Consider the following 132133-nt stretch of genomic DNA (forward strand, 5'->3'; position numbering starts at 1 on the left):
ATATTGTAAAGCGCTGAGCAAACTGTTGGCGCTATATAAATCCTCTATAATAATAATACTGTGGTGTCTCAGCAGGACACTTTTAAAACCACTTCCTGTCCGACCCCTGTATATAAACAGCTGGACGGGAGCAGTGCAGGAGCGGGTGGCCGTTTATAAACATCTTCCCCGCTCCCCACATGTGCACGCTCCCTGGGAACGCACAGCACCACAATCTGGTGCCTGCTGTGTCCTCCGTGTGAGGTCCTGCTCATGTGATCACTGATTGGCCAATCAGTAATCACATGAAGATTAGTAAGCAAGATGTCACTTCTGACATCATTGCTTACTACGTGTGAAATCTGTGAATGATCACAGAGGTCACATGGTGCAAGGCTATTCACAACAGCCTTGTACCATGTGACAAGCTGTGACCAATCACAGCTCACACAGTATTTCTCAATGGCTGCAAGAATGCAGCCAGAGAAAAGGAGAAATGATTGTTTTTACAGCCTTTATGGGCTTTATGTAAAAAAAAAAACCTTCATCACCCCGCACAAGTAGTACAGTGTCACTATGATGACACTGTACTGCTAGAGTGACAGTATGTTAAAAAAAAACTTAAATAATAATATAAAAAAATAAAATAAAAATGTCAACATTTTTAAAAAAAAATTATAATTTTTGGTTATAAACTAATTTGGGTTATTTTTTTTTATACTAAAGGGATAGATGAATACATTTTGGCCAAGATTTATGAAGAAAGATTATTTATTTGCAAAATTGTATAAGAAAAACACTTTTTTTTTTTAAATGTCTGTACTTTTTCATTTATATAGCAAAAAATAACAATCCCAGTGGTGAATAAATACCACCAAAATAAAGTTTTATCTGTCTCAAAAAATTGCTAAAAAAGTCATATGGGTACAGCAGGGGCAGACTGACAACTCATGGGGCCCCCGGGCAATAGGTGATCATGGGGCCCCTGTGTCCTTGCCCACACTCAAAGCACACCTAAAAAAGTCTATAAAAGGTACCAGGGGCATTTCATGGGGCCCCCTACTGACCCCAGGCCCTCAGGCAGTGTCCAAGTGCTCAAATGGTCAGTCCGCCCCTGGGGTGCAGTGTTGTATGACTGCGCAATTGTCATTCAAAGTGTGATAGCGCTGAAACCTGAAAATTGGTCTGGACAGGAAGGGGGTGAAAGTGTCCAGACTTGAAGTGGTTACATAGGAGTGCACTTTGTTTTTTAATAAATCACGCTAAATTTATATACTACACTATGGCAAGCGTTTCTGTTTACATATGTGGAGAATTTGTAGGATAAAGAGGAGACGGTACCGTTTGCAGCAGAGTGAGGAGGAAAGTGAAGTCATCTACACAGTATACTTACCCGGGTTAAAAGGGAAAGGTGGTATTTGACCTATGCAATTTGGGTCATAAAAGGAGGTGAGAGTATATATGTATGTCTCTGGTGGAGGAGCACCTATAGGAATATATGTGGATATAAGCAATAAAGAGCACCTGTTTTGTGAACAAATTATAAAGGCACGGATCAAGCACACATTATGGACTTTTAAGTTGTATTCAGTGTATTCACCATTGTTGCATAATCACATGGCTTGGATGTGTTAATTCATATATGATGTTACAGAGGTATATGCGCGGCACTATCATATGACAATATTAGATATGATATTTGCACTGTTTTTAGGAGCTAAAGTAAAAAATACTTACCTCTGTTTCAGGTCTGACGCCTGTGAGGACCCTCACCAGAGCTGACATCCTAGGGTTGCCACCTCATCCCTTTAGAACCGAACACACATTAATTACACATGTTCTGGGGCTGATTAAGGTGCTAATTAAACTCACTCAATGCCTTATTTTCAAAAAATCAGCCCCAGAACCTGTGTAATTAATATGTGTTTGTTTTTAAAGTAGTGAGGTGGCAACCCTATGATATCCTTTCCCCGAGTGCTGTTCTTCTGTTGTCTTGATTGACTGGCTCTGGTTGCCCTCACTCCCATGCATGTACAGAAGTGCAGTCATCCCAGCACACGTGATGTTAATTGAAAGCGCATCAGGTAAAAGGGCAAATGTGTGTTTACTGCTTTCATTTATGGACCAAAGGAAAGGGAGATAAGCTGCTACAAAGACCCTACTTAGGTGTTAACCACTTGCCCTCCTGAGGATTTACCCCCCTTCCTGACCAGGCCATTTTTTGCATGACAGCGCTGCGCTACTTTAACTGACAATTGCGTTGTCATGCAACGCTGCACCCAAATTAAATTTGGGTCCTTTTTTCCCCACAAATAGAGCTTTCTTTCGGTGGTATTTGATCACTTGTGCATTTTTTTTATTTTTTGAGCTAAAAAAAAAAAAAGACCAACAATTTTGAGAAAAACGCATTTTTGACTTTTTGCTATTAAACACGTCCAGTAAAAAAAACTTTTTTAAAAATTTTATTTTGTCATCAATTTAGGTCAAAATGTTACATGTCTTTGCTAAAATAAAATCCCAATACGTGTAATGTAAATGGTTTATGTTAAAGTTTTAGCGTTTACAAATGGCAGTATAGACACTGGAATTTTTTTTTTAATTTTAACTAGTAATGGCGGCAATCAGCAATTTATAGCGGGACTGCGGCAGGCATTCTGACACTGGGGAGAACTGACTTGGTGTCACTGGCACCCCCAGTGACACCAATACAGTGATCAGTGCTAAAAAAAAAGCACTGACACTGTACGAAGGGCACTGGGTAGGAAGGCACTAACATGAGGGGCGAACAAAGGATTAACTGTGTGCTGGGAGTGTTTTACTAGGGGGCGGTGTCTGTGTGCTTCACTGTAAGCACACTGCTTTGGATGGCTGTGCTGTGCACAGCCATCCAAAGCAGTGTGCCCGAGCTGACAGGGAGGAGAACTGTTAGTAAGCAAAACTGTTCTCTTCCCCATTGGAGTTCATCGGAAAACTGTTCTCTTCCCCATTGGAGTTCATCGGAAATCACCGGGCACTAGAGAGAAATCACTGGCCAGGAGCCGGTGATTGACAGCCCTACCCGGAAATACAAATTCATATATATATATATATACACACGTGATTTTGTGCACCAGTGCCGCCCTGTAACAGTATTTCTGCTATAGGGTGGATGGGAAGTGGCTAAGCAGAGATAATTTATTTAATTTCAGTTCTCTGCAGTTCTCAGGGAAAAATCTTCTCCTCTCCCCCTGTTTATGAAGCGGAGAACACTTGTTCTCAGAAGGAGAAGGGAGGAGTTTTTCCTCTGAGAACAGCTGAGATCTGTATAGAAGGGGGAGAGCTGCATGTGATCTCCTGAGATAATTGTGTGATTACAGATCACCTGAGTTTAAACAGTGAAACTAATGTTTAAGCCTGGGCTCACACTTCTGCCGTGCTGTATATCGCATGTGATTAGCATAGGAACCGCACTGCATTCCTGTGCAAATCACATGCAAATTTTATATGGCTCAAATTCACTGCAGCCGCACCAAAAAGGTGCAGGACCCTTATTTTGGTCTGCACTAGAATTGGATTGCATGGGTATTTACATCTACAGTATGTGATCCAATTCTGCACATCGCATTTACGTGCAGTTTGCCGCTTTTTAACATGCTGTATTTTTTTAACATGCATTTTGTTTTTTTTTTTCATGTTTATTTTGGCGCTTTTCTAAAAACACCTTAGATGCTTTAATGCACATTTTGGCACAGGTTATTTTAACATGCATTTTGGTGTGGTTTGTAACGCACATTTTGGCAAACTACACATCTGTTAGCCACTTTTAGGTGCCATTAGCAAATAATGGCACCGCAAACATGACATGCATTTTGCATGCGTTTCCAGAACACACACAAAAATGCAGGTAAAAAATGTTAATAAAAGCACCAAATGCACATAAAAATTTCAACTCACATTTTTAAAATAATGTGTGTTGAAAAAAGCAAAATGTTTGTTAAAAACTGCACCAAAATGTGCATTAAAAAGGCCCAAAAAAGCCAAACTGAACCTTTTTTGGCCATGGAGTGTTATGTGTTTTTGTAATGCGCATTTTGGTGCGTTGCTAGCATATTTGTCAAATGACAAAATGTGCAGCAAAAGGAATGTCTGCTAACAGCATTTGGGGTGCCATTAACAATGAATGCCACCCAAAAGCACACTCTGTATTTAAACACAATTTAGCACAATTTGGAATTGCGGCAAGAATTGTGCAATTCTGCCAACAATTCTGCATTGCTCAGATGTGAATGCGCTCTAAACGACAATACACTATAACTATGCTGTATGTATGTGTGTGTATATATACTGTGTAAAATACTAATACAGGTGTACCTCGGTTTATGAACTCCTCAGTTAACGTAATGTTCGGTTTATGAATGAAAATCCATTGAAAATAATCCCTCAGTTTACAAATTTTTTTTGCAATACGAAGTGTATGTCGGTGCCAATTTTTAAATGCAAGTGCAGGCTTTTTTTTTCTTCACTATAGCTCACAGATTTAGCTGTCACTTTCCCTGGAGTTAACCGAAACTTTGTTTCTTTTAAGAAACTGAAAGGAAACATTGTTTCTTTTAACTCAGGGAAATAAACTAAAAGAAAAGTTACTTTCTTTTAGCTGTGGGAAAAGTGACAGCTTAATCTGTGAGCTATAGTGAAGAAAAAAAAGCAGTAATTGCAGGCTTGGCATGGCTCGGGTGGGAGGCAGGCTCAGGCGGCATGGCTCGAGCGGGAGGCAGGCTCAGGTGGGAGGCAGGCTCAGATGGAAGGCAGGGTTTAGGCAGGGGGGCGGGCTCAGCAAGTCTTGAGCAGGGGAAGGTGGGCTTGGCTTATGCCATCCTGAATTAAAGGCAAGCCAGCTGTCTTACACTCTCTGTGCCTTCCCGGAGCGCTGATTCCCTGCTGAACCCACTGACTTTGTTAAGATCCGGCAGGAAGCACAGACCCAGACCGACCATCGCAGCTATGCTCCGCCCACCCGGGCTCTCTGCAGCCAGCTTGCTGTCTATTCCATTCACTGCATAGGGCTGGAGGGCGGAGCCTAGAGGTCATCTGACCGTGAAGAGGGGGTGCAGGAGAGGAGACCATCGCTGCATATCAGGTATCAGTGCAGCCGCAGACACCACGGACCCCAGATAAGTGCTCCATTACTTGTCAAATAGATTTTCCCTCTCTCTCTCTCCCCCTCCCCCCTCTCTCTCTCTTCTTACCCTCTCTTCTTCTCTCTCTCCCTCTCTCTCATTCCCCTCTCTTCTTCTCTCTCTCCCTCCCTCTCTTCTTCTCTATATCCCTCCCTCTCTTCTTCTTCTTCTCTCTCCCCCTCTCTCTCTTCTCCCCCCCTCTCTCTCTTCTCCCCCTCTCTTCCCCCCCTCTCTCTTCCCCCTCTCTCTCTCTCTTCCCCCCCTCTCTCTCTTCCCCCCCTCTCTCTCTTCCCCCCTCTCTCTCCCCCCTCCCCCCCCCTCGCTTCTCCCCCCTCTCTTCTCCCCCCTCTCTTTCCCCCTCTCTCTCTTCTCCCCCTCTCTCTCTCTTCCCCTCTCTCTCTTATCCCCCCTCTCTCTTCTCCATCCTGTCTCTCCCCCTCCTCTCTGTCTCCTCCCCTATCTCTGCCTCCCCCCTCTCTCTCCCTCCTCCCTCCCTCTCTTTTCTCTCTTTCTCTCTTCTCCCTGTCTCTCTTCTCCCCCTCTCTCCCTCCCCCCTCTCTCTCTTCTCTCTCCCCCCTCTCTCTTCTCCCTCTCTCCTCTCCTCTCTCTTCTCCCCCCCCTCTCCCCCCCTCTCCCTCTCTTTCTCTCACCTCCCCCTCTCTATTTTCCTCTCTCTTCTCCTTCTCTTTCTTCTCCTCTCTCTCCCTCGTCTCCTCGATCTCTCCTTCTCTTTCTCTCTCCCCCCCTCTCTTTTCCTCTCTCTCTTTTCCTCTCTCTATCTTTCTCTAATTTTTCAACAAATAAAAGTAATATGGAGCTAACAAGCTGCTGGATTACTTTTACAGGAGGCGGAAGGGCCTCCCTCCCCCTCCTGCCACTGACGCCTTTACCAGGCTCTACCATGCAGCCCCAATGCAAATGACCAGAATGATCTGTGTCTGATCGCATGCATTGGGAGGCCAGAGGAGAGATTTGGGGTCTAATAGACCCTAGATCTCTCCATAAACAGGAACTTTCAGGGCCCATGATATCACAAGGGATGTTGTTCTCCCACAAGGGAGATTTTTAGGTACCATAATTTGGCACCAAATGGTATACCATGGCTGGCGTGGGACAAATTCAGATGGTGGGGGGCGCCCGATTTTAGTCTTTGGGGGGAGCCCAATTTTAGTCTTGCCTAGGGCAGCACAAAACCAAAATACATCACTGCATACCAGGCCACATGCCCTCAATATGGGGGGGTATTTGGGGCAGGGGGGCTCTCCCCCAAAGCACTTTGTCCCCATGTTGATGGGGACAAGGGCCTCTTCCCCTCAACTCTGGCCAGTGGTTGTGAGGGTCTGCGGGCAGGGGGCTTATCAGAATCTGGAAACCCCCTTTAACAAGGGGGCCCCCAGATCCAGGCCCCCCCATGTGAATGAGTATGGGGTACATGGTCTCGCTACTCATTCACACAAAACAAAAAGTGTTGTGTTCAGAAAGACAGGACATGGTCTTTGACAAGTACTTTATTAAAAGAAAAAACTAAAAGAATGTCCCCCACAGTAGATCCAATGTCAATCACGATGTCCGCCACTGCCGCCGACCCAAAAAAAGTATTTAAAAAAAAGGCTCCGCTCCCGACGCTGGCTGGTCGGCAGTGGAGGCGGACATCGTTATTGATGTTGGATCTACTTCAGGGGACATTTTTTACATTTTTGTTTTTAATAAAGAACTTGTCAAAGACTGTCTCTTGTAATTTTTCACTACACTTTTTTTGTGAATGGGTAGCGGTACCATGTACTCCATAATCATTCACATGGGAGTGGGTGGAATCTAGGGAGCCCTCTTGTTAAAGGGGGTTTCCAGGTTCTGATAAGCCCCCCACCCGCAGATCCCCACAACCACTTGCCACAGTTGTGGGGAAGAGGAACTTGTCCCCATTAACATGGAGACAATGTGCTTTGGGGGGAGCCACCCTGTCCCAAAGCACCCCCCCCCCCATGTTTTTAAGGTTGGCAGTGGCGGCGGGCATCGTGATTGACGTTGGATCTACTTCAGGGGACATTTTTAAAATTTTTGTTTTTAATAAAGAACTTGTCAAAGACTGTCTCTTGTAATTTTTCACTACACTTGTTTTTGTGAATGGGTAGTGGTACCAGGTACCCCATGATCATTCCCATGGGGGGCAGGATCTAGGGAGCCCCCTTGTTAAAGGGGGCTTCCAGATTCCAATAAACCCCCTGCCCTCAGACCCCCACAACCACTTGCCACAGTTGCGGGGAAGAGGAACTTGTCCTCATCAACATGGGGACAAAGTGCTTTGGGGGGAGCCCCCCTGCCCCAAGGAACCCCCCATGTTGAGGGCATGTGGCCTGTTATGGTTCAGGATGGGGGGGTTACTTGCTCATCCCCCCCTTTCCTGACCTGCCAGGCTGCATGCTCGGATAAGGGTCTGTTATGGATTTTGGGGTAGGCCCGATGCCATTTTTTTTTTATGTTTGGTGTGGGGGTTCCCCTCAAAATCCATAACAGACCCAAAGGGCTTGGTATGAATGGGGTGGGGCACCCCACGCATTTAAAAAAAATATATTTTTACATTCAGCTGTCAGCAGGGAACCCTGCTGAAATAATAACTGTTTTTAGTAGCTGTGCGGTATCTTACTGCATACTCAGAAGTGGTAAGATACCGCTTAGTGAATTGTCCTTTCTGTTTGAAGTTTGCGGTTGAACTTTCGTTATGTTCAAATGTTCAACCGCGAACTGAACAGAGGGGTGTTCGACCCATCACTATTGAAAACCTGTGAGCAGAGATCGGGGGGTGAGGCCTAGCCAGGCTGTGTGTCAGAATAGAAGTGAACACCCCTGTTTGGGAGCGAACCCGTACGAGTGCCCCCATAGGAAGCTATTGTGGGCACTCTGTGGGGGGGGGGAGGAGCCAGGAGCACCTTGGGCACCCAAGAAGAGGAGGATTAGGACTGCTCTGTGCAAAACCTTTGCACAGAGCTGGTAAGTATGACATGTTTATTATTTTGATGAAAAAAAGTGAAGCTTTAGTATCAGGTTTGTGACAGGTTTCCTTTAAAGCAAATCAACTTCCTCCCTTTAGTCTGTCCACATTGCTTCCTTGCTATCATTAAAAGTTCATTGATGAATTGACCAGTCACTTGGAGTCACTTCTTATTATGTTATTGTAATATGTTTAAGTGCATGTAACTACATAGAAATCTGCGTTGTGTTATAAATGGAAAGTCCTCATAATAGTCAAGATTAACTGTAAAATATTTAGCACAGTTAAGCACTTAATAAGACAGTGAGTAAGCCTTTAAGCACATGACCCGACAGACCCGTTAGCTTTCTGAAAGCTATTGCTATCTTAATTTAATACTGTAAAATATATCTCCAGTTCTATAGCATCTAACATAGACCTTAGAGCCAGCATTTAGTCTCCTGCATTACATCAAATTAGCAGTGGGTGCTTGGATTAATGTTCATCTGTATGTTATGTCTACATGATCAGTGGAACTGCCTGTACTGAATATGCCGCAGCCTCATTAACCACTACTAAGTGAGGGGTAATAGCAACTTTTATGTTTGCAAATATATTGATTTCAGTAACATGAGCTAAAAGTTCAAGGACAGCATATTCCATATTCGGTTCCAAATGGTATGATAACGCAATTTGACCTGAAGGACTTTAAAGGGGGCAGAAAGAGTGTCATGTTTAATATAGGATTCAAATTCTTTGGTAATGAAGTCTTGCTGGACTAGATAGGAGAAGAAATGTTTACAACAGCCCAAAAATAAAGTTTATTGCATTGTCCAGCTGTAGTGTTGTCTAACTTACCCTAACAGATTCATGAAAACATATATAGCCAACAGTAGATGACTGATGTTTAACGTTGACAGTTTGAAGGGCATGGCACACAGGCAATCGAGACAACTGTCAAATGGAAATACTTTAAGCCAATTTGATTAACCAATCAACTCTTATCAAACACAGGCAGTGCAAAGAGCAATACTGATGTAAAAACCTAACAACCCACAGCAACTAATCCGATTAAAACTGAACTCTATGCGGATATAGAACAAAGTCAGTTTGTATTCATTAAAATATAATTGAATGCATTTTTACAAAAGACTACAGTAAATACAGACATCTACCTTGATATCAGTCTTCTGTAATCCCACACAGCAGCAATTAGATGGGATTGCAGACCCCCCCAAAACCAGAACATTCCCCAAATACAACCAATTAAAGAAAGAAAATAATTAAGCGGATCCCAAGGAGAAATGGGCGCGGCAGTTTATTGGTGTTAAACAATAAACCATATACATAGATTGCAAGCTCTAACGAGCAGGGCCCTCTGTTTCCTCTTCCAAATTGTATTGTAACTGTTATGTCTACCTTCATTTTGTAAAGCGCTGCACAAACTGTTGGCTGTATAAAAATCTTGTATAATAATATACATACATCAATAACAGTTAATGAGATTCAACATGCCAAAATATAATAGATCACCCTCTTCTGGCTCAGTTATTAGAACTCGAGCCATCACATACGACATCTAACACTGAGAAGTCCCCCCTGACTCAAGGGTGACAGCACCACAGAAAGTGTGCACAACAAGAGGGGGGGGGTGCTTCTGCTTGCAGGCTGGCCACTGATCCCAAATGATCCAGGTGCCCCTTAAATCCTGTCCGCTAATGCTCCAGAAACTTCAGACTAGATCCCTGGAATTCTGCTTTGCATAATTGAAAGACATCCCCAAATTTGCCCCACACGTAACAAACCTACACTTTAATACTTCAAAAATACCCAGTCCAAAAGAGGGGGGTGGCTGCAATCCCACAAAAGTGGTCCCAAAGGTTTGTGCCCACTTTGGTCACTGGGAGAAGATGGAGAATCTTTTGTGAACCAATTAGGGCTCTGTGTATTCAACCTAACACAGTAAATGTGCTTACAGGTGGGGATAAGCCAGAAGGGGGACCTCATTACTGTCCTGCTGCTCTTTTATGGTCCAGTCATAGATTGACCAGCATTCAGTTTCTTTAATGAGAAATTTCACTCAAAAAGTGATGCACTGCTCATTCTCTTTCTTCCTTCAGTCTATAATTGAGTTGCATGCCTTTTTTGCTAGGGGGAAGCTAGTAACTTTTTTTTTTGTCAGCACATGCTCCCCACTTCCTCAATCATCGCCTAGTTGAGAATTACATCTTCTCCTCATACCTCCCTTCCTGCCCGCAGCCTCTAGGGATATGTCACGTGTTTCAGGAGCCTGCAGGACCTGTCTCCTCACGTTGAGAGACCTCCACATAATCTCTCTGGTTGTGTTTCATCAGGAAGGGACAACTGGTTTCCAGGATGGTAGCACTTGGATCCACCATCGGTGAGAAGAATCTTCTTTAGTTAAATAGTGCTGAACTCCATGGATTGGTAAGTACCATTTTTTTGAAAACAGGATTTGTAGCTAATGACTTTTATTTCTCAAAATAATGGGTGAAAAGCCCCTTTTCAGCCCTGCGTATCATAAACATCTGCCATTAAAACAAATACTTGTTTTCTGACATTTTGTTTGATTGTCAGTGTTGCTATTCTACTGTAGAAATTTTTCAGCCACTTCCTCTACAGTGATTAGTGGCTATGGTGAAAATTGGGTGTCAGAAAGAAAGATTGCACTCTGGTTGCATGTCATTGCTCAGTGCGAGTTTCCTCAGGTTGACCTATGGATTCCCAACTGTCTCACTTTTAGGAGAACTGTCCATCTTTTGGATTCAAATCTCTCTTGAACATTCTTTCCTCCTTAATTGTTCCTACATTTGTTCTGTTGCATAGACCTCTATGAGGTATATAAACTACTTTTTAAATGACAAAAGTATTTTACGGCACAAACTCTTATATCCAAGCTTTAAATTATTACATTTATTATTTTGAAAAGTCATCATAAAAAAGTGTATTAGTTCTTCGTGTTCCACACATCAGGAGCTTAATAGATGTGTGTCCTTTGCCTACATATATTTTGATCTAATTTGTTCCTCTTGCCTATTTCAGAAAGTAGGGAATTATGGTGGATCATACTTACATCATGTGTGTTGAAACATCCACTTTTAGTCTTTCTTCGGATGTGACAGGGTGAACGTGCGGTAGCACAATTAGAAAAAAAAGAGGGGGATATTTTAAAACCGGATCACTTGGAATCTAGTGAGCTGTGCAGCTGTGCATTGTAGCCAATCAGCTTCTAACTTCAGCTTGTTCAATTAAGCTTTAATAAAACCTAGAAGCTGAATGATTTCTATGCAGAGCTGCATCAGATTTTGCACTCTCCAGTTTAATAAATCCCCCCAAAATGGGCGGGGTTTAGGGTCATAGGACCGCTGTGATTGCTGTCACGGTGGTCACATGATCGGAAAAGGTCCCAATCACAAGAAGAGATCGGGACCTTTCCATGGGATACTGATACATGTGCTGGGAGCACGCAGGTTTGTTACAAATGGTACACAAATATGCGGCTGCTCGGTGTCAAGGCCCAGCCGCCGAGAGGCCACATATTTACGTACGCTGGCCGTGAAGGGGTTAAGTTAGATCTGATAATGATGATTTTTGGTTAGTTGCTGCATTCTGTACACTATTATTATTATTATTATTATTATTATTATTATACAGTATTTATAAAGCGCCAATAGTTCGCTCAGCGCTGTACATTACAAAGGGGGATAGAACATGTGACAGAACAATACCAATACAATGCAAAACATGAGGGGATTGAGGGCCCTGCTCTTTCGAGCTTACAATCTAGGAGGGAGGGGATTGTGGCACAGGAGGAGATAGCTGTGGGGGATGGAGTGGTAGGAGAGTGGAGGAGGTCGGCAAGTTAGTAGGGGGTGGGGTAGGCTTCCCTGAAGAGATGGGTTTTCAGGGTGCGCCTAAAAAAAAATTAAAAATTATAAAAAAATTATTGACTGTATATAAACTTTTTTAAGCTACAGCATACTATGCACTATATTCAGAAAGACAATATTTTTAATTAAGTTATTCATTGTGTAATACAGAAATATTGATACTGATATTGGACATACATAACCTGTTCACCTATCTATGCATTTTACAAATAACCAAATTTGTTTAGTTAATTTTGTAGAAAACACACGTTAACAGAGGTAAATTCATGCAAATGATCCTGGTAAATTGATATTAATTAATGTAAATGTTCATGTGCATAAACTAAAGTAGAAAATGCACTAAAATCAAGGACAAAAACAGACCTTTTTCCCTATTTCCTACTGCAAACTTCAACAAAGGAAAACAATCCATGTGTGGAAAATGTACTTTGGATCAGTCTGAAAGGATCACCCTTTACATGACACAGTGGGGTTTATTTACTAAGGCTGGAGAGTACTAAATCAGGCTCACGTCTGCATAGAAACCAATCAGCTTCCAGGTTTTATTGTCAAACCTTGATTGAACAAGCTGAAGTTAGAAGTTGATTGGTTTCTATACAGAAGTGTGCCTGATTGTGCACTCTCCAGCTTTAGTAAATAAACTGCAATAGGCCTAAAACTTTCTTGTTTTACATCAGTAACCCCATTTACATACATGACATGTTTGACATTTATGTATACCTCTATGCTTGGATATGATTATATTTTTATAGCTATCTTATATGTCAAGAGATTAATTCAGTGCTGTTTGAAAAATATAAAGATCAAGTTTGATATATTTGATATACTCACGAGACCCCTTTCATGCACATAATTGTCAACTGCTACACATAAATATTTTGTGCCCTGTGCCATTATTTTAGAGAGATAACCTTTGCTTTTTTACCTTGCGTCTTACAGCCAAATGTTATGAATAGCAAAACATAGAGCAGGGAGCAATGTGTCTTCACATTTTATTAACCAATATAAATTAGCAGTCACAGTGCAGGGAGTAATTGTATTCCGTGCCAGAGAACAGAATATCAGTTGACTGCTTTAAAGAAGAAAAAAAATGGCCACATAAAAATTAAAGCTGTTAATTTTCCTATATGTCACAATTTTTTTTATGAATGCTATTTAGCAATGTATACTTACTTGCCAATATTTTTTGCAAGCAAGTTTAAATCTGCAGATATGTTTAATGATATATTTTTTTATCGCAATAAAATAAACCCAAAATGTGGCCTTTTTCTGGATTCTTCTAAATTAGTACACCAGTACTTCCGAATCACCGACCTGAAAGAAGCATGCATTGAATCATAATTCCTCCACTGCATACTTGTTAGGACAGCAGGAGAACTGTTATTTAGCTATAGGATAGAGGGGAAAAGCCTGCCCATGAAGTAGGGTAGAAACTGTTGGGACCTGCTGCCTGGAACTATGGCAGATGTAGTCCGCAAGAGGCAGCCTCTAGCATGCCAATTACTGGATGGGACTAGAAGTCCCAGAAGGACAGGATGCTGGAGGAGGAGTAAAAGGAAAAAGAAGCTCAGACAGCAGGTGGAGACATCCAGTGGCAGAAGTAAGAACAACACAGAAACTTCACAAAGGGAATAACAATGGGAACCTAACACCCTGTTACAAGTTACAGTAGAAGCTTATGGGAAATAGGATTTTCTTTTTTTAGATAATGAAATAAGTATACACTAATTTAGAGTTGACCACACCAGTAACTGATCTGTTTCAAGGTAGGGTAGCACACACGTAATAGTCCCACCCAGGGGTGGACTGACAACTCATGGGGCATCCCGGGCAATAGGGGATCATGGGGCCCCTGTGTCCTCATCCACACTCAAACCACACCCAAAAAAGCCTATAAAGAGTACCAGGGGCATCTCATGGAACCCCCTACTGACCCCGGGCCCCTTGGCAGTGCCCAAGTGCTCAAATGGTCAGTCCACCCCTGGTCCCACCACATCTCTGATACCAGCAGTGAGAAAAATGAATTAGTAATTTAATAATTTAAAAATAAGAGTTGATTTTTTTTACACTTTGGTGGTGCAATTGATGGCAGGAAAATATCTTACCTTTGTCATTTCCTGTGAGGCACCTTTCACATGGACGTTCTGATCGGGTCTGCCTACCTGTTTTTCAGGCGGACCACAACGGAACCTCCATTCTCCTTTATGGAGCAGCGGGTGTAAATGGACATGTGTCCATTTACACCGCCGACACCCAATCCGATCCAACCAACAAAAAAGAGACGGATGGGGATCCATTTCCCCTTCGTACGTCGGATCGCGTCGGATGGAAATGGACAGGTGGTCCATTTCCATCCGACCGCCCATTGAGGACAGCGAACTGCTCGGTGTCTGCTCTGCAGCAACAGAGTGGACACAGACCTGTCAGCCGCTTGCTCAGTGGGGATCAGCAGAGAAATCCCCCGCTGAGAAAGCAGATACGCTAAATGGGTCCACCCCGTGTGAAAGGACCCTTAGACACCTGTCTTCACTTGTCAGCTTTAAAGGTTAAGTTCACCTTTTGTAACATGTTATACTCATATTCAGGGTGTAACATATAACATGTTACGATCAGACTGGCCCCTGCTTCTCCCCGCTTCCTGCTGTGATAGCTAGCAGGGGATCTTCTCCCTCCTCACTAGCTGTCAAATTAAAAAAAGACGTGGCCGAGCGGGGTTCAGACTGCCCGACTGTGTCACTTATTCACAGTATTCTTTGAATGGGAAAACTACAATTTGCGGCTGTTGGCTTGTAATTTTTAATGAACTACCACAGCACTCCACAGCGCCACGGTAGTTCATTGAGCCTTCTTGTAATTAGCATCTGCTTGCTCATACGGGATGTATGAGCAAATAGGTACAATAGACCTGCATGGCACCAGCGATCTGCTGATCACTGGTGCAATGTTTTAGAGGCTCCGCAAACAAACAAATGAAAAAAGCACATTGTTTTACCTGCACAAAAATGTACATGTATTATTTTTTGATAAAAGGTGAACTTATCCTTTAAGCCATGACCATGTTTGTAAACTAAATTATAGCCTGTTGTTTATATTAATCTATTTTTACTTTCCTACTAAAACAGAAAAATGTACCTGGCTGCATGTGGCTCAAATTTGCTGTTTTTGTCTGGCAGATAAATGCATAAAGGAGCTTCCTTAGAATCAAATTTAAGTAGCATTGTGCTGTAGGAGGTTTTATATGTCAGAGGTATGTTTGAAGCTCTTTTGAAGTGCTTTGGATGTGAATGTGACATTAATTTTATTTTTCATTTTCAAAAGTTGTATGAGTACAATCTTTCCTTTGAAGGAACTTCAAACCTTTTCCTAATACTCAAAATGCATTTAAATGTACTTTTTACATTTGCTTTATATGGCTTTGGCTAATTAAAAATGTAATTTAAATGAGCAGATATGGTTTAAAATGTAGTTTATGTAGATTCTAAAAATTATGGAACCATTAGTAAAGCTGTTAGTCTTACTTGACATAAACAATTTTAAGAAGAACGCCAGATTAAACATTAGTGTTTTATAGTTTCTACTGGCACTGCTTTCCAGATCTTTAAAGTTTGTGGGAATTTTAACAATTAATTTCTCTTATTTGCTCCCTTAGGTCTGTAAATATATTATTGAAAATGTTTTATTATATCTTTTCGACAAGTGGAAAAAATAGCTGATCATCCAATCAGAAATGTTGTGACTTGATAATTTCATGTGCTCTCAATACCACTGCATTAATGGAGAAGTGTGGGAAGTGAAACAAAAACAACCTATATACCCGCCTATATGGTTGCAGCATTAATCTGATGCTGCAGCTGTCACCTCCGACTGTAAGTCCTCATGCACACTGGACGTTTTTTACACCGGCTGTTTTTGGCTTTTTACGTTTTTTTCTACAGTCAGTAAACCCCCCAGCATGTTATCCTATGTGTCCATGCACACATAGACTGTAATCAACGTTTTTTGGCTGGGAGATAAACCCCAGGACTAGTGGGTTTCTAGAGGAGTTTTTTAGCTGTAAAAATGCTGTAATGCTGGAAAACACAGAAGAAAGCGGAAAAACGTGGTAAAACACCGCAAACCAGCGTTTTTGGACTCTTTTTTTATTACCAAAAAAAATATTTTTTGGGGGGTAAAAAAACCACTAAAAAATGAAAATGCGGAAAAACGGCTCTAATTGTGGCAAAACGCAGCTAAACGCTAATGCAAAAATGCTAAAAAACCCCTGGAAAACTCACGTGATCACATGACTGCTGATTGTCTAGAGCTCTAGTCCACTCTAAGCACAGAGCGGTGACTGTCAGTCACCACTCTCTGCCCCTCCAGCAGTCATTGGAGCTCCGGTCTGAGGAGGGGGTAGGAGCAGCTGGCTCAGGGTCTCAGCAGCACGCCGAGAGGCTGAGTCAGCTGCTGTTCTGGCATTTTGTTGGATACTGACATTATTGTCGGAATCCTCTCAGAGTCTGGGGCAGCACTGTGACGTCATCCAACACCAAGCTTTAGCCTGTTGTCAGCTGATTCTGGGTCACAGGAGTGCAAAAATAAGCACACTGCTGTGACCCACATGAGAAGTATGACCAAAAAAGCTTTGGCCATACATCTATTTTATCTACAGATATAACACCAATATTTATTGTAATTAGCACACAAAACAATGCAGTAAAATAAAGAAACGGCAAAAGACAATATATGCTAAAATAAATGAGGCCTCACAACCCCAAAGTTTTGGGGCTTAGGTAGACCCCTTTATTATGGAGCACTTCCTCAATAAATGGCTATGCCTGAACTTCAAATGTATTTTTCGAAGTCTTAGTTGTGGGATTCAGTGAGTGTGAAACCTAACAATAGTATGAGTGCAGCATAAATGCTTCGCTGTAGCAAATATTACAAATATAGAGGAGAACAATAATGGTCATTGAAATTGTCCACTTTAGTTTATGCATTCTCTGTACTTTATACAATCAGATAAATGCATTACTGTGGTCAGTGTGCCCTTAAAGTATCTTAAAGCGGTGTTCCACTCATTCTTTAAAAATGTAAAAGTCAGTAGCTGCTGACTTCTAAAAAACAGCCACTCACCTGTCCCACGATCCTGCATTGCCCCTGCCGCAGCCCATTTTACCGGCCGTCCTGTATTCCAGGTGCTGGCATCTTCAGTGTGGGCACCCGGCTGTGACAGTTTGCGCCTTCACAGCCGGGTGCCCACTGCTCATGCGTAAGAAGCGCTGCACTCTGTGAATGGCCCTGAATTCTTGTGGGACCTGTCACGTGTCCCACAAGGCTATGGGGAGGGAGGACAACGCCGCGGAAGTGGGAGCGGGTACCTGTCAAATTTGGGTACCTACCCCCCCCCCAAAGGTCTGCACTCTCTGGGACCTGTCATGTGTCTCACAAGACTTCGAGGAGGAAGGATAGGAGGACAATTTCCACTTCTGGTCGCCTAGGCGATCGCAGTGGAAGTGGGAGCGGGTACCTGTCAAATTTGGGTACCCTGCTCTCCAATGGTGCCAATTCTTAATGGGGAGCAGGGGACCAATCTTTAAAGCGGAACTTCCCCTATTGGGTGGAACTCAGGTTTAAGTCAATTTGTTTTTCAGCTTTGCCTAGAATAGGTAGGGATTAAGACCCTCTCTGGTTTTAATTGATGTTTGTGTCTCTGAAAGGATATTCTCCTTCTCTCTCTGTCCTGCTAACCATTGTCATTCCAACTAAAATAGAATCCAAACAGTTGTCACCAGAGTTGAAAATGAGTGTGATCTGCCAATGGGGACACTTGTTCTGGTGATATGAGAGTCCCTCACTTTGGGGAGATTTCCCTTTACTTCTGATCATGTCTAAAAGATGGGAAATGAAGGCAAACTTTCCCAGTGGGTCACAAATGGCAAAAAAAATCACAAAAAACTAGGGGGTTGCTATTCTCTACTTAGTTAAAAAAAAAAATCTCTTTAGAGATACTTTAAGTCGCCGGACACACTGCTGTGATTAAAAATCGTGCGATCTTGTGAAGATTTTCAACGATTTATTGCAATTTGTGGTGAGATTTCAGTTATATTTTATGTATGTGAAATCGCAACTGAACTGCAGAAAAAGTAATGAAAGAACTACTTTAGGAATTGCGCTACAGCAAATCGCACATGTTAAGACACTGACATTCACATTCATTAGATGTGATTTCAGGTGCAAATTCAATTTGCAAATTGCACCTGAAATCGCTCCAGTATGACCGGGCACTTAAAGTCAGACATGGATCTGGTTGCTACTTGAAGTAATAAGTCTTTTCACATTATGCTTATTTTGTCATAAGCAGAAACTAGTGCTGCAATGTCAACATACTATCACATACCTGGTGAAGACTGGAATGTTATGGAGGCCTCTCTTGCACCTCCTGCCCAACACTCCTGGGCGGAGGTGGAGACAGAGAGTGTAACAGCAAAGAGTGGCACAACTGCCAGAGTAGCTGGCTGGAAGTGCCTGCTCTGTAGGTGGGTAGAGTTGGTAGTCTCAGTCCTTGGAATGGAACGCAGGAGCAGCTTGGCACCAGAGCAGAGGATGAAGCAGGACCAGGAGACAGGCAGCATGCGGCAGTCAGCAGTGACTGGGCAGCGAGGAACTGAACGCTGCAAGCAGAGCAAGTCCAAGCGGCAGGCGGTACTGAAACAGTAGGCAAAGGCAAGTCCAGTAAACAGGCCGAGGTCAGAGTAATCCGGTGAACAGGGTTTAAGCAGAAGCCAAAGCGAAGTCCAAAGGCAAAGTGGGTCATATGCAGGTACAGCCGATCAGGTCACAGGAACAAGCTGAAGGAGACCAGTTTAAATAGGCCGTTAGGCGCCAAGTGTGCATGCTAATTGGAATGCGCGTTTGCATGTGTGTGATGAACTGGAACAGAACATCTTTTGCTTCTTCGCTCATTAGTATGAACACGTGACGGAGCAATTCATATAAATATGAGCATAAGTCTGTACTGGTTTTCTGGTGCTGGGAATTTGGTTTCTCTTACACATACTGTACATTTTATATATGTATAATGTTGCATTATCGGTCTAACAATGGAGAGCCTATTCTTGAATCTTCTTAATGCCTATCAAAAGCATTGTACACATGCCACACGTCTTGCCCTGCATGCTTGTTTTGCCATGTATCAGTACTGTAGAGTGATCACTGTTAATGTTCATCTTGCGGTTTGACATGTAAGACTATCTAGCTGTGGCAGCAGCCTCTACTATCCGAAGGGGACATTCCATGCAAGTGTCAGACTGTTACTTATTACTGTGCTGCCATTAGTCATGGAAAAATTGACAGTCTGTCATCGCTATAACACAAGTATTCATAATTCATAAACAGAAGTGTGAGAGGGTTTAGTTCTGGATTACTTGGGGTTCATTTTTTAATGATGCTCCAGCTTCTGATTTGTTACTGCAAACTATTCTCTGCTGCACCTTTATAATTCCCAGATAAACAGGAGACATCAAAAGAATCCTAGGGGAACTAGCAGAGGATTATATATGAGAGATGTTTAATGTGTTTCCGTCCTTAGGTGATTAACTTTGAAATATGTATCTGAGTGTATGATGTGTATCCATGATAATTAATTAGGATGGTTCTTGCAAATAAGGATATCTAAGTAAAAGGATTTAAGGTTACATGGGGAGAATTTGTAGAAAATATCTAATAAAAATAAATAATGTTAACCGCCTTTTCATGTTCTCTTCTCCCCAAACAAATTGTTTACTTTTTGTACTGTGAAGGAATCATTCAACTACTATACTATTTTCACTTTTACAATTTATATTTTTTATTACGTAAAAGCAAATTCTATTTGGGACCAAGATACATGCAGTATTTAAATTAATTGGTAACATGAGATTATCTCCTTGTTTGCAGCAGGCTGATTTTTCACAATAAATGTGCTGCATACTTTTTGCAGTTTACCCAACATGAGAATGGGTTTTCATAACAGATGAAATATAATTAATTTGATCACAGGTTTGTTTTGGGAGCTACATTGTTGTGTGGTGGTCTGGGAGGCAGCTTTAGGATGTCATGTAACTTTAGTAAATAGGAAAATGTCAAAGTAAGGCTTTTCTGTGGGCCTATGCTAGGCAACAAGACCTCTGATGTTACATGACACAAGCCTCCCTATGCTTCATCTCCTTCTGCAATTGTGCATCCAGTGTGGTTCATTTACTAATGAATTTTGCTTTGGCTTAGTAAATGAGGCAACACTCTGCTGACTTCCCTTATCCAATCATGTCCAAATTTTTAATTTTCCTTGTTATTGGGTATTCTTTGAAAAGTGAATTTTCATACCTTTCACTAAGCTAAGGGAAAATTTGCCTGCAAATTGGCCTTTAGTAATTCAACTTGCCTGTATCTGTTGTTGAGCAGACTACAGAAATGTACTCTTTTTCTGTAACTAGCTTCTCAGAACAGTTTCTCTCTGTAACATTGCAGTTTGAGCCGTAACTGTTGAAATTGATAGTCTCTCTGTGCCCTGGCAGACTCTGGCTAGTCCCTCTGAATGTGTTGGCCTCTGTGCAAATCAGTGTACATACAGTATTTGCCAGCACACCATGGATCTTCAAATTGCATCCAAAGGTTTTTATTGAAGAAAGATCACATCCCAATGTAGGAATTCAATATTTTGAAGGGTCCAGTGTGGCTCTGAACGTTGCACTGTGATTTGATCTTTCTTTAATAAAAACCTTTTGGCGCTATTTGAAGATCCTTGGTGTACTAGCAGATATGTACATTGATCTGCGATATTTCCAGTCCCCAGCTGGCTATTGCTGCAGCACTTGCTATTTCTAAGCATTTTCCAGGAACATGTGTGATGGGAATATTGACAGAGTCTCTGTGCAGATTCTCTGTAACTCCACAGTCTCTAACCCATTAGTCTCTCAGTAGCCTTTAACCAGTCTGTCTGTAAATTCTCAGTCTCTGTGCAGATTTTCCATATCTCAGCAGTCTGTAGCCAGTCTTTCTATAATCACTTGGTTCCTACATGGACTCTCCATAACTCAGCAGTTGCTAACCTATCTCTATGTAACTGATTGGTCTCAGTGTGGATTTTCAATAACTCAGCAGTCTCTGACCAGTCTCTCTGTAACTAGTCAGTCCCTACATACAATGTAGACTCTCAATAATTCAGCAGTCTCTGACGAGTCCCTCTGTAACCATTCAGTCCCTACATATAATGTAGACTCTCCATAATTATGCAGTCTCTGATCAGACTCTCTGTAAGCAATTGGTCCCCACATAGACTCTCCATAACTCTTCAGTCTCTAACCATTTGCTCTGTAACACGTCAGTCATAGCCTCTTAAGACTCAACAGTCTGTAGCCAGTCTCTTTATATCCTGTCAGTCTCTACACACTGTAGACTCTCCGTAGCCTTCCTAGCGGTCTGATTATGTCAGTATTTCTGTGCTCAAAGCAGTACATTTTTTTTGCATGGAAATATGTCGTTTTTTTATTGTAGGCCTGTAATTTTTAGGAATAACTCACTGAAATCTGTCTGAACAAGAGTCTAGTAAACATCCCGGGTATGTTAAAATTTGAAACACGAAATCATAAATTATAATTTAATAAATAATAATAAAAAATAATAATATAATAATAATAATAATAAATTATTTCAATAATATAATCAAACCAAAAACACTGAAATTTGAAATATAGCGCCAAGTTCACACATCACTGAGCAAAGTCTCAAAATCGTTTTCAGTGTCTGATGACAAATTTTCCTAACAAATCATTATCACTCAATTCTGCAAGTAGTTCTAATTTACTATCGCTGTTCTCTAGCTGGTCTAAAACCTCTTTTGACCTAAAGGGACGCTTTTTGGATGCCATGGACATTTCTCAGTTTCCAGGCAGAAAGAAAAGTAAATATGCAGGCAGGGCACAGGACAAAGCACTAGGGATAAAATGTATGTGAAATGGTTTGATACAATAATGTTTTACTATGTGATTTTAGTGTACTTAGTGAATGTCACTTTTTGACATTTTTAAATTTCCCACCAGTTCCGTCCCCGTATGTCCTGATGTCGCAGGGAACCCAGAAGACGGATGCCGGCATTGGCCAGAGGACATTGCCAGGGACACTGCAGGGGGGACATCGCGGGAGCGCAGGACAAGGTAAGTTCAGAAGGGATCCCGGAGCAACGCTGCTGGGTATTCCCAAGTGTAGCTCGTGGTTACTGCTTGTGGTACTGAAACTTTACCCCGAGCTACACTCAGGAATACCTCCAGGGAGGTTAATTTAACAGCCTCCAACCTATCTCTCTGTAACTGGTCGGTCTTGGTGTGGATTCTCAATATTTCAGCAGTCTCTGGCCAGCCTTTTTGTAACCAGTCAGTCTCTGCATAGTGGTTGATTTACTAAAACTAGAGAGTGCAAAATCTGGTGCCACAGTGCATGGTAGCCAATCAGCTTCTAACTTCAGCCTGTTCACTTAAGCTTTGACAAAAAACTTGGAAGCTGATTGGTTTCTCTGCAGAACTGCACCAGATTGTGCACGTTCCATTTTTAGTAAATCAACCCCCTAGACTCTCTATAACTCAGCAGTCACTAACCAGTCTCTGTAAGCTCTTGGTTTCTGTGCAGATTCTCTATTTTAGTCTTTAACCAGTCACTCTGTAACCAGTCAGTCATACACCCTTCTTAATTCAACAGTTTGGCCAGTCTTTTTTGTAACCCATCAGTCTCTATGCAGAATCTATCTAAGTGTTCAGTCTCTGTGCAGAGTCCCTATAATTCAGCAGCCTTGGACCAGTCACTCTGTAACATATCATTCTTCATGTAGATTCACTGTAAATTGTCAATTTCTGGGCAATCTCTCTGTATATCCTTTATACTAGCTAATCTCCCTCTAACTCACCATTCTCCTGGAGGTTCTTTTATAACCTCTCAATCTGTGAGCAAATTGTTTTAAATTCTTGGCAACATTTTGTACGGGAGTTTTTTTTCAACACCGCTGTTGTCTTTTGCAACATGGCAGTGACAAAAGTGTTATTTAAAGGTAAAGTTTTGGGTACAAATCAATTGTGAGTTGATTTGGGTCACAAGTCTATGTGGTTTCACAAGTGAGTTGCTGGTTGCAGTATGCAAGTATGGGTTGGTTGCAGTTTTATAGAAACAGACTCACACAGGTCTTTACTTTATAGTGCTGCTGCACTCATTGGCTTAAATCACATCTGAAAATTGTTTGCAAAGAGTTTTGTATATTACAAATAGCATAGTGGTGAGGATAGACTAAGGCCATATTGGCTATTTTTGCACCATGCTATTAGCCATTCACTCAGCCCCACTATATCTCTAGAAACCAAGGTACAGATTTATTCTAATTTATTGACTTGTATCCCTCCATATTTAGCATAAGCTTATTATTAAATAGCTGTGTGTAGTTAGCTGGTACTACAACCAGGTTTAAACACCTGGCAATAATAAAGAAATAAAGTGTTTTTTACATTGCACTTGGCATGCTATTTTCCAGCATATTAACATACAAATGTATGTACTCAGAACCACAGCACAGGTGTATTAACTGAAATTCTCAGCTTGTACTTTGAAAAAATAAAATGTGTGTTGCCTTTGATGGACATTATTATAGCAATAACACTTGCTTTATGCACATTAGCATAGCCTCGAATAACACAGTTGGGTGCCACTAGTTATGTAATTTAATCTGTCATATTATACTGATTCCTACATTTGTCACTCTAAACTTTGTTATGGTGTAATAAAGTAAAGGTCTCATCACTTAAAAGAAAATGACTGTCCTAAAACGTAAATTCGTGAACTATTCTGCTATTTTCAGGTAAGATTTAGATTGAAAACTGGATCAGTATTCGTACATCAGAATTTATAACAAAAGTAAAATAGTTTATTTTAAATAATATCTGAGTTTACCTTATTTAGTCATTTTGTTTTTAATAAGTTATTTCACTAATAAAGCACTTTAAAATACACATGAATTGAAATTACCTGCAGTGCAGTGATGATGATAACTAAGGAAGAACATTTGTCAATGCTTCTTAAAGCAATGTCTTTTGTCCCAGAACCTCATCCAGAGATGTCATAGGTACAGCAAAGTTCACTAAGAATAAAGCGAAGGGTGTTTGCTTTGAAAACCAAACCATGTGTGATGCAATTAAAATTTGCTTATTCAATGTGAGCACAACTTCACCTTAGTCACTTATATTTACATTACACAGTGTACAGTCTGTATTCCTTTAGTAATTCAACCCCATTGTTTTGGAGGGAGTGCGTCGCATCTTATAAAACATACTAATATATTTATGATTGGATATAAAAAAGGACAGTTCCCATAATTTCTTCTCATTTGCAGCAAATAACACACATACTTTGGATGGAGAAAGGTTTGTCAGAATTTTATTGCTCTCTTTGGGGGATACTTATCTGAGCTATCTGTCCCCCAAGACACATCAGAAGGTAAGTTGGTATTTCCCCAAAATGAGAAAAATCTACTTCTAACAATTGCCACTGGAACAACTGTCCCCATGGAACATGTACCGTCCACTCCAGTTCTGGTGACAACTATAAGAATTTGGATTCCCAATAATACAGTATATACTCCCAATGACAGTGGTTCTCATAGCAAATAGTGAGGTTTGATTTCACCAGTGGGGACAGCAATCAAAATCTGACAGGCGCTCTATCCCTTCCGAAATCTATTGAAAACTATAAAATAAAAGTTTTGCCTGGAATTATACTTTAGCATTTACAAAATTTTCTAGTAAACCTATAATTATAACTGAGATATTTTTTCATTTATTCACAGCCTTGATGTGGTTTTGGGAGGTGCGTTGCGGTGTATCTTTATCATTTAAGTTCCTTCAATGCATTAATGGCACAGTAACATTTAACCTGACCATTTATATAGGGTTCTTGTCCTCACCTCTACTGGATAGGAGCCCTGTTCTCACCAAAACTTGATAGGCTTTCAGTCCTTACCTCTACTGGAGAGGTGTCCTGTCCTCAGCTTAATTGGGTCGGTGTCTGGTCCTCATCTCTACTGGATAAGTTCCCTGTGTCCAACTCAGTCGGATAGGTGTCCTGTCCTTAACTCTGTTGAATAGGTGTTCTATCTTGACTTGTACTTAAGAGGTTTTCTCCTATCCTCTCTCTTCTTTAACTTTCCTGTCCTCATCTCTGTTGAATATCCCTTCTGCCCTCAACCCTATTGGACAGGTGCCCTGTCCTTAACTCTATTGGATGGGCATTCTGCATTCACCTCTATTGGATAGGTGTCCCTTCCTCACTTCTAATGGATAGCTGTCCTGATTTTTATTTTTTACGTTTTCTGCTTGCACTTTACTAATTTCACAAGTTGATAGTACAATATTCGACCTAAATCAGGTGACCAGTTCTTCTTATGGTAGAGCAGTAACTAGAGCAGTAACTTATAGCAGCATATCAGAAATCCCCTAACTGGATTTCCTGCTTATGTTTTTCATTGAAATATCCTAAAAAGTTGCTAAAATTAGTTTAGTTTATCTTCTATTACAGCACTGAAATGAACAATGCCTCTTTAGTACCTATTATGGCATTGTTGAATGAAGCTGAAATAGAATCCTGCAAATTCTATGTTCCTAGAAAACTGTTTGCACCAAAAACCAATTTGTGAAGTAATGCAGATGACTGAAAGATGCATGTACAAGGAGCGTACTCTCCACATTATTTAATTCTGCTGGAGGTTTTGGAAGGAAGGAGAGTCTGACACTGATCACAGATAAAAACAAGATCCATGATATTTTTAAAAGAAACCACTGGGGATAGAAATATGAGAACTGCCATGGCTGACTTGTTTTTTAAATGCCAACTAAGGGAATATCATATACTGTAGATCCTAGCTTCACTGCTTAGTAAGTTGGGACTTCCTGAATGGAAAAAAACTGATTGGACTGTTTGGATAAACCCTTATGACAAAGGGACTATCTGATTGTATATGAATTGAATGGGCTGTTTAGGTAAGTCCTCACAATACAAGGTACTACTGCATTGCATATAGACTAATTGACTAAAAAGCCCTTGTGATACAAAAGACAACCTAATTAGATATGAATTGAATGGATTGTTTACGTAAGTCCTTACAATACAAGGGAAAATCTGATTGGATATAAACTGAATGGACAGTTTAGGTAAGCCTTTACGACACAAAGAACTACCTTATTAGATATGAATTGAATGGGCTGCTAGGGTAAGTGCTTGCAATACAAGGGACTACCTCATTCGATATAGATTGATGGGCTGCTTTAAGTCCTTAAATTCTTCAGGATAGGAGCAGAAGTAAATATAGTCTTTAGTTGCTCAAAGCCCGCTTGAGCCTCTTGGGTCCACTTGAATGGAACATGTTGTCTTGTCAACTGAGTGATGGGTGCAATAATTCTAGAAAAGATCTTAATAAATTTCCTCTAAAAGATAGCAAACCTCATGAATCTTTGTACTGCTTTTTTGTCCACTGGAGCAGTCCATTCAAGGACAGCAGCAACTTTCTGTGGGTCCATGGCAATGCCATCAGCAGAAATAGCAATTCCCAGAAACTGAATAGCTGGCTTTTCAAATTCTCACTTTTCGACTTTAGCTTAGAGGTGGTGTGTGCGAAGCCTGTCTAATTTTTTCTTTACATGCATTCAATGCAACGCCAATTAGTTGGAAAAGATAAGAATGTTATCTAAGTAGACAATAACAAGTAAGTCAAGATAGACCTGGAATATAAAATTTATAAAATGCTGAAATGTTGCTGGGGCATTGCAGAGGCCGAACGGCATGACCAGATATTCAAAGTGGCCGAAACGTGTCTGAAAGGCCATCATCCATTCATCCCCTTCCCTGATTTTGACTAAGTTGTATGCCCATCTTAGATCAAGTTTAGAGAACAAACATGCTCCCCGAAACCTCTGGAACCTCAGAAATCAGAGAAATGGGATAATGATTCTTGACTATAATCTTGTTTAAGTCTTGATAATCCACACACAGCCTCAAAGTATGGTCTTTTTTTTTTTTACAAAAAAGATACCAGCACCAGCTGGAGAGGTGGAAGGCAGAACAAATCCTTTTTCTCTCATCAATATAATTATGAAGGGCTTCCAGTTCCAGTTCAGAAAGAGGATAAATACGGCCGAATGGAATCTCTGCTCCTGGCAACAGTTCTATGGGACTATTGTATGTTCGGTGAGGTGGTAGAGTGTCCGCGGTTTTCCTGTTGAACACATCTAGATACTCATGATAGACAAATGGGATCATTTTCTTCAATTCAGGATCAGGCTGAATACTCAGGAGATGTTTAGGATTTACTTGGAGTATAGTGTGTTTGGCAGTAACTGGAAGAAAAAGTAATGACCCCGGAGAGCCAGTTGATACAGGGATTATGTGCCTTCAACCAGAGAATGCTGAGGATAATGGGGAACATGGGGGACATAATGATGTCCAAATGCAGAAACTCCTGATGACGTACTACAGAGAATAAGAGCAGTCTCTTGAGTAACAGGCCCAGACCTGATATCAGAGCCATCAGCCAGATGGACAAAAAACCTCTGTTTCTTGTCACAGAGAGGAAGTCCATTTTGAAAGGCAAATGTAGTGTCCACAAAGCAGCTGCGGGTCTCAGAGCCCATGATTGCTGGAACAGAAACAGTACCTTTGGAGACCTGCAGTAACAACAGGAGAGTGAGATGTGCTTGATTCCTTCCTGGAGGATGTATCATTGAGGACCAGTTAGGTGTAGGCTTGCAAGGCTTCATTGGAAAGGTCTGTATGAATTGGCTAGCATCCCTGCAGTAAAAGCAAAGGCTTGATTGTTGCTGTCTGAGATATTTGGCAGAGGACAGAGGTGGTCTCAAGAAACTCCTTTGTGGATGTTCATTATGCTTATCTTTAATGGAGGAAGTACTGGACAGGCTGGTGACATGTGTAGAGGCAGTCACTTCAGGTGTGTGCTAGCTTTCTCGGACTGTCTCTCCTGCTGGTGACGATCGATCTGATTGGCAAGGTTCATCAGGTTTTCCAAAGATGAGGGTACACCAACTCTGGCGAGTTCATCTTTTAACCTCCCTAGTGGTATGATTATGTCCATATTTCTGTGCTCAAAAGCGGTACTTTTTTTGCATGGAAATATATTTTTTTTATTGTAGGCTTGTAATTTTAGGAATAACTCACTGAAATCTGTCCGAACAAGAGTCTAGTAAACATCCCAAATATGTTACAATTTGAAACACGAAATCGTAAATTATAATTTAATAAATAATCCTAAAAAATAATAATATAATAATAATAAATTTAATTCAATAATATAATCAAACCAAAAACACTGAAATTTGAAATAGAGCGCCAAGTTCGCACATCACTGAGCAAAGTCGCAGAATCGTTTTCAGTGTCTGATGACGAATTTCCCCAACGAATCATTATCACTCAATTCTGCAAGTAGTTCTAATTTACTATCGCTGTTCTCTAGCTGATCTAAAACCGATTTTGACCTAAAGGGACGCTTTTTGGACGCCATGGACATTTCTCAGTTTCCAGGCAGAAAGAACGGTAAAAATGCAGGCAGAGCACAGGACAAAGCACTCGGGACAAAATGTATGTGAAATGCTTTGATACAGTAATGTTTTACTATGTGATTTTAGTGTAATGAGTGAATGTCACAATATGTCAATTTCAAATTTCCCGCCGTTCCGTCCCCCGTACGTCCTGACGCTCGCAGGGGACGGAACCCAGATGGCAGATGCCGGCATCCGCCGGATTACATTGCCGGGGACACTGCAGGAGGGACATCACAGGAGCGCAGGACAAGGTAAGTGATCAAGGGATCCCGGAGCAGCGCTGCATGGTAAGCCCGAGTGTAGCTCGGGGTTACCGCTTGTGGTACTGAAACTTTACCCCGAGCTACACTCGGGAATACCACCAGGGGGGTTAAAGCATTGGATAATCCAAGGCTGAACTGATTATGAAGTGCTGGATCATTCCACTTGGTGTCTGTACTCCATACACAGAAATCAGCCACAATCTTCCCCACAGGCCTTTGGCCTTGCTGCAGTTTACAAAGAGTTGTTACAGTGGTCTGATGCACAAAAGGGTCTGCGTAGAATTGTGATATTGCTGAGAAACATTAGTCCATGGTAGTCAGAGTAAGATCAAGTTGTTCCCTGAGATGATATGCCCAGGAATGGGGTTCATCCAGAAGAAGAGAAATGATAAACCCCACCTTAGTAGCTTCTAATGAAAAAGTTTGAGGTTACAAAGAGAAGTACAGTTGTGTTCAAAATAATAGCAATGTGTTGAAATAAGTGAATAAAGCTCAAAATCCTTCTAATAGCTTTTATTTCCATACACACAAATACATTGGGAACACTACACATTCTATTCCAAATCAAATCATGAAGAAAAATATATCAAATTTGAAGAAAAGTGAATATTAGACTGTTCAAAAAAATTGCAGTGTTTGTATTCTTCTTTACAAATTCAAACATTCACTATATAAACTGAAAAATGTTTGAAGATTTTGCTTTCCTTTGAATCACTTAATTAATATTTAGTTGTATAAGCACTGTTTCTCAGAACTGCTGTACATCTGTGTTGCATGGAGTCAACCAACTTCTGGCACCTGTGAACAGGTATTCCAGCACAGGATGATTGGACTACATTCCACAGTTCTTCTCTATTTCTTGGTTTTGCCTCAGAAACAGATCCATGATCCCTGGTATGCGATAAATAGGCCAAACACCGTAGTATGAGAAACATCCCCATATCATGATGCTTGCACAACCATGCTTCACTGTCTTCACAGTGTACTGTGGCTTGAATTCAGTGTTTGGGGGTCGTCTGACAAACTGTCTCCGGTCACTGGACCCAAAGAACAATCTTACTTTCATCAGTCCACAAAATGTTGCGCCATTTCCCTAGGCCAGTCAATGTGCTCTTTGGCAAATTGTAACCACTTCAGCACGTCTTTTTTTCAGCAGTGGGACTTTGCGGGAGCTTCTTGCAGATAGCTTGGCTTCACATAGGCGTCTTCTAATTGTAACAGTACTCACAGGTAACTTTAGACCTTCTTTGATCTTCCTGGAGCTGATTGTTGGCTGAGTTCTTGCCATTTTGGCTATTCTTCTATCCATTCGAATGGTAGTTTTTCCGCTTTCTTCCAGGCTTTGGTTTCCATTTTAAAGCTTTTGAGATCATTTTAGCTGAGCAGACTATCATTTTCTGTGAATGCAGGAGAAACTGAGCAAGAAACAGCATCTGATAGGCTTGGTAATTGATTTCCATGCGATTGAGGCCTTCTTGCAAGCTCTGCGTGATGTAAGATAAGCAGAGATCAATGGATAAATGTCTTCCAATGGAGAGGCCTCTCTTTCAGACTCCATCCTTGGTACTATCATGTACCTGGTAGGAGACTGAATTGATGAGGTTAGCTTCTCTTTTATCTCCAGCCCAGGCCCCACTGAAGGTAGAACAGATGGTGCCAAGTGAGAGGAGGAACACACATGCTGGCAGGTGTTGAAAGCAGAATTTGCAGCTGGAGGTGCAGGCTTGAGAAGTCAGGCAAGACATCTGATCAGAAGCAGATGTGTTGCATGCCAAGGTTAAAGGAACCTGCGTGTACTGCAGGTTCTGGAAGCGTGGCTTGTCAAAGCTCTCAGCAGGCTTTAGGCAGATGACTGGAGCGGTTATGAAGGACAACCAAAAAAGACACTCAAAATTTGTATGAAGCCAAGTCAGAAGCAGGAGCGAGGTCACAAGGGTAGCCAAAGTCAGTAGCAGGCGGGCAATGAAGTACCAAAGTGTAGGCAAAAGCATGGTCAGAAGTGAGGCCGAGGTCAGGAATAGATGGGCAACAGTACAAACAGTATCCAGGATCAGGGCCGTAACAATCCGGGTCATCAACGGAAATCATATACAGAATACACTCAGGACACAGGTAAGCTGAAGACCAGTCAGCACTGACAGTGAGCAAGAGCTTCCTTTAAATAGCCTATCTGGCACCAGAAAACTGTAGGCACATCTGCGTGTGTGCACACATGTGCACACAGGCATGCACGCATGTTCATTTCTATGCGCGATGCACCTACTGTATGCACATTTCTATTAGCGATGTTGTGCGTGTGTGCATATCTATGCACCAGTCGCCTTATAGGAATTCTCTTACACTTACTGACTTGACATAAATCTATAGACTATCAATTGAATTGGTTGTTTAGGTAAACATTTGCACCACATAGTTTTTAGTAAATGTAACAAATATTATATATACCTGTTTGTATTGTATGTATCTGCTCCTGGGATATAAAGAAATTATACAGTAGGTGAATTAGCAAACAGTGTTTTAGGTTACAAAAGTGACAATGAAGGCATTATAATCTGATTGTACAATACTAATAAAATCTCTGTTACATTAACCAACAGCTATCTAGTGCTAGGACCTAATGTATTTACATAATCCGTTACATTATATCCATTCAGGTAGGCCTTCACACTTAATAGTTTTGGGTATTCTTTAAAAAATTGCACAACCAGGCTGCCTTGTTCCCTTTTTAGATATGTGCTGGTCATATACACAACACATTTCTGGCAATTTGAACCACTTTCAAATATTTCCATCTTTTTATTGCAAAAACGACCAAGCATTTCAAAGCAACCTTCCACCAACAACTCATACTGAAACCTTGAAACAATCAAATGGTTCAGAACAGTTTGCCATCTGTTTGGTCATTTCTGCAGTGGAAATTGCTGTGTGTATGGTTAGCGTAAAAGTTTTATTATTTCTAGGTAGCAGCCTAGAGAGAGTGTAATATTATCTTCAAGACTTCACTGCACACGTGGTAGTAGGCATATTGTAGAAAACAACATGAATAAGTTTCATTAATGATTTTCATTAATGATTTATTAATATTTATTGATCGTTTCTAACTTGGGAAATATTTAAATCTGTGGGTTTAGTAGTGGAACACATTAGTCCCAGAGGTGTTCTTATCAAATGTTACAGTGGAGTAACATTTGATAACAACACCTCTGGGACTAATGTGTTGAATTGTACAGAAAAAAAATCTGTTGCCAGTAGCAACCATTCAGCTTCCAATTGTCATTTCAACAATCTGCAGTTTAAAATGGAGGATTCTGACTAGTTGCTGTGGGCACACTTTTACTATATCTGTCCCACTGCCACTGGCTTATATTTATATGTAGGATGATAACAAACACTTTGGCAGTCACATGTGCTTGTTATTGCCAGGAAAATTTTCCAACATGTTATTAAAGTCTATTAAGTATGTTCACAGTATCACATGTTTACTCAGGCCAGGGATGAGCAGATGATTCTCCAAACATAATTTCTCCACAAAATTACATGTGCGCAGTGTTCCTAGTTGTTAGATCATAGTGCTGTGATACATGGATTTGTTTGTAAACAAAGCCACATGTGTGACAAAACTGTGACAGGGTGATGACATAGCTTTGTTGATAAAAAATGTGAGTCAAGACATTTTAAAAAAATGGTGAATCAGGATCTTTATGCATTAAAAATACCTAAATTATATAAGAATGTAGGTTTAGAGATGGGAATAAAAAAAATTGAGTAAGAGAGATGATATAGTCATAAGGCCGGCAGATAAAGGGGGGGGGGGAATAGTAATTTTATCTAAAGATTATTATTCCAAGGAACTGGAAATGCAGTTGGCTGATAGAAATACCTATCAGTTGCTTCCCAAGGACCCTACCTTTAAACATAAAAAGGAATTAGAGAAATTGATCAAGAAAGGGGTAAAATTGGACCTATTAAATAGGAAAGAATCTAGATACTTAATTCCGGATGTATGTAGGATCCCTGTGATTTATACTATTTCTAAGATTCACAAAAATAATGTTAACCCACCAGGACGGCCCATAGTTAATGGTATTCAATCCATATTGGCTAGATTGGGCCAATATGTCAATATTTTTTACAGCCTTTGGTTAAAGAAACCAGATCGTATCTTAGGGATACTAAACATCTTATCCAATGTCTGGAGAGAATAGAGGGGTCTAAGAAATTATTTTTGGCTAGCGCAGATTTATCATTGTTATATACGATTATAAGCCATGAGGAGGGATTGAAAGGCATTGATTGGGGTATTAATTAATGTGGAAATATCATAGAGAAACAAACTATTTTTGTTGGAGGGTTTAACATTTTGCCTGACACACAATTATTTTTGGTACAGTAAAAATTTTTTCATCAAACTAGGGGGGTGGCGATGGGAGCTCCTTTTGCTCCAAGTGTGGCCAATCTTTTCATGGCTCATTGGGAAAAAGAAGTTATCTGTAAGGACACCCCAAAAGAACTAATACTGTATAAGAGGTATATAGATGATATTATAATTTTGTGGGAAGGTGAAAAGGAAGATCTTTTGAAATTCATGGACCGTTTAAATGATAATAATAGAGGTATAGTTTTGACATGTGAATGTAGTGATGAACAGATTCGTTTTTTAGACCTTAATATTAGGATAGAGGGTGGTAAAATTATCACTAAAACGCATTTCAAAGATGTATACAGGAATGGCTATATTCCGATAGATAGCTGTCATTACCCTCCATGGTTACTTAATATTCCGAAAGGGCAATGTGTCAAGTTGAAAAAAAATTGCACTTTACAGGAGGAGTACTATAAGCAGGTGGAAACCATTGGGAAAATGTTTCTAGACAAGGGATATTCAGAAAACAAGATTAAGGAAGTGATATATGAGATAGGAGGAAAAGATAGATCCACATTTTTGAGAGATAAGGAAGGTAGTAATAAATATGAAGATAAAATGGCTATTATACTTGATTTCAATATGCATTATAGAAAAGTTGAGAAAATCTTCAAAAAGCACTGGCCGTTACTTAGAGGCCGTTACTTAGTTAATTAGAGGGAACATGTACAAAATATTAAAAAAGGTTTCCCAAAGCACAATGTGTCAAGGCATTTCATAACACATCATAATAAAGATCCATCGCACCTTGTTTTTTGGGGTATTGAAAAATATAATAGACATTGGAGAGGCAGTGATAAAGTCCGTTGTTTAGATCAAGCTGAGTCAAAATGGATTTTTTTTATGCAAACCTTGACCCCGAAAGGTCTAAATATTGATTTTGACCTCAACTGCTTTATTTCAGATTTTTGATTTACCTATTTATGTATATTGAGATTTGTGTTTATTGTATGCTGTTATTCGGTTTAGGTATTGTGTATTCCATGTAAGGATGTAGATGCATGAGTTTTAGTGTATTTAGATTTTAGTTTTTATTTTTTATTCTTCCATTTTTAATATTTTATTTTTATCTATTTATGTATATATATTTATTTATATATATGTGTATATATATATATATATATATATAAATTTTAATTTTAGTTTTTATACATATTTTTTAGATGAATAAAGTTCAGGAATATTTTATTAATTTTTTATTAATACTTTTTATTAAGTAGTCATGCTGTGTCATCCCCTTTTTTTGAGTTTTGTAGGTATTTAATGTATTTTTGGATTATTCAATATTTTTTTGTTTTAATTGCATTTTTATGAATATGGTCTCAGATGTTGCTATTTGTGCCCTGTTTTAATATTTCCATATTCATTAGAATTATTCTAATATCATGGTCTGATATTGTCCTTTCCCATGCCCATTTAGTTAGCTATATGTGGCTTTTGCGTTTTTTATGAATTTATATATACACAGTTTTTTCATTCATGTCTGTAGGGCCAGCTTATATTATCTGTGGTTTTGATCTAAGGTCTCATTACCGTGGATATTTGGATAATTGATAATTATGATGGATCTTAGATGATGTGAAATATTCCCTGATCCATAGAAACTTGGCCACTATAGGTGCATAATGTTTGGGCCACAGAAATATGGCCACCGTTTTGCATCATTCCAAAATCAAGTAATCTAGTATACAGTTTGAGACCATGGCAAAATGGCCGCCGGTGAGGATGATTCCCTGGCTTCAGTAAAATGGCCATCGGAGATGCACAGTAGCGTTTTTCTAATTAGGTTGAGTGACAGGAGGCTCCCTATTTAAGGAAGGTTCGTCACCTTATCAGGTTAGCCCTGATGAAGTCACGTGATCAGCGTGATGCAACGCGTCAGCACATGGTGACGCACTTCAGGTCGGGCGCCATCTTGAGACACCCATGCAACTACATCTGACATGAGGTTTGGATAAATCAATGCCATATGAAAGATGAATTGAAATGTGAGTGCATATTGCAAAAGTTTGGTACTATAATTATCAATTAATAAACAGTATTACACCATGGAAGTGTTTACTTGTATTTTATGAGGGAATGAGTGGGCACTGATTGCTTATCTGCCTGGAGAGGAGATCTACAATCTTTTGAGCCTATACTTGAGGAGAGATCAGTGTGGAGAGTTTGGAGGAGTCCCGTGCATGAAGGATCCGGTATAGTGATCCTAAAAGCGTTTTGGCCACGTGTGGGTCGAAACAAGGAGGTGAACGGGCATTCCAGTCATTTTTAGGATATCTTCGTTACACCTGTCATCACCTTTTGGATAACCCTGACAAGGAGCGCATTGTTTGATATATTTAGGTGTTATTCACCTCACGGGACTTATATGTGTTTTTATTAGTATTTATGTTATACTTTTATATTTGAACACATTTATTCACTTTATCACACATGCACTGTTGGATGCACTGTGTTTATTATATTGACACAGTGGTTGCTGTTTATATGTTATTTGGGATTTGTGCCTAGAGCACTGTTGTTTGGGGGGTTGGAGCACCTCTGTGTTTAGTCCCATTTTGGACTTTGTGTTTTTTGTTCAGTGTTTCTGTCCTTGTATCACTATCAGATCCGTTTTTAGGATCAGTTTGGGCACTATTGTTATTTATTGGTCCAAATTTGGACTTTTTTTGGCACTTTGTTGCACTAGTATTGTGTGAGTGATATAGACATCTGTTTGCATTATCACGCATTTGTTCTATGTGCATTTATTATTAATTTGCATATTGATTTATTTATGATATATTAGTCCTTTTTTTGAACTTTATTTTTTGCACATGTTGATGTAATTCACTTTACATTGTTATATACCATTGTCAGTTTATATTTGTTATTATTAATTTTTTATTTTATTTTAAGTTTTGGGTTCATATGGTATTAGCGCCACATCAATTTTGTTGGTTTTATAGCTTTGTTGATAAAGGCTTAGAACTACTGTTAGGGTTGACATTAGCGTCAATTAATGGGTAGCATAATGCTAGGAATAATGCTAGAGTTTTTTCCAGGGCTAAGGTTTTGTTGGCACAAGAACAGGTTCAGGATAGTTAAAGTGATATTAAACCCTAATATAATAATGTAATGTAATTTTATGTTTTTCAACACTAGCCTTAATCAAGAAGCCTAATCTTTTGTTTGAAAGATCTTTCTTTATATTCTTTGTTTTGCTTTAAATGTGGCGCGTCCACTTGTCTCCTCTGCTTGGTGCCCCATTATTCAGCGCCAATCCCATGGGGGCACCTGTGCATGCACGCTCACAGGGGTAGCATCCTACCTCTACCTGTGCCTGCTGACTCAAGGATCCCAGCATCACAGGATGCCACAGCTCCTGCCTGTTAAACAAGAATGGGCATGCCTGTATGATGGGAATGAGCATGCTATTAGACCGAGCTTTCTTCAGCTGCAGATGAGAGTCTGCTTGTCCTCGAGACTGCAGCTATCACAGCGAACCAGTGCGCATACAGTGGGGCAAAAAAGTATTTAGTCAGCCACCAATTGTGCAAGTTCTCCCACTTAAAAAGATGAGAGAGGCCTGTAATTGGCATCATAGGTAGACATCAACTATGAGAGACAAAATGAGAAAAAAAATCCAGACAATCACATTTGGAAAGAATTTATTTGCAAATTATGGTGGAAAATAAGTATTTGGTCAATATCAAAAGTTCATCTCAATACTTTGTTATATATCCTTTGTTGGCAATGACAGAGGTCAAACATTTCCTGTAAGTCTTCACAAGGTTGGCACACACTGTTGCTGGTATGTTGGCCCATTCCTCCATGCAGATCTCCTCTAGAGCAGTGATGTTTTGGGGTTGTCGCTGGGCAACATGGACTTTCAACTCCCTCCAAAGGTTTTCTATGGGGTTGAGATCCGGAGACTGGCTAAGCCATTCCAGGACCTTGAAATGCTTCTTACGAAGCCACTCCTTGGTTGCCTGGGCGGTATGTTTGGGATCTAGGTCATGTTGAGAAACCCAGTAACGTTTCATCTTCAATGCCCTTGCTGATGGAAGGAGGTTTGCACTCAAAATCTTACGATACATGGCCCCATTCATTCTGTCCTGTACATAGATCAGTCGTCCTGGTCCCTTTGCGGAGAAACAGCCCCAAAGCATGATGTTGCCACCCCCATGCTTCACAGTAGGTATGGTGTTCTTTGAATGCAACTCAGCATTCTCTCTCCTCCAAACATGACGAGTTGTGTTTCTACCAAACAGTTCTATTTTGGTTTCATCTGACCATATGACATTCTCCCAATCCTCTTCTGGATCATCCAAATGCTCTCTAGCAAACTTCATGTACATGTACTGGCTTAAGCAGGGGGACACGTCTGGCACTGCAGGATCTGAGTCCCTGGCAGCGTAGTGTGTTACTGATGGTAGCCTTTGTTACGTTGGTCCCAGCTCTCTGCAGGTCATTCACTAGGTCCCCCCATGTGGTCCTGGGATTTTTGCTCACTGTTCTTGTGATCATTTTGACCCCACAGGGTGAGATCTTGCGTGGAGCCCCAGATCGAGGGAGATTATCGGTGGTCATGTACGTCTTCCATTTTCTAATTATTGCTCCCACAGTTGATTTGTTCACACCAAGCTGCTTGCCTATTACAGATTCAGTCTTCCCAGCCTGGTGCAGGTCTACAATTTTGTTTCTGGTGTCCTTCGACAGCTATTTGGTCTTCACCATAGTGGAGTTTGGAGTGTGACTGTTTGAGGTTGTGGACAGGTGTCTTTTATACTGATAACAAGTTCAAACAGGTGCCATTGATACAGGTAATGAGTGAAGGGCAGAGGAGCCTCTTAACCGTTTCAATACCGTGCAATTTTACACCTTCCTGCCCAGGCCAGTTTTCAGGTTTCAGCGCTCTCACACTTTGAATGACAATTGCGCGGTCATACAACATTGTACCCAAACTAAAATTTTATCATTTTCTTCACACAACTAGAGCTTTCTTTTGGTGGTATTTAATCACCGCTGGGGTTTTTATTTTTTGCTAAATTAACCTCCCTGGCGGTATGATTCTTTCCGATTTTTTGTGCTGAAAGCGGTACCATTTTTTCGCATGGAAATAGTTTTTTATTGTAGGCTGTAATTTTTAGGAACATTTCCCCACAAATCATTATCACTCAATTCTGCAAGTGGTTCTGATTTACTATCACTGTTCTCTAGCCGGTCTAAAACCGCTTTTGACGTAAAGGGACGCTTTTTGGACGCCATGGACGTTTCTCAGTTTCCAGGCAGAAAGAACAGTAAAAATGCAGGCAGGGCACAGGACAAAGCACTAGGGACAATATGTATGTGAAATGGGATGAAACAGCAATGTTTTACCATTTAAAATAAAAAATAAAAAAAACGACATTTTTAAAATTTTTTAAATTTCCCGCTGCCGGCGGCGCCCGTACGTCCCGACGTCACGGGAACCGGAACACAGAAGCCGGATGCCGGCATCGGCCGGAGGAGATGGCCGGGGACGCTGCAGGGGACACATCGTGGGAGCGAAGGACAAGGTAAGTGCTGCAGGGACTCCCTGAGCAGCGCCGCATGGTAAGCCCGAGTCTAGCTCGGGGTTACCGCTTTTGGTATAGACATTTTACCCCGAGCTAGACTCGGGAATACCGCTAGGGAGGTTAACAAAAAAAGACCAAAAATTTTGAAAAAAAAACACATTTTTCTTTGTTTCTGTTATAAAAGTTTACAAATAAATAATTGTTCTTCATAAATTTAGGCCGAGATGTATTCTGCTACATGTCTTTGGTGAAAATAACCCAAATTAGGATGTATTTTTTAGTTTGTAGGAAAGTTATAGAGTTCACAAACTATGGGATATATCTGAATATTGATCAATCCTGAAGTACTGACAGCCAATCTAATATCTTGAGGTCCAAGAATGTCAGAACAGTACAGATATCCCCCAAATGACCCCTTTTTGCAGAGTAGACAGTCCGACGTACTTCATAAGAGGCAAGGCGAGTTTTTTGAAGTTGTATTTTTTTGTCATAATTTTTCGGAAAATGAAAAAATTAAAAAAATTATTTTCACTATTTTTTTTTTTACATACTGTCACCAGTGCAGTACAGCGTCATCATATAACTGGCATGGCGGTGAACAGCGACACTGACTGGTGACAGTATGAAAAAAAAATATATATATATATATTTTTTTTTTTTTTTATTATATTTAATTTTTTATTAAATTTTTTTAAGATTTTTTTCATATTTTACTATGACCAAAATAGTACAATGTTACCATAGTAACACTGTACTACTTTGGGGAAGTGATCAGTATTTTTTTTTTTTTTTTTACACAATTTGCTTATAGCAAAGAATTACTTTGCTATAAGCAAGCATTTACCTGAATGAAATCGATTCATTCAGCTTTTTTTTTTTTTTGTGCTTAGCTGTGATTTGGTCACAGCTAATCACATGACATGTGCATGTGATTAGCTGTGACCATTCACAGCTAGGCACTAGTATAAAATGGATGGCATCATGAATGAAGCCATCCATTGTATACAACTGTCATGTGGCCTGCTGTGATTGATCACAGCAGGTCACATGGTACCGGCAACGGGAGCCGGTACTCGGATCTGCCGTGTCCAAGGTGCACGGGCGGTGACAGATCGCACTGCTGCGTCGCTCTGCAACTGCGCAAACCGCGCATGTGCGGGAGCACGCCAAATGGCGTGCACCCGGAAAGCTGCAGCGCTTTTCAAGCCGCCAAACGGCCATTGGCCGGGCGGCTAACGGTTAAAGAAGAAGGTACAGGTCTGTGGGAGCCAGAAATCTTGCTTGTTTGTAGGTGACAAATACATATTTTCCACCATAATTTGCAAATAAATTCTTTCCAAATCAGCCAATGTGATTGCCTGGATTTTTTTTCTCATTTTGTCTCTCATAGTTGACGTCTACCTATGATGCCAATTACAGGCCTCTCTCATCTTTTTAAGTGGGAGAACTTGTACAATTGGTGGCTGACTAAATACTTTTTTGCCCCACTGTATGTGAGTTCAAACCATGATACAGCATGTAGTCCCTAAACCTTAGTAGGGATTGTACTCCTCTGAAAGGAAATAAAGCAAAGCAAGAGGGTATGATAACAGACATAGTAACAGTCAGTAAATTATTATGATAGTCACCTATTTTTTTTTTTGCGAAAACAATGATGTAAAATTAATTTATTTACCTAATGGATGTATTTACAAGAAAAATGTGAGAGCCTTCATAACCACTTTAAAAAAACCTGAAGTCCATTGCACCCTTAACACCACCAAAACATATCTTATGTTTGCCTTCCCCTAATTTTAATGCATTACCAAATGTTCCCATATTTCCAAAATGTTGGCAAAACAAAATATTTTTTTGTGTTGCCTAGACCAGTGTTTCTCAACCTTTTTTCTGTCAAGGTACCCTTTAAAGTTATGGACAGTCCCAAGGCACCCTTTAAAATTATGGACAGTTTTGAGGCACCCTATTTTAAAATGTGAAAAACTTTTTTAATAGTTTTATATAATGCAGCAACATCCACACATGCAGGACATCCAACATTAGAGGTGATTTATTCTTCCAAAGCAAATACACTTTTGCACACTGGTACTGACTAGTATTCCAATGTTTCTCTTCTCCCTCAGTTTTTCTTTAAAATTGTGGACAGTCCTGAGGCACCCTTTAAAATTATGGACAGTCCTGAGACAGCTTTTAAAATTATGGACAGTCTGTAGGCACCCCATTCTAAAATGGGGTGCCTCCAGACTGCCCATAATTTTAAAAGGGCACCCCATTCTAAAATGTGAAAAAGAATTATAATAGTTTTATATAGCGCAGCAAAATCCACACATGTAGGACACCCAACATTAGAGGTGATTTATTCTTCCAAAGCAAATACACTGTTGCACACTAAGTAGTATTCCAATGTTTCTCTTCTGCCTCGGTTTTTCTCCATCACTCAGCTAATGTGACCCCAGCACTGATGGAGAGGGGCAGGGGAGGGTCAAACTAGGATGCTGTGCAGGCAGCTGACATCCTCCTTATCAAATGATGATGTCATTGGTTGTCAGGATGCCAGTGGCTAGAAGGTCGTAATGGTGTACAAAGAAAACCTGTGGTTTGTGTAACTAAAAAGCAGGCTTGATCCACCCTCTGGCTTGTATACAAGTTTTGGGCAATTTTTAGATATTTTGCCAAGGCACCCCTGAGGAAATCTCAAGGCACCCCAGGGTGCCTGGACACCCTGGTTGAGAAAGGCTGGCTTAGGGCAGCACAAAATGTAAATACGCCACTGTATGCATGTCCTGTGAAGGTTAAGAAGAATACATCTGAGAAAATGATCATCAGTTTATGTGATCTAAATGGAATGAGCAATATGCTATCCCCCCCACCTCACTGGACATTCAGCACATTTTCATCCCTGTTGGTATGTCACATTGATCTCCTCACACTAGTAATATATTAGAATCCCAAGTATAATAATTTTATGAAGCTGGCAAATTATTGGTTAACCAAAAGTTAGCACAGAAATAGAAGATCAGAATAAGAAAGACCAAAGATGGTAACTAGCATTGGGTTCTGTGTTTTATGTAGAATTTTCTAAGTTCACATTTTAAGCTGAACTGATACATAGTTTTTATTTCAACCAGAGTTCTTTAACATGAAAAACATTTCTTTAATTGTGTAATTTTCCACATTAAAGGATCTCTTTGTTTTGTTTGGGGCCAATGGCAATTTAACACCCATTAACCCCCTTTTCACCATAAATGTTTCTGCATTTTGTTGCAGCAGCTGGTGTTAAAAAGTTAATGATTAAAAATTACAGATTGCTCCCAGCTGAAACTCTAATAATTGTCCCTGTTGTGGTTAAATCACTTTGTAGAGCATCTTACACCTAATTAGTTCTGACATTAGTCAAGGTGAATTGGGTTTCAGACTGAAAGAGCAATACTGAGCTCTGATTTTATGCCAAGTGCTTAGCAAGTAAATCAGTAATCAAATCTGAAAGCTATAATCACAGCATAATTCTCAATATAATACTAATGTTTATCAGATGTATTGGATAGCAGAAACACAATCATAGAATAGATCACAAAAGTTTATAGCAACGCACTGGGTAGTCAGTAAAACGATCAATAATTGTGTACAGATTTGTACTAAACAAGTGCATCAAATCAGCAGTAAACATGTGTTTGTTTCAATAACAGAATGAAAACTTTGGTAACTTTAGAGCACTGCATTGTTTTCCATTTGCAAAGTGCTTGCTGTGTGTTTACTACATCATGGCCAGATTTGGCAGTTTATGCCTTTAATTACTTACCTATCTAGGTTATGCAGGTCTGCATTTAATTAGATTCAGTCAGTGCCTTAATATAGCTAGACACAGAACATTCATATAAGTCCCTAATCAAAAGGATACTTGGGCACCCTTGACAGTGGATGGATTTTGCTGCTTCTGGCTGTTTTGGGATTTACATTGTAACGATTTCAGTGGGAAACACCGTATGCATAATACATATTTATTTAGTTACAGATGCAAATTTTATAAGGGTGAATCCAAAGTTATTTTGATGCTCTTTTCTTACCTACATAACCTCACCGATTTATAAAATTCATAGATAGTCAGTTTTAGTCTTGTGTGGACAATTCACAACAAATACACTGCATCCTGATAGCACCATAGGGCTCCATTCACATAGGCAGTCATAGGGGCTCTAAGATGCTGTTTTACTGGCTCCTGAATGGTTGTACACATACCACAACCAAGATGTTTTGCCTTGTGGCTGCAGCAATTTTATCAGGCAGTGCCACCTGTCAAACTTGCCAATTAAGGTCAATTATGGGAGCATGCTGTAACCGCAAGCCAAATGCTTGATTTGCAATTATGGCATGGTATTTCAATACAAAATACCCCCCCCCCCCCATGTTCCCAAAAACTGACATTCAGGAGGTGTCAGGATCACCTCCTGGACACCTGGGAGTCACTGCTCTATCCACCGCAGATCACTTTTGTGAGGGTGGTAGACACTGCCCTAATTGTGCAGAAAAACCAGGATAAAGTGTAGTGTATTCTGTAGTGCAGGGGTGCTAAACCTGTGGCCTGCAGGCCACATATGGCCCTCGGAGCTCAAACAATGGAAGCATATGCCAGGGGTCAGCAGCATGTTGATTGCAATCCAAGCTTGCTGATCTGCCATCCTAGAGCATCAGAATGCACTGGTGGAATATAAATCAGGCAGCTGTGGAGCAAGCAGGCCACATAAGCTCATGCTTCTGTAGAGCCAGCTCCTGTCGCAGGCCGAGTGATGCCAAGTGCATTTTGCATGGGTCCTTTCTAGCAGCCTGGTGAGCAATGCCAGCAGAAACTGGAACAGTAAAAGAAGGTCAGCATATTAAACAACACATACACTGCACTTTTGCAATGGACATTTTAGCACCTATAAAAGGGTTTAAAACTATTAGTCTGCTGTCACACTGATCCGAAGTGTGGGTATACAGCAGCACATCAGTGTGAAAGCAGCCTTACAGGGGGCTCAGGACAGTAAGGGCTTGTTTATATTTGTGGTTTGGGGGGCAGTAAAATCCCATAGTTCATAAGTGATTTTACCACAACTCCCCCAACCACTGATGTAGTGTCAGGATTTGCAATAGCAACCATGCCCAATGCTCCAGGGGGCCCATGTGGCCTCTCTGTCACATCCTGTTTTACACTAGGACAGCAGAAGCAGTATATATAGGAACTGATCCTCTCCATTTTTCTCCTGTAACTGATGAAAGCTTGTTTTTTCTACTCTTCCTCTGGCATTCAGTGGTTGCAGGAGGAAAATGTTCATTATGCTATTCAAAATAAAACATTTGAAATTCTACACCATTTCATATCACTGTGGTCCGCCACCAGTTGCCAAATTACTTAAGCGGCCCTTGCTCTTCAAATGGTTGAGCACCCCTGCTCTAGTGTATCCTCGCAGACTCATGTCATAATGTGCTAGTATGCACTGCATACTAGCACATTATGGCAATCTTACCTAAAGAAAGGGATCCCTCCAGAGGTGCACTGCCATCTCGGCACGATGACTGTCTACTGTTATTTTTTACACTACATATTTTTTTTGTAAATTAGTAGCGGTACCATGTACCCTTACTCATTCACATGGGGCAGAGGCTGGGATCTGGGGGCCCTCTTGTTAAAGGGAGCTTTCAGATTCCAATAAGCCTCCCCACCCACAGATCCCCACAACCACAGGCCAGGGTTGTGGGGAAGAGGCCCTTGTCCCCATCAACTTGGGGACAAGGTGCTTTGGGAGGAGAGGAGGGGGGTTCAGGAGGGGGGGTTTGCTCATACCCCCCTTTCCTAACATGCCGGGCTGCATGTTCAGATGACAACCTGGTGTGGAATTTGGGGGGGTGTGGATTTTGGGGGGGCCCACCCCATTTAAAAACAAATTGGTGTGGGGGTTCCCCTAAAAATCCATACCAGACCCAAAGGGTTTGGTATGGATGGGGGGGCCTGGGGGCCCACACCGTTTTTTTTTTTTGCTAAATTTTTAATTGCCGGCAATTCTTTTTACATTCAGCTATTAGTGGGGAACACCGCTGACAGCTGAAACATTACTGCATGTTTTCACTACTAAAATACCACAACCCTTAATAAAAGAACTCAAACGTTTACAATAAGTTGATAATCGCTATGTTAGATGGGTCAGAATATGAGCATTGCGTGGAAAATAAATGGCAATTAAATTCAAAAGTAGAATACCCATTATACATCGTTGTATTGTCACTTGATCGCCAATACCTTCCTCAGTCTTCTTCCTAGCAGGGCAATGGGCAAACTATTGATGCTCTCATGTCTCATGTCACTGCTCTACATTGGACAGAGGTAATTGGGAGTAGAGAAGCAGCAACTGAAACCTCTACATTGGTGAATGTGGCAATGTGGTGATGTCACTGCCAAGCTCAATGCAGAGAAGGCAAGCAGAGGGCTGATAACGTTGCAAATTCAGCAGCAGTATTGTTGTGTTGTCGGCCCAATGCAGGAAATGAGGTCACAGCAGCACTACTGGCAAGATAAAGGGGTAAATACTTAGAAAGGAAAAAGATAAAAAGCACATTGAGAAGTATGAAAAGGAAAGGTTCATCTTTATTTAAGGAGATGTTGTATTTGCATGACGTTCCACTTAAATCAATTCTTTTATTGCAATATATTTAGGAACAGCTTTCAACACAAAAGTAATTTTGATAAAAGCTCACATCCAATCCCAGTTTCTTTAGCATGATATACATTATCCAGGACACAACAAGCAGGTAAATATACAGTATATGACACTTTCTGTAATGGCACTTTGGTGTTATACCTTCAGTTACATAACCATACCAGTGACATCCATGGCACCTTCTAAATCACTTTCAGAAAAACAACATTTCTGTCTGTACCAATAAAATCCAGCCATTTAATAATAGGCATCTAAGAAAAGCCAGTCACTCAGCTGTGCTGTACCATTTAATTATCTGCAGCTTGCTATATGCAGATATTATAGCAATGCCTCCTGTTACTCTCACAGTCTCTGAACTTTCACTCCTGTCTTTCTCAGGTTCTCCTCTTTCACTGTCCCTCCCTAACAGTTTGGAATCTATCTCTAACATGCAATGCCAGAAAATAGCTTCTGGGCTGTCCTCAGTCCTCTATAGACAAATGTGCCTCTTTTCCCTGAAGCAGCCCCCTGCTTACAAACCATTGACATCCCCGTCCATACTGGGCTCCACAGGCTTCCATAGTGCCTATGCTGCTGATGGCAGCAACAGGCACAGGTATGCAGCAACACTACAAAGTGAAAGGTGCTGCATCTCAAAGCTGTCAACAATACTGAATATCACTTGTGGTAAGCAACAAGTTAAAAAAAAACCACAATAAAAGCAGTTTTTTAATAGGATACTTACATATGCAGTTAGAGTGTATTACTGTGCTAAAATGCAAAGGACAACTTGTGGGCTTAATAGCTGAGCCATTCCTTTACTCTAGGTTCACACCTAAGCATTTTCCGCAGCATTTTGCACTTTCCAGAAATGCACTACAGCCCATTTAACTTGATTTCCTATGGGACAGGTTCACATCTTCGCATTTTCACTTGCTGCATTTTTTGGACAGGGTCAGGGGCTTTTTTAAATGCAAGTTGCGATTTTGGTTCTATAGACTTCAATGGAAATGCTGCAGGAAAGCATGTAGTTTTTTCAGCGTTTTGCGGTTTAAATCTGCCTAGCATTAAGAAAAAAAAAGAGCAAAACATATCAAAAACATATGTGCAAAAACGCAAAACGCACCGCAAAACCTTTTGTATCACTCAACCCTTCCTCTTAGATTGTAAGCTTTAACGAGCAGGGCCCTCTGTTTCCTCTTGTACCAAATTGTATTGTACCTGTAATGTCTACCTTCATTTTGTAAAGCACTGCGCAAACTGTTGACGCTATATAAATCCTGTATAATAATAATAATAATAATAATAAAAACGCACCGCAGAAACAGATCAACCGCAAACCCCATAGGTGTGAACCTAGCCTAAGTGCTCATTTTACACTAAAAGCAACTATCAAAACTCATGCAATTCTGCATTTTCCAATAATCTTTCTCAACACAACATGTCAATTCAGTGAGTCATCACAGGCCAGGTGAGTATAAGATGTTCTTTGCAAAGACACTGTCATTTTGCAAGGGCAAGGTGAAGGTGCCTATTTACGTAACACTTACTGGTCTTTTGCCTCTCCTAGCCTGTGACTGAACAGTGCAAAGAGAAGCAGCAGACTGATAAACTCATCTCTTTCATCTCTCTATCACTCTGCTCTTTCCTATCTGCATGCTGTTTGTTAGCTTGTGAGCACTGCAGGAGATGACTGGCAACTTCTGTTGTGTCTAAAAAATAAATGTAATAATATAATAAAAAATACAGAGCTGCATTATTTGTGTTTTTACATTTTGAGCTTTTTCTATCAGCCTGGAGCTCAGCTTTAATAAAGATTTAGCCTTGGTTTCCCAAAATAAGGTAAACAGCTGTCAAAAAACTCTTAGCAGTTTTTATAAAAAGATCCCACGCTTGTATTCCTATTACTAACAAACATAAAGAACACAAGGGATACAGCTTTAATCTTTCCAAGTTTCACATTAATATATTCATTTGGTTGCTTGTAACTTTCATACAGTAAGTAGCTCTGCTGTGCCAGAGGCGTCTGCAGTACAGAGGTAAAACAATGGGGCCAAACTGGCACCCTACCCAAGGCGTCACTCTTCATTTCCTGCTATGTGATTCTGGAAGCAGAAAGTAATTCATGGCTTGAAATATCCTCTATCAACATGCTTACAACTTGCTTAATTTGGTTGTAAATGACAAAAGGACATAGCACACCTTATAAATATGCATGTTGAAGGAGCACAGGTTTATAATTTATTCAGTACTGTAAACTAGGTCTTTTGTGTTTGGAGCAGACTGCTGAATGAAAAATCGGATTAATACTGATAATATCAGCTATAATATTAAAAAAAGAGCCAAACACATTAGCTATATTTAAGGCTTATTGCATGCGTGGGGCACGTTGACCCCATCATATTTGTATATCACCCACACAGATCTTCTTGATAATTGCCTGAATATGAAACATTGAAAGAAAAGAAAAATGTTTTGTAGCAAATAATCGGTCTTGTGTTCATATCCTTTAAGCTGCTGTGTTTGCTTTGGGCTCAGGTGGTTTTCCATACAGATGCCGCTTCTGTTCTTCTTGTAGAGACTGTAACATGCTAAGCCTGCTTTCCAGCCTTTGTTTCCATTCTTCTCGCAGTCTGAAACAGGGGATAGACATTTTTATTGATCTGAAAAGGTGTTCTAGAAATATTATATACAGTAACAGGCTATGGGCAAAAGGAGGGTGTCATACTCCAATCCAACATGGGGTCAGAGTCATGTAATGCAATCTAAATGTAATGGTAGTATGCAAATAAAAACACAAAATGGAAGAACAAAAAATGCTACTCTATGCAAGTGGACTTTGGGTACAACATGAGGCAGGCACACATTATAAAGGTTATAAAGTATATTACTTTCAATTAAATTAGCATAATAAATTCTAACAGTCCCTGTATAAGGGAATACACAGATATCACCCTAAAGAGGACTGGGAGTAGAGTTGCCACCTCATCCCTTTAAAACCAAACACATATTAATTACACTGCTTCTGTGGCTGATTAAGGTGGTAACTAAATTCACTTTGTGCTTTATCTGCATTAAGTTAGCCTCAGAACATGTGTAGTTCATATGTGTTCAAGTATAAAGGGATGAGGTGTCAACTCTACTGGGAGTGAACACCTATCCATTATAATAATCAAACAGTTCTTATAGATACGATCTTAAATTGCACATGTGATAAGGTGTTGTTTCCGGATCCAACAATTTTGTATAGAGAAGGATGTGATATACTGTAGTGGAAATCTAAGTAGATTTTTGAGTAATTAAAAAAATCAAACTGTTTCTCCATTTTCTTATGCAATATTGCAATATTTAACTTTTAATTTTTTCAGTGCTACTTTGCATGATTCATTTCAGGGTTGCACCTAACGTTTGGCACCAAAAGCAACACCTCTGCTAGTATCATTCACTAGTATCACTAGTATTGATTGTTCCCTTATTATTCTGCCCCTAACCTGCCATAGTATAAATAGGCTTGTATTAGATCAGTGATGAAGAACTTGCGTGGCTGATACATTTACAAGGAACAGTGATGGCCTTTTTTATTCTGCCACCTACAAAGTCACAGGCCTACTTTGCCTAATCCTAAATCTAGCCCTGATTAGGGTGGCTCTCTTGGTGTACTTGCAAATATGACTCACAACAAGATATCAAAGGCTTGGGTCCTCAGTTCTACACTATGGGGTTGATTTAGTAAAGGAAAATAGTCTGTTCACTTTTTATGGGAAGTTACACTTTGCAAGGAAGTGCTCCAGAGCACTGCTAAATTTAACATCCAATTTCAATTTAGTTTTGGTCTTAGTCTTTTAACTAAAATACTATTTTAGTTTTAGACGTATTTTAGTCACCTAAATTGTTTTAGTTTTAACTGTATTTTAGCCGATTAAAGACGACTAAAATGCTCTACAAACCACAGAAGAGGAACTCCTTCATCAGATGTTTGTCTGTTTGGATATGGCATGGTAAGTGTTTCTCCTCCCAGCAAGGTAGCAGTGCTTAGCACTGTAAAATAACAGTCTCCCCACACCATCCAGTTATCTGTCCTGTGCACTCCCTCACTCCCATTTACTTCCCCATGCACTTGCAGGTGACCTCCCCAACCCTAAAGTATAATGCACCCTGCCCTGTGCACTCCCTCACTCCCATTTACACCCCCATCCCCATTTTCAGCCTGACATTACAGCTATGTCTAGTTTAGGTAGAGTGAATACCTGAACTAGATCTCCCCATGCAGCTGTGTAGCAACAGATCACTTTGTTTAGCACTGTGTAAAATAACAGCCTCCCCAGACCATCCAGTTCTCTTTCCTGTGTACTCCCTCACTCCCATTTACTTCCCCATCCCCACTTGCAGATGACCTCCCCATCCCCAAAGTATAATGCACCCTACCCTGTGCACTCCCTCACTCCCATTCACTTCCCCATCTCCATTTGCATCCTGGCATTACAGCTAGATCTGGTTTCGGTGGAGTGAAGACCTGAACTAGATCTCCCCATGCAGCTGTGTAGCAACAGATCACTTTGGATAGTGATAAACTGCTGGCTGCAAGCAGTACCAGCTAAAGCAATGGTTTATTGCCGCAGAGAGATGCTGGAGGGAGCTGCAACAGCTCTACACAAGCCTCCATACTAAGAAGAAGGGAAGACAAGACATTAATTCATGACATCACATCACTTCATATGCAAACATAGGGGTTTATTTACTAAAGCTGGTTCACTCAGAATCTCATGCACTTCTGCATAGAAACCAATCAGCTTACATGTTTTATTGCTAAAGCTTAATTGAACAAGCTGAGGCTAGAAGCTGATTGGCTACCATGCACAGGTGCATGAGATTCCAAATGAACCAGCTTTAGTAAATAAACCCCATAATGTGGAAGCAATGCGTTTGCAGTGATCTGTTACAAATGCTGCTATAAAGCACTGTGAAGCAAGATCTAAAGCCCAGGAGCCAATTGTTTCAGCTCCCAGGCTTACAGCTCAATGCTTGATTTCTGCATATAAACATATTTATAGTAATAACAGGCTGCTCTAGCCTGCTACGGATAGACTTGTATTAAATAGGATTTGCTGCTATCACCAGAGTTATTCACCGTATTATTATTAATCAGCCTTTAACGCTCAAGTTGCATTCATTCCTAAGAGTACTGTGTGCTTGTCATTGTAAAGTGATGCTTTTTTTTCTCATGAAGCTTCAAGGGAATGTCTGAAATGACAAAGCTGTAGAAGAACAGTTGATTGAAAAGTATCTTGTCATCAGGCTTTGCATTTAAATAAATAAAGTAAAATGATACTTTGTGTGAGAAGTGGCAGCAAGCTGGAAGGATATCATAACACCAATACATATTACATATTACAAGACCGCTTGTCAGCACAGTCATGTGGATGTGTCACTGCAGAAGTCCAGATGGCTATCATGTACCAAGTTTAGAATTGTTTTTTTCCCTTGTTTGTTAACGATGACAGGATGTGAGAGTACACGTGTATGTATTGGAAAGTATTTGCAGGTGCATTTAATTGATTGTCACCAAGGCCAAGTGTCCTTCCTTTGTAGGATCAGTCCCAGGACTGAATATTCCTGGAAATCTCCTTCTATTCTGACACAGTCAGGATAGCTGTTACTCGTGATACCAAGGGTATAACTATGATAACTATCCCTGACATGTTCTATCACTTCAGCTGACAAAAACATAATGTGGGGTGTGTTTATCCTGTAAAAGTTTGTATATCTCTGTGTATGTGTGTGTATATATATATATATATTCACACACACAGTGGGTATAGTAAAGAATCACCCCCTTTAAAATAATGACATTTTGTTGCTTTGCAGCCTGAAATGAAGTTAAAGATATAACACTAACATAATATAAATAAACTAAGACCTAATTGTAAATCATCATCTTTGGTAAATAACAAATGGATGTAAAGTAAATAATTGTAAGGATATCCAGTCATATTGTTGTGAGCAGTGCATTCCACTCCAATAGGCATTAATTACAGCTTAGCATACATTTTATATATATCTGAATAAAGGTTATATTTTAGATTCATCAACTGGCCAGATGGTGCGTAGGGACAAGCACCCTCATCCGGCATAGATTCATAACACCAACATGTCAGAAGAAATTTAATAAAAATACAAAAACAGAATCAATGAGTTGGAAAAAATATCACCCCCTCCAAAAAAAAATTACTAAATCAGATGCAGCTAATCACCTGGCACACAAAGCCATTTGACTTTCAACTGTGATCAGCTGTGATCATTTTGATTAGCTCAAATAAATAAGTAGAGATGTGCTCAATTAAACAATTTGTTTTGTTTCCTTTTGTATTCATTCATTAAGTCAATCATTTTGTTTAATTATATTTGTTGTTAGAATGATTCGTTTTCAGAATTCATTTCGTATATTTGTTGTTCTGAATTGAGTAATATTTTCAGAATTAGTTTGGAAGAATTGGATTAATTCGTTATGTCGTTATGTTATTTCGGCAGCTTATGCCTGCACTCTCTTCTCCATTCTGGCTGTGTTGCAGGCTCCATTTAAAATTCCGTTTTTTTCTCCTGCTCTTCCCCCTCCCTCCTGACAGTGCAGTGTGGATCCAATCAGAGGGGGAAGAGAAGGCGCCAATGGAAAACTCAGAGAGAACTTGCTGGGCAGAAGCAGTGGATTCTGGGAGTGTAGTTCTTTAAAGGGGCGCTGCACCATACATATTATTTGAGGCTAGCAGGCTGTGGACTTCCCACAAATTCTTGTACCTGCAGGATAAGCCTTGCTGTTTTCCTGGGCAAACTGATCTTGATTTGGGCAGTCCAGGGAAAAAAGCAATGAGGAAAGATCTGTTGTGAGGGTCTGTGCCTCACATCGGAGGGACTGGAGCCATTAGAGAGGAGCTAAGAGAACCCATTGCTGTGTCTGTTCCCCCACATCAAAGAGAGGGGATGGGCCTGCACCTGGGAATGCTGGAGCTGCCTTAAGAGGCTGAGTTGAGAAAGAGTAAGATGCTGTGTCTTCAGTGCCCAAGCTGAGAGACTGTGACTTGTGTGGGGATCTGGTGCCTAAACACTGGGAACTGCTGATTACCAAGCCATTGGGACCTAATTAGCCACCTGCCAGGAAGTCATGAGCTGAATTTCATATCCTACACACCTGCACACTCTGTTGGTCTAAACGGAGACTCCTCCTACTTAGTTGCTTAGTGTCTCTTATCTACTTACACTCATAAACTGACAGTGCACCATCTAAAAAAGGGCCCCACTGGAAGCCAGCCAACATTGAATATCAGGCAAAGACAAAAAAGAAGCGCACCAACCTTGCGCATTACCTCAGTAAACCAGTTTTATTGAATACAAAAAAATAAACTCACAAACAAAGAAGTATTTCAAGCATGTCAGTTCTCAAAGGAACTATGAAATGGAAAGACCTGCGCGAGTCCCATCATAGGGTTGGACACTCAGGAATCAGCTGACGCGCTTTGAAGGATGTTCCTTCTTCATCAGAGCTCTGGAAAAATTATTGGACTCTAGAGGGTTGATTTACTAAAGGCTGTTCACTTTTCAAGGGCATTTTCACCAGAGCTTAGTGGATGAAGTGAAGCTCTGCTGACTTTCACCAACCAATTATGTGCAAACTAAAATACTGCTTTTATGTTCTCCTTGCATTTGATTAAGTATTCTTTGCAAAAGTGAAATTTCACCACATTCAGTAAGCTTTGGGTAAACTTCCCTTGCAAGGTGAAACTTCCCTAGCAAAATGATTAGCTATTTTGCTTTTGGCACAAACCCTAGGTGCTTACTAGTACTATTTGTACAAGAGACAGGGCAAGAAGCTGGCTAATGTTTTGATGAGCAAAAGTCTGTTAAATATTTATTTTATTATTACCCTTATATGGTTTAAGTATGTTTTGTAAACAGAGGTATAACACATGTTTAATGTACTTTACTGGTATGATTTTCTTTTTCAAGCATTTCAGATGTGATTTCAATATTATGCACAAAATATCAATCATTTATGAAAGGGAAAATTGTTTTGAGCTGTGCAATCAGTTTTACTTCCATTTGCTACAAAGGTTTAATAATATTTTTCAATCTGCAACATGTAGGAGGCTTAATTGGTATCATCAATATGTATGTAAGAAAAATGTCTGGTTTCAGAAACGGTAAAAATGTCATTTATCAATCACATAAATCAATAGTGTTTATGGAGCAGTAATTTGATCAAATATTGTTGTGTGTATATTTCTGTTGAGCTGTTTTAGTTTTAATACATCCCTACAGGGCTGGCACACGTATACTGTTTCACTTTTACTAACATCAGACCAATATTGAATTTTTACATTATAAGCGATAAGCTTAATTTTGCATTGATTTAAATACCACTTGTTGTACAGCAGTTTTAAAATGTGTAAAGTGTGTGCGTACTATTTTATATCTGTTTTCCCAGAGACTTATATACTAATGCAGACCACAGCAGCCAGCACTATAATAGTGCAGCTGGAAAGGGATGAGGATCGTTAGGGTTTACTAAAGAAGTACATTTTTAACTAAATAAGTAGCTTGGGGTTTATTTACTAAAGGCAATAAGGCTGTTCCCTTTGCAAGGGAAGTTGCACTTTGCTTAGGAATTTTCCTACAGATCAGTGAATGTGGTGAAAATTCACTATGCAAAAGAATACCCAATCACATGCAAGGAAAAATGAACAAATACATTTTTGCTTGCACATGGTTGGATGATATAAGTCAGCAAGGCTTTACCTCGTTCACTAAGCTCTAGGATAAATTAACTTGCAAAATGGACATTGAGTAAATCAACTCCTTTGTTTTTTTTTGACCCCACCAACACTTAGAAAAATAAATGTTAAACAAAATTCTGCTAGTGTATACCCAAGCGTTATGTGTGTTTTTTTTTTTTTTTGTTTTTTTTTAACCACATGCCGCCCATCCACGGTAGAAATACGTTGGCAGGGCGGCATGGCTGGGCAAAACCACGTTTTAAAATGTGTGTTTGCAAAACAGGCAGGGGGTGCGCACGCGAGGCGCACCCCCACCCTACCTGTCCCGCCGATCACGGCCGCGGATGTCAGTCGCCGGGTCACAGCCAGTCGTTACCGGCCGTGTCCCGCTGATTAGCGGCAATCACCGACAGAGCAGGGCTGCAGTAGCTCTGCTATCTGTCAGTTCCCTGTCAGCTCCTGACATGCTGAGCAGGAGAGAAGAGTTTATCTCTCCCGATCAGCTGTCCCCATGCAGGACACACCCCCGCCCCCTAGTAAAACACTCCCCTCACACAGTTAACCCTTTCAGTAAATAAAAAAGTTAACCCCTTCCTCCCCAGTGCCATTAGTACAGTGTCAGTGTTTTTTTTTGCACTGATCACTGTATTGGTGTCACTGGGGATGTCAGTGACCCCAAGTCAGTTCCCCCCAGTGTCAGAATGTCCGCCACAGTCCCGCAGTCCCGCCATAAGTCGCTGACCGCCGCCATAAGTCACTGATCGCCACCATAAGTGGCTGATCGCCGCCATTATTAGTATAAAAAAAAATTAAAAATCCCAGTATCTTTACCGCCATTTTTAAATGCTATAACTTTCACATAAACCAATTAATTTACATGTATTGGGTTTTTTTTTAGCAAAGACATGTTGCAGAATGCATTTTGGCCAAAATTTATGCCGAAATTTGATTTTTAAATTTTTTTTACTGTACATGTTTTATAGCAAAAAGTCCAAAATATTGTTTTTTTTTCTTAAAATTGTCAGCCTTTTTTTTTTTATAGCGCAAAAAATAAAAACGCACAGGCAATCAAATACCACTGAAAGAAAGCTCTATTTGTGTGAAAAAAAGGACATAAATTTCATTTATGTACCGTATTGCATGACCGCACAATTGTCCGTTAAACTAGTGCAGCGCTGTATAGCAAAAAAAGGCGTAAATTGCAGTATCTATACCATAGTTTGTAGACGCTATAACTTTCACACAAAGCAATCAATATACACTTATTGGAATTTTTTTTACCAAAAACATGGAGCAGAATACATTTTGGCCTAAATGTATAACTAACTTTGAGTTTTCTATATATTTTTTATAGCTGAAAGTAAAGAATATTGTTTTTCTTCAAAATTTTTGGTCTTTTTTTGTTTATAGCGTGAAAAATAAAAAGCGCACAGGTGATAAAATACCACCGAAAGAAAGCTCTATTTGTGTGAAAAAAAGGACGTAAATTTCATTTGGGTGCAGCATTGCATGACTGCGCAATTATCAGTTGAATTAGTGCAGCGCCGAGTAGCAAAAAGAGGCCCCTCAGGAGGGTAAGTGGTTAAGATAGATCTCTTTGCCAGCAAGACACTGTGTGAATTGGAGTATTAATTTACACCCGTGTGTAGGAGCCCATAGACAACACTATTATCTGTATTCAGATCCATAAAAAAAAATGATATGCCGTATAGGTGATTTTTTTACACCCGGGTGTATGACCCCCCAGAGATCAGTACTAGTTTACATGTAGATTTATCATCGTCAGTGAAAAACAGAGAGGTCACATGTCAACCTGATCACTAAAACATCACAACACAGAAATAAAAAGAAAAATAAAATAATACAAATAAACCATTAAAAAAATGCTTCTGATTGATTAGTACATTTTATACTTTGCCCCCTGGTGCTGTATCATGATACCCAGTGCACCCAGAAAGTCTCTCCTCCTTGAGAATTACTGATAACTAGTTATAACACCCCTCTGTTCAGTTCGTGGTCGAACGTTTGACTGCGAACTTCAAACAGAGGGGACAATTCACTAAGCGGTGTCTTACCGCTTCTGAGTATGCAGTAAGATTCTGCACAGCTACTATAATACCACATGATTTATATTAAGTCATGCGGTATTTTAGTAGTAAAAACATTCTTTCATGCTTCAGCTGTCAATGGGGTTCCCCCAAAATCCATACCAGACCCTTATCCGAGCATGCAGCCCGGCAGGTCAGGAAAGGGGGGTCAAGTAAGTGCCCCCCCTCCTGAACCATACCAAGGCACATGCCCTCAACATGGGGCGGTGCTTTGGGGCAGGGGGTCCCCCCCCCAAAGCACCTTGTCCCCATGTTGATGGGGACAAGGGCCTCTTCCCCAGAACCATGGCCTGTGGTTGTGGGGGTCTGTGGGTTGGGGGATTATCAGTATCTGGAAGCCCCCTTTAATATGGGCATAGAGAAAGGAGAGCTTTGAGGATGGAGAGCTGTCCAGTCACCACTGAGAAGGATGACAATGTCCTGAGGAATGTCTGAGCTCATCTTCTCTGGAGACATGCAGCATCCACTCAGCATGCAGGGAACTGGCTGAGGGGGTGGGGTGTGTGGGTCATATGACCCCAGGCAGTCAGGGAATCCTGGAGGGGGGTGGTTGGCAGGCTGCATAAGGTGGAGGGTGGTGGTTCGGTAAGGGGAAGGAGAAGGAGAATGGAGGTGTAGACGGATTTATTGATCGGACGAGGAACTTTCTTCTGTGAGGTTTAGGGTCTGTGCAACTTGTGGCTTTCATTTTCCACAAACCTCTCACTGTACATGTGTAAGATGATGCTACAGGCAGCCCTGCCTAGAACACACTTGCCCCCACATTATTTCCACTCGCTAAATGCAAGCAGGCAAGTGGAAATTTTGAGGCCTGGTGTGTTCATTTACAATACAAATTTGGAAACGGCTGTCAAAAGCACTTTTCTAACGATCAGGTAATCTTCCCATTTCCTAATAGTGTGTACCCAGCTTAATAGTCCTGTAATCTATGTTTAAGAAATTGTTTCTTCCTGTATTTTACCTCCTTGTATTGTCCTCTGTGAGCTCCAGAACCTCTGCTTTTCTCCTTCACTTCTGTTTGCTTAGAGCGAGCAGTGTACATTCATTGTGGTCATGTGCACTACACAATACACGCTACAAGTCCCATCATCCCAAAAATAGGGTGAAAATGTTCCCTAAATATGATGGGACCATGGAGAGCGAACATAGTCACCCTCTAACAGGAAATCAGATCACAGCACCAAAAAAAAAAAAAAAGAATTTGGAGATTTGGAAGAGGCTAAGAGCAATAGAAGATACTTTTTTAAGCTAAGAATACATACCTGAACAGGGGCAGACTGACCATTTGGAAACTCGGGCACTGCCCGAGGGCCCGGGGTCAGTAGGGGGCCCCATGAGATGCCCCTGGTACCTTTTTCATAGGCTTTTTGGAGTTTGGGCAAGGACAAAGGGGCCCCATGATCCCCTATTGCCCAGGGGCCCCATGAGTTGTCAGTCCGCCCCTGTACCTGAATACATATTTTCTTTTGAAAACTGAAGTTTAATGTCACCTTAAGACAGTAACTAAAGAAAAAGCCTAAACAAGGAATGATTTTGTAATTATTTTGTATGTGTTATTTGAATATTAATATATCTGAAAAAAAAATATTATTTGATTTGCTGGTGCATGCTGACGCTGTAAAAACAAATGCCTGTGATGTTAGTTTTTATGCTACAATAACTGAACCGGTCTCTTTCAGCTGAGTCTTTTTAATGGTAATGATAGTCATTAGTTTACAACGTAATTTTGTGTCATCAATGAGATGCAGTTTCAAGTCAAATCTCCATCCTTTATTGACAACAAGGTAGAAAAAATACTCACTTTGAAAGCGCACTTTTGCCTCTTCGTGCATCCTCTATTTGATGTGCTAATGTTTGTTTTTCTATTTTCTTCTCCCAAAAGTTTTTTAATCCATCCGCATCATGGGATGTTATCTCGCGTAAGCCCAAAATCTTTTTGATATCCATTGTCTAAAACAAAGTCATAATTAAAAAATTGTCATGCGGGATACATTATTAATGGAACACTTGGTGAAGCAACTGGTTGTAAACTCAAAAAGGTTGATTTATTAATGAAATAGAAACTGTTAGCAAAGTGAATGTTCACTGAGCTTAGCGAATAAAGAGTTGTGTTCACTATATTCATCCAATCATTTGCAAAAAAAATCCTGGTTTTTAAATGTGTAGTCATCTTATTCACTAAGCTAAGAAAACTTTCACTATGCAAAGGTATAGTCTCCACTTTTTCCTTGTGTGTGTTTTTTTTTTTAACAATACATTCAATTTTTTAATATCACAATGTATTATTATTATTATACAGAATTTACATAGCGCCAACAGTTTACTCAGTGCTTTACAACATAAGGGATAATACATTAGGTTTTATTGAGTTTTTTTTATTTAAATACAAACATAACAGATGTTTTGTGATGTGATGTGGAATATTACCATCAAAGAAAGAAGGTACAACTAAACATGCACATATTTATGGCAGGGGCGGACTGACAACTCATGGGGCCCCCGGGCAATAGGGGATCATGGGGCCCCTGTGTCTTTGCCCAAACTCAAAAAAGCCTATGAAAAAGGTACCAGGGGCATCTCATGGGGCCCCCTACTGACCCCGGGCCCTCGGGCAGTGCCCGAGTTTCCAAATGGTCAGTCCGCCCCTGATTTATGGTTAGTTATGGTTAGACAGGCATTCCACTTTAAGCACTCACACAACACTGTTGGTAAATTTAGGAGATTTTACAGAGAATGTAGCATGTATGGCTAGCTTAATGGTACATGCACATGGACATTTGCATACGTAAAGGAAGTCTGGTGTAAAACTCCTGCTAATTTCCTGCACCTGTGAGGCGGCAGGTGGTGCATACAGCCGGCCATAGAAGTGGCATCACTACGCGCTTGTACTCATGTAAATGCTCTTTTTCATCAGCATTTACTGAGACATGTGTATGATATATTTTTCAGAACATGGAACTTCAAAAAAATACGTTAAATGTGCATGTTGAGGATCTTCTGCTAGCTGTCAAAATTAAAGAAAAAACCCGGCCGTGCAGGGCTTCGCTGGCCTGGCTGTGTCTCTCATCATTATATCTGCTTGCCTGTATATCACGTATGGGCAAGCAGATATACTGACAGGTCTGCAGGAGACCTGCATGGCACCATGCTTTACAGGCTCACAAAAAAAAAATAAAAAAATCAATGCACTTTTTTTCTACCTGCAAAAAATGTGAATGTATTTTTTGTCAAAAGGTGAACTCCTTCTTTAATACTGTTTGTAACACTTGCCCCTCACTTTAGATTGCAAGCTCTCATGAGCAGGACCCTCCTGAATCGAATTGTAGTGTATTTTCTCCCTTATTATGTAAAGCTCTGTGCAAACTGTTGTTGCCATATAAATCCTGAATAATAATAAAATAATAATGATAATAATGTATGTCAAATTGACTTACCAAAATATATTACCTATGTTTAAATTGCAAAGTGGTATGTTTAAAGTGCTTTGGAAGACATCTTGAAATGTTTTACCACACTTATAAATCTAAATTTACAAGCAAGAGACTGATAGTAAAATAAAGCATAGTATGTTTTAACTAGAGGGTGATGTATTTCAAAGGTGTCATGTTAAGGTCAGGGTATCTTGTAACTGTCAAACAAGGCTTGTAAAATTACAGCATTTTCTATTTCCAATATTTGAAAAGTGCATGTTTACTTTCCTGGGCTGACCTTTCAAAAATGCAGAAGGGTCTAATTAAAAAGAGACGTTGTAGCTGTACATAACTTAATTGGACTAACTGGATGATTAATCTATTTTATGTGATGAAGCTGATAGTGACCTGCAAGGAAATGTCATTGTTAATAAATGTAATAGTTTACACTTAATTATTAGTTACTATAATTCTATTATGGGTAGCTGGAAACTGGAAGGCACTTCAGTGGAAATAATGAGCCCCCGCTCTACTTAACCTCTTCATACTGAGACCAGAGGATCATTCTGGATGGGAAAATAAAATATCATAATAGATTAAAAGTAAACATGGATTTTAAAAAGTTTTCTCTGCAGGTAGAAAAGTTTGACATTATGAATGCCTTTTTAAAGTAAGTTCAGTTTGCCATCCTTCTTCAAATAAACTGTAGCTTGACGAATTAAAGATTTGCTAAGAAGAAATATATGCGGTGAAGATGTTCTAATCGATTGTATTCATTTATGTGAACTTTGATTAGATTGCAATGTCATCATCACATTGTTTAAAAGTACTTTTGAACATTACTTCATGCCAACAGAAAACTGATGTTGTATACAGAAATAATGTATTAATTAGTAGAAGAAGAAAGAAAAGACAAACATGCAATTTACCTTAATATACTTAATATATATCTAAACCCAATAACAAAAAATTCATATACCGTATTTTCCGGCATATAAGGCGACTGGGTGTATAAGACGACCCCCTAATTTTCCAGTTAAAACATAAGTTTTGGGTTATACTCGTTGTATAAGACTACCCCGCATCTGAGGCAACACAATTTAACCCCTAGCCTACAGGGCACCTATGCCCACTTCCCCCCCAGGCCAATTTTCAGCTTTCAGTGCTATCACACTTTGAATGACAATTGCGCGGTCATGCAACACTGTACCCATATGAAATAGGTGGCACTGATGAGGAGGCACTTGTAGGTGGCACTGATGGGCATTGACAGGCATTACTGATGGGCACTGAAAGGCAGCACTGATACATGGCACTGATACATGGCACTGATGGGTGGCACTGTTAGGCGGCACTGACTGGCACTGTTAGGCGGCACTGACTGGCACTGTTAGGCGGCACTGACTGGCACTGTTAGGCAACACTGACTGGCACTGTTAGGCGGCACTGACTGGCACTGATAGGCGGCACTGACAGGTGGCACTGATTGTCAGCACTGATGGGCATTGAAAGGCATCACTGATGGGCACTGAAAGGCAGCACTGATACATGGCACTGATAGGCGGCACTGACTGGCACTAATAGGTGGCACTGATTGGCAGCACTGATAGGTGGCACTGACTGGCACTGATGGGTGACACTGAAAGGCAGCTCAGATGGGCACTGATATGTGGCATTGATGTGGCACTGATGGACACTGACAGCTGGCACTGCTGGGGCTACACTGATCATCAGGGTACACTGATCATCAGTGCCCTGATGATCAGTGTACATGTCCCCTCCACGGAAAGCCGATTACCGGCTCTCCTCTCCTCTCGAGCTGTCAGCGTTCTATACCCGGCGTATAAGACGACCCCCAATTGTTGGGGTATGTTTTTAAGTAAAAAAAGTTGTATTATACGCCGGAAAATACGGTATTAGATGTAGTGGCTGCATTGGTTTTCTTTTTTAGGCATTTTCCTTCATTTTCATCTGGTGATTCTGTGGGTAGCACACTCCCTGTCCCTGGATGGCTACACTCACGCACTGCACTGTATCTATGGAGGAAACCATGGTTTTTACCGAGGCTAGACATCAGACACGTTTTTTCCCTTCCTGACCATTATATGAGGAGGGTGGGGATTAGTAGTTTACATCAGGAAGATAAGATTATTTGTTATTTCAGTGCAATTCACAAGAAGTGACAAAGACTGCATTTCTGGCAAGCTCAACAGGTATTTTCTGTACTGTCTGATAATGTTAGCCTAAAAATTAAAACAAATGCCGCCACCACATCCAAGAACTGGTAACTTGCAGTATACCTTTTAATAGGAGAGGATTGTGTTGTTTTTTTTTTCTTTTCCAAAACATTTTATTAATTAAAAAAAATATTCTTTAAAGTAAAAAAACAAACAAATTAATTACATGTTAAAAAAAATCAAACGAAAAAAAAAAAAGCGAGAAGGGAGTCCAAAATGTCAATTTCAACAATATCAGTTATCCTCATATTTTCCTTAATACTCCTCTCTATTACCCATCACCAGACCAACTTTAACCTCTAAATTCCTACTTTATTCATTATTAATTTCTCACCTCCACCAGCACTCTCTTAGTATATACACATTTTTGCATCTATAGGTTGAAGCCTAGCATATTAAATATAAAATATATCATATAAAATTATAAAAGAAAGATATGTAATTTGCATGAACCCAATTTGCATAAACCCAATTAGGTGATAACATGGCTTTTTCCTGTGCTGTTAAAGATTTCTCCATATATAGAGCCCATCGTTGATATATTTTCTTTTACTTTTGCTCCCCACCATCAACTATTGTAATTGATAAGATTTCTAAGTAAAGCAAGTTCTTTATATCTCTCTGTACCCTTTCCATAGTTGGGGGCATTAGGTTGAACCATTCTCTAAGTATGCACCTTCTTGCTGTTATTAGACAGATATGGACCCATTCTGTATTGTATTTTTCTGACTGTCCCATTGGCACTGTCTCTCAGTAGCTAAACAAAACTAGCATTGGATCTTCTGGAATGCTATAGCCACAGATCTTAGATACATAACTTAGTACTTGCATCCAAAAATGTTTAACTAGGACAATACAAAAAAATAGTGTGCTAATGTAACCTTATTTTCTCCACATTTTGGACAGCTATGGTTGAGTCCTGTCTGCGAGTCAAAACCTTGAATTGGTAAATATGCTTGATGCATTATTTTATATTGAGTCTCTCGCCATACTTCATTTACTATGGTTTTGCAAACCCTTCGGTATCTTTGAAGTATTTTAAAAGTTATGTTGTCCACCTGAAAGTCCCGAGACCATTTTTGGATATTAGATCTACCTAGATCAAAAGCTCTATGTCTAGTCAAGTATGGATAAATGACAGATATATATAAATCTTCTTTTTCTACTAGAGTGTCTAAAGAGGAGGTAGACATGTCCCATACAGGATGCAATGTAATACTCTTCCAGGGCGAAGACACTTGAGTGGTTTCAGTGGGCGCATATTTTAAGTTATTAGTACTTTGATGTAAATTTTTGGTATGACTTTTTTTACAACATTTTTAAAAGCTTGCTATTTTATACCTCTGTTATTATGCCATGTATAAAAATTTTATGAAATGGCCACAAGATGGAGCACTATATTTATTAGTATTCCCTCAGAGTCCCTCCTTAAAGCTGCATTCCACCCAAAAGGGGAAGTTCCACTTTAATGACTGCCCCCCCACTCCCCATTAAGGATTAACACCTTTGGGGATGGGGGGGAGCAGGTACACAAAATTGACAGGTACCCGCTCCCACTTCCGCTGCTATTGTCTAGGCAGTCGGAAGCGAAAGTTGCCCCCCCCCTTCCATTCAGAAAGCGCAGTGCTTCTCTTGCATGTGCAGTGGGCACATGGCTCTGAAGCCACAAGCTGTCACAGCCCTGACTGAAGATGCCAGTTCCGGGAACACAAGACAGCCAGTGAAATGGGCTGTGGGGAGGACACCACGGGATCGAGGGACAGGTGATTGGCTGTTTTTTAAAAGTCAGCAGCTACAGTTTTTGTAAACGGTGAAGACAACCAGTAGCAGGAAGGCACTCTCAACTTACAGTGTGGAAAACGCATCAGACACCTGGAGACGTGGAGGGGCATGACAACACGTTTTGAGGTGGTAATGACTCTTTTTCAAGCATATAGATGCATTTTATCCAAAAATATGTGAGAAGCCAATTGTTTGTTCTTAATAATGAAGGCTTATTTACTGAACTTAGATCGCACCCTCTGGTGTATGCTATTGTACCAAAGGATTTGAGAAAGTTCACTCAATAAAATGAATGAAGATTATTTTCAATTATCTAATCATTTAAAAAACAAAATCATGTTTATTTCATCTGTACATAATTTGGTATGCAAATTAAATATACAGTAGCTACAATTTATTAGTGAAGATTCTCAACTTCTTTAGTAAATATTCATAATTCTATCAGCCGCATAGAGAGTGAATTGTTTTCAGTGGCTCAGCAGAATTGAGGACCTAGATTATGAGAAGAAGCAGTAAAGCAGAACCATTGTGTAGCACCACAAAGCACTAATAAACAAGCTGCCCTTATGTGTATATATAATTACAAACTATGCATAGAATCAAGGCTTTTAAAAAATGAATCTTTTTTTACGTGTATGTGTGTATGTATATATACTGTGTGTGTATATACACACACACATTTATATATACACCGATATCAGACATGACTTTATGACCACTGACAGGCTAAGTGAATAACAATGATTATCTTGTTACAATTGCATCTGAAAGTCAGTGGGAAATATTAGGCAGCAAGTAAACTAAGGTTGATGATGTGTTGAAAGAAAAAAAAAAAAATTTGCATCACAGTTTGTTGTGTATGGGGCTGTGTAGCCATAGACCGGTCAGGGGGCCCATGCTGACCTGTGTCCACAGCCAAAAACACCTACAATGGGCATGTGAGTATCAGAACTGGACCACGGAGCAATGTAAGAAGGTGGCTTGAGCTCACATATTTTCTTCTACATTATATGGATGGGTGTGTTACCTGGGGAAGAGATGGCATCAGAATGCAGTATGGGAAGAAGGCAAGTCAGCGGAGTCAGTGTAATGTTTTGGGCAATGCTCTGCTGGGAAACCTTAGTCCTTGCCATTCATGTGAATGACACTTTAACTCATACCACCTACCTAAACATTGTTGTTGACCAAGTACCCCTCTGCATGAAAATGATACTTCCTGATGGCAGTGGTCTCTTTCAGCAGGATAATGCACTCTGCCACATTGCAAAAATGGTTCATAAATGGTTTGAAGAACAGAACAAAGAGGATGACATTTTGACTTGGTCTCTAGCTCTCAATCCAATCGAGCATCTGTGGAATAAGCTAGAAAAACAAGTCTGATCCATGGAGGCTTCAGAGGTGTAGTAGTGTCCATGCAATGATGGGGTGGGGCTGTTTTGGCAGAAAAAGGGGCCTGTAAGGGAATTCCCGTGAGACGGCTGGCGAATAGATGTGCGCATGCGCACAGAAGTGCACGATCTCGCACGCACACGTGCACGGCGAAGATTGGCACCAGACGGACTATTTAAAAGGTGCCTCTGCCTGTGCTGAGTGCTGACTGGTCTTCAGCTGATCCCCATTTCCTGCTCGTTCCTGTGTGATTTCCTTGTTGCTGACCCGGCTTGTTCCTGACCTGACTCTGATTACTCTCCTACTTGATACTGGTTCCTGACTTCGGCTCTGCTCCTGACTTTGGCTTGCTTATGATTTGGTACCTCGCTGTCTGCCCATTGATGACCCTGGCTATTCCTTTGACATTGCTCCTGTCTCCCTTCCCTGCTTCCTGCCTTGCTCTGGTGCACACCTGGCGATCTACCATACCAGCTCTGCATATCACTACTGTGCCTGAATCGGAGGTTCATCAGTCTTCCGAAGTCTCCAACTGCAAGAGCTGCAAACAACATCTGCTGGCGCTCTTGTCCCCCTGGTCCCTAGACACACTCTGTTCCACTTCCAGTGGGGTCAGGGCTAGTGACACAAGTGAGGCCGACCTCGTAATTTCAGTCTCCAATCAGGTACGTGACAGGGCCGTTTTGGTGGCAAAAGGGAAACTTACTCAATATAAGACGGGTGGACATAAAGTTATGGCTGATTGGTTTGTATATATACACTATATTACCAAAAGTATTGGGACTCCTGCCTTTACACACACTTGAATTTTAAAGGCATTCCAGTCTTAGCGTTCAATATTGTGTTTGTCCACCCTTTGCAGCTATAACTGCTTCAACTCTTCTGGGAATGCTGTTCACAAGGTTTAGGAGTGTGTCTATGGGAATGTTTGATCATTCTTCCCAAAACACATTTGTGAAGTTAGGCACTGTTGTTGGACGAGAAGGCCTGGCTCGCAGTCTCCGCTTTAGTTCATCCCAAAGGCATTTTGTTGGGTTGGGGTCAGGACAAATTCCTCCACCCCAAACTCACTCATCTATGTTTTTATGGACCTTGCAGTGTGCACTGGTGCTCAGTTATGGGGGAACAGGAAGGGGCCATCCCCAAACTGTTCCTACAAAGTTGGGAACATGAAATTGTCCAAAATGTCTTGGTATGCTGACTCCTTAAGAGTTCCATTCACTGGAACTAAGGGACAAAGTCAACCAAGCACAACCCCTGAAGAACAACCCCACACCATAATCCCCCTCCACCAAACTTTACACTTGGCACAATGCAGTCAGGCAAGTACCGTTTTCCTGGCAACTGCCAAACCCAGACACATCCATCAGATTGCCAGACAGAGAAGAGTGATTCATCACTCCAGAAAACACGTATCCACCACTCTAGAGTCCAGTGGCTGCATGCTTTACCCCACTGCATCTGAAGCTTTGCATTGCACTTGAATGTAAGGCTTGGATGCAGCTTCTCGGCCATGGAAACCCATTCCATGAAGCTCTCTACGCACTGTTGTTGTGCTAATCTGTTGGCCACACAAAATTGACTCTGCAGACAATTGGTGACTTCTGCACACTGTGCGCTTCAGCATGCACTGACCCCACTTTGTCATTTTACATGGCCTACCACTTCGTGGCTGAGTTGCTATTGTTCCCAGCTGCTTCCACTTTGTTATAATACCACTAACAGTTGACCATGGAATATTTAGTAGCAAGGAAATTTCACGGATAGACTTATTGCACAGGTGGAAACCTGTCATGGTACCATGCTTGAATTCACTGAGCTCCTGAGAGCAACCCATTCTTTCACAAATGTTTGTAAAAGCAGTCTGCATGCCTAGGTGCTTGATCTTATACACCGGTGACCATGGAGGTGATTGGAACATCTGAATCTAATGATTTGGAGGGGTGTCCCAATACTTTTGGCAATATAGTGTGTGTGTGTATATATATACAGTTGCAAGAAAAAGTATGTGAACCCCTTGGGATTACGTGGAGTTTTGCATGAATTGGGCATAAAATGTGCTCTGAACGTAATCTAAGTCACAACAATAGAAGAACACAGTCTGCTGAACATAATACTACACAAACATTAGATGTTGCCATGGTTTAATTGCACATAACATGTAAACATTCACAGTGCAGGGAGGAAAAAGTATGTGAGGCCCTAGCTTAATGACTTCTCCCAGAGCTAATTGGAGCCAGGAGTGAGCCAACCTTGACTCCAATCAGTGTGATGATATTGGATGTGTTGCTGACAGCTGTCCTGCCCTTAAAAAACACACACCTGTTTTGGGTTTACTGATTTCAAGAAGCACTGTCTGATGTGAACCATTCCTCGCAGAAAAGAGCTCTCAGAAGACCTAAAATCAAGAATTGTTGACTTGCATGAAGCTGGAAAGGGTTACAAATGTATCTCCAAAAGCCTTAATGTTCATGTGTCCACGGTAAGACAGACTGTCTACAAATGGAAAAAGTTTAGCACTGTTGCTACTCTCCCTAGGCGTGGTCGTCCTGTAAAAATGACTGCAAGAGCACAGCACAGAATGCTGCATGAGGCAAAGAAGAATCCCAGAGTCTCAGCTAAAGACCTACAGAAATCTCTGGCACATGCTAACATTTTTGTTGACACATCTACAATAAGGAAAACATTAAACAAGAATGGAGTACATGGGAGAACACCACGGAGGAAGCCATTGCTGTCCAAAAAGAATATTGCAGCACATTTGAAGTTTGCAAAAGAGCACCTGGATGTTCCACAGCACTACTGGCAAAATATACTGTGGACAGATGAAACCAAGATTGAGTTGTTTGGGAAGAACACACAACACTATGTGTGGAGAAAAAAAGGCACAGCACACCAACATCAAAACCTCATCCCCACTGTAAAACATGGCGGAGGAAGCATCATGGTTTGGGGCTGCTTTGCTGCCTCAGGGCCTGGACGGATTGTTGTCATTGATGGGAAAATGAATTCCAGAGTTTATCAAGACATTTTGCAGGAAAACATACGACCATCTGTCCGCCAACTGAAGCTCCGCAGAGGATGGGTGATGAAACAGGACAATGACCCAAAGCATACAAGTAATTCAACAAAACAATGGCTGCAACAGCACAGAACACACCTTCTGGAGTGGCCCAGTCAGAGTCCTGACCTCAACCTGATTGAAATGCTGTGGCATGACCTTAAGAGAGCGATTCACACCAGACATCCCAAGAATATTGCTACACTGAAACAGTTTTGTGAAGAGGAGTGGTCCAAAATTACTCCAGATCGTTGTGCAGGTCTGATCTGCAACTACAGGAAACGTTTGGTTGAGGTTATTGCTGCCAAAGGAGGGTCAACCAGTTATTAAGTCCAAAGGTTCACATACTTTTTCCTCCCTGCACTGTGAATGTTTACATGTTATGTGCAATTAAACCATGGCAACATCTAATGTTTGTGTAGTATTATGTTCAGCAGACTGTGTTCTTCTATTGTTGTGACTTAGATGATGTTCAGAGCACTTTTTTTGCCCAATTCATGCAAAACTCCACGTAATCCCAAGGGGTTCACATACTTTTTCTTGCAACTGTATATATGTATGTATATATGTATATTATATATAGTTACATAGTTAGTCTGGCTGGAAAAAACACAAAAATCCATCCAGTTCAACCATTAAAAAAAAATTATAATCCTATACCCACAGTTGATCCAGAGGAAGGCAAAAAACCCAGCAAAGCATGATCCAATTTGCTCCTGCAGGGGAAAGAAATCCCTCTTGAGCCCCTATATATACAGTATATATATATTGTATTTAAGAGAGCTGTTAATACAATTTAAACAATGTACTGCCGGAGGAAAATTACTCCATGCAGCTCACAATATTAGAGCCCAACTCAAGCTTTATAGCGCTAGAAAAAACAAATAGTTCCATCTCCTCATATCTCTTTTTGATGTTGTTCCCTACAGACTCACCTCACAATCCAGCACCAGTTGCCAGAATTGGTGGAACCATGAATTCTGTGCTCTACCAGAAAATCCTGAAGGAGAATGTCCGGCCATCAGTTCATGACCTCAAGCTCAAGCGCACTTGGGTTATGCATGCAGCAGGGTGTTTAGGGGGAAATTGCTTTTTCACATAGGGCCAGGAAAGCTTTTTTCCCTAATAAATAAAATCATCATTTAACAACTGAATTTTGTATTTACTCGGATTATCTTTGCATAATATTAAAATTTGTTTGATGATCTGATTTATTTAAGTGTGACAAATATATAAAAAAATCAGAAAGTTGCAAATAAGTTTTCACAGCACTATATGATCACTATTCTGTTCATGTCTGTTCATTTCCAGTATTGTAAGACAGTAATAGGGAGTGCATGGTTATCTCTGCCTATCTTTTCAAAGATGATCAGAAAATGGGACAAAACTTTCTGAATTCACTGCAGAATCAACTGTAGTTGGTCCAATACTATGCCAGGAAAATTGGTTTTGCACTATACATGGTGAGATTGACATATAGATCATTCAATTCCATCTATAGTGGATAATTTTCCATTATTTTTGGTTCCTGGAAGCTTCTCCTCTATGACAGCCATAGGTTGTTGTAGTGGAGCTAGTACTGACTTTGTGGTGTAGCTGTGTCACACAAGTACAGAAGGCTCTGCCATGGCATTTTTGTAGTTTTATTGTACTGTACTGTATGTGAGCATAAATATTATTTAATACTTCACCAAAAAGAAAATGATTTTTCATATTGTAGAATTATGGTTATATACATATAAATGAGTTTGTTATTTTGTTATGTGCCATTACAAACTGATTCATTATTGGACAATTGTTTATCAGTACAACATCTCAGTCTTCATTTCTTACAAATTGTATCCCTGTGAACGTTTTTCCTTGGAAACAAGATTTTTTTTCACCCCTAGAGATGTTTCTTTATTCTTTTTAGTAGCACTAACAATTTCTGCATACTTTAAGATCACCCAAAGGCTCCTGAAGATTTTCATATTGTATTGCAGTAATGGTTGCTAGAGGACAGTACTTTATCATACCTGCCAATGCACTACCATAAATGAATACAGGGTCATGGGTATTTTATGGCCTACTAGATGCTTTCAATGCTATAGAGTTTGTGTCATAGAAAGTCAGAATATGGTCTCAGCATTAGTGATTTAAGTGTAGCCATTCTCTTCTTCATTTGATTTGGCTTTACATATTAATGCATTGATGTATAAGTGTTCATTTATGTACGTGCATAGTACTTGAAACGGGTCACAACCTGCTGCATTCTGGAAAATGTAAAGACACAAACACAGATAAATAAAGATAAAGCTCTGTGGGTCCACTCTAAAAGCTGTGTTGGAAACAGTCACTGGACTAATCCTAGTGTACTATAACCTATTATTTCTGGTGGGATACCACAATGCCCATTGCGATGCACTACAACATATACTCATTAACAAAGTGTGTTGGGGTGCCATTCAGAATGAGTGGCACCGCATTGCACCTACTCATGTAACATGAATTGCTGCATATTACTGCAATGCAATCATGTGTAGCAGGGGGAACTGACACGCACATTCATAGGTTTTTCTGCTTTCAGAAGTAAAGTCAACCAAGTAGGAAACTGAGCTAATGTACCAACTGCCCAGTGTTTCAGTTTAAGGCTGAAAGTATGTTAGCAATGTTCTGCCCTGCCAGTCTTACTTTACATGAGGGTAGAACTACCACATAGCATAGCAACTTTCTCTGCTACAGCCCAATAAACCACTGTAAAAGGAAGAGGAGAAATACAGTCCTGAAGTGGGGAAAAAGAATAGAGTATCCCTTAGACCAAGCAGCAATGGTGTTTGTAGTTTTGTAAACATTAGGAGTTTGAATAAAATGAATACAGCAAGCAAAATGAATTAATAGATCACTGCCCTCCTCTACATAAAATTCAAACATGGATACAGGCTTGATACATTCTTTAAGTCTTTGACATACTCTGGAATAGTTGTCTCACTTATCCAACAGTGATGTACCTAAATGAAATGTTTGTTTAGCATACCTCTGTACAAATATTCTTGAATCTGTTTCTAACTGGGATGTCTTTCACCCTTTATGCCGAAAACCTATAAATAAAATTGAATGAAAAAGCATTAAAAGATAGTAGCCATGTTCTGATATTATACCCCTTCCCGCTGGGGAGGCGGGAGGCAGAGGCAGGCATTCCGATCATATGAGCTCACTCTCAGCCAAATAAGGTGTTTACATAGGGCTGCATATATGTGGCTGCTCGGCTTTAAAGCCCAGCCACCCAGAAGCTACATATACATAGGGCTGGTGGTAACAGATCAACTATAATAATTTAGAAGTCATATATATAAATATGCTGGAACTCAAATTGCATACCCTACATCCTTATTGCCTCATTCAGATAGGTGTTTCACTCTTACTGCATGCAGATACTATATATATATATATATATATATATATAGTGAGTGACACCTGTGCTACCCTACAACTTAAATAAATGAAACAATAGGTGCTGTCATAAGACAAGTAAAATATTGTTATCAATCAAATCAGAAGCCCCTACACAAATTATATAGGGCAAGATAGCGCTTATGACATAAACCACCTAAAAACAATAGTATACACCTATATATTACCAAATGTAATCAATCATAAAAAACTTACTGCATGCAGGAGGCATTTGTTTTGTTTTCTTGATCCGGCCCTAGCTGCATGAAAAGGACCTATGGAAGTGGATGCAGATGAACACAGCTGTATGTCATAATTTGACAGCTGTGCAGGAGTGGTGAGTGGCGCTTAATGCAGACATAGGGGTTGATTTACTAAAACTGGAGAGCACAACAACTGGTGCAGCTCAGCATAGAAACCAATCAGCATCCAGTTTTGTCAAAGCTTAACTGAACAAGCTGAAGTTAAAAGCTGATTGGCTACCATGCACCGCTGCACCGCTGCACCAGGTTTTGCAGTCTCCAGTTTTAGTAAATTAAGCCCAGTGTGTGTTTGGGTTTGTATGCCCTTTCCTACGCACCTGCATCCACCTCCATAGGTTGCTTGTAAATAGATAGGGGCAGATTTGATGCCAGAATGAATGCCTCCTGCTCACAATAAGAGTGCCAACATACATCTGAATGAGGCCTATTTCTTATAAAGTCAGTTTTATGGTGATGGCAACGTTTCGTAAATACAAGGATTTTAGACTCTAAATATGCCCATAGGGAAACTTGCAGTTTCTTATTACTGCAATATGTTAAAGTAGGAAACAGAAAGCTGGTGTACTGATGTCCTCACAGACATGTTTAGTAAAAAGGGCTTTGTTGTTTTTCAATGATAGGGCAACACATAGAGGTTGATAACTGGAAACTGGAGAGTGCACAATGTGGTATAACTGTGCATGGTAGCCAATCAACTTCTAACTTCAACAAAAAACAAGGAAAAAGAAATAGGCTACACACCTAAAAGGCTAACCTCTATATACCTTTAGCTTCTAACTTCAGCTTGTGCAATAAAGCTTTGGCAAACAAATCTGGAAGCTGATTGGTTTTTATGCAGAGCTGCACCAGATTTTGCACTCTCCAATTTTTGTGAATCAACCCCGTAGTTTCTTTCTGGTAACTGATGGCAGCTTTTCAGCCATTTCAAGCAGGGAGATGATGAATGCAGCACTCTATTTAAGATAAATATGGTGTGATGACCTAATGATCTGAGATCAATATGCTGTGATGACCTAACAATATGAGGTCAATATGGTTTGATGATTATAACACCATTTGCTCTTTAAGTATTTTATGATGGTTTGATGAGTACAGGCAATTTCTTATCATTATCCCCTTGGTGATGGTGAACACTTTCCTATTATTGAAGAAAAGCTATGTGTTTCATTTACTATCACTTTGGTGATCGAGAGAGGAAGCACTAGAGGTGGGCTCCAAAGACACTTATAGGGAAGATACTGAGAAAGTAATAAAGCAATCAATGAAATGTTCACCTTGAGCAAACTGTTCTGTAGCAATGGAAATAGTCATTCCTTTGACATCAAATCATGGGAGCTCATCAACCCTAGATGGACAATAGCACAAGGATATGGGTTCACTGGTAATTAGCCACCCAGTCAAGAGTCAAGAGTCTATGCCAGAATTGTGTGTTTGTGAGTTGCAACACCTACAGTCAATTGGTTTATAGTCTCTCTTGGTAATGTATTTAGAACGATATTGATGTAATAGAATTTAACTGTTAGTTTTTTCTATGTTTATAACAAATAACTAAACAAAAAAATAAGTAAACTTAAGGTTAACAAATCTGTTTTGGCTGTCAATGCAGATCATCCTTGCAACTATAAATTATCTACATTAGATCAGGTCACAATCTTATGTAGATAAATTAGGGGTGAAAAGTTGTGCTGCAGTGCCACTTACAGAAAAGTGATAAAGTAAGGATTGAAAATGAAAAGTGGAAAAACAAACAAAAAAACCCCCAAATATAATGAAGAAATTAAAATGAAGTTAAAGCCCATAAGGTAATAGGCCTTCACGTTCCAGCTGGCTTCTTCACATATGCTTAAAGCGCATTTCTACGTTTACAGCCAAATTGGGAGAATGCCTACTTTATATTTGTTATTTGTACCCATTGAAATAGCAAAATGTAGGAAAAATGTAAACATTGTACCTTAAATGTTTAAATGCTCTATTCTGGAACTTCCAGCAAGGAGAAATTCTGCTTAGTTCTGTTTGTTATGAATGGCACTGGAAAGCTGTTCATCAGAATTAAGTCTGTCTGGAGGAAGACATCCCCTCAGTTGTACTAGATTTGAACACTATGGGGTTGATTTACTAAAGAAATAGAGATTATTCACCTAGCAAACTGAATATTCATTTTATAAAGTGAATGTTAGTGAAAGAAAAAAACAATAATTTTTTTCTAATTTCTCACACACATAATCTGGTATTCAAAGTAAATACAGCTTTAACCTTTTACACTGGAGCGTCTTTTGAAAGTAAACATTCACTTTGCTAGGTGAACACCCATTACTACTGTAGAAAATCAACCCGTCTTAACAAAAGGTAAAAGGTTTAGGAGCTGGGCTTCTCGATTACATTTCAATGAGAACTGGACTCAGCCAGTCCCCAGCCCAGCTATTGGGATAGATCTTGCTGAGCTAGGTGAGAAATTCTTGAAGTCAGTCATGACACCTTCTCCTCAGAAATATCTAAAAGGTTAGATATATTTTAAAAAATGTTTTTAGCTAATCTGAGTAACACATAACAAACACATTGTGGCATTTTCCCAAAATTTGACTACAAAAGTAGAAATACACTTTAAGTAAAAAGAGTTTGAAATGTTTAGGATCTTGTGCAGCGCATTATCATTCATCTATTAACCTGTGTTTTGTCAAACTTGGATAAAGATTCCCTTTCTAAATAAAATCAGATAATTAATGGCATACACTCATCACAAGCCGCATCAGTATTATGGTTGCCTTCAAAGGGCTGGTTGTATCTGTAAGGCTAGATGTCCAGAGCACCCCGACCACCTTACATCAGATATCAATAGTCCTCCACCCTCCTTTACATCACAGGGCACTCCCCTTACCTTGTGCTGCTGCTGGGAAGAAGCTGGGGGTGGAGCTGGGAATTAAAAAGTGCAGGGTCTGGAGGAAGACCAGAGGAGGGATGGAGTCAGCTGCTGGAGTCTGCTGAATGCTAATGCCAGGAAAGGCAGAGATGAGGGGATGCTGTAGCTGCTCAGTGAGTCGCAGGATCTATTGGAGGAGTTGCAAGGGCCACATGACATGGCATGGTGGGCATTGTGTTTGACACATCTGACATACACAATATCTACTTTACCACCTATATATGTAATACATATTATTTGGGTAGAATGTAAACATAAGTTATATTTCTTACAGTGAGACACATCGATAATATGCCTTTTTTTATGTTTGTTTTGTTTTAGGTTTGTTTAAGAGTTCATTTAATGTGCTGAAATAAAAAATATAATAGAAGTGTATAAAGACTATATGCAGTGAATTAATTTATTTTCTCAAATCCACAAAATAAATAGCTAGGCACTTTAAAGCAAAAAGCTGTAAAATTGATTGTTCATCCATCCTGTGTACATAAACTAACATGCACTTTCTCCTAGCCTACTATACTCCATTATAACCCACTGCTAATAGGACTTCATAGCTGCTGCTGACCTGACAGATTTGCCCTGAACAAGGTCATTGCAAATGTTCAAATGTTGCTATAAAAGATCATGTCCTATAGTTGAACTGTATACAGTGAACTCTATGGAGTACACGGTATAAAATGTCTAGAAATGAGCCTTCTGTGAAATGGCAGCTGGGGAGTAAAGCCTTGTGGAGTCATAAAATGGCTCCATGTAAATCAGATTTATGTTTGTCGCCAGTTGTCTGGCCATTTGACTGTAAATATACAAGACGTTTTTACAAGCATTGACTTTAGTAATCCAGAGTCATTCCATTTTTATTCTTTTTGTCATAGTCTTAAGATTAGATAAGTAATGAAGTCCTTCAACTGATGTCCTTTATATATAACTGTCAGCAGCACTTAACAGCTACATATAGAAAAAGATTTTTAGATTATTGTTATGTGCCATTAAGACAAAAAAGAAAATCACTGAACAAATTTAGGGGCAAAGGAATCATCTGAAAAGTGCGAATAAGTCTGGATATAACTACACCTACAAGTGTCTGCTGAAATTGCCAATTTTATCATTGGTGAAATTTTGCTGTAGCTGGAACAGTTTTGTTCATTGAACTGCTTTGGGGAAATTTGCTTTGGAAAAAAAAGATCACATTTTTACTTTATCTGGGGGTTGTTTTTGGTGTATTTGGGGTAGGTTATTTTATTTTATTTAGTTTTGTATTTTTGTTTTCTCCTTTTTTGTGCATTTGATCAGTCTTTTCTCCTTTAGTAAAGTAACCCTAATGCTCTCTCTCTTTCTGTTACCAAAGGGAATGTGCACAGCAGTGATCTTTCTCTGCAGCTTGCATTAACGATAGATGTAGCTGTCCAAGGAAAAGAGATCTAAGATACTGTGATTCTTAGCATTGCATGAAAGCATTGGACCAAGGTAAAAATCTCATTAGTGGACTCTCTTAACAAAGCAAAGTACATAAATTAATTTAGTAAATATATTCACCATCTAGCACTGCAAAGCAGGAAGCAAAGCTAGAGGGCATAATGATTATATATATATATATATATATATATATATATATATATATATATATAAAATTAAGGGATAAAAGCAATGTTTTCTAAAAACTTCAAAGTGTAACTATGATCAAAACTCTACAAAAAAAAGTTTTAGGGTTAAGGTTTTATTGCTGTTTGGCTTGTGACTCCTGTTTTCACTAGAACAGGAGGTGAGAAGTCTTGAAGGAACTTGAAGGAAAGAAAATCAATTGATTCCCTCATCAACAATAACTGAGGTTTCCCTGCTGTCAGAATTTGATTACTATAGTCAGCGGCAGTATTCACCCAAAAATAAAAACTCGACAGGCTAGATGGATTGAAATTCGGCCGAACCAGCTGAATTTTGATCTGTCTATGGCCAGATTTAGCATGCTGCGCAATAGTTAAAGCATATAAAGCATGTATATGGGTAAAATAATGGAGTAGACTCAGGTTTTATTAACCATGCCTCTTTAAAGCCCTCCCACACTTAACGCAGTTTGACCACACCCACCATTTGGCTGCATTCCCCCCATGGTACCTTCACCTATTTTCTGACAAAAAATCCCTTCTGAAGAAGTCAATATGCTGACCAGCTATTTTCTATTTCTCTAATGACTAGTCCTTACTCTTTAAAGAGATCTTAAAGTGCCATCCCACTCCACTAAGCATTTAAGGGTACCTTTTCTGAATGCACAACATGACTTTTCATTGGAATGTGAATTTGTACAACTGCATGAGGTTAAATGGAATTAATTGCTCAGTAATTGTACAATGGGCAGACTGGTAGTTGTGATGGTAGAGATATCTGTAACTTTCTTGAGAAGCTGTGTGCTATTCCTATAGTAGTTATCCATGGTCCCTGAAGCAGTTCTGAATCCATATATGACTTTCAGCTAGACTATACATTTTTAAAATTGCATAATGGTAAACAGGATAGAATTCTGGAGAAAGCACAGCGGTGGCAGCAGTGATGAAACCAAATGATATGTTGAGGCTCACATAGACGTAACCATTGGTGTTGATGATCCTGACCTGCCTTGTGACAGTGGAATACAAAGGAGAAGCCTATATTGGATTAGAAGACAAACTGGTTGTGAGTTTTTGCAGCAACTGAATCTAGAAGGGAAAAACATAGAGCTATGGGACTGCCTTTCATTTCCCTCTGTAGTGCCATGATCCTTCCCATCTCCAGATGTGGTCCCACCAACCAGTTCAATACTCCATCCTTATATTCCTTACTACCCTCACTCAGCATCAGATGCCATAGCAGAGGCAGATATTGTTGTAGAAAATGGTGCTTGTTAATGCTTCCACCCATCCTTTCCTTCTTGATTTGTCCAGATGAAGAACATAGTTTAGAAATGTCACCTCCCTTCTGGAGTTGCAAAGCTTATATGGGTGCTTATAGCCACTGATTTTGCTTGTAGTTTGTGATGGCATATGCAAAGAACAGTGCGCTCAAGTCATGTACTCAAGATAATTAAGAAATAAAAGTGGGAACGGTGTCAGCATGTTGTTGCTATCAATTTGTTTGCTTCCACTGCTAAAAATGGTAGCTTTCATCCCATATCAGCCTTTTTTATTTTGGTTAGGTGAGAAATTGTTTCCACTATGTCCATGTACATCACCATTCTTACTTGCTGGCATCTAGAAGATTGCTATTTGCTATTTATATAACTAATGAAATTCAGTATTGGTAATATTAGTAAGATTACAAGGCCCATAAGTATGGTATTACATTCTTTATAGTGGAACTTTAGTTAAAATTGTTAGTTGGTATTTATTGTGGCTGTTGTGTCATCCTGGCCCAGCTATACAAGACTACCAATGAATCCTGAACTTAGAAGAAAATGGAGAGTAAGTTGGAAGCTTTAGCAATAGAGTGATGCACATCACTGGAGGGGCACTCTGCAAGGTAAGTTTGCATGTTGTGCAAACATGTTGTGCATACTTGAACATTTGAACAAAAAAAATCAGTTAGAATATAAGGGATTATTGATAATCTTAATAATATCTAATATTCTAATACCTCTATGACTGGTATATTTTCATGGTCAAGAGAGGGCATGCAAACATACATTGGGTGGTGTGACAAATTACAGCTTCGACCTGGAAGGGTATCTTTAACTTCTCAGAGGAGATTGCAAATGTAAATATTTAAGGCTCTGAGGGTCCCCAACCAAGGTGCATATACCACCATTGGTCATGTTCCTCACTCTGGATTTCAGACAAAGAAGAAGAGTACCTTTTTCTGTGTGTGGAATGAGTGGCCTTAAGAGAGTGTTCCTGTTGTTGCCACTTCTTCTACCTCAAGACTGCCATCTGAGTTGTGAAGTTGAAAAAAACACATTGATTTATACCTTTGAGAAAGAAATGTACAGTAGAAAAACCTTCTGTTTTTTACATACACCCTAAAGCTTTTTTTGTGTTTATGATAGCAACATCTTTTACACGTCCGAATAGAACAAAGCACAGCTATTCATGTCTTGGGAAACTGCACGCTGCACCTGGACTGCTTGTGTGAAGCAAAGACACTGGCATTTCTGTTGAAATCAGCTCAGCCGCCCATGTACAGGGACCCTTAGACTATTCTAAAACATGGGGGAAATTTATTGAAATGTTATCGTTGATTTCCTTTACTGCTTATTCATAAATGTTTTTCAGGCATCTTCTCAGGACATACAATTTTATTGTTTACTCAACTATTTACTGACTCTATTACCACCATCATCATAGTGTTATTCCATTCTAATTACACAATTAAGACATTCCAACACATAAATACATCTTAATAAGCTGTTTGCTGTATATTTGTTATTTACTAGATGAAAGAACCCATTGTTTAAAGCAGTGAATAATTTATCCAGTGTACTATCCGACCAATGTGCATCTTTCCTTTGCTAGTTATGAACTGATAAGTAAGTGGCTGTCATTGTTTATGTATATACAGTATGTAGACTGGTTATCTGTGTAATGTTAACATAAATTCCATATTTGTGTAATGCTAACGTCAATCCAACTCACACTGGGGAAATGTTGAAATGTTATCAATACATGTCTTAGCTGTATTAAAATCCCATAAATCTGACACTCTGATCATGCGGTTTCTGTTAATAAATGGCCTACAAAACAGTGAATGTAGTAAACTCCAGCCCTTTATGTGCCATTTGCCAGATTTTAGATTCCCTGGCTGAAAAAAACAAACAAATTACTGTCACATTGCTATTTAGTGAGCCAAAAAGAAAAAATATTTAAACTGTGGCCTATTTGCTGCTACCACTGAGAAACATAATATTTCAAAGTAAATAAGCTAGAGCTAATGAATATATATTGTATATGCTGTATTAATAAGTTACTACCTCTTGACATAGCAGAAAATCATAAGCACACCTAATATTTGTGGGATGTCACATAAACAATATAGGCTATGCAGAAAATCCTCAACAGAAATATTTTCTTCCAAAAATGAACAAACAAAGCATATGTGCCAGGGCTGCTTTTGTATACAGATACAAGACAGATTAAAAATCCATCTGTGGTGACATTTTGATAATTTTAAAACCCTTGTGAACAATTTTTTGTTCTGGATCAATCTTGCCTTTCTATAGTTGTTGAGCTTGCTTGGGACAAAGATTTGCAATGAAATATTTTACTTAACTACAGTATAAAAAAATTTCATGGAATGGTTCTGCATTCATTTGTCTGTATAAGACTTGTCAGGCTCTAGTCCTCCAAGTAATGGATGGAAGAATTGAATAGCATGCTGTTTTTTACAATTGTACAATTTAAGATGGGGACTTCCATGTAACTACAAGGGGGTGTCCCAACTAAATTCAAAAATGTCTTGCATTTGGGGAAATCCCTTCTGGAGGCTACAAATATTTAATGGTTTTGCAAGGTATCGAACCTGTAACACCCTGCCATGATACTGCTTGCAGGATGTTAAATGGACAGAAGATGGCAGCATCTTGCAGCCCAATTGTGCAGGCCCTGTTACAATGCTTTTTGGGATTCATAGGCTGTCTGCAGGACTTTGCTGTGTGACAGCGGGCTAATAAACTACATTTCCCAGAGGAGCTAGCGTGTGGGCAGAGGAAGATAAATACAGAAGCTTGGGAACCTGGGGCAGGAAGTGATGGGGTAAGAGCTGGAGACCAGGTGTGGAGGAGAAGGCCTTGCAGCAGGGGCACATCTTCCACGAGGCAAACAAGGCATTTGCCTAGGGTGGCATCTTTCGGGGGGCGGTGCCACCCCCTCCCCAAAGAAGGGACACACAGGTGTGAGCGCTCTTCAGAGCAGGGCAGCTCAGCGGCTCCTGAGTTGTTTTTTTTGCAGCTCCACTGACTCCCCTGGGCTGGACAACTGTCACAGCCAAGCTCTATCTCCTCTGAGGATGGCTGGCTCCGCTGCGGTCCTGGCACAGTGATCTCCATGGTGTGGCAGCAGGGGCGGACTGACCATTTGGAAACTCGGGCATTGCCTGAGGGCCCGGGGTCAGTAGGGGGCCCCATGAGATGCCCCCGGTACCTTTTTCATAGGCTTTTTTCAGTTTGGGCAAGGACACAGGGGCTCCATGATCCCCTATTGCCCAGGGGCCCAATGAGTTGTCAGTCCGCCCCTGTGTGGCAGCTCTGATTCCCACAGCACCCCCCTCCTCATCATATTTAAGGGACTGAATGGGAGTATGAGCAGTGGGGAGTGTACAAGGTGTATGAGACTGACGACACTGGGGACCTTTACAAGTTATATGTGATTGTGTGTCATACTCAAATATAACTTGTAAAGCCCCCCAGTGTTGACACTCACATACACCTTGTACAACCCCAGTGCTCACACAGTGTGAGCACTGGAGGGTATACAAGGTGTATTTGAGTGTCAACACTGGGGGGCTTTACAAGTTATATGTGAGTATGAGCAGTGGGGGGTGTACAAGGTGTATGAGACTGCCGACACTGGGGGGCTTTACAAGTTACACCACGGTCAGACCAAACCTGACTTTTAAATCGTACGACTTACAGTAAAGCCGCACGATTTCAAAGTCGGATGACATGCCAATTTCAGGTACGATTTGCAAGATATCTGTCACAGATGTCTACGCTTATCGCACCAAAAATAGTGCATGTACTACTTTAGAAATCAGTGCAGCTCCAACCAAGTCGGAACAGCACCAATATACTTGTGTACCGCTGTAATTGTGAACAATAGGATGCAACTTGACATGCAATTTGCAAGTCGCATGGCATGCACATCGCATGCCAATTCACATCCAGTGTGGGTCTTATATGTGAGTATGAGCAGTGGGGGTGTACAAGGTGCATGGGCGTGCAGGCACTGAAGGGGGGTTTTACAAGAAGTATGTTAGTATAGGCACTGAGAAGGGGGGATGTACAAGGTGTATGTGAGTGGGCACTCTGGAGGGGGAAGCAGGGATGTACAGGTATATAAAAGTACAAGCAGTGGGAGGGGGGGTGCATGAGGTCTGTGAATGGGCACTGGGGGATATACAAAGTGAATGTAGGCACTGGGAGGGGGGGTGAATGTGGGCATAGTTATATGTGAATATGGGTACTAAAGGCATGCAGGGCAATTCCTGTGACAAATTTAGATGGGGGAGAGCGATATTATTCTTGCCTAGGGAAGCACAAAACCATAATACACCACTGCCTTGCAGGATGCCAGAGGACTGGGCCAACAGAGAGAGAAGAAGAAGATGCTGTCCACTGACACCGCTGACGAGTCTGGTGAGCTGTCCAGTGGGCTGGTGGTCCAGAGTGCTGCTGTCTGGAGTGATCTCTGAAGGAGGAACAGCAGAAACACTGGCGGCCCCCATCTACAGAGAGACCATCAGTTACCTGACCGGAGCCACGGATCAGGTGAGACAGTTCCATTCTCGAACCATTCAATTTGCCAATGACAAGGCTGTTGCTTTCTGCCTAGTTTAGCTGACACTGTTAACTTACACATGTTAAGGCCTAGTTCACCCAGCCTACCAGTTACTACACTTTCAGCATAAACCAATCACAAAGGCCCACTGCTGTGTCTTGCCCTCTGCAAGTTAAGCTACATTATTGCTTCCATTGCAGTCGGCCCTCATTCACCAAAGAGCTCCTGTATTGATACAGTTTGCCAATGTGGTTGCAAGAGGAATTAATTCCTACAGAAAGGGCTTCTGCACATTCTTTAATCCCTGCCTAAATTTGCATCTTATCCTGTGTGTGTTAAAGTGATACTGTTCAGGCTACCTTCCGTTTATTTTATTTTTTAAAATATTTTATTAAAATGATAAGGTAATAAAGCGAGCGCTAAACCTAATGTATGGAATAAGCAGCTGAACACACTAAAAGGTGAACCACACTGCCTTCAGATAAAAGAATAAATATTGGTGCAGCGCTAGATGTTGAACAGAAAAACTAATGTTTGTCTTATAGACGCATATATGAAATAAATGCGTTATGCATATATGTAGTAAACATCAATAGTAACAGAAGTGCTCTGGAAGTGAACGAATAAATTAGTATATGAGTGTTCATAAAAACGCATGATCATGACATGCGTAGAAGTAATATAATGTCCAAATTGTCTTTAAGTCAAGTGCAATCTTCAAATGACTTGTATAAAGTCCCAGAATGTTATTTCTCCTTGGGTTGATGTATTGAATATACAGAGTGCGCACTTACCAGATGCGCTAATAAAAAGCGCGTTGTATAATGTACTCCTGGTATGCAAGGGTCCCTCAGATGTGGTCAGAGATGCAGCCTGGGGGTGGATGGTCTTCCTCAAGGTGCTGAGGTACCATGGTCCGTATTGGTAGCTCAACCTCTTCAGGGTGCTGGGACACAAACTGGAAGTGGTGCTGGGGGATTTAAGGTGCTCAATACAGAGCAAACATTAGGAATATACCGTAGTGTAGTATTATGAAGGTGCTTTATTAATAATATTAAAAGTTATATTAAAAAACGTACAAAAAACTGCAGTATGTATGAAAGTGCCACAATAAAAGTCACATATGTTATGCACATGAATAACTCACCAGCTGGAAATATGAAGTGGCTGTCGGATCCCTGTGATCCGATGGCTTGATGTCAACGGCTTTCAAGGGCTCCTCTTTAACGCGTTTCAAACTCAGCGTTCATTCTCAAAAGGGGTATGCCTGTGTGCAGCTTGACGTCTCAATACAGCTATTTATAGCATCAGATAATTTTAAAAAAGCGCCAAAAACACCAAAGAACAACAATCATGCGCCATCTTGCCAAAGTCCAACGCAAGTGTGCATGCGCGAACAAACGGGCGCCATTTTGCCATAGATAAAATGTCATAAAAATGAATCGCAGCATGGATGTAGTACTGCGCATGTGCGGGTGCCATTTTCCTGTAGTTCTCAGTGAAGAAATTGGTGTAAAGAACTGTGTGACAGCATCCCTTAGTAACTTGATGGTACGAGAAAAAAATGGAACTACAGGAATTAATTTTATCGTACAGAGCCAGTATATATGCCCTGGATGTTATGAACGTAATATGTGCGCCATGGCAATTTTGGGTAATTGCACACATGCGTGCGCCATTGTCAAAAACGTGCTTGTACTGCGCATGCGTGAGCACCATTTTCGCGTGAGTCTGAGTTGTAGCAGTACAGACGGGTGTATACCATAATTCAAGATAGTATAAAACTGGATGAAATTGTATGGGGATAGTGCGGTTTTATGATTTAATACTAATTATAACAACCTTATTACTTACATATCAAATACAGTAAATTGTGCAAGTCCCACTAATAAGTTAAAAGATGAGTTCAATATACTCAGTGAGATAAAATGTATATTATCATATCATGAGGGTTGCGTGTACATCATACAACCCTATGATATAAATATTAAGATATTAAATATTGAAAGCCATCTGTGCTGCCACATTGCATAAATGAAACAATCTATAATATAAATGCAATAACAAACAGACACCAATAATAAAAAAATGTAAAGGGCCCATGGTAGAAAACGTATCCATATAAATATGTGGACGCACTTCTTCAATGGGAAATGCGTAAGGATAAAATAGACAGTGATGATGATAAAATTAATAAAAGGATGTGTAAGAATATGTAATATGAATATAATCCAGTCTCCACAATATAAACAAAATGGGTAAAAAATGGTCACGTGGTTAGATGAGACTAAAAAATATATATACAACATACAGGATGTGTTAGAGCTAAAATTTTAATGGTTATCAATATAGCAGTTGAGATCAATATCCACGTTGTGACCAGCCGGGGGTCAGAGTTCTCATGTTAAAAATCCACTTGGTCTCAGCCTGTGAGACCTGTCTTGTCTTCTTAGACCCCCTCCAATGGTTGGTAATAACTTCAATGCCCATGAATTTCAGCATTGAGGGAGCTCGATTATGGTGATATCGAAAATGTTTGGACAAAGGATGTTCCTTAAAGCCTTTTCTGATGTTATACACATGTTCTCTAAATCGGTCACGTAGGCGTCTTATGGTGCGTCCTATGTACTGTCTCTTACAAGGACATTCAAGAAGATAGACAGCAAACTTGCTGTTGCAAGAGATAAAGAAAGTAACCTCATAAGTTTGTCCTGTAGATGTAGATGAGAAAGTATCTATCTTCTTGAGTTTCATTTTACTTTGTTGGCAGATAACGCATTTCTTACAAAGGTAAAACCCTTTCATTTGTGAGAAAAAAGTAGAGCCGTTGACGTCAAGCCATCGGATCATGGGGATCCGACGGCCACTTCATATTTCCAGCTGGTCAGTTATTCATGTGCATAAGATATACGACTTTTATTGTGGCACTTTCATACATACTTCAGTTTTTTGTAAGTTTTTTAATATAACTTTTAATATTATTAATAAAGCACCTTCATAATACTACACTACGGTATATTCCTAATGTTTGCTCTGTATTGAGCACCTTAATTCCCCCAGCACCACTTCCAGTTGGTGTCCCAGCACCCTGAAGAGGTTGAGCTACCAATACGGACCATGGTACCTCAGCACCTTGAGGAAGACCATCCACCCCCAGGCTGCATCTCTGACCACACCTGAGGGACCCTTGCATACCAGGAGTACATTATACAACGCGCTTTTTATTAGCGCATCTGGTAAGTGCGCACTCTGTATATTCAATACATCAACCCAAGGAGAAATAACATTCTGGGACTTTATACAAGTCATTTGAAGATTGCACTTGACTTAAAGACAATTTGGACATTATATTACTTCTACACATGTCATGATCATGCGTTTTTCATGAACACTCATATACTAATTTATTCGTTCACTTCCAGAGCACTTCTGTTACTATTGATGTCTACTACATACAGTCAGGTCCATAAATATTGGGACATGGACACAATTCTAACATTTTTGGCTCTATACACCACCACAATGGATTTGAAATGAAACAAACAAGATGTGCTTTAACTGCAGACTATCAGCTTTAATTTGAGGGTATTTACATCCACATCAGGTGAACGGTGTAGGAATTACAACAGTTTGCATATGTGCCTCCCATTTGTTAAGGGACCAAAAGTAATGGGACAATTGGCTTCTCAGCTGTTCCATGGCCAGGTGTGTGTTATTCCCTCATTATCCCAATTACAATGAGCAGATAAAAGGTCCAGAGTTCATTTCAAGTGTGCTATTTGCATTTGGAATCTGTAGCTGTCAACTCTCAAGATGAGATCCAAAGAGCTGTCACTATCAGTGAAGCAAGCCATCATTAGGCTGAAAAAACAAAACAAACCCATCAGAGAGATAACAAAAACATTAGGCGTGGCCAAAACAACTGTTTGGAACATTCTTAAAAGAAGGAACGCACCGGTGAGCTCAGCAACACCAAAAACCCGGAAGACCACAGAAAACAACTGTGGTGGATGACCAAAGAATTCTTTCCCTGGTGAAGAAAACACCCTTCACAACAGTTGGCCAGATCAAGAACACTCTCCAGGAGGTAGGTGTATGTGTGTCAAAGTCAACAATCAAGAGAAGACTTCACCAGAGTGAATACAGAGGGTTCACCACAAGATGTAAACCATTGGTGAGCCTCAAAAACAGGAAGGCCAGATTAGAGTTTGCCAAACAACATGTAAAAAAGCCTTCACAGTTCTGGAACAACATCCTATGGACAGATGAGATCAACTTGTACCAGAGTGATGGGAAGAGAAGAGTATGGAGAAGGAAAGGAACTGCTCATGATCCTAAGCATACCACCTCATCAGTGAAGCATGGTGGTGGTAGTGTCATGGTGTGGGCATGTATGGCTGCCAATGGAACTGGTTCTCTTGTATTTATTGATGATGTGACTGCTGACAAAAGCAGCAGGATGAGTTCTGAAGTGTTTCGGGCAATATTATCTGCTCATATTCAGCCAAATGCTTCACAACTCATTGGACACCGCTTCACAGTGCAGATGGACAATGACCCAAAGCATACTGCAAAAGCAATCAAAGAGTTTTTTAAGGGAAAGAAGTGGAATGTTATGCAATGGCCAAGTCAATCACCTGACCTGAATCTGATTGAGCATGCATTTCACTTGCTGAAGACAAAACTGAAGGGAAAATGCCCCAAGAACAATCAGGAACTGAAGACAGTTGCAGTAGAGGCCTGGCAGAGCATCACCAGGGATGAAACCCAGCGTCTGGTGATGTCTATGCGTTCCAGACTTCAGGCTGTAATTGACTGCAAAGGATTTGCAACCAAGTATTAAAAAGTGAAAGTTTGATTTATGATTATTATTCCATCCCATTACTTTTGGTCCCTTAACAAGTGGGAGGCACATATGCAAAATGTTGTAATTCCTACACTGTTCACCTGATTTGGATGTAAATACCCTCAAATTAAAGCTGACAGTCTGCAGTTAAAGCACATCTTGTTCCTTTCATTTCAAATCCATTGTGGTGGTGTATAGAGCCAAAAATGTTAGAATTGTGTAGATGTCCCAATATTTATGGACCTCACTGTATATGCATAACGCATGTATTTCATACATGCGTCTATAAGACAAACATTAGGTTTTCTGTTCAACATCTAGCGCTACACCAATATTTATTCTAAATATTTTATTAGTTTTCAATATTTCCACTTAACATCAATAAATAATTATATTATTCACATACAAAAGAAAAACATTTTCATTTAAACAATTCTCTCCCCAAAACCCTATCCCCCCCCTCCCTCCCCAGACCCTATCTTCCTCCTATATTCTCTTCTTTTTTGCTCCCAGTTCCTCTTTATTTCCAGACTGCTCTCAGAACTTCCTTCTTCTTCTTCCTAATTTACCTATCTCTTTTTATCCTTTCTTAGTTTCCTCCTCTCTCTTTATCTCTTCCATTAGAATTTTCTAAATACCTCCCATTTTTCCAGAAATCTCATCATTTTATCCTCTTCAATATGGCGGAGTTCCTCCATCTTATACACATAATCTACTCTACTTATCCAGTTCTTCACTTTTGGTACTTCTTGTTCTTGCCAAAATTTAGGTATAAGTCTCTTTGCCGAATTTATCAGATGAAATATCATATTTTTATATTTTTCTACCATGGTCTCTGTTTTGTGGAAAAGACATGTGCCTGGATCTTTCGGGACACTAACCTCTGTAATCTCCTGTATTTGGTATACACTCCCACCAAATATGTGTCATTGTGCCCTCACACCCACATCCCCTCCAACACAAGAGTGACTTATCTATATATTGCCTATGTGCCACACTGGGTATAACATACCACCTAGCTAAACACTTATAGTTCATTTCTAATACCTTCATATCTATAGCCCTCTGTGCCAATCTATATATTTTCTCTCTCTGCTGCTCTTCTAATGCTATTCCAAAGTCCCTTTCCCATTTTATCATATACGGGGGGAGAGTATTTCCTACTTCTGCAGTAAGAATTTTATAAATTCGAGAAGTACCGTGTTTTTGTATCCCTCTTCTACTGAACAATTGTTCAAATGGATTAAAGTCCGCCACTGTCCCAAGGGGCTTGGGGAGCGTTACTATAAAGTGTCTTAATTGAAGATATCACCATTCATCTAAACTAAAGAACAACTACTTCTTATTTTTTAGATCCTGAAAGGGGCATATTTCATCTCCCTTCAGTATATCTTTTAACTGTACATCTCCTTTTTTATCCATTTACCCAAGATAGTTTATTTTCCTGGAGGCTACCTACCATTCAAAGGGGCAGCTTCTTTCTTTTGTATTCATACCCTATTAAGCAATTTCTACATTTGCTCCCAGAGGGATTTGAATTCTTAAAGTGCACCAACTTGGGCCCCATTAAGCACGCAGAAGATGTACTACTGCAGTTTAAAGGGACAGAGACCTACTCAATTCAAGAGTTTTTTTGTTGCCTCAGAATTGAACCCTGTCCCTTGCTTCTGAGAGCCCAAAGTGAGCTAGCCGCTCAGCTTGGTAATTTTTTTCTTGTTCACTGGGCAAAGACATCTCAGGACTGGGGTTACTGGCTAAATTCTGAATTGCAGGATGTCCATAACTGATTGAGACTTTGTTGTGTTTGACTTTGATAGCTATTATTTCATGCACAAACTTTCTGTTGTTCTACTGTGCTTAAATTTAATCTCAATACAACTAAGATATCAGTTTACTCTAAACTGTCTGTGAGCCTAATTTGTGGTTACAGCCAGAGGGCCCTTCTGACTGGAGGTTTAAGGTGATGGCAGCAGAGGTTGGGCTTTCACAGCAGGATCAGGCAAGACAGGGAACCCAAAAATTACTCAGCAACCCTTGAGGGAGTAGTGCTACAAACCCATAAAAGCCTAAGAGAAATCTCTTGGCAGTTTTCAGAATACCTGGATTATTGAATTATGCAAACCTGAATTTTAGAACAGCTAATCTGTAAATCAGCAGCAAGATAGTAGTGGTTTTATCATGAAATTGTAACCCTCTTTTGGGTGAGTTATGAGAAATGGCCCTCCCCAAGCAGGATATTGCACTAAACCTGTAGGTAAATGGTGTAGAGTGGGTTTGATAATAAAGTTGGCGGTCCTCACCCCAGGACAGGTCCTCTGAGGATGATGTGGTGTCTATCTGTGTGTTTGAGGCCTGCAGACAAAATCAATGGTCACAGGGGGATTCCTTCAACTGTTGTCCAACCAGCCTGGAATGGAGCATCTCAGCAACAGGACCTGTGGCACTGGAACCCAGTCAGCCTATCTGCTCTGCTCTTTAGTCCCTCACTAATATTTTTCTAATCTGACTGGACATCTAAGACGTGGTCACAGAAAGTCTAACCTAGCTCTAGACTATGCTGGTTATTGAGCATTAAGATAAAACTAGCTATAGAAATCTGGACCAGAAGGGACAGGGTTAACTAGAATACCAGGAGCTACATATAAACCACATTGCAATAAATATGTTCACATACCAATATACTGAAAGGTGACAACTACATATACAGTAGCACAGACCTACGTATCTGACACTGTGCATGTGAAATAATAACAAGGAGAGGGTAGAGCTACTTTGTTACAATGAAATAGATATGCACTCAGCAGCTGCAACCTAACTATTAGATCATAAGAAGACTTACATAAAAATCCATTCTGGCCTGGGGTTTAGCAACATGGACAGGAGATATGGCTGAGACCTTCTCCCTCTCTCTCCACTTCCTCCTTCCAGTGTTTCTAAACCAACAACCCAGGGACACCAACACCCCAGGGACAGGAAGTGCATACATAATATATTTACAGGCATTTACAAATACAGACAGTAGAGGGCAGCAGTTCCTTATGCAACACTTTCCTCTAAAAACTAAACTCTAAATTATTGATGAAGGCTCTAATTTAATCTTTAAGAAAATGTGTTATTTTTTCCATCCAACTTAACATGACATACAAGCAAAATGGGCAAAATAAAAAGTCATGAGTCATGATAACTGTATAATTGTTCTACGTGGGATTCAGTAATTATAACGCAGATCATATAAATGAGCTTGTTGGTAACATTTGCTGTTTGGTGTTCTATCGTTATTTAAGAAACAAAAGAAAAGTAAGGAAGAGAAGAACAAGTATAAAATGTGAAATGTGTAATAGAAGATGATAAAAAATATTTTTTAAATAAGAGAGATCAACAATGGCTTCATTTGATGAGAAAAGAAGCCATGAGTCAGTTATAACAAGACTTCTAGATGTAATCCCTCTGTAATGATCAATTTACAGAGGGGTTAACATCTAGAGAGAAATCAATTTATGTCAAAGAATATCAATATTACTAAGAATGTGTAGCTTGTTACATCAAAAGACTGACAGAACGTGGGTTCCCACTGAGTAACATTGTAGCCCAGTATATGATAACAAGGAGATTGAATTGATGGGCAGGTAGCATCAGACACATATATAAGGAAAGCGTGTGTGCAATACAATAACTTTACTGAAAAGGTGCAGAGTGAACCAACCCTAAGAAGATCTCATATCTTATGATTAAGCCCATTGAGTGAAATGCACAAGGGGGGGAAATCATGACTGATGAGGGAGAGAATGTCTGTCTTACTAATCTAGTAACAGTAAAACTTTCTACAGGTTAGAAAAAAGAACACAAAAAACAGGAGCACCCAGACTCCTCCAGCTTTCATTGGACACAGCAGGATTTTGTCAACAGGATTAAGCCAATGATTCATGGATGAGACCTGCTGATCAACTGTGTCCAATCACAACCGAGAGCCCTGTGTTGACAAAGACACAGGGTTCTGTACAGAGGGAACAATCTGTTTGTTTCTTCCCCCTATAAAGTGAAAAGGAACAAACAGATAGACTATATTGCCAAAGTATTGGGACACCTGCCTTTACACACACATTAACTTTAATGGCAGTCTTAGTCCATAGGGTTCATTATTGAGTTGACCCACCCTTTGCAGCTATAACAACTTCAATTCTTCTGGGAAGACTGTCCACAAGGTTTAGGAGTGTGTCTATGGGAATGTTTGACCATTCTTTCAGAAACGCATTTGTGAGGTCAGGCACTGATGTCTGAGGCCTGGCTCACAGTCTTTGCTCTAATTCATCCCAAAAGTGTTCTATCAGCTTGAAGTCAGGACTCTGTGCAGGCCAGTCAGTCAGTGTAATGTTTTGGGCAATGCTCTGCTGGGAAACCTTGTTCCTTGCCATTCATGTGAATGTCACCTTGACACATACCACCTACCTAAACATTGTTGTTGACCAAGTACCCCTTTGTATGGCAATTATATTTCCCAGTGGCAGTGGTCTCTTTCAGCAGGATAATGCGCTCTGCCACATTGCAAAAATGGTTCATAAATGATTTGAAGTACAGAACAAAGAGGATGATATTTTGACTTGGTCTCTAGATCTCAATCCAATAGAGCATCTTTGGAATGCGCTAGAAAAACAAGTCTGATCCATGGAGGCTTCAGAGCTGTAGTGGTGTCCATGCCATGATGGGTTGGGGCTGCTTTGGCAATCGCTTTACACAATGTTAGATGGGTTGTGGGGCATTTGCGGTGCAGTTGCGACTCATAATAACATTACAGTTTATTTAGTTTGTAGTGTGGTTTTAACGCTTGTTAAACGCTTATAAAATGCTTCAAAACTGCAAATAGGGCATTTGGGGAGCGTTTTTAATGCTTGTTTATCTCCCATACTACAGCTCATTCCGCCAGTCTATCTCCCATACTAAAGATCATTAAACGCCAGCCTAACGCCCATACTAAAGCTCATTAATGCCAGTCTAATGCCCATACTAAAGCTCATTAAAATCCCTAGTGGTCTGATTATGTCAGTATTTCTGTGCTCAAAGCGGTACATTTTTTTGCATGGAAATATGTTGTTTTTTTATTTTAGGCCTGTAATTCTTAGGAATAACTCACTGAAATCTGCCCGAACAAGAGTCTAGTAAACATCCCGGGTATGATAAAATTTGAAACACAAAATCATAAATTATAATATAATAAATGATCATAAAAAATAATAATATAATGATAATACATTTATTTCAATAATATATTCAAACCAAAAACACTGAAATTTGAAATATAGCGCCAAGTTCGCACATCACTGAGCAAAGTCGCAAAATCGTTTTCAGTGTCTGATGACGAATTTCCCCACGAATCATTATCGCTCAATTCTGCAAGTGGTTCTAATTTACTATCGCTGTTCTCTAGCTGGTCTAAAACCGCTTTTGACCTAAAGGGATGCTTTTTGGACGCAATTGACGTCTCCCAGGCAGAAAGAACAGTAAAAATGCAGGCAGGGCACAGGACAAAGCACTAGGGACAAAATGTATGTGAAATGGTTTGATACAGTAATGTTTTACTATGTGATTTTAGTGTATTTAGTGAATGTCACATTTTAAAATTTTTGAATTTCCCGCCAGTTCCGTCCCCCATATGTCACATACATCCCGACGCTCGCAGGGAACGGAACCCGGAAGACGGATGCCGGCATCGGCTGGATGAGATGGCTGGGGACGCTGCAGGGAGGACATCGATGGAGCACAGGACAAGGTAAGTGCTGGAGGGAATCCCTGAGCAATGATGCAGGGTAATCCTGAGTGTAGCTCGGGGTTACTGCTTCTGGTACTGAAACTTAACCCCGAGCTACACTCGGGATTACCACCAGGGGGGTTAATGCCAGTCTAACGCCCATACTAAAGATCATTAACACCAATCTAATGCCAATACTAAAGCTCATTAATGCCAGTCTAATGCCCAAACTAAAGATTATTAACACCAGTCTAATGCCCATACTAAAGCTCATTAACGCCCATATTAACGCTCTAATGCCCAAACTAAAGATTATTAACGCCAGTCTAACGCCCATACTAAAGCTCATTAACGCCAGTCTAACGCCCATACTAAAGCTCATTAATGCCAGTCTAACACCCATACTAAAGTTTCATTAATACCAGTCTAAGGCCCATACTAAAGCTCATTAATGCTAGATCTAACACCCATACTAAAGCTCATTATTGCCAGTCTAACGCCCAAACTAAAGATTATTAACACCAGTCTAACGCCCATACTAAAGCTCATGAATGCCAGTCTGACTTCCAAACTAAAGATCATTAACACCAGTCTAACCCATACAAAAGCTCATTAATGCCAGTCTAAAGCCTAAACTAAAGATTGCTAACGCCAGTCTAATGCCCATATGTAAAGATCATTAACGCCAGTCTAACGCCCATACAAAAGCTTTTTAATGCCAGTCTTACGCCCAAACTAAAGATTATTAACATCAGTCTAATGCTCATACTAAAGATCATTAACGCCAATCTGATGCCCATACTAAAGATCATAAACGCCAGTTAATGCCCATACTAAAGCTCATTAATGCCAGTTAATGCCCATACTAAAGATCATTAACACCAGTCTAACGCCCATACTAAAGCTCATTAACACCTGTCTAATGCCAATACTAAAGCTATAGGAGCATTTAGTAAGAGTTCGAAAATTTAGTCAAGTGTGAACAAGCCCTTAGGGTCTAGTTTGCTTCCTTTATTTCAGTTTTTTAAACTGAATAAGGAATCACAAGTAAGACATTAGCTTTTGGAAATGTTTGAATTGGGGAGAATACTACAGATGATCCACTTTCTGCAGTGTCCAGCCAACAGGAACATATGCCTGGAATCTCAAATTCGAGCACTAGAAAGAAGTGGTTGACACAGTATATGTATATATGTGTGAAGCTATGGTATTCGAAATATTACTGGTGTACAATTTTCAGCAATATTTACATTATACGTTTGCTTAGGACTGTGTTTTAAAGGACCGTTCTTCCTTCTCCTTCCTACTGGTGAGTGGTTGATGCCTATCAGCGCATGCACATTCAGGCTGAAGGACAGTTTTTATCCTGACCTATTCAACTTTTGTATGGGCAGGGGTTGCACTTTACCTATGTATTATTATTAAAGATTTATTAGTATACTGATGCTACTTAATATACAGTTTGTCTATTTATGCGTTGTCAACTTTTGTGTTAGACTGTATGAATGCACATAGGTAAGCATTTAATTATACTTGGTGCTGCTACTTTGTTCAGAAGACAAAGAGGTCGATTTATTAAAACTGGAGAGTGCAAAATCTGGTGCAGCTGTGCGTGGTAGCCAATCAGCTTCTAACGTCAGCTCATTTAGTTAAACTTTGACAATAAAACCTCAGATTTTGCGCTCTCCGGTTTTAATAAATCAACCCCAAAGAACACTGAACCTCATTGACATATGCGTAAATGACCTTGGTGACCGCAATCACACACTCCTAAAGGAGAGCACACCATCCAGAAACATTCTGGAGATTAAAAACTGTATCATCAAAACCATCAAGAGGGATGCTGCAGCTTGTGTTCATTTCATCCAGCCCACATGCAGTGAAGTAAATGCTTTGCTGTAAGCTGGTAGGCAAAGGGGTTGTTTTACAAAAGTCAAATAGGTTTTAACTTTGCAAGGGAATTTTTCCTTAGCTTAGCGAATGTGGTGAAAACTCACTTTGCAAAGAATATCCAATCACGTGGAAGAAAACAAAATGCCTTTAGTAGATCAAACTATATATTCTCTATTGCCAGTCAGAGCTTTGCAAGCATTACAATAAAGACATTTGCATCTAGAAACAATATTCATCACTACTCATCAATATTCAGTATTACAAGAAACCTACAAAGAATTCTGTGTATCGTTCAAGCGAAGCGTTATTCAAAGCTACATTTTACTTCACTTTGTGGATACTAACACATCTCTAAAAATGGAATAATGGATTCTTGGAAACTTGGAAACTATGCGTTTTATTACTGTGAAAGGCAAATTATAACTTTAATAACTACAGTCCATTTATACACACATTTATGTGCTAGCAGTAAGTCTAGATATTGGTAAGATCTGATATTAAATAGTTAGGAAGAAATTATTTGGTAACAATAAAAATATTCTGCTTGAGGAAATAAAGCACCAAGCACATATGATGTAAAAACATAGCAACATAAATAACCACCAATACCAATAAAACACCAATGCCAATAGTAAGAAATGTTGTATAATTATCATAATACAATTTGAGAAAAAAGTTCTGTCTTCTATAAGCTTTTTGGTTGTTATATGAAAGATATCAGATGTAAAGGAAGACCAATAAGAAAATAAAATGCTACTACAACTATGCTACTACTACTCGAGCGCTACTAACATCTACTTCTAATACATATATTTAACACCGTTGTAATTGTAATTAAAGCCATTAAATGAAAGGCATTTTACTCTTACTGTGGTGCTGTTTGTCTTGTAGAGTCTGTTATGCATACACGGATTTAAGAATACTCTGTCCCAGAGAGCTATATGTCTTAACAGTGAACATGTGGGAGTGACCTCATCTGTCAACTCTGTCTGCAAGGTTTTGAATGACAGTCACTATTTTAAAGGAGCACACAAGTCATATTTCACTTAATTTCTAGGATGTCTAACTCTGCCTCTGGCTGCATAAGGATAGAATGCATTTCAAACAGCTGACAAGTGTCATCCTAACTGTGTTACCATTGACTGCGCTGAATAAAATGTACTGTCACTTGATACAGAATTCAGCCATCGGCAAATAGTTATGATATTATATCCCATATTTATGATATTATGACCAGACTCAATTCAGTTAGCTGTTTGCCTTCTTTATAATTAATTCAATATACTGTAATAGCACTATAAATGATTCTAAAAACAGGTCTTGACTGTAAGTAAAGTTACAGTAATATCAAAAACACGCTACCATCATAAATATATTATTATATCTCATAAAACATTTGTGAGGAAAGCAAGGTGCTGCCTTTGATTTCCATGAGATCTTTGTGGCTGCCTTTAAAAAAACAGCAAACTGAGGACTTTACAACACTAACCACTAAGATGAAATCATGTCAGCTAGTGAGAATTTGGCCTCGTTTAGATTGAAGGTCATTGCACAAACAGAGAATAATAAAAACAGTAAGTCCTCCACATACGAAAAAAGTTCTGTTCAGAGAGCACGTTCCTAAGTCTAATTTGTTCATAAGTGGAGTCCCCTGTTAGAACACAATGGCATCATTTGTGTTAGTATGCCAATCTCTCAGGTTTTTTTTTTTATTCAGCACGCTGGGATGAACAAAATAAAACTGAACTTGTGTACAGAGCTTTACATGATTGGACATGCAAACACGTGTTTGCATCTTTGAAAGTTCACAACTTTCACAATTGTTTGTAGGTAGGGAACTTACTGTACTCAGATTTAACGGTCTGTCTTCTTAGTTGCTACCATTGTGGTTGATGATGGTTTTTTCCTTTAAAAACTGGCAGCTGAAGAAATTCTCAGCAAATAAATTGGCCCTGTATCATGTGGTTGTGGTGCAATGACAATGCAAGGCTTTGCCACTGTAGTAATGGGATTGAAGACAACACTGGGTTCTCATTTATGCAGAGTGAGGGGCTACAGAGTAGTGTTTCAAAGTCGAGAAAACAAAGCTTTTGACTTTCTCTGGGTTTTGTAATCCCTGGATTAGGGTCTAGAGTCAGGAGGCTTTGAGGAGCTTTGGGTGAGAAGAAGCCTCTACTCCTTTGTACATGTTTTATCAGAGATAAGCAGGCTAGTACACTTGAGCATTACCATCAGAATTTCACATTGCATACTGATGACATCTTTGCCTGCCGCCTGAACTGTGCCTGGCCTGTTAATTGACCATGTTTCTGCCTGCTGCATGGACCGATTCATTACCTACATATGGACCAGATATATACCTTTCCCCTGAACTGAACCACGGCTGCTTATCAACCATGTGTCTCCCTGCTGCCTTGACCAACCTTTGCCTGTTTGCTGACCATGTCTCTGCCTGCCACCAATACTAACCCAACTGAACATCCCACTGACTACATTCCTGCGAGACACCAGTCCCACCCATCTTCTGCAGACAACTGCATTCATGGAACCACAGAAACTCTTTTGTTTACCCTTTGTTCAGCATCCTGTACTTGGCCAAAGAACATAACTTAGCTCTAAAAGAGAAGCCATGTACCAATAGATTAGGCTTGCTTGGCTTTTAGGAACAGGATCTGCTGTAGCTGAAGCTACACAAGCTATATTCCTTGACCATTAACGCTGAGACAACCATTACAGTGCATTGTTTTCTATGTGTGGTGGTTGATATTTTGTAATACACGAGATGCAATGTCAGGTACATAATGTGATAATTTTGTTGGTGTTTTCACTGTCCTGGTGCTGCAGAGCCTCTAAAAATGTGAGAGGTAGTCTGGAAATTAGATGCAAAATGTATGCCCTTTAGAAAACCTAAAGCTGCTCCTTGGATTTTGGGTCCCAATGTGCTGTTAGGTTTCAATAAAAGTCTCACACATGTGGTATTCCCATATTTGGGGGAGTAGAAATTTTTTTTTGAGGATATCTGAGCTGTGTCTGAGAAATAACTTAAAATGGCAACAAAAAAATGTACTTAATCTCCATTTTTCTAAAATGTTTCTAAAATTGTGGCAAAAACTACAACTTCAAAAGACTCTCCATCCTCTTTTTAATAATTTGGACTGTCTACTTTCCAAAAAGGGGTCATTTTGAGGGTATTTGTACTGTGCTGACATTTTAGGGCCTCAAGAAATAAGATAGGAAGTCAGAACATCAATTTTCCAAATATATATACCATAGTTTGTAGACTCTATATCTTTCACACTGACTAAATATTATACGCTGAGTTTGGTTATTTGTACAAAAGAAATGTAGCAGAATACACTTTGGACTAAATTAATGAAAAAAAAAAAAATTTGCAAAATGGTATAACAGATACTAAGAAAATGTCTTTATTGCTTTATAAAGCAAACAATAATAAAAACCCAGTGGTGATTAAATACCACCAAAAGAAAGCTCTGTCTCAAAATATGATATAAATTCATTTGGGTACAGTGTTGTAAGACTGAGTGACTGTCATTCACAGTGTGACTGCTCTGAAATCTGAAAAATGACCTGGGCAGCAAGCGGATGAAATTGTCTGGTGTTGAAGAGGTTAAATTGGAATTCCAGGAAAAATGTCTATTGTTTTCTGACAGCTCAGATGCTGGGACAAGTTGGGTTATGTGTTATGTCAAAAGGCAACTTTTTCCTCCTTTAAAGAAGTTGCATTTTGGAGTAATGAGTAGGGAGGCGCTTACTGTCAGACATCAGTCCTTAGCAGAGGAGAGTGGTGTTTCACCCACAGCTCGACTTCTCCCAGCATTTGAGCTCCCACTCCATTTCCTGCTCTGTGTACTGATATGCCTGCTTATAGCTAACATTGTGAGTTCAATTTTAAAGTGTGAATAAAGTGGTTCTGAATTTTATGGTTTTAAACACTATCAGTTTCTTTCTTTTGTATCTTTGATGGGCTTTATCTGAGTTTTGGAGCTGCCTGGTTTGGAAAATTTAGTAACAGCAGAGTGCCAGCCACCTGAACCCAGGTCTTAAAGGGGAACAGGTGTGTTTACATCTTTTTTAATTCAAAGATTCACAATACAAGATGAGTGGCCATCTTCTCTCCATTTGGTGATGGAGTTCTTCTTTGTTTTAATCTTGGGACTCAGAGGAATTTTAATTGAAGATTTTATTCATTGTGTTGTGGTGTGAAATTGCATGTGGATAGAATTATTTATAACCACTTGCCCTCTGGGAAATTTACCCACCTTCATGACCAGGCTATTTTTTACTATACAGCACTGCACTACTTTAATTGACACTTGCACAATCATGCAACACTGTACACAAATGACATTTATATACTTTTTTTCACACTGATAGAGCTTTCTTTTGATGGCATTTGATCACCACTGGGTTTATTATTTTTTTGCACTATAAACTAATAAAATACCAAACATTTTGAGAAAAAAACAATATTGTTTATTGTTTGCTATAAAACATATCCAATGAAAAAAAACTTCATAAATTTAGGCCAAAATTTATTCTGCTACATGTCTAGTATATTAATTGGTTTGCGTGAAAATTTGCATCTAAAAAGCATCTACAAATGACAGTATACATACTGGATTTTTTTTTCTTAATACTAGTGATGGCAGTGAATAGCAACTTATAGTGGGACTGTGATAGTAGGGTGGGCAATCTGACACTGGCTAACTGACACTGACATCACCAGTGACACTAATACAGTGATCAGTGCTAATAAAATACACTGTCACTGTACTAATCAAAGGGTTAACTGTGTGCCTAACCTGTTATTGTTGTGTACTGTGTGTAATTTTGCTAAGAGATGTGCCAGTTTTTATTCCTTGCTTTGCAGGGAAACAAAAACTGGCACATCCCCGCTGTCAGGAGAGAGATCTGGGTTGTTTGCACACACAGATCTCTCCTGGCACTCGCTCCACTGATCAGCGTGTCCCAGCCATGAATCTTTGGCCAGGACCTGGTGATCAGCATGTAAGAGAGCCAGTGACAGTGCAACTGGTGGGCAGGCACCCCCCCCCCCCATCATCATAATATATATAATAATGTATAATAATTGTTTGTGTTTAAGAAACAGGTTTTTAATTATGTAAATATTAGTAATTACCACTAGTATATTAGTACATATAATTTTTATATTATAATTTTGGATTCATACTTTGCACAATTTGATTAGCGTGGCACTGTTGTAGTATTATAAGTATTGTCCATTTTTTGCCTGCATATTGTAAGAATTGCCAGTATTGTAGTCCACATATTGTAATGATTGCCTGTTTGCATACCTGTTGTAAGGTCATTGGTGTTTGGTTAGATGACCATTACTAAAGTTTAATTCCCTACAGGTCTTTAAATCTTAAAAGCCACCAATATTACCCATGGTTAGCTGAAATGCACATAGTGCGCCTCTATTAAGCCTTTACATTGTCATGGCATGTCATTCACTCATTCGTTGCTAGATGTGTTAACAGTGCCAAGTAGTGCCCTTGGGCCCCCACGAGGGAGATGGTGACCTGCAGTGTGCTATGCACTCTGTAGCAAACAGTGGGTGTGGCTAAATTATGCTACATATTGAGCATAGCTTTTTAGTTTGATTCAAAATTTTAATCAGATTTTTTTACAATTTTTTTTTCCTACAATTTTTTAAAACAATTTGTTACTTTTTTTTTTTACAACACAGTCTTTGGTGAGATTTCAGGGGTCTAAACAGACCTCTGAAGTTTCACTTTTGAGACAGAGAAAGGGACAGAGGAAATACATTTCCAAATTCCTTCTGCAGTCTCAGCTGCACTGCAGATGAATGAGACATAGGCTCCTGCTCATTCATAAACCAAAGTGTAAAAAAAAATCACTCACCAACCACTCACTATGTTCATTTAGAAAAGGAAGAAGCTGGTAAGTGACATATTTACCTACCCCTTCCCCTGCATTCCATCTTGAAGATCTCCCTGTGTGCCTGCAGCTGCTGGCAGGAGAGGGGAGGAGGAAGCTGACAGCGCTGGGGAGGGGGGCCACACAGGGAAGTCCAGGCAGTAGGGGGAATCTGGAAGGGGTGATCAGTGCAGTGGGTGGTGAAAATTAATGGAACCAATCTTTTGTGGCTTACCCTACAGCAGCTGAAAGCCAGCGGGAGGAAGGAGGAGATGCCGGCTTTCTCCTGCTGCAGTGAGAGCCACAAAAGTTCGGTTCAAGTTACTTTCCCCATCTGTGTACTGATTACCTGCTCTGTCCACATGGAATTCCTCCTAATATGGATGATGGAGTGTGGGGGCCCCCCATGAACCTGTGGCCTCTGGGCAGTGCCTGGGGTGCCCATGCAATAAGATGGCCCTGGGTGGTAATTAATTTCACCTAAATCCCTCCACTTGTTCTTATTCCGTTGGCTGTACTAGAGAAGGCCCTGTTCTGCATAAATTATGTTAGAGAAATGATTGTTCTGTTTAAATAGTACCTAATATATATATATATATATATATATATATATATACACAGTTGTGTTCAAAATAATAGCAGTCAGACATCACTAACCTGATCAATCACTGTTTTTGGTAGAAATGATATTTCTACATGGCAAATAATTTACTAGCAGGTGTAGTAAATTAAAAAAAAAAAAGGCTACAGATAAGATACATCAAAAGCGAGGGGGGGAGGGGGGGATACTACACTCACACAGAGGGGGTCAAGCTTTAGCTAATAGATAGTCATAAAGCTGTCGGATAATGGTTGAGGAATCCCATGTCCAAGTTAAGGCCGTTATCTTTTGTGTCAAATAGAATTATCATTCTTAGTTCAAATGTTTTTCTTTCCTGGATGGATTTGAATTTTCCTCTCAGAACTAAAATATTGAAGAATACAAACACTGCTATTTTTCTGAACAGTCTAATATTCACTTTTCTTCAATTTTTTTAGAGGAACAACACAAATTTGATATATTTTTCTTCATGTTTTGATTTGGAATAGAATGTGTAGTGTTCCCAATGCATTTGTGTGTATGGAAATAAAAGCTATTAGAAGGATTTTGAGCTTTATTCACTTTTTTCAACACACTGCTATTATTTTGAACACAACTGTATATATATATATATATATATATATATATATTAGTTTATGGGAAATACCTTTTTAAACTCTTTGGCATCATAGTTTCTATTAAAAAAACACTTCACTTCTGCCTGCTATGTGGCACTAGTTAGATAAACTACAATTCTTAAGTGATGGACTGAACACCCCCCGTTCGGTTCGCGGTCGAACATTCGAACCTACCAAAAGTCCGTACTTCGAACAGGGACAGATTACTGAGCAGTATACCACTCAATTACTAAAATACCGCATGAGTTATATTATTAAGTCATGCGGTATTTTAGTAGTGAAACATTCATTCATATTTCATCTGTCGTTGGGGTTCCCCCCTGACAGCTCAATGTCAAAAGAGTTACAAAATTATTAAAACAATAAAAAAAAAAAAAAAAAAAAAAAAAAATGGTATGGGGTCCCCCCTCCCATCCATATCAAGTCATTTGGGTCTGGTATGGATTTTGAGGGGAACCCCCCACGCCAACAATTTTAAAAAATGGCATGGGAGTCCCCTCCAAAATCCATACCAGACTCTTATCCGAGCATGCAGGTCAGGAAAGGAGGGGGGAGGAGCGAATGCCCCCCCTCCTGAAATATACCAGGCCACATGCCCTCAACATGTGGGGGTCAACAAAAGCCTCTTCCCCGTGTTGATGGGGACAAGAGCTTCTTCTCCACAACCCTGGCCGGTGGTTGTGGGGGTCTGTGGGGGGCTTATCGGAATCTGGAAGCCCCCTTTAACAAGGGGGCCACCAGATCCAAGTCCCCCTCTATGTGAATGAGTATATGGTACATGGTACCGCTGACCATTAAAACGGTAGTAAACCAAAAATGTAATATATTGCAGCATTCCAGTCATTAGATGTGGGGGCTGCATTAGTTTTCTTTTTAAGGCTTTCTTCCCTCTGTTTTCATCTGGTGATCTGCCAGTAACACACCTCCTGTATTAGAGTGCCTCCACTTAGGATTAAGGAGCACAGGGGGCATAGCAGACAGTAGTATAGTCGGTCTATGGGGAGGGGAGTGTTAGATGTACAAGGAAATTCAAATACACTAACAAATCGCCAGCTAACACTCTATAAGCAGTTATAGCAAACAGGTGTTTTTCCTTTTGGGATAAAGGTTTTACATAAATGAATAAAACTGATCATTGTAAGCACCCCTGCCAGTGTTATATGATTTGTCTAATCCCCAGTTGAAAATAGAAAAAACAAAATAAATATGAATACCGTAAAGAAAACAATTGCAGTCATCACATTTAAGAATTGTTAAGTTTCAATATAATAAATGTTGCTTTTGGGTTTAATACTGCTTTAATCATTTGATTTGGGATTACTCAATGGGAGGTTACCACTGTACCAAAACAAGAACAGACCATATAACTGTAACACTACCCTCTTGAGGGCCTCTGGATTTGTTTTGGGTCCCCCTAAACTCTGCACAGCCAGGCAACACACATCTTCCTCAACCAAAGTCAGTAAACAGTCTATGGGCTTGGTTTTTTTTTTGTTTTATTAAGGGATTATTCTTGAATATGGTAAAGGGGTTATGGAATGCCCAATTTGATTTAAGAAATAGTAGAAGTAGGACGTTTTCTGCAATGGCACACTTAGTAAAATAAATGACAAACACTTGACTGCATTCCAGCAGGAAGCAGTACAATCCTTAGTAAAGTAATCCCCTTCTTAACCACTTCCAGTCCGGACACTTTTACCCCCTTCCTGACCAGGGAAATTTTCAGCTTTCAGCGCTATCACACTTTGAATGACATGCAACACTGTACCCAAATTCATTTTTTACCATTTGTTTGAGACGGATAAAGCTTTATTTTGGTGGTATTTATTCACCGCTGGGATTTTTATTTTTTTTTGCTATGTAAATGAAAAAGTCAAAAAATTTTGAAAAAAAGGGTTTTTTAAAATAAAATTTTGCAAATAAATAATATTTCATCATAAGTCTAGGCCAAAATTTATTCCGTTATCTTTTTAGTAAAAAAAAAAATCCAAATTAGTTTATAACCAAAAATTATGATTTTTAAACATTTTTTTTACATTTTTATTTTATTTTTTTATATTATTATTTTTTATTTTTTACATACTGTCATCCTAGCAGTACAGTGTCACCATGGTGACACTGTACTACTTGTGGGGGGTGATGAAGATTTATTTATTTTTTTTTTTTACACTGATTGCTTTTACACCCATATAGGATGAAAAAGCAATAATTTCTCCTTCTCTCTGGTTGCATTCTTGCAGTCATTGGAGAAGTACTGAGTGAGCAGTGATTGGTCACAGCTTGTCACATGGTACAAGGCTGTTGTGAATAGCCTTGTACCATGTGACCTCTGTGATCATTCACAGATTTCACACGTAGTAAGCAATGATGTCACAAGTGACATCTTACTTACTACTTTGCATGTGATCTCTGATTGGCCAATCAGTGATCACATGAGCGGGACCTCGTACAGAGGTCCCGTCCGACGATCTGTGTTTCACTGTGTCCGGAGGACACAGCGGGCACCGGATCGCGGTGGTGCGCGCTCCCAGGGAGCGCACACAATCAGGGTGCGGGGAGGCCGTTTATAAACGGCCACCCGACCCTGCACTGCCACCATCCGGCCATTTATATAGAGCGGCCGGTCGGGAAGTGGTTAAAGCTTGGTGTCCCCTGTGTGGATTTCTAGTAATGTGTAGGAGCTTTTTGTCCCCTTGGTGCACATAACACCAGTCCACCTGGCTATGTTATCTGATCCAAGGACAAGGGATTGGGTAAGCTATGAACTGTCCCCTGAAGACTTGCCAGAACTTGCATGAAGCAGACCTCTCCCTTCTAGGGCCTGAGGATGTAGAGGTACTCACAGTGTCCTTGTCCTGCAGCTGTAAATAGATCTGCTTTCGGTCCTTCTTCGTGGGCTGGTTTTTCTCCAAGCTTTGCAGCCTATCCTTCCCTGGTGGACTGCAGGGCAGTGGGGCTCCCTTTTTCAGCTTTTCCTCAGCTTCCAGCCTCCAGTCCAGAAGCAGAAAAATCCCAATAAGTATATATTAATTGGTTTGTGTGAAAGTTATAGCATCTATTTACAACCTATGGTATGTATACTGGAATTTTTATTTATTTATTTCTATACTTGTAATGTCGGTGAGGACGTGGTCAGTGTCAGACTCTTTTGGTGGGGGGGGGGGGGGGGGGGGGTTTGTAGGTGGAAGGCGGATGATTTTTGTGTTGCCTAGGGCATCTAAAAACCTAAATACACCACTGAATAGGAGCCCTAACAAACATTTCAGCATATAATATATATATAACATATTGTGATTGCCATTATTATTGCTACTACAACTTGTTTTCTTTTTTCTTTTTTTTTACTGACTACTATATCACCTCTTTCAACATTTGCTTGCTGTGGGAAATAAAAGGACCAGAAGGCTTAGATTTTACAGTGAGGCCTAGAGATCTGTGATGCCGAAAAAGACTGGTGAGCTACTGAGGACAGAGCACTAGCTCGAAAATGTATGTTAAAAGTTAAAGTTGAACTATGGGCAAACTTTTTTCATTTTTGGATAGAGTAAGGGAGGGTTATAACCCCTGTCAGCTACCCACCTATTCTCTGATATCTTCTGCCCACCGCTATGGTTCCTAGGAGTGTATTAGTTGACTAACAGCTCTCCTGATATCTGTCCTTCATTTAGACATACTTTGAGATTGGTTTACATAAGGCAAATAGGCTGTTTACTTTTCAAGGGAAATTGCACTTTTGTCCAAAGAGCTTACTGAATGCGGTGAAGAACAAGGAAAATAAAAACAGCACTTTTGTTTGCACATGACTAGTCAATGGAAGTCAACAGAGCTTCGCCGTATTCACTAAGCTCTGGGGCAAATTTCCTTGCAAAATGAACAGTCTATATGCCTTTGACAACAGGGAGGTTGCCAGGGGCCCAAGATCTGTAGTTACACCTCTTTTTAGCACAGTTTTGTATTGTAAGCATGTGGCCAACACTGTTATAATATCAATGGAATCAGTAGTTTATTTGATGAAGGAAGTGATATAACTATGTTGCTTGTGTGCTGTTCTCTATCTATTTGGCATGGGGACACAGACACCTTCTGCTGCAATTGTGTTCTTGCTGGGCATCTACTGTATCCCTGCACATTTAAAATGGTTGTAAAGGCTGAAGGTTTTTTACCTTCATGTATTGTATGCATGAAAGTAAATATCTTCTGTGTGCAGCAGCCCCCGCCCCCTGTACTTACCTGAGCCCCATCATGATCCAACAATGTGCATGAGAGCCTCGGCTCTCAGGGTACTCTCCCTCCTCATTGGCTTAGACAGCAGCAGGAGCCATTGGATCCCACTGCTGTCAATCACAACCAGTAAGCCAATATGAAGAGAGAGGGGGTGGGGCTGAGCCACAGCTTTGTGTATGAATGAACACGCAGAGCAGTGAATCAGGAGCAAGCCTACTTGAGTGCCCTCATAGCAAGCTGCTTGCTCTGGCTGCACTCAGCAGGAGGGATGGGCCAGTGGGTGACTTGAGAATAGGAGGATTGTGGCTGCTCAGTGCAAAACCACTGCATAGAGCAGGTAAATATAATATGCTTGTTATTTTTTTTCAATAGCCTTTAATTTCCCTTTAGGCAAAATTGCCCTTAATCTATACACTGCTCCATATGCTCCAACTTGGCGACTTTCAAATATAGAATTAGTGCAGCGTTTTCACATATATTTGCTAATGTGTGAAATCAAAACCTTGGTTTTTAACATACATTTTTAGACAGTGCCTTTTTTTTCAGGTTATCTGGTAAAAGTGCTGGGAAATCCCAGGCTTGTTTGTGCTGTGCAATGCTCTTCCATGTGCACCTTACTTCAAAAGTCAGCTATAAATTGGGGTGGCTGCCATTCTTGTATAACCTGTTCTCTATATAAATCCTGTATAATAATAATAATAATAATTCTCTACTTATATCTGATTATTAATACAGAATGTGGACCCCAGTTTCACTGAAGTGCTTTCTAGTATACTCATCAGTATACCTGTGTTTTAAAATGAAAAGTATTGCATGGCTATGTATTTATCTACTAGCATCAGAGCTAAGTCTGAGCTTTCTGTAAGGTTTAACATCTTTAGTGTCTTACTTTCTGGCAGCTATAGAAATAAAAATAGACAAAAATGACCCACAGGAGAAACATCTCTAAGATGGAATTTCTTAACTAGCAGATTATCACACTCTGCAAAACACAACAAAAACACAAAGGTAGTGCTGGGCATGCTTGAAGCATGCTTTTCAACAGATTACATGGGAAAATATATTTTTTTTTAAATCACAGATTTCATAACAAAATTGTTTAAAATTACATTTATAAATGTGTTTAAATCAATTTTTGTAAGGCATTGCAACTATATTCATCCCCCACAACTATTACCTTTTGTATCACTCAACCCTTCCTCTTAGATTGTAAGCTCTAACGAGCAGGGCCCTCTGTTTCCTCTTGCATCAAATTGTATTGTAACTGTTATGTCTACCTTCATTTTGTAAAGCACTGCACAAACTGTTGGTGCTATATAAATCCTGTATAATAATAATAATAATTATTATTTTAAATTCTGTTCTCATACGGGTGTAGCGTTCACCCGATATAAATCCGCCTTCCTCACCTACATTTCCTCCCTCCGTGCTGCCAAGCAAGCCTACTTTGTAATCCTCATCAATATTCTCTCCTCCAGCCCTCGCCGGCTCTTCTGCACCTTCAATTCCCTGCTCTCTCCGCCCCCACCTCCACCCAGTACCTCACTCACCACCCACGAGATTGCTAACCACTTCCAAAGCAAGATCGACGCAATTCGCAGGGACATCACCACTGCTCAGACTTCCGCCCCACCTAGCATCCCTCACACGAAAACCCCCTCAACACTCCTCTCCTTCAACCTCACCCCTGTCCAGACCTCCTCCCCGCCCAACATTCCTCACACTAAAACCCCCACAACACTCCACTCCTTCGACCTCGTTACCACTGAAGAGGTCACTAAGGTCTTCTCTGAAGCTCGCCTTACCACCTGCCCCCTTGAATCTGTCCCCACACAACTCCTACGATCACCCTCCTCCTCCATCCTACGCTCCCTCACTCACATCTTTAATCTCTCCCTCTCAACTGGCACATTCCCCTCCCCCATGAAGCACGCACACATCACTCCCATACGTAAAAAAACCCTCCCTGGATCCCACCGACCTAAACAACCTTAGACTCATTTCCCTACTGCCTGTCAGGGATGCGGGCGTGACCAGAGATGTGTGTACTGACACAGGGAAATGCAGGCTTCAGATATGGTATAAATAAGACAATTTATTAAGACTAACAATACAAATATAAACGCAGTGCACCAAACCCCAAGCTAACACAAATACATACAACAAGGTGAAACAAACCCAAACCTAAACTGATATAGATACACAGGTACATACACATATAGAGCACAACGTAGTCAGGCAGGCCGGGTCGATAACTATCGGGCAGGTAGGTACAGGAGGAGCAGGCGGAGAGAATGGTCAGGGTCACAAGCCAGGGATCAACCAGGAGAAGTCAGCAGAGTTCAGGATCAGGCAGGGTCGGCAACAAGTCAGGCAGAAACAGGAACAGGAATGCAGGTTACAAGGTACAGGGGCCCATGGAAAAACACACACCAAGGCACAGACTGCAAGTCTGGCCATCCCTTAAATACACCACCTGCAATCAGCCCCAGGTGATGGCTAATTGCCGAAGTGAACCTCTGGTTGTTTAGAGCACCCGCTGGCCAGCCCTGGTACTGCAGCCCACAAGGCAGGTGAGTCCCACCACTATTGACAAGTCCATTCCTGACACTGCCATTTTCATCCAAACTCCTTGAGCGCTTAGCCTATAATTGCCTAATCTTCCACCTCACCGACAACAACCTCCTTGATCCCCTACAATCTGGCTTCCAGTGAAACCGCCCTACTCAAACTCTCCAATGACCTGCTATCCGCCAAAGCCAATGGCCACTACTCAGTGCTACTACTCCTTGACCTCTCCGCGGCTTTCGACACGGTCGACCACCCCCTCCTCCTCAAAAAACTATACTCTTTTGGCCTTAGAAACTCTGCTCTCTCATGGCTCTCTTCCTATCTATCCCAACGCTCCTTCAGTGTTACCTATAACGCTGCCACCTCCCCCTCACTCCCCCTCTCTGTTGGGGTCCCCCAAGGCTCTGTCCTCGGGCCCCTTCTCTTTTCCATCTATACCTCCTCCCTTGGCCAACTGATACACTCCCACGGCTTCAACTACCATCTCTATGCCGATGACACTCAAATCTATCTCTCTATCCCTCGCCTCACTCCTTCAGTCTCTGCCCGAATCACTAGCCTCCTAAACGACATATCAGATTGGATGTCACTCAACTTCCTCAAATTAAACCTTGCCAAAACCGAGCTCCTAGTTTTCCCATTAACCCGTCCCCCCCCCCCCTGTCCTCTCCATCACGACCAACAACGCCACCATCAGCCCCACCACACAAACCAGAATACTAGGTGTCATTATAGACTCCAATCTGTCTTTCCAGCCCCAGATCCAATCGCTGACCAATTCATGCAGACTCCACCTCCGTAACATCTCCAAAATACGCACGTTCCTAACTCCAGAAACTACAATGCAACTCATTCACTCCCTTATCATCTCCCGACTTGACTATTGCAACTCCCTCCTCGCCGGCTTACCCCAACACAGGCTATCCCCACTTCAGTCCATTCTGAATTCTGCAGCCAGACTCATCCACCTTACCAACCACTCCGTATCCGCCACCCCCCTCTGCCAATCCCTCCACTGGCTTCCGATTGCCCAACGCATAAAATTCAAAATATTAACATTAACAAACAAAGCTGTTCATAAGACTGCCCCAAACTACATTACCGACCTGATATCCATCTACCACCCAAAACGTACTCTCCGCTCCTCACAAGACCTTCTACTCTCTAGTTCCCTGGTCTCCTCCTCCATGCCCGTCTCCAGGACTTCCCCCATTCTCTGGAACTCACTACCCCAATCCATCAGACTGGCACCTTCCTTCTTCACCTTCAGGCGCACCCTGAAAACCCATCTCTTCAGAGAAGCCTACCCCGCCCTCACCTAATTTGCTGATCTCCTCCGCTCTTCCCACCACTCCATCCCCCACAGCTATTTCCTCCTGTACCACTCTCCCCTCCCTCCTAGATTGTAAGCTCCAAGGAGCAGGGCCCTCAAACCCCTTGTGTATTGTATTGTATTGTTACTGTACTGTCTCGTGTACTGTCTCCCATTATAATGTACAGTGCTGAGCAAACACACCAACAATATGCAATCTTAAACACTTTTAAATGGACCTCAAAACACATTTCTTCAGAAACCCCTTTAACTTTCTTATTTATCATGAGTGCATTCATTCCTGCACAAAAGAGTAGAAGCAGTAAAGAACATATATTTTATTGACATGTTATCTATGAAAGAAAAGTGCTGTGGGTTCATGACTGTAATAAGGACAGACATTCTGGACAGCTGCGTTGATTTATCAGCTATAACCTGTGCAACACATTGTTCTGCTGATGTGTGTTAACCTGTGATTCATGAATTATCTGTGCGGGCTGAATGCCTGAAAGCCACTCTGCAATTAGAATTCCAAAACAATCAACAACAAAATTAAAGGAACACTTTGAAGATACATCAGCTATCAATGAGGAAAAATATATTTATACTGATATGGACTGGGTAATGTTTTAGGACCGAAAGGATGCCCTATCATTTGTAGGTTGATAATTTTAAATTCCATCAGAGGACTGAAGTCAAAGACTCCCCAAAATTTCAAGTAAAAAAATTATCCAGCAGGCTGGTCCATTTTACTGAAATTTCATTGCAGCAACTCAAAATGGTACTCAGTAGTTTGTGTGGCCCCCACATGCTTGTATGCATGCTTGACAACATCAGGGCATGCTCCTTATGAGACGACGGATGGTGTCCTGGGGTATTTCCTCCCAGATCTGGACCAGGGCATCACTGAGCTCCTGGACAGTCTGAGGTGCAGCCTGGCAGTATCAAAAGGACTGAAACATAATATCTCAGAGGTGTTATATTGGTTTTAGGTCAGGCGAGCGTGGGGGCCATTCAATGGTATCAATTCCTTCATCCTCCAGGAACTACCTGCATACTCTCGCCACATGAGGGCGAGTATTGTCGTGCACCAAGAGGAACCCAGGAACCACTGCACTAGCATAGGGTCTGACAATGGGTCCAAGGATTTCATCCCAATACCTAATCGCAGTCAGGGTGCTATTGTCTAGCCTGTAGAGGTCTGTGCATCCCTTCATGAATATGACTCCCCAGACCATCAGTGACCCACCACCAAACCAGTCATGCTGAATGATATTACAGGCAGCATAGCATTCTCCATGGCTTCTCCAGACCCTTGCACATCTGCTACATGTATTCAGGGTGAACCTGTTCTCATCTGTGAAAAGCACAGGGAGCCAGTGGCAGACCTGCCAATTCTGGTGTTCAGTAGCAAATGCCAATCAAGCTCTATGGTGCCGGGTAGTGAGCACAGGGCCCACTAGAGGATATAGAATCCTCAGGCCACCCACCTGAAGTCTGTTTCTGATTGGTCAGACACATTCACACCAATGGCCTGCTGGAGGTAATTTTGGAGGGTACTGGCAGTACTCATCCTGTTCCTCCTTGCACAAAGGAGCAGATACCGGTCCTGCTGATGGGTTAAGGACCTTCTATGGCCCTGCTCAGCCCTCCTATAGTAACTGCCTGTCTCCTGGAATCTCCTCCATGCCCTTGAGACTATGCTGGGAGACACAGCAAACCTTCTGGCAATGGCACATATTGATGTGCCATCCTGGAGGAATTGGACTGCCTGTGCAACCTCTGTAACGTCCAGGTATCACCTCATGCTACCAAGTAGTAACACTGACCCTGGCCAAATGCAAAACTAGTGAAAAACAGTCAGAAAAAGATGAGTAGGGAAAAAAATGTGAATGTCCTCCACCTGTAAAACCATTGTTGTTTTGGGGGTCGTCTCATTGTTGCCCATCTAGTACGCCTGTTGTTAATGTCATTAACACCAAAGCAGCTGAAACTGATTAACAACCCCTTCTGCTACTTAACTGACCAGATCAATATCCCAGGAGTTTAATTGACTTGATGCTATACTCTGATTAAAAAGTGTTCCTTTAATTTGTTTGAGCAGTGTATATATAGAGCCATGGCCAAAGGTTTTGAAAATGACACAAATATTCATTTTCACAAAGTCTGCTGCTTCAGTGATTTTAGACCTTTTTGTCAAATGTTACTATAGTATACTGAAATATAATTACAAGCGTTTCATGAGTGTTAAAGGCTTTTATTGGTAATTTCAAGTTTATGCAAAGAGTCAATATTTGCAGTGTTGACCCTTCTTTATCAAGACCTCTGCAATTTGTCCTGGCATGCTGTCAATCAAGTTCTGGGCCACATCCTTACTGATGGCAGTTCATTCTTGCATAATCAATGTTTGGAGTTTGTTAGAATTTGTGAGGTTTTCATTGTTCACCCGCCTCTTGAGGATTGACCACAAGTTCTCAATGGGATTAAGGTCCCATAAACTCCCCAGTTTCCTTGCCATGGACCCAAAATTACAATGTTTTGTTCCCCAAGCCACTTAGTTATCACGTTTGCCTTATGACAAGGTGATCCATCATTCTGGAAAAGGCATTGTTCATCACCAAACTGTTCTTGGATGGCTGGGAGAAGTTGCTCTCTGAGTATTCGTACCATTTTTTATTCATGGCTGTGTTCCTAGATCAAAAATGTGAGTGAGCCCACTCCCTTGCCTGAGAAGCAACCACACACATGAATGGTTGGCATGACACAGGTCTGATGGTACTGCTCACCTTTTCTTTTCCGGACAAGGTTTTTTCCAGATGCCCCAAACAAACGGAAAGGGAATTCATTAGAGAAAATGACTTTACCCCAGTCCTCAGCAGTCCAATCCCTGTACCTTTTGCAGAATATAAGTCTGTCCCTGATGTTTTTTGTGGAGAGAAGTGGCTTCTATGTTACCCTTCTTGACACCAGGCCATCCTTCAAAAGCCTTCTCCTCACTATGTGTGCAGATGACCTGCCTGCTACCATTCCTGAGCAAGCTCTACACTGGTTGTTCCCCAATCATGCAGCTGAATCCATTTTAGGAGACAGTCCTGATGCTTGCTGGACTTTCTTGGGCACCCTGAAGCCTTCTTCACAGCAAGTGAACCTCTCCCCTTGAAGTTCTTGATGATCCAATAATGGTTAATTTAGGTGCAATCTTAGTAGCAGCAATATCCTTTCCTGTGAATCCCTTTTTGTGCAAAGCAATGATGGCTGCACGTGTTTCCTTGCAGGTAACCATGGTTAACAGAGGAAGAACAATGATTTCAAGCACCACCCTTCTTTTAAAGCTGCCAGTCTGGTATTCTAACTCAATCAGCATGACAGAGTGATCTCCAGCCTTGTCCTCATCAACAGTGACACCTGCGTTAACAAGAGAATCACTGACATGGTGTCAGCTGGTCCTTTTGTGGCAGGGCTGAAATGCAGTGGAAATGTTTTTTTGGGGATTGAGTTCATTTTTATTGAAAATAGGGACTTTGCAATTAATTGCAATTCATCTGATCACTCTTCATAACATTAAGGAGTATATGCAAATTGCCATCATAAAAACTGAGGCAGCAGACTTTGTGAAAAACAATATTTGTGTCATTCTCAAATATTCTCTATATACCGAGAGTTATAGAGGCACACAAAAATCTGTCCACTCACCTATGTAATTTTCATGGATTTTATTCAACCAGAAGTAAGTTACGGATGTCTCTTCCCATGCAGGAGCATAGTCAACATAGGGTATGTTCAAAATGAGCCTTCACTCTAACTTTGAGCTCAGTCTTTCATATACTTCTGCTAATGTGGAAACTTTCTATTCTTAAAAACTCTCAGTGGCTTCTTTCCAGCCTGGTGAAAATATGACCTGGAGTGGTGATTGCTTCATTCCATCCTGATTGCCCCTGGTTAGTCTCTGAACATTGGTCATCTTCATATGGAATGTCTATTTTTTTAAATACAAAAATGAATACTTGCAAAAAATAGCTTCCATCCTGGACCAACCCCCAGCCATCCTATATACTTAACACATTGTAAGAAGTCTAAGAAAACTTTTTTGTGGCATGTTTGCATAAATGGTTCCTTATCAAACAAACTACATAATCTCAGTTAAATACCTTTCATAGCTGTCGATCAGAATGTGGCAGATAGGATGTGTTTGGCCTAAAACTATATTCAATCTATCTCAGTTGTATAGTTTTGAAAATGCATTGCCTGACCAGCCAGCTTCAAATCAGATCAGGGGCGGACTGAGAACTCATAGGGCCCCCCGGGCAATAGGGGATTATGGGGCCCCTGTGTCCTTGCCCAAACTCAAAAAAGCCTATGAAAAAGGTACCAGGGGCATCTCATGGGGCCCCCTACTGACTCCGGGCCCTCGGGCAGTGCCAGAGTTTCCAAATGGTCCGTCCTCCCCTGGATCAGATCACAGCTTTTTAGTGAATTGGAGTCAGGAGTTTGACTTGCAGTTGTTAAAAAGAATTTATTTGGTGTGAGCCACTCTGTATTTTATGTGTTCGTGAGATTTTCGAACAATGTCCTGTTTTATAACCCTTTGTTATAAACCCATCTAGCACCAGAAACATATGTTTCCTTATTTAGTTGGTAGTGCAGTGCCAACCATTCAATAAAGACACCAATACACAACCAAAACACCTCACAATTTTAATTTGTCTGTCTGTCTTTAACCTTGAAAAAGGGGTCCCTTGTGGCCCCAAAATGTCAATGGCGTTTGCTTTTTGAATATGGCTTCTGCAATTTTACCTCATTAAATTTGTAAGGTGAATTGGCTGAGTGCTTACATTTTAATTGAATGTTGTATAACCCAACTTCTTTTTAGGTTTTTGTCCCAGACAGACCCCCTGGCATTATAATGTCGAATTTTCTTCTACAACTTGGAATACATTGGTCTCTTCAGATCCTGAGGTAGTAAAGCAGACCTGGGATGAGGTTTTCGAAGACAGACATGAAGTGTTTTATCAAAACCAAATGCTATTTACATTTAACCTACCCTTCAGTTTACATCTCATTTGTGCACAGGACTTTGTATCAGCAGTGCCATGGAATATTTTTTTTAAATCAAGTAGTTTTTATTGAGGTATTTTTGCAAGTCATACAACGTATCAACAAACAAGAAACATAACTATGACATGGAACAATATGTCAGCACTGGCAAACCTCCAGATGATCGTCATATGAACAGTCCAAACAACAAAGAAAAAAGAAAAAAAAAGCACAGTAACTGAGGTTATAGACAATCTAAACCAAAAAACAAAAGAAACTTTTTTGTCATATACAGAGATCAAAATCGCAGTACACACATATAAGATATTCAGAACCAGTATGGTCAGGATCACCAGTAAAACCCATATCCTAGCACATCATATCCGAAGGATCCCTCAACAGCAGTAACATTGCACCCACCACAGCAGAAATCTAACCCTCATCCATTCCCATGGAAAGTGATGAAAATGTTGAATCACTAGACTCAAGCCACAGCGACCATATTTTCCTAATTTTTTTAGTGCAGTTCCTACGCTTATAAGTCAACTCCTCCATTCTCAAAGTAGCATTTATAATGTTATGCCACAGACCATAAGTTGGTGGCAAATGGGAAATCCATTTTTGAAGGATAAGTTTATGGGCTATATACAGAGATCTGATCCATAACAAGTGCCTCTCTACAGGAAGGATATCCTCAGAAATGATACCCAATAATGCAACTTTGGGATCAAGTTGCACTCGCATGGAACCGATCGAGTTAAGGGTATTAAATATAGAGGACCAGTATCGGTGAAGCTTAGGACAACGCCTTACCATATGAATGAGTGTGCCAGTATCTAAGTAACATCTAGAACAAAACAGAGAGTCTAATCTTCCCCAGGAGAAAAGCTTTTGTGGGGTGTAATGCACTCTATGAATTATATACAGTTGAGTCAGGCGTTGTGTTGGTGACAAAGAAACCTGCGAGAGGGACTTCAAAGCCTGAGCCCATTCCTCTTCCTCTATTATTTCCAAATCCTGATGCCACTGTCCTAAACTCTGCACCTGAGAGTGAGCTGAAATAGACGACTGCAAAGTAGAGTATAGATCTCCTATGAGACCTCTTTTATGGCAAGACGTGGACACCGCCATAGTCAATGGTATGGAAGGGTTATATTTAAATATGACTGTAGCAGCCTGACAATGCAATGCATGGCATAACTGGAGATATTGAAAAAAGACTTTATGAGGAACATGATAGCGCTCCACCAACTCACTAAAGGGTAAGAGCACATCCCGATTATACAATTGGTGGAGAAATCAAAGGCCAGACCTCTTCCAAATATCAAAACCCTCAAGCTTCACCACTTCCGACAACTGGGGGTTATTCCAAATAGGCATATATTAAGTGTACCCCTCATGCGTGGTTAAAGTGCAGACATAGTCCCATACCTTATTAATTACATTTAAAGTAGTGAAAGAACGCTTTTGCTGAAAACAATGAGAAATTAACAGTTGTACCAGTGAAACCTTAATAAACTGAGAGATTATAATACACTGAAGTGGGTCAGAGATATCCAGTTTATTCCAGCCATACCAGTGTTGCATCTGTGACACTATAAAATATAATCTAGCATTAGGAACAGCCAGACATCCCCCATCCTTGGGAAATTGTAACGTGGAAAGCCGTATTCTGGAATGTCTGTTTCCAAATAAGATCCCTAAAAAGGGAATCAATTTTTCGAAAAAAGATCTGCGGAAGCCATACTGGCCAATTATGTAAGATATAAAGGATCTGAGGCATCCAAACCATCTTAACTAAATTAGCTCTACCAATGACTGCTAAAGGCAATTTACATCACGTTCCGCCCGTCTGTTTTAACCTATGTAGTAAAGGTGTCAAGTTACATTCCACATAAATCAGATACCAGAGGGGTGACTAAAACTCCCAAATATTTGAAGGAGGACACCACCGATATCTGCTGAGCAATTGGTGGCAGATCCGATGGAAGTGGATCCAACAGCAAAAGAACTGACTTGTCCCAATTAATTGTAAACCCTGAGAATGAACCACATGTATTTATAAGAGACATTACTGCAATTAATGAGGAGGAGGTATCCCCTAAAAACAATAAAGTATCATCAGCATATAATGCTATTTTGTCCTCTCCTGTAGACTGTTTAAATCCTATGATATTAGAGGACTGACGGATTGCTGCCGCTAAGGGTTCTAAGGCCATCGCAAAAGGAGGGGTGATAAGGGGCATCCCTGTCTCATACTTCTTTATAATGAAAATGAGTCTGAAACATGCCCACTAATTTGTACTCTAGCTGTCAGCGCTACATAGAGAAGTTGGATCCATCTTAAAAATGTAGGCCCAAACCCAAAAGACAATGCCACAGAAAACTCCATTCTATGCTATCAAATGCTTTTGCTGCATTGAGTGACAATACAGCTCTATTACCGTCGTTACTCGTTGGGATTTGCAAGTTTAAAAACAATTGTCTAATGTTAATAGACGTTGCCCTGGTTGGGATAAAGCCAGACTGGTCTGAATGAATTATCGTTGAGATAACATTCAATAAACGGACAGCCAACATTTTAGCCAGAAGCTTAACATTCGAATTAAGCAACAATATCGGCCGATAAGAATCCGGAATGCCGGGGTCCTTGTCTGGTTTGGGTATTACTACAATGACAGCCTCATTAATAGACAGAGGCAAGGTCCCAACTTCAAAAGCATTATTAAATACCTCCAAAAGTTATGATAAAAGGAAATCTCCATAGGTTTTATACACCTCACAAGGAAGGCCATCAAGCCCTATTATTAGACATACCAGGAACTGCAATTTGCTTCTCTTCAAAAGTCATTGGCATTTCCAGTGCTTCTCTCTCTGAGTCGGATAAAGATGGCAATTGAATAGAAGTGAGAAACGACTCTATAGTACTAAGGTATCCTTAATACTATAGAGGGGCATAAAAAATTCACAAAAGACTGAAGAGATCTCCGGAGTGGCAGTTACCACAACATCCGGAGGCCTTTGTAGCTGAGAAATGTAAGTCCGAGGATTCTGTGCCTTCACTACAGTACCCAACAAATGACCTGTACTTTCCACCTCCTCAAAGTATGGCTGCTGGAGAAAAAAACACTTCTGTTCTGCCTTCTTGAGGGCAATAGAGGTATAGTTCTGCTGCAATTGTTCCCAGTCGTGTAGGTTAAGCATCGTAGGATCAGCAAGATATCTGGTCTCAGCCCGTAGAACTTAAGTATTTAGGTCACGTTCCCATTTCTTAGAATGTTGTTTGAATCTGTGCTATAAGGACACCTCTTAAATAAGCCTTCAATTAATCCCAGTATTGTTGAGGAGGACACAAGCAGTTTGTTAGCAGCACTGTATTCCTGAAGATCAATCAGTATACCTCCCAGAGGCGGAAGAAGTGTTAACCAATAAGGAGTCACCTTCCAAAAGGTACGATTGGGACTTGACCTCAAAAACAATTTCAGGACTAAAAAGGTCAGAGACAGCTCTAGCAGCATAGGCAATATCAAAAATGAAGAGCAATATCCCAGTTGTTCCCAAGGCTAAATTTATTCTCGATAAGGTTTTATGAGTACGTGAGAAGCATGAAAAGTGTCTCTCAGTAGGGTGTCGCATTCTCCAAATACCTACCAATCCAAGCTCCAGAATATATTTAGCAAAGGCTGTGGTTTGAGAGGGCCCTGGCCCTGGTAGAGCTATACTTATCCAAGGATAGGTCACCATAATTATTAAATCCCTCAACAACCACCGAGGGACATCCGTCTTATCTAAGGCAAACTTTAGGAGGTCTCTAAAGACATCAGGTGAATAGGGAGGAGGAATATAAATATTAACCAACAAGTACGGTTTACTAAACAAGGTACAATACAGAAATATATATCTCCCTTTCACATCCCTATGAACCTGGCTGCAGAAGTCCACCACATTGGAAATTAAGATAGCGACCCCTCTAGAGTAAGAGGTGTAAGTAGAGTAATATTGAGTACTAAAAGTAGTGCATTTCAAATATTTTAGAGTATCTGAGCAGAGGTGGGTCTCCTGCAAACAGATCACAGAAGGAGAATGACATTTCAGAGCAGCAAACACAGCTTGTCACTTGGTAGGATCACCAAGTCCTCTCACATTTCAGGATATCAAAGTGTCAGTCAGAGTACCCAGAATACGTCAACCAAAATAGAGTATAGCAAAATGTCCCACTCCAGCTACCGGAGCTGAAAAAAAGAGGGGGAAAAGGTGCATGGGGGCTTCACGGCATGTTGTAGAATGAGGGACTTCAGGGCAGATAAAATCAGCACCCTGAAAAGACCAATTTTCACTGTGTCTAAGAAAATCTGGCATGCAGACCTCCGAAAATAGCAATGACCTTCTGTCCATAGCATCAAATGTTCCACACGATCAGGAAAAAACATAGGCCAAAAAACCTAAAAAAAAAAAAGAAAATAACTGAAAACCATAAATAGAATAAATTACAAACTGACTATAAAGAAACTTGCTCCTTGCAGAAGCCACTACCTGGGGGGCCAGGTGACCAGGAAAAAAGACGCCTGTACTAGGTACTATAGAAAAAAGCCCAAAGGAACACTATTTACCAATGGGGCAATATATCTGCCTAGGCCAAGTTTCACAAATCTTCCAAAAGAAATGGAAAAAAAAATTTCTCTCTTCATCGGGGTTCAATGTGGTCTAGAGGAGCATTCGGATCGCTGATATGTATCCAACCACTGGGTAGCAGTAGCCAAGGGTATAAAAAAAAATAGGTGGTATTATGAGCAGCCACCCAAAGCCTAGCCAGGTATAGCATAGAGTAACTGAGATCCAATTGGTGCAGCCTTCTCTTCAGATCAGAATATTTCACACATTGGCACCAAACTTCCGCGGAGAAATCAGGAAAGAAGAAAATCTGCGAGCCATCCTCAGAAACGGACCCCTTCTGTCTTGCTTTCTGAAGAATGATGTCACAGTCTTGATAATTAAGCATTCGTAGGCGGAAAGTTCTAGGAGGGGCTCCCGCCAATGGCGACCTAACCGGAACCCTATGTGCCTGCTCTACAGCGAATAGAGGAATAAAGCTTTCCACTCCAAATGTAGCTTTGAGCCAGGTTTCCACAAAGTCCACTGGATTCTTACCCTCCTGCCATTCAGGGAGACCCACAGTTCTGACATTATTCCGGCGTAAGCGATTTTCCAGATCCTCCAAACGGTAGTCATGGCTAGCTAACTTCTAAGTAGTAGACTTAGTAGATTGTAGCATGGGTTGAACAGAGTCCTCCAGCACACTAATTCTATCTTCTACAGCAGTAACCCTTTGTTTAAAGTTACGTAAATCATGTCTGATTAAAGAGATATCTTCCCACAGGCACCCAAAACCCTGGGTTAAGGTAGTAAGAGAGCTATTACAGAAGGCAATGGCCAACATAATATCTTTTAATGTCGGTTCAGCATCACTGACAGGGATGGAGTCAGGATCCGTATCAGGGTTACTGTCAGGGAGCAAGGAGCCAGACACACAAGGAGGTGCAATTAAAGGTAGGTTTATTATACAAAAACAAGACAGAGTCTATGCAAGTCCAACAGCAACAGTGGATGACTTGGTAGAACAGTAGCCAGGAAGGATGGTCGCCAGAGCCGGGGTCAGAAGCCAGGAAGGATGGTCCCCAGAGCCGGGGTCAGAAGCCAGGAAGGATGGTCCCCAGAGCCGGGGTCAGAAGCCAGGAAGGATGGTCCCCAGAGCCGGGGTCAGAAGCCAGGAAGGATGGTCCCCAGAGCTGGGGTCAGAAGCCAGGAAGGATGATCCCCAGAGCTGGGGTCAGAAGCCAGGAAGGATGGTCGCCAGAGCCGGGGTCAGAAGCCAGGAAGGAGTCTTGCCAGAGCTGAGTCAGTGTCCAGGAGAGCAATGCGAAACTAAACAGGAACTTGCTGCTGTGCAACAGACAGGACACAAATGCAATGGACAGCTACAAACAGCAAACTTATATGTCATAAGCTGCCACCTCCTGGGAGAGGAGCCGCAGGGGGCTGAAAGCATAAAGGATCCCACAATGCTTTGCAGACACCTAAGATGGATGCCAGCACATGGAGCAGCACCCCTCCGCCGTGGAATATTTAACTGGTCTTTATAAGACTTGAAAGGAACAGCAATTTGCTTTGGAGAGCATTGATTACTCAATGGTAAGATCTCCTGAGCCACAAGAATGAGGTTTGTTTCTTATGGTAGACCGAAGGACATAGATAATGTCAAGTGCAAGAGATGTCTGCAAATACTTATATTTATCACCTGCTTTGATAATGTAAAGCCAAGCTCTTGTCCTGATCTTTATCCTAGATAAAGGCTTAATGATGATGCATTTCTCCCTGTCGTAAAGTATGTGCTTGACTGTGGATAGATGACACCTCAATTATTTAAAAATACTTTGTAACCTTTCCACACCATTTATTGATTGGTCTCATTAATTACCGTAACAAAATTATTCTGTTTTGTTATGTCCTACAGGTTAACACACTTTTTCCATCAATAAAAATGAGGTATACTGTATAATTATACTAATACCAACCTACAGTGTGTGTGCTTCTCTATTAGCGAATCATGTATCCTTCTGTTTGTTTTCCCTCCCCCTCCCTGGACGTTCAGGATATCATTATGCATATTAATCTACCAGTGGCTAGGCTGCTACATGTACCTAGTGAAGGTTATTGACCATGGTATAAATGCACGAGGGATTTGATCATAACCTGGCTCCCCGCCTAAACACCTTTCCCCAAATGAGGTGATTGGTTCTCTGCTTTAAGGAGACACCCTGCTGGGTTCCTAGAAAAAAGGCTGTCACGCTTGGATAGAAAGATGAAGAGATTCTCCCTTTTAACATCAGGAACCATCTTTTGGAGAAAAGGCAACCCTTTTGTTCAGGACACTTGGACTCTGCTTAAACCAAGGACTTCTGCAGGTATCCTACCTTCTTGAACTTCTTTCTGTTATCTCTCTGTTGTGTTATTGCTCTCTCTATTTATATATATATATATATATATATATATATATATATATATATATATATTTTTTTTTTTTTTTTAAATCTTTTCTGTAAATATTTTTATTGCACCATTTTGACCTTTTTAGTAATAAATCCTATTTTCTGAAAAGCGTTGAACGGTTTCTAAAGCTCTTTAATGCAAACAAAGAATCCCTGTCTCTGAAGAGTGCTACTGTGCGTTTTAAAACCTCTGGTTACATCTGTCTGCAGTGACAGTGTGTATACAGACGCTTATTCAAACATCATAGTGTTACTGCTAAGATTTGTGAGTTTCCTCCTTCTCTGTAAAAAGGTGGTGGTGGCAGTGTGAAGGGTTAATTGCATAATTAACCTGACCCAGTAACAATCGCTCTCAGGCTGCTGGTATTTAGAATGGGGTCCAGTGAGCTGGAAAATCATTGTGCAGGGTGCAGCTGAGAGTGGCATTGTTACGCAAGTGGCAGCGTGGTTTTAGATTGGCTAGTCCTTCGGTCACAAGTTGGTGAGAAGGTCTGGGGTCTGATGCCGCGCCCATCCCAGACTGCTTCTCTAAACATTTGTGAAAGAATAGGTCGCTCTCAGAAGCTCAGTGAATTCAAGCGTGGTCCCGTGATAGGTTGCCACCTGTGCAATAAATCCATCCATGAAATTTCCTTGCTATTAAATATTCCACGGTCAACTGTTAGTGGTAATATAACAAAGTGGAAGCAACTGGGAACAACAGCAACTCAGCCAAGAAGTGGTAAGCCATGTAAAATGACAGAGCGGGGTCAGCAAATGCTGAAGTGCCAATGCACAGAAGTTGCCAACTGTCTGCAGAGTCAATAGCTAAAGACCTCCAAACTTCATGTGGCCTTCAGATTAGCACAGCAACAGTGCGTAGAGAGCTTTATGGAATGGGTTTCCATGGCCGAGCATCTGCATCCAAGCTTTACATTACCAAGTGCAATGCAAAGTGTCGGATGCAGTGGTGTAAGTGGATAAGCGAGTTTGGGGTGGAGGAACTTGACTGGCCTGCTCAGAGTCCTGACCTCAACCTGAGAAAACTCCTATGAGATGTATTAGAGCGGAGACTCTGAGCCAGGCCTTCTTGTCCAACATCAGTGCCTGACTTCACAAATGCGCTTCTGAAGAATGGTCAAACATTTCCATAGACACACTCCTTGTGGACAGCCTTCCAAGAAGAGTTGAAGCTGTTACAGCTGCAAAGGGTAGGCCAACTCAATATTGAACCCTTCGGACTAAGACTGGGATGCCATTAAAGTTAATTTGCGTGTAAAGGCAGACGTCCCAATGCTTTTGCCAATAAAGTGTATGTGTGTATATATATATATATATATACACACACACAGTGGGAATCGAAAGTTTGGGCACCCCAGCTAAAAATTTGTATTAATGTGCATAAAGAAGCCAAGGAAAGATGGAAAAATCTCCAAAAGGCATCAAATTACAGATTAGACATTCTTATAATATGTCAACAAAAGTTAGATTTTATTTCCATCATTTACACTTTCAAAATAACAAAAAACAAAAAAATGGTGTCTGCAAAAGTTTGGGCACCCTGCAGAATTTATAGCATGCACTGCCCCCTTTGCAAAGCTGAGACCTGCCAGTGTCATGGATTGTTCTCATTCATCGTCTGGGAAGACCAGGTGATGTCAATCTCAAAGGTTTTAAATGCCCAGACTCATCTGACCTTGCCCCAACAATCAGCACCATGGGTTCTTCTAAGCAGTTCTCTAGAAAACTGAAACTGAAAATAGTTGACGCTCACAAAGTTGGAGAAGGCTATAAGAAGATAGCAAAGCGTTTTCAGATGTCAATATCCTCTGTTCGGAATGTAATTAAGAAATGGCAGTCATCAGGAACAGTGGAAGTTAAAGCAAGATCTGGAAGACCAAGAAAAATATCCGACAGAACAGCTCGCAGGATTGTGAGAAAAACAATTCAAAACCCACGTTTGACTGCACGATCCCTCCAGAAAGATCTGGCAGACACTGGAGTTGTGGTACACTATTCCACTATAAAGAGATACTTGTACAAATATGGTCTTCATGGAAGAGTCATCAGAAGAAAACCTCTTCTACGTCCTCACCACAAAAATCATCGTTTGAACTTTGCAAATGAACATATAGACAAGCCTGAGGCATTTTGGAAACAAGTCCTGTGGACCGAGGAGGTTAAAATTGAACTTTTTGGCAGGAATGAGCAAAGGTACGTTTGGAGAAGAAGGGGCACAGAATTTAATGAAAAGAACCTCTGTCCAACTGTTAAGCATGGGGTTGGATCAATCATGCTTGGGGGTTGTGTTGCAGCCAGTGGCACAGGGAACATCTCACGAGTAGAAGGAAAAATGGATTCAATAAAATTTCAGCAAATTTTGGATGGTAACTTGATGCCATCTGTGAAAAAGCTGAAGTTAAAGAGAGGATGGCTTCTACAAATGGATAATGATCCTAAACACACCTCGAAATCCACGGGGGATTACATCAAGAGGCGTAAACTGAAGGTTTTGCCATGGCCTTCACAATCTCCTGACCTCAACATAATTGAAAATCTATGGATAGACCTTAAAAGAGCAGTGCGTGACAGACAGCCCAGAAATCTCAAAGAACTGGAAGACTTTTGTAAGGAAGAATGGGCAAAGATACCTCAAACAAGAATTGAAAGACTCTTGGCTGTCTACAAAAAGCGTTTACAAGCTGTGACACTTGCCAAAGGGGGCAGTACAAGATATTAACTCTTTAGGGTGCCCAAACATTTGCAGATGCCATTTTTTTGTTTTCTGTTATTTTGAAAGTGTAAATGATGGAAATAAAATCGAACTTCTGTTGACATATTATAAGAATGTCTAATCTGTAATTTGATGCCTTTTGGAGATTTTTCCATCTTTCCTTGGCTTCTTTATGCACATTAATACAAATTTTTAGCTGGGGTGCCCAAACCTTCGATCCCCACTGTGTGTGTGTGTGTGTATATATATATATATATATATATATATATATATATATATATATACACATATACACACACATATATATATATATATATATATATATATATATATATATATATATATACACACACATACATACATATATATATATATATATATATATATATACATACATATACACACACACACACACACACACACACACACACACACAGTTGTGCTCACATGTTTGCATACCATGGCAGAAATGGCAATAATATTGAAAATATGACTGATCATGCCAAAAAAACTATCTTGTATTTAAATATAGTAATTACAGTATATGAAGCCATTTATTATCCCATAGTTGTTTGGCTTCTTTTTAAATCATTATGATAACAAAAATCACCCAAACAATATTGATCCAAAGTTTACATACCCTGGAATGTTTGGCTTTGGTACAAACACACAAGGTATCACACACAAGTTAAAAATGGAATTTAATTTCTCAATGTGGCTCTTTTAAAATTGCAATTAGTGTCTGTGTATAAATAGTCAACAAATTTGTTAGCTCTCACATGGAAGCACTGAGCACACTAGATACTGAACTGTCAAAAGACCTGCATAACATATATAAATAGATATCCAAAGCCTAGAATATGCAAGTCAGTACTGTTCAAACACTTATTAAGAAGTGGAAAATTCTTGGATCTCTTGATACAAAGCCAAGGTCAGGTAGACCAAGAAAGATTGCTGGCAAAACTGCCAGAAGAATTGTTCAGGATACAAAGAAAACTCCACAGGTAACCTCAGGAGAAACACAGGCTGCTCTGGAAAACAATGATGTGGTTGTTTCAAGGAGCACAGTACGATGATACTTAAACAAAAATGAGCTGCATGGTCGAGTTTCCAGAGAGAAGCCTTTAATGAACCAATGCCACAAAAAAGCCCGGCTACAATATGCCTGTCAGCACCTTGACAAACTTTACAGCTTCTGGCACACTGTAATCTGGAGTGACGAGACCAAAATAGAGCTTTATGGTCACAACCATAAGTGCTACGTTTGGAGAAAGGTCACCAAGGCCTATAGTGAAAAGAATACCATCCCCACGATGGTATGGTAGTGGCTCACTGATGTTTTTAGGGGAGTCAGCTCTAAAGGTATGGGGAATCTTGGGAAAACTGATGGCAAGATGAATGCAACATGTCAGAAAATATTGGTAGACAATTTGCATTCTTCTGCACGAAAGCTGCTCATGGGATGCTCTTGGACATTCCAGAACAACCGTGACCCTAAGCAATAGGACAAGTTGACCCTTCAGTGGTTACAGCAGAAAAAGCTGAATGTTCTAGAGTGGCCATCACATTCTCCTGACTGTTCAAGTGTGGAAAATGCGTTTGCCAGGCTCTGCGAAGCTTAGAGGAATCCTGAAACACAGTGGCCCTCAAGAGGGTAGCAGTACACAACTATTACAAAAGACTGCATGCTGTCAATGATGCTGACCTTAATATCATCAAGATCTCAAATGAGCGGTTCATGCAAGATAACTATAGACTTTACATGACCTAGAAGCATTCTACCAAGACGAATGAGCAGCTATAACACCTATGAGAATTCGGGGCCTCGTAGACAAGTGTAGCAGCCTCTAGTGTGCTACTAGAATAGTGTAGGTAAATTTATTGTGTATGACCTATTATAAATGTGTGAGTCTGTAATTAGGTTGGGTTCTGCAGGTCAGGCTGGATGGCCTAACAGATTGGGACTCTATTGCCTCCGTCTGGTTCTGGAGGACCATGGAACCTTCCAGAAGCCAGTGGGTGAAAGGGGTGGAGACCTAATCTGCATGTTTTTGGGAGTCTAGCCAATCCCAGGTTTAGAGGCCCTGGTAGAGTGATGAGACCAACCCATAAATATGGGAGAGACAGGCTGGCAGGGGAGTCAGGTGTAAGATGTAGTGTAGAGGAGACTGTCATTGGCCTGGAAGGGGTCCCCAGGGTCTAGGGGGCTGGCCTCCAGCTGGTTTAGGAAGGTCCATTCAGCATTATGGCATGAACAAGATCAAGGCCTGGGAGCAGTGGAAGGAAGGAGGACAGAGTGGGTACATCAGCACATTTGGGGATCTACAAAGGGAGAGACTGCCACATGTAGTAAGTTTTCAAATGACAGCACTGTGCTTATTCCTTTATCCTTGTCCTGGGAGATCTTCAGAGCAACCAGGAGGGCTAGTAGTGTCTGCAGGCTGTGGAGCTGGGAGCAGTTCTACAGGGGAGAGGAGACATCTCTGGATGTAGTTTGCAACAAGTTAAGCTAACTCTCAGAGGGGCTGTGATTCCCTAGCCCACAAGGGTCAGTTGCTACTGATCCATAATTCCTAACCACTTTCAAGGAAAGGAACAGTCCAGGATCAGTTTCTGTAAATAGGAAGGAATTGTCCCTTTGCATTGATTCAGTCACGCTGGGCATCCCATAATCCCTATTACCCTATCCACATTAAATCCCCTAATAAATAACAAAAACCAAGCTCATGGACTGTTCACTGACTGTGGATTGTGAGGACTGTGCAAGTGTGGAAAATGCGTTTGCCAGGCTCTGCGAAGCATAGAGGAATCCTGAAACTCAGTGGCCCTCAAGAGGGTAGCAGTACACAACTATTACAAAAGACTGCATGCTGTCAATGATGCTAAAGGGGGCAATACACAGTATTAGGAACAAAGGGTATGCAGACTTTTGAACGGGGGTCATTACATTTGTTTACTTGTTGTCATGTTTTGTTTTATGATTGTGTCATTCTGTTATGACCTACAGTTGAATATGAATCCCATAAGAAATAAAAGAAATGTGTTTTGCCTGCTTACTCATGTTTTTTCTAAAAATGGTACATACTGTACAGTACTGTATATTATCAATTATCCAAGGGTATGGAAACTTTTGAGCACAACTGTAAATACTGTATATCTTCTTTATCAAATTACATCTTTTTATTTAGAAAAAGGAGAAAAAATAGAATTCAGTAAAAATCTTTAAAAAAAGTGATGAGAGAAGAGGACATAAAATATATCATTCATTCAACAGACTGATTTCCTGTCTATACCAGCTAGCTGCACTTTGAAGAAGTCACCTCAAGGTCAAAACAGGTCTGCTAAATGTCCTAGAAGATCATTATCTACCCTGGATAAATGTCAAGATTCTCTGTCATATGATTTGGTGTCAGAATTTAGTAAGTACTTCCAAGGTGATTCAGACATATTTGAAGACAAAAGCTTGTCCTAAGAAAATTACCAAGGCAAGCTCCATTGCACATGTACACTGCTACATTGCTCACAATGTAGTTATGTAATACTAATGTTGAAACCTGTGCTATTCTGAGTCCTACAAATTATTGCTTTATGCTCTGTAGAATAAATGTATTTCACATGAACTATTAAAAATTTTATAGTATCAGAGAGTCCTGCATGCTTGCTTCAGCTGGTATCCTGGAGGCTAAATTTGTGCATATGCAAACATATGAACATGTGTGATCACGCTAATGAGTGTATCAGTGCATGCAGATGAGATCAAATGCTAAGTTATGCTCTCTGTAAAATGAACATTCCTCATGGGTCCGTTCTGGTAGATCTTCAGCTACTCCTTGGGGTTGATTTAATAAAGGTAAATAGGCTGTTCACTTTGAAAAAGAGGTTGCACTTTTTAAGGTAATTTTCCCCAAAGCTTAATGATTTCCATTATCTGCTGACTTACATCATCCAATCATGTGCAAACACAGATACTGTTTGTTTTTCTTGCATACGTTTGGATATTCTTCACAAAGAGAAACTTCACCACATTCAACAAGCTCTGGGTCAAATTCCGTTGCAAAGTGCAACTTCCTGAAAAGTGAAAAGCCTAAAGTAAAATTTGCCTTTATTAAATCAACCCCCTTACATAGGTGATCCTGTTTTTCTGTATCGTAATGTTCTGTTGTGACCTGGCTGGATCTTCTCTTTATTCCTTGGTGTGTTGCCTAAATTGCCGATTCTACCACTGATTCTTGGTTTGTCCCGCAACTAGCTTTCCATTTGGTGACTGAATATTTTTAATAATATAATACTATTGTTCTACCTAACCTCATCCTGGCTGCTGCCTGCCACCATGTTTGCCTTTCTACTTGTATGTGTATGACTTAGCCTGTTCTTTAGACTTGTTCCTCTTCCCCTCAATACCCTATTTACCTCCTCAGATAATCTCCCATTGCATTAAATTATCACCAGTGGGTCAAGGATCTTCACATTTGGAGTATTCTACAGAAAAACATTTAATCATAACCTGCAGGAGCTCAAGGAAAGATCAAGTTCTCCATGTACTACCCAACCCAGGGCTGCACTCACCTAATAATGATGACAACCTTTGTAATTAGCATAACTGCTACACAGAACACTGCTCCATGTGACTGAACCACAGACATCACAATCATACCAACCATTGTTCTAGGATGTTGCAAATCTAACAGCACTCCAGAAGATGATATGGGAACTAACAGCTTCATGTGAATTAACATTTCTAATTAAAAAAAGAAACCCCTCAGAAGATAAGTGTGGTTGCTGTCATTAATGCCATCTCCTTGGAGGTGCATGCTTTTCTATCTCTCCTTCACTGACCTAATACTGACACACTGAGACAAGATACACACATTCTTGGTCTCCGTCAGTGAAAAACTAAATAGTGGCAGCCCCAGAACATGTATCTTCAATAGCAAGCCAATGACAGCTTCCATATTTAACCCCTTCACGCCCAAGGGTAAAACAAATCTAGATGCCTAAGCACAATTCTGCAACGTTGACGTGTGATAGTAAAACTGTACATATCATCACAACTACTTTGTACATCCAGGTGGATTATACCTTGATTTTTTCAGGAAAAATTGGGCTTTCACTTGGTGGTAAATGGCAATGGATAGCGCCCAATTTTTTTTATTATCAAAGGAAAACTGGCCCAAAATTTAGGTGTGTGTTTCTTGTTACAACCATAACCTACCACCAAAGAACAACCCAAAATAAATTCTCCAGCTCCTGACGATCACAGCGATACCATATATGTGTATGTTATTTGTTGTTTGTACCCGTAGTACAGCCCAGAAACAATAGTGCGCATTTTGTTTTTGTCTTTTTTTTTTTTTTACCTAAAACACACTGACACTGACATTAACACTAACTGACACTGATACCAATTTTTTTATAAATCCTGACATTTGACCCTGACCTTTGACCTTGACCCTGATCGTGACCCAAACACTAACCCTGGCACTGAACTAGATCAAACCTTGATCTAGTTATTTTTCTTTATATTTTAATATTTATTTATCTTCTTTTTTTTTTTACAAACTTTTTTTTCTCTCTATGCCAGGAGTTAGAGAGATACGATGTATCTCTCTTCTTTATTCATAGAGAGAGAAAAAAACAAGGGGGCCGGGCTATACAGTGACTGATCACTGTGATAGCCAATCAGAGGCTATCGCAGCGATCAAGTGACCCAGAATCAGGAGTCCCAGGTCCCGATCGTTAGAAAGGAACCTGGGGCTCTCAGTGACACCTCAGTCTCTGTGCGCAACGAGCGGCGCGCTCCAAGCACAAAGACAGGTACGCAAGTATGCAGCCCCACGGAAAAAAGCCCAGTTCTGTGAGGCCGCATATTTGTGTGCTGTCGGCAGTCAAGGGGTTAAATTCTGATGGATTCTTTTGAAAGCAAATCTGTACTTTACCTATGCAGGGAAAAGCAACAAGTTTACTAAAGGACCCAGCAATGGCATCACTAGGGTTGGTGTCACCTGGTGTGGTAAAACGTGGTAAAACGTGGTAAAACGTGGTAAAACGTGGTAAAACATGGTGTCTCCCCCCCCCCACCATGCTTTATTGCACCTACTTTTATTTTAACACTATTACAACATAATAAATGAAGAATGTATTCAAACCCATCAGTGCTTTCAAGATTTAAACACTTGGGAATTATATTTTGGCCAAAGAGCAGCAAAGAGACAGCCTCATATATTTAGCAAAGAGATGGCCCAATAGAGTAAAGAGACATCCCCAAATACTCCACAAAGGGATGGCCCAATCCAGCAAAGAGACAGCCCAATCCAGTAATGAGACATCCTGATACATTTCAGCAAAGAGACATCCCCATATATTCAGTAAAGAGATGACCCAATCCAGCAAAGATACATCCAAATGTATTCAAAGAGACAGCCCAATCCAGCAAAGAGATGGCCCAATCAAGCAAAGAGACATCTCCATATAGTCAGCAAAAAAAGCCCACACCAGCAATGAGACAACCCAGTCCAGCAAACAGACAGCCTACTATATACAGCAAAGAGACATCCCAATCCAGCAAAGAGACAGCCCAATATATTCAGTAAAGAGACAACCCAACCCAGCAATGAGACAGCCCAGTCCAGCAAAGTGACAGCCCAGTCCAGCAAAGAGACAGCCCAGTCCAGCAAAGAGACAGCCCAATATATTCAGCAAAGAGCCAGCCAAATATATTCAGCAAAGAGACAGTCCAGTCCAGCAAAGAGACAGCCCAATATATTCAGCAAAGAGACAGCCCAGTCCAGCAAAGAGACAGCCCAATATATTTAGCAAAGAGACAGCCCAGTCCAGCAAAGAAACAGTCACAGGCAGGCTGGCAGCACATGCCCACATCTACAGATGTAGACCAGTCTGCAGCAATGTTAATTCAGCTCACAGTAATAGCAAAAGAATTGTACAGCAGCAATGCTAGCACTTACATTCAATGGGCAGGCCAGTCTGCAAAAGCTTTCCCAAGCACACACTACTGTTCCGCTCTCCTCTTCATCTTTCTCTAGTCTTTTGGGTTCAGTTTGACTGAACTGCACTCTATCACTGCTAGTCATGTGACAACCAATGCCTCATCCAGTGTAGGAAGCAGCAGGTGAGAGGAGGCTTAGGAGGAGCCTATCTGTTGAGTCATGTTCCCCTCATTACTGAAATAAAATACAGTGGGGAGGGCAGCTTGGGGCGGCAGGGCCCCTAGCTGCCCTAATGGTGTCACCCCTCTGAAGGGTCTGCACCCCCATAGTGCCCCCATAGTGACAC

The 132133-nt window shown here is 40.4% G+C and overlaps 1 protein-coding gene and 1 long non-coding RNA gene across 3 annotated transcripts; one reads left to right on the forward strand and one right to left on the reverse strand.

Annotated features, from left to right (window-relative positions):
* Positions 1 to 45434: 45434 nt before the first annotated feature.
* LOC149436037 (protein FAM240B-like) lies at positions 45435 to 95794 on the reverse strand. Of its 2 annotated transcripts, XM_089662152.1 has the most exons (4): positions 95673 to 95754; positions 71272 to 71335; positions 58181 to 58329; positions 45435 to 48139 (listed from the first exon to the last, which is right to left on the reverse strand). In XM_089662152.1, exons 3-4 carry the CDS (start codon positions 58324 to 58326, stop codon positions 48016 to 48018), a joined length of 270 nt encoding a protein of 89 aa, XP_089518278.1. In that variant the 5' UTR covers positions 58327 to 58329; positions 71272 to 71335; positions 95673 to 95754; the 3' UTR covers positions 45435 to 48015. The 2 variants fall into 2 exon arrangements, with proteins under 2 accessions (XP_089518278.1, XP_089518277.1); XM_089662151.1 differs by lacking the exon at positions 71272 to 71335 and having other exon boundaries at positions 95673 to 95794.
* Positions 78234 to 121655, forward strand: LOC149436038 (uncharacterized). Its single transcript, XR_016308344.1, has 3 exons — positions 78234 to 78353; positions 82110 to 82311; positions 114921 to 121655. It is a non-coding gene; the product is annotated as an uncharacterized LOC149436038 (long non-coding RNA).
* Positions 121656 to 132133: the final 10478 nt, after the last annotated feature.

The sequence above is a fragment of the Staurois parvus genome, unplaced genomic scaffold (genome assembly GCF_062004578.1).
Source record: "Staurois parvus isolate SC_StPar_1 unplaced genomic scaffold, SC_StPar_1.0 ptg001432l, whole genome shotgun sequence".
Taxonomy (NCBI): domain Eukaryota; kingdom Metazoa; phylum Chordata; class Amphibia; order Anura; family Ranidae; genus Staurois; species Staurois parvus.

Bases quoted from the DNA above. Each gene is read 5' to 3' on its own strand.
- LOC149436037 (XM_089662151.1), bottom strand. From the start codon at position 95,708: ATGCATAACAGACTCTACAAGACAAACAGCACCACA. The intron at 58,330-95,672 runs GTAAGAGTAAAA...ACTTTGTTTTAG, and splicing joins ACAAGACAAACAGCACCACA to ACAATGGATATCAAAAAGAT. The intron at 48,140-58,180 runs GTGAGTATTTTT...CCCCTGTTTCAG, and splicing joins GGCAAAAGTGCGCTTTCAAA to ACTGCGAGAAGAATGGAAAC.